The sequence below is a fragment of the Sciurus vulgaris genome, assembly GCF_902686455.1.
Source record: "Sciurus vulgaris genome assembly, chromosome: 7".
Taxonomy (NCBI): Eukaryota; Metazoa; Chordata; class Mammalia; order Rodentia; family Sciuridae; genus Sciurus; species Sciurus vulgaris.
The window spans coordinates 154,630,988-154,773,111 of NC_136467.1; the positions used below are offsets into that span (position 1 = coordinate 154,630,988).

At 47.4% G+C, this 142,124-nt stretch overlaps 5 protein-coding genes and 1 long non-coding RNA gene across 12 annotated transcripts in view; 3 read left to right on the plus strand and 3 right to left on the minus strand.

The window, feature by feature from the left end:
* The first annotated feature begins 3,274 nt into the window (after window positions 1-3,274).
* On the plus strand, window positions 3,275-28,073 carry ALDH5A1 (aldehyde dehydrogenase 5 family member A1). The gene is made up of 10 exons (XM_079148716.1): window positions 3,275-3,855; window positions 8,697-8,780; window positions 9,448-9,618; window positions 11,024-11,140; window positions 13,156-13,299; window positions 16,479-16,622; window positions 18,213-18,371; window positions 21,250-21,419; window positions 23,640-23,698; window positions 24,920-28,073. Exons 1-10 carry the CDS (start codon window positions 3,520-3,522, stop codon window positions 25,123-25,125), a joined length of 1,590 nt encoding a protein of 529 aa, XP_079004842.1. The 5' UTR covers window positions 3,275-3,519; the 3' UTR covers window positions 25,126-28,073.
* Window positions 28,074-32,999: 4,926 nt separating this feature from the next.
* Window positions 33,000-70,964, minus strand: KIAA0319 (the record flags this gene model as incomplete). The annotated part of the gene is given in 26 exon segments (XM_079147408.1): window positions 33,000-34,344; window positions 35,387-35,468; window positions 37,424-37,515; window positions 38,528-38,539; window positions 38,542-38,649; window positions 40,000-40,142; window positions 42,621-42,702; window positions 42,705-42,734; window positions 42,737-42,777; window positions 43,396-43,535; window positions 45,472-45,548; window positions 45,551-45,622; window positions 47,830-47,886; window positions 48,355-48,396; window positions 48,399-48,475; window positions 48,560-48,594; window positions 53,598-53,680; window positions 53,683-53,751; window positions 53,754-53,812; window positions 61,267-61,297; window positions 61,300-61,335; window positions 62,641-62,737; window positions 69,916-70,538; window positions 70,541-70,595; window positions 70,597-70,723; window positions 70,822-70,964. Coding segments are annotated over 26 exon segments (2,550 nt in total). The 3' UTR covers window positions 33,000-34,207.
* Window positions 70,965-91,647: 20,683 nt separating this feature from the next.
* On the minus strand, window positions 91,648-103,219 carry TDP2 (tyrosyl-DNA phosphodiesterase 2). 4 transcript variants are annotated; one of them, XM_079147564.1, is made up of 8 exons: window positions 103,056-103,219; window positions 102,897-102,979; window positions 102,405-102,458; window positions 101,121-101,294; window positions 99,894-99,985; window positions 97,466-97,584; window positions 95,451-95,621; window positions 91,648-93,461 (listed from the first exon to the last, which is right to left on the minus strand). In XM_079147564.1, the coding sequence occupies exons 1-8, from the start codon at window positions 103,206-103,208 to the stop codon at window positions 93,180-93,182; spliced, it is 1,128 nt and encodes a 375-aa protein (XP_079003690.1). In that variant the 5' UTR covers window positions 103,209-103,219; the 3' UTR covers window positions 91,648-93,179. The 4 variants fall into 4 exon arrangements, with proteins under 4 accessions (XP_079003690.1, XP_079003691.1, XP_079003692.1 ...); XM_079147567.1 differs by having other exon boundaries at window positions 93,231-93,461; window positions 95,440-95,621; XM_079147565.1 differs by lacking the exon at window positions 102,405-102,458.
* A 219-nt stretch (window positions 103,220-103,438) lies between these two features.
* On the plus strand, window positions 103,439-126,324 carry ACOT13 (acyl-CoA thioesterase 13). Its single transcript, XM_079147573.1, has 3 exons — window positions 103,439-103,572; window positions 121,023-121,207; window positions 124,226-126,324. The coding sequence occupies exons 1-3, from the start codon at window positions 103,495-103,497 to the stop codon at window positions 124,380-124,382; spliced, it is 420 nt and encodes a 139-aa protein (XP_079003699.1). The 5' UTR covers window positions 103,439-103,494; the 3' UTR covers window positions 124,383-126,324.
* Window positions 126,325-126,643: 319 nt separating this feature from the next.
* Window positions 126,644-140,603, minus strand: LOC306665899 (uncharacterized protein C6orf62 homolog). Of its 2 annotated transcripts, none has more exons than XM_079147572.1 (5): window positions 139,834-140,603; window positions 136,745-136,921; window positions 135,498-135,620; window positions 130,977-131,111; window positions 126,644-128,007 (listed from the first exon to the last, which is right to left on the minus strand). In XM_079147572.1, exons 1-5 carry the CDS (start codon window positions 139,873-139,875, stop codon window positions 127,882-127,884), a joined length of 603 nt encoding a protein of 200 aa, XP_079003698.1. In that variant the 5' UTR covers window positions 139,876-140,603; the 3' UTR covers window positions 126,644-127,881. The 2 variants fall into 2 exon arrangements, with proteins under 2 accessions (XP_079003698.1, XP_079003697.1); XM_079147571.1 differs by lacking the exon at window positions 139,834-140,603 and adding an exon at window positions 138,553-139,571.
* Window positions 140,604-140,808: 205 nt separating this feature from the next.
* Window positions 140,809-142,124, plus strand: part of LOC306665901 — a 7,786-nt gene continuing 6,470 nt past the window's right edge. For all 3 annotated transcript variants that reach the window (XR_013765134.1, XR_013765135.1, XR_013765136.1), the window contains exon 1: window positions 140,809-142,124. This exon is cut by the window's right edge and continues 2,112 nt beyond it. This is a non-coding gene — a long non-coding RNA (uncharacterized lncRNA).

Here is a 142,124-nt window from a genome sequence, read left to right on the forward strand (position 1 = left end):
ATCCCAGCCCTTTTTGTTTCTGATTTTGAGACAGGGCCTCACTAAATTGCTGGTCTGGAACTTGCAATCCTCCTGCCTCAGCCTCCAGAGTCGCTGGGATTACAGGCCCACATCCCCTTTCCTAAGTCTGGTGACTTTGCTATCCATAGACAGCATGACTCTGTCACTCAGACACCAGCTGAAGACCAGCAGGCAGTTGCAGGAGGAGGGGCAGTGGACACAGCTTCATCTGGATCCCACTCTGCTGCCTTCTCTCTATCGGGGTGGCCCTGTGCAGGTCACCAAAACTCTCTGAGCCTCCATTTCCTCAGCTTAGATGGAGTTAATGATAGGACCAACTCTGGATTGTGGAGAAGATCACACGAGTAAACTTGTAAAGTGGTTAAACAGAGCCTGAAATCGCCTCCCTGTTGATTTTTTTTTTTTTTTTTAACTGCAGTGTTGGGGATGGAACCCAGGGCCTCATGCATGCCTGGCGAGTGTTCTATGACTGAGCTACACCCTAACCCATTTGTTGAATTTTTTTTAAAAATCAAGGAAAAGTATTTCACATGCAGATATTCAGCATAATATGTTTATAAAAATTTAGATATGATTAGAAAGAAAAATTGGGCTAATATTTTGAAGTGAAGGTGAATCTCCCTGTGCAGATAAATGGGATATAGTTTTAATGTCCAAAAACCTTTTCAGACAAAGCAGATAATCCCAGCTCACTTCTACACTAGTCTAATAATCTGCTGTCATCACAGGGCCATCCGAGCACATGGGGAAGAGGCTGGTAGAGGCAGGAGGGAGAAAGGGTGGTGCCCAGCTCAAGGGCAGGCTGAGAGAGAGGAAGGACAAGGTCCCTGCCATCCAGGGATCTTGTGCTATCAGCCCTGGAGGTCACATCCAGCCTGGGGCACCAGGACCCCAAAGATAAGCCAGGAGGAAATTTTCCCCACTCTGAATGGGGGCTTGTAGGGGACACCAAATAGTGGGGGAGTAGGGGAGGGCCACGTGGGGAATTTCCCAGGTCCTGGGCACTTTGCCTTTGAGGGCCCCTTCCTTCATACATAAATAAATAGGAAAAAACATATTGTATATTTGCATTGGCATAAAGAGTACTGTATTAATATTCTACCCGAGTTCATTTTTCCCATTCAGATTTTTTTTTAAAAATTTTTAAATTTTAGTTGTAGATAAACACAGTACCTTTATTTTGTTTATTTAGTGTTTTTACGTGGTGCTGGGGATCGAATGCAGGGCCTCACACATGCTAGGCAAGTGCTCTACCACTGAGCAACAACTCCAGCCCCCAAACTTAATTTCTCTCTCTCTTTTTTTTTTTTTTTTTTTTTTTTTTGGTGCTGGGGATTGAACCCAGGGCCTTGTGCATGTGAGGCAAACAGGCTACCAACTGAGCTATATCCCCAGCCCCTCCTTTGGATTTTAAAAGGAATTAAACATTTGGTGTGCCTCAAAACTCTTAGGGGAAGTAGGTGTCGTACCTACTGTGCCTAATGGTAAAGTCAGTTGGGAAGGGGAGCCAGCTCCGTTTGAAACAGAACCTTGAAAATATAGGCATAGAGCCAGGTGCGGTGGTGTACACCTGTAATCCCAGCTAGTCAGGAGGCTGTGCAGGAGGCTGGCAAGGGGGACACCAGCCGGAGCAACTGAGACGCTGTCTCAAAAGAAAATTTTATAAAGGGCTGGGGGTGTAACGCTGTGGTACAGCAACCCTGGCTTCAATCCCCAGTACCAAAATAAAACAAACAAGAAGGCTAATATTGGAATGGGAGTCTCAAAATTGACCAATTGACTTCACTCTCTGGGTTTCAGGTGACTCACGTCTGAAAGTTAATGATTTCCCCCAGTGGAAACTGTCCGTAGTGCGCCCTCTGCAGGCAGAACATGCGAACTACCAGCTCCCAGACCCGACTGAGACAGCCGCTGGAGGCTATTCCTACAAGGACCCCACTCCCCAGTTCCTTCAGGGAAATGCAGAGAAAAGGTGAGCGCACGCCCACAATTAAACAACGCTGTTATCACTTTTTCCAGATGTGCCTAGCACAAAACTGAGTGGCTCTGACCCAGTTAAAGTATTGTCTCGGCATCTTGCAAACAAAAATACAATATCCTAGAAATAGGGAAAGAGTACGCATACTCCGGAGGAGCCAGCAAGACACTGGCAACTCTGTAGTAGGTGAGCGCAGGAGACTTGCTGAGACAAGCGACCTTAAAAGCAATGCCTAGGGCCGGGCTTCAATTGTACCCACAAATTCTGAGTATAGATTTGTATTTTTACTTTCATTCTCATTAAAGTTTAAGCCTCCTTTCTGCTTCCGGAGCTTTAGGCCCAAATCTAATTTCTGAAAGGAGGGATACTGCTGTCTAAAGATGACTAATATACTCAATCCTTAAAACCTTGGTTGATTCCCTTTTTAAAATTATTATTATTTATTTATTTTGGTACTGGGGATTGAACCCAGGTGCTCTTTACCACTGAGCTACATCCCCAGCCCTTTTTATTTTTTTATTTTGAGACAGGGTCTCACTAAGTTGCTGAGGCTGGCCTTGAATTTGTAATCCTCCTACTTCAGTCTCCTGAGTCCCTGGGATTACAGGCGTGCCACTGGGCCCAGCTGGGTTGATTTCCTTTTGACAAATGGTACCATTTACTATTTGGTGGCCTAGTTTTAACCTTACTAATGGGTTGACCTAGGGCAGCTAGTATGACTTTAAACACTACTGAATTTAATGGAGCAATTACTAAGCATTACACGCTAGTGCCTAACAAACATGTAGGGTAGGTATTGTTGCATTGGCAAGCAAGAGGACAGGTATTACTTAATTAACCCAACGTAAGGCAACTCGTTGACAATAGATTCTGAGTTTGGATCCATGTCTGTATCCAAAGTGGATGCTGCTTATCAGGAGCATCCAGCTTCCAGTAAATGGACAGATTCCCTAGACACAACCAGAAAAGCATCCAAGCAAAGGAACGCTGAGCCGCGCTCGGCCCCTCGGAGAACCAGCTCCCCGATCCTACATGCGCCTGAGCTGTCCCGACCGAGAAACCGGATGGTGGCCTGGCAGCTGAGACCGGCACCGGCTCATCTAGGAGCCGAGCCCAGGTCCCAGGGCAGGGGAGACCGGACTTAGGGCGCAGGGGGAAGAGGCGGTTCTGCGGCTGCAGCTGAGAGCTAAGATCTACAAACATGAGCACCCGACCCGAGGAGACAGCCGTCCGCGAGTGCATATAGCTGCGGGCCTTTCCCGCTCCGCCCCAACCTTCCGGAGAAGACGCGCAGGGAGCGAAGACTCGCGGCGATCAGGGCAAGGTCCAGCCTCTGGCGCTGCAGTCAGAGCCCAGAGCACAGAGACGGCGCTGCTCTGACCTCGGCCACCTGCCGCCTGGCGCTCCGCAGCCCGCGCGTCCCCGCCGCCCCCTCGCTCCGCCCGCTTCCCGCGACCCTGCGCTCCCGTGCGCGCGCGCGCTTGCCTGTTCCTGCAACTGTCGCCGCTGCAGCCTGGGCCATGGCGACCTGCTTTCGGCTGCGGAGCTGCGGGGCCTCGGGCCTCGCGCTGGCGCCTCTGGGCCGCCGCCTCCGCCCCCGCGCCGGCTGCTCGGCGCCCGGCCGGGCCCAGCTCCGCAGCTACGCTGGCGGCCCCGCGGGCCTCTCCGCAGCGCTGCTGCGCACCGACAGCTTCGTGGGCGGCCGCTGGCTCCCGGCCGCCGCCGCCTTCCCAGTGTACGACCCGGCCAGCGGCGCCACGCTGGGCATGGTGGCCGACTGCGGGGTGCCGGAGGCCCGCGCCGCTGTACGCGCCGCCCACGAGGCTTTCTGCAGCTGGAGGGGGGTCTCGGTCAAGGTGAGAGCGCGTCGGATGCAGGGAGAGAGCGCCGGCCCCGGGCCGGAGCAGAGGGCCTTGGCACAAAAGCGAAAGCGGCTGCGACATGTCCCTCCTGACCTGTTTCCCGGGGTACACACTTCAGAAAGCCAGAGCAACAAGAAAGGACACAAACAAGAAATAAGTTGGAGCATCAGTGCCGGGCGGTAGAGAATGGCCACTGCTCTGAGTCTCAAAGAGCGTGCAGTCCAGTAGGGGGGCAGAGCACCGGCGTGCAACGCCAGGACCAGTTGCAGTGGAGTGTGGTCGGATGAAGTCCGCTCGCGCTGCCTACAGCACCGCGGACTGGGAGACAGAAACAGCAGAAACTTTCTCACAATTCTGGAGGCTGAAAGTCCAAGGTCAAGGGGTCAGCGGGTTGGTTTCTTCTGAGGCTTTGCTGCCTGGCTTGCAGGTCTTCTGTCTCTGTGACCGCATCCTAATCTATTCTTATAAGAACACCAACCATATTGAACTGGGGCCCACCCAGTAACCTCATCTTAACTGTTATCACCTCTTTAAAGACCTTATCTCCACTTGCAGTCACATTATGATTAGGACTTCAACCTAGCAGTTTTAGGAGCAGACCCTTTGGGCCTGTAGCATCAAGGTAGACCTGACCGGGGTATAAGACCTGAAGAACAGAGGAGGTGAGGGAATCTGGAAGAAGCAAGTCAGGAATGTGGCTGCCCTGTTTGCAGAACAGAAGGAGGCACTTTGGCCAGAGAGGACTGAGCAAAGCAAAGAGACCAGGAAAGAGTCAGAGAGAGCCAGCGGAGGGTATTGGATAGTTGGGGACGCATGGCCCATTCTCAGGACTTGGGGCTTTACTCTGCATGAGGTGGGGCTATGGCAGGGTTGTAAGCAAAGAGATGATCTGATGTACATTCTGGAAGACACTGTCCCAGTGCTGAGGTACTGAAGGAGGGCAGTGGAGGAAGCAGAGGCCCGTTGGGAGGACGTGCTGGTCCCTTCTGCATTAATAATGACATTCTTGAGGCAGGCTAACTTTATAAAGAAAAGAGGTTTATTAGTTCACAGTGTTGGAGGCTCAAAGTTCAAGATTAGGCGGCCCCCATCAGCTTGGCCTCTGGTGAGGTGCTGATGGCAGATGACAGTGTCATGGTGGGAGCGACTCATCCCACGTGGGGACGGGAAGCCAGAGCCCTCCCCGTCTGGCTCGCTCTAAGCACTCTCCTTTTCAAGAATTAACTCAAGCTCCCTGGAAATGGCCTTGATCCCTTCCAGGGACATGTCCCCCCCCCCCCCTTCCCCCCGTGACCTGGACCTTCATTAGGGCCCACCCTCCAAGGTCACCGCTGAGGACCCGGCCTCCAGCACATGGCCCACTGGGGGACAAGACACTTGCCAACTGTAATGGGTGTTGCTGCGGTTTAGGTGGCAGGTGGTGACCGGCCTAGCCAAAGCCAGGGAATGGTGGCAAGTGGCGCCATCGCAGATGTTTTTGGAAGGTAGAGCCAGCTGTGTTTTCCAACAGCGCGTTCTGGGGTGTGAGGGAGAGAGGAGGCAGAACTGGACCCAGGTCTTCGGGCCTGAGTGGGAGGATGGAGGAACCGCCAGCTGAGATGGTTCCAGTATGAGATACGCATGGCCTGAGAGATCCGTGGGATCGCGGGTGAGGACGTGCGCAGGCCATAGGACATATAAGTTGGAGTTGACACACGAGCCCCCGCTGGAGATGCATGTGTGGAAGTCACACGTGTGTGTGCACTGAGCATGCCCTCAGCTGGTCCCTCATGTGTGCACTGCGCATGACCTCAGCTGGTCCCTCATGTGTGCACTGCGCATGTCCGCGGCTCCTCCCATGTGTGTGCACTGCGCATGCCCTCAGCTGGTTCCTCGTGTGTGCACTGCGCATGTCCTCGGCTGCTCACGTGTGTGTGCACTGCGCATGTGCTGGGCTGGCGGTCTCCGCAAGGTGGTGGGTCAGGCCTGACACCTGCGCCCTCAAGCATCATTTGGGGCCTCACAAGGGCTCTGGTGTCACCCTGTGTTCCATCACTCCACCAATCCACTGTCTGTGCCCCTTGTTAGCTCCATCCACAGGGGCCCGGGGCTTCTCAGGGAAATATCTGTAGTTAGCAGGGGTTCTCAGAGAACGTGGTGGTTCCCAGAGGCCCGGCTGCGGGAGGCGGGCAGCAGATGCTAAAGGGAGAGCCGCTGTGAGCCCCCTCCCTTGCCTCCTAGCCACTGTGGTCTTTCTCCCTGGGTCTGTACCCCTCCCTGATCCAGGCCCAGTCACCTCCCCCCTTCTTGAACTGATACGTATTGACGGGCTTGTAAGGTAGTGGGTTTCCTACCACTGCTCTGACAAATTTTCATAAATTTTAGAAGCTTGACAAAATGCAAATTATTTCTCACACAGTTTTGAAAGTTAAAGGTCCAAAATGCTCGGCAAGGCTTTGCTCCTCCTGGAGGTTCCCAGGGACAATCCTTTCCCCAGGTTTTTCCAGCATCTAGAAGCTGCTGGTGTACCTTGGCCCACGACCTTCATCCCTCCAGCCTGTTTCTGTTGTCACGTAGCGCTCCAACATTGACATTGACATTGACCCGCCTGCCTCCCATGATTCTTGTGACCTCAGTGCATCCACCCAGGTGGTCCAGGATAATCTCCCCACTTCAGTGTCCTTGATCACATCTGCAAAGTCCCTTTGATCATGTTAGGCAACAGTCACAGGTTCCAGGGACCAGGGCATGGACATCTTTGAAGGCCATTATTATAACTCACCACAGCTCAGCACTGTCCTTGGTGCTTTGCATGTGTTGGCTTTAGTCCTCTCAGCAGCCCCTGCAGTAGACTGTGATTCAGGTCATGCAGAGGAGACTGACTGAGAGAAGCCCATAGGCCACCAGCCTCACCTCCTGCTAGTCCAGAGGGGAGCTGGAGTTGGGACCCCCTTTGCCTGTCCATTGTTCCACCTCTCAGGAACCCTGAATCTTGTGCATCCACATAGCCCCTCGCCCAGATCGTGCAGACAATCCCCAATTTAGGATGGTTTTAAGTTGGGAATTTTCAGTTTCTCACTGGTGTGCAAGTGATATGCACCAGTGGAGACTGTCCTTGGAATTCTGAAGTGGGATCTTCTCCCAGGTGGCTGCATGCAGTGGGATATTGTCCTTCCTGATGCTGGGCAGCAGCAGTGGGTCACAGCTCCCAGGACAGCCATGGCGCTCTCCAGTGCACTGTGTGGCTAAGTGAGGATGCTCCACAGCACTTCCAGCTGATGCCCTTTCCGCCTTCCAATGGGTTTATGAGTAGAAAGCACCGTTGTAAATTGAGGAGCATGTGTATCAGTTTTCTACAGCTGCCGTAACAAAAGGCTGCCAACTGGGAGCTTGAGCAACAGAGACTCAGGTCTCAGGTCTGGAAGCCGGAAGTATGAAATCAAAGTGTCGGCAGAGCCGTTCCATCCCAAGGCTGTAAGGGAGGGACTGTCCAGGCCTTTCTGCTGGGCCCAGAGGTGGCCCTTTCCTGGTGTCTCTTCACACCTTTCCTGTAGGTGTCCTTCCGTGCTTGTGTCCAGACTTCTTTCTGTAGGGACTCCAGTCATATCGGATGGCCTCATTTTACCTTGATTACCTCTCATGAGACCAGCTCTCCAATAAGGTCACATTCTAAGGTGTTGGGGGTTAGGACTCCACCACCCCTGTTTGGGGCACAGTTATATGTGGCATGCCAAGGGCTTCACCCACAGAGGGTGGTTCCTGCCTCCACGGGTTCATGTGTTCCGCCTGCAGGTCACTGGCTTTTCTTCTTGTCCTGTCTTCTGAGACTCAGCATGGTGCCTAGTCCCAGCAGTTTGTTTAATTCACTTCTGGAGTCAGGCCTCGGGATTTTAGTACTTCATCTCTCACCCAGAGTGACCCCCGGTAGCAGGCCTGTGGTCGTCAGATTCCTAACTGGTGCTCCATGGCGTGAGGAGACAAGTCGCGTGTATTACAGAACAGACACAGCCGGAGAGCTATCAGCGCCTCCTCTCCAGGGGTTGTGTGTCTGTTACCATAGTCTGAATTTTTTCTCTCCTAAGATGGGGGTCGCCCAGACTAGCTGGTCTGAAATACCTGAGCTCCATCGATCCTCCCACCTCGACCTCACACGTGGCTGGGACACGTGGCCTGCCTGAAGAAAAATAATAATTTTTAAAAGTAGGAAACTATCCCTTCGTGTGGTGAAATTAATCTTGTTTACCATAAATGATACCAGCTATTTCCACAACACTTTTATAGTTTAAGACTCAGTGCACATTGGATGCAGTTTGATATTGGTCTGTGTTAACCCCTATCAAAGAGGGTCAGTATATGTCTCCCCAAGTGTGGGGCTCTCCAGAGAAACAGAAGCAACAGGACGTCTATGGAGACGCATGGAAGAGAGTCACCATGAGAATCAACTCACATGATAACGGAGGCCCAGGGACCCTGGGGTGAGATTCCAGTCTGAGTCTAAGGGCCAGCAAACCAAGTGCCCCGGTGCCCAAGGGCAGATGGTGATGTTCAAGCAGAGCGCCAGTCGCTGTCCTTCCCCTTCTCTTCTGCTCAGGTCCTCAGTGGGTGGCCCCTGTGCCTTGGTGAGGGCCGACTGTCTTTACTGTCACCAATTCCAATGCTAATCTCTTCTGGATAAAAGGCAATCATATCGAGGCACCCAGAGAATGTTTTCTCAGCTATCTGGGCATCCCATAGCCCAGCGACGCTGGCACCTAGTACCCACCCCACACTGCCAGTGTTTGCGGAAACTGAGGCTGACGGCTGGTCCATCCTGCACGCCACACTTCATTACTTCCCTGTCTCGTTATTTGTTTCAGGAGAGGAGTTCGTTACTTCGGAAGTGGTACGATTTAATGATCCAAAACAAGGACGACCTGGCCAAGCTAATCACGGCCGAGAGCGTAAGTTCGGGGTCCTGCCATGGCACCCTGAGAAACTGCCCTGGAGAATTCAGACGCAGGCTTGCAAGAGCCTCTGTCTTCCCCCAGTGCTGCCCTGGAGCCGGAGACTAAGTGGTTCCTTGTCTGCTGCCAGAGCCCTGTCCAGACCCTGCCTGGTGGTCACGTCGGTGAAGCGAAGTTTATACATTCTAGTTCACTCTTTGCTAGTCTGCAGAAATCCATGTTGTTTGGAGCTACATGAATACCCCTTTCCCACCATCCCTGGTTTTCCCCAAGCGACTATTTGGTTTTTCATAGGTGGGGTGTATTTCTAAAGGCACGACAGTTCCTCCCGAGCTGTGATGAACGATTTTACACTGGGTTTCAACACTGGAGATCTTGGAAGGAAGACGAAAAGAGAAGGCGCAGTGCTAGGTGTCTCCTCCTAACTTGGAAGAGAGTTCAGAACGCAGATGCTCGGGTGGCTTAGGGTGGGCGAGGCACTGGGCACACTCTGCCATTGTGGTGACCCTGCTTTCTAAGACTCACACAGTTAGGAATTTCCCATCGACACTGCGTCTGTTGTCCTGGGCTTCTCTACTTCTCCTGCCCCTTGAGGGAGTTAGAAACACCGCCATGCACTTCTTATCAGAAGGTAATGACAGTGGCCTGCTCTGATCCGACCTAGGGGAAGCCGCTGAAGGAGGCCCAGGCAGAAGTCCTGTACTCTGCCCTCTTCCTGGAGTGGTTTTCAGAGGAAGCACGCCGCATTTACGGGGACATTATCCACACCAGTGCCAAGGGGAAGCGGGCCCTGGTCCTCAAGCAGCCCTTGGGTGTGGCAGCAGTCATCACGCCGGTGAGTGAGTGGCAGGAGGGGCAGGCCAGGGGCAGGAGAGGCAGGCCTGGACAGCAGGGGCAGGCCTGGACAGCAGGGACAGGCCTGGACAGAAGGGGCAGGCACAGGGCAGGCACAGGGCAGGAGGGACAGACCTGGGGAGGAGCAGCAGGCCCAGGGCAGGAGGCTGGGGGCCTGGGAAGCCGTTGTTCTTCCTCCTGCACAGGTGAGCTCGTCCTGGGTGGTTCCTGGTTCCTTTGTGGGATGCGGAGGTGCTTCGGGCCCTCTATGATAAGGCCCCTGAGGTGGCAGGAGTGGGAGGACATGTTTGGCTGTGCCGTGGGGGTGGGACAGCCTGCGGGAGGAGCCGGGCTTTGTGACTCAGCGCGAAGGCTTCCTCCCAGCCTGGCCTAGCGCCTCTGAAGAGATCCAGAATTCATCATTTTGTAAAAGACTTGAGATGGGGGCGGTTTTTAATGTGCCTTCATGTGGAAGACTTTCCTTGTTTAACTTGGGGTTCTCGGTAGCAGAGCATCCGTGCACGTGCCAGCAGGCACAGGGCCCGGCTCTGGAGGGCAGAGGCCAGAAGTAAGGTGCAGCTTCTGCCCGGCCGGCACCGCCACCCGCCTCCCTCACTGGGCAGCCCTTCCCACCCCACCTGCTGAGGTCCAGTGGCCTTCCCTCCAGCACCTGCCCCTGGTCTCAAGACCACTGTCCCTCCCTGCTCAGCACAGGTGCAGATGGGACCCTCTTCCTGCTGGGACTGACCAGGTTTGACCTGAAGGTTACTGTTTATCAGTCATGTGACCGTGGGCAGTGACACTGACCTCACTGAGATGCGATAAGAATTTAATTATTGTTTTGAAGTGCTTAGAATAATAACCGGCAGAGAATAAGCACTATACAAGTGTTTGTCAAAGTAAACTGGCTTTATAGATAGACAGATGTATACCCTCGATACCGTAGATATCTAGATATGTAGATGTCCACAATATTTTCTCCCAAGGACCTCAGGACAAACCCAGGCTACTGCTTGTGTTTGTAAATAAAGTTTTATTGGGACACATCATGTCCACTTGTGCACGTCTTATCTTTGGTGACTATTCTGATGCAGCTGCAGAACAGAGTAGTTGTGAAAGAAGCTACATCCCACAAAGCCTAAGAGCCTTAATCTCTGACCCTTGACAGGAAACACTGGTCTAGATAGTTTTGTGCTGTGTCAAATTCAAAAATTGTTTCCTGTCTTTATGAGCCTTTGTCTCCTGGGTCCCTCAGTTTGGCAGGGCCAGGTGTTCTGAGGTCACCTGGGCAGCTGGAGAACAGGTTTGCCCGTCAGTTGTGCAAGGAGGTTTGCTGAGTGACTTCCCACCTGTGGACATCCAGGCATTCCTGGCTCTTACTATGCGCTCTGCTCTTCTGATCCCAGTGGAATTTCCCCAGTGCCATGATCACCCGGAAGGTGGGGGCCGCCCTGGCAGCCGGCTGCACCGTGGTAGTGAAGCCTGCCGAGGACACGCCCTTCTCCGCCCTGGCCCTGGCCCAGGTGAGCCTCTGCTGTGCTGAGCCCACAGAGTCCAGAGGGGATTTTGTCAGGGGCAGAAAGAAGCGGTTCTGGAGCCTCCTTTACCTGCATCTCCTGCCGTGAGGGGTGTGTTAGTCTACTGGAGGTTAAGTCAGATATTCCTTTTCCAAATAATAATAGTAATGATAATACATGGGGGATTTTCTTATACCTGCAGACCCTAAAAATGACAGTTATCCATCATTGTCATTAAATGGGCACTAAAATGCAGGCATTTCTCACATTTAGAAACACACACCGGGCGTGCCCCCCCTTTCGTTGTTGTCACTGGGGATGGACCCCAGGGCTACTGTACCACTGAGCCACATACCCAACCCTTTTTATTTTTATTTTGAGATGGGATATCGCTAAGTCTTAGGCTGGCCTTGAACTTGCGGTCCTCCTGCCTCAGCCTCCCTGGTGCGGGGGTCACAGGCGTGCCATGCCTGCAGGCCTGTGTTACTTATGCTCTCCCCCGCACAGGCCAGCCTGCTTCAGCCGGAGCTCATCTTCTGTTTGAAACCCCGAATGTCTTCTCCTGTCACTCAGGTCGTCCCCTTCCAGCCGCCACTGCCCTTCTGACTTGTCTGTCACTCACCTGCTTGGCCCACTCTGGCCCCCGCTGCTCCTCGGACTCCCCCAGCCTTGCCCTGACTCTGGCGTTACGCTTGCTCTTCCCGGCACGCTCTCCCCTCAGATGCACCCGCTTGCTCCTTCAGGTCCTCGTGCTTTGCATGTCAAGGAGGATGGCCGAGAAAGGGGATGGAGCCCGTACCCCGCACTCGGCTTCCCCTGCTGTTGTGAGGGTGCCAGTCAAGGACGTGCCCTCTCAAAGATGCCGAGTGGCATCTTGACCATTTCCAGCTGCGAGCACCTGAGGCCTGTAGCTTCCACAAGGGCCCTTCGGCCTGACTTTCCTGCGTGCAGCAAGCTGCCAAGTGGCTGTCCTCCCTGCATAAGACTGGAAAGAGCCCTGAGGGCCAGAGGCTGGTTTGGGGCCACAGTGGACCTGAACAGACTCTGCGAAGCAACCCCTCCTCCCGCTGGCCCTTACACCCCACCCCGTGTCTCCTCATCAGAGACCCGCGGCTCCTTCACAGATGCATGGTCTCTATCTGAGCAGTGTCATGCTCTGGTCACTGTTTCAGACCTCGCCATCTTGTGAAGATCCCTCTGTGCATATAAACGTGCACCAGCCTGTGTGCTTTCCTCCTGTCGATCAGCTCTTGTGTTAACTGGGCTCCCAGATCCAGCCCAAGAGCTCACTGAGCTGTGGGCGGTAGAGGCCCTCTCCTCCTGACCTGGGCACCTGTGTGCAACTGTCACACTTAACGAGCCAATAGTGCTTCGTCATTTACCTCAGATCTTCTTAGTGTTTACCTCCTGCTCTTCTCCTGTTCTGGGATTCCCTCTAGGTCACCACATGGCATTTGGATGTCACGTCTCCTCAGGCCTCTCTGGGCCATGCCAGTCACACTGCCTGCGTCTACGCCATCAGGCTGTGCCCGTGACATGCTCCAGCCTCTCCACAGCTTTGCCTGCCACGTGCAGGGCTGGGGCTCACGGGTGCCCCTTTCCACTCTCCTGCCCTTGGCGCTACAGGTCAACCAAAGACGCTTATCACTCTCTCCTCTGCATTTTCTTTCTTGGGAAAGAAATCCAAGCTTGTAAACAGAAGGTGGCATTGAAACTCATTCCCTAAGAAATTTTATTTTAATAATTTTTGACATCACATTGATACTGGCATCACTTTAGCACTCATAAGAATCTTATTTCAGTTCCAAATATAATTTGGGGGGGTCAGAGATAGAACCCAGAGCTTCTCTCATCTTAAGCATGTGCTCTACCACTGAATTACTCTGATCCCCCCAAATATACTGTTTTTCTGTCCCCAAGATCGGTTTGATTTTTCACAGTTCCTTTTAGATTAGACATCTATTGCTTTCTGGTTTTTTCTGTTTGGTGATTTGCGGCCATGTGTTTCTGTCTCTTTGTAGCTTGCAAACCAGGCGGGGATCCCCCCAGGAGTGTACAACGTGGTCCCTTGCTCAAGGTCCAAGGCCAAGGAGGTGGGAGAAGCACTCTGTACTGACCCGCTGGTGTCCAAGATCTCCTTCACAGGGTCCACGGCCACGGGAAAGGTATGTCATTGGAGCCAAAAAAAACCAAGGTCATCTAGTGTTTTCTCTTTAGTGTAAAACGGCACTTTATGAGATAAGCCAATCCCAAAAACCCAAAGGCCAAATGTTTTCTCTGATAAGTGGAGAATGATATAATGGGGGTGGGAGGTGGGTGAGGAAGAAGGGAGGCACTTTGGATTGGGCAGAGGGGAATGGGGGAGGAGAAGGGGTAGGAGTGTGGGAAAGATGGTGGAATGAGATGGGCATCATCACCCTGGGTACACGTATGATTGCAGAAATGGTGTGACTGCCTCGTGTACAACCAGAGAAATGAGAAGTTGAACTCCATTTGTGTACAAGGAATCGAAATGCACTCTGCTGTCGTGAATAAGTAAATAGAGCAAATAAAAACCAAAAACAGTGCTTTGCCCTGAGCACTGTGTTTAGAGGGATCCCAACTCCAGTGCAGTCGGGTCTGAGCGCCCTGTGGGGATGGTTGCATGGTCCCCGCTGTGGGGACGTGCGTGGGCTCCTGTTCCAGAGGAGCGAAGGAACTGGGCAGCAAGCGTCCCACCACGTCCCCAGGACGCGCCGCTTGCTCTCCGCCGTGTTCCTCCCAATTCTGCAAATGCTCGCTTCTTCACAGTCTCGAATTGGAGATTCCAGAAACACACGACTAATGGGTGAGAGGGTGTCTTAGAACTGAACAGAGATGTGCGCAGCACAGGGGAGCTTACAGACGTGGAAAGGTCTTTTAACAGTTCACTCTTCCCCTGAATGTTGAAAAGGTCTCTCCTCAAGACACCACCTGTGTTCCTGTGAATACATTTTTATTTTTCCTTTTACGTGTTCGAAAGAGAAAACCGTCAGGGTGGAACCATAGTTTTTGTGGGTTTCCAGATGATGTCCTGTTCTGCTGGTCCGTGTGTCCACAAATGTGCATATGCTCATGCCACAAGTACACGTAAGCACACAGCAGATAAACCACCTGACCCTAATCTGAGAGTTTTTATGAAACCGGTCACTTTTAGAAAGCATGAGAAGCATCTGCATCATTCCCAACCCAGTCAGTTTTGGCACCCCATAAGCTCACACTCAGGGGTGGCATCTTGGAATTCCACCATTCCTATCAAAACAGGAACTTTCAGGTCTACAACTGCCTGTGGACGTGCGTACAGAGAACGCAGGCATCACGTGAGGCGGCTGGAGAGCCCAGGCAGAGGGGCTGCAAACCTCTGCCATCATGCCACAGAGCCCGGAGCTGGGCGGCCACACCCACCCTCTGCTGCTTCTCTGCAGCTCCCTCAGCAACGCCACCGCCTGTCCCGACTCCTGGACACCTCCAGCCACGTTCCTGCCAAACCCCGCTCTGATTCTGTTTTCCCAGGAAGCCATCTGCCTCTAGCGACTCAGAGGGAAAAGTGACAATGTGGCCAAAAGAATGGTCAGGGCTGGACGTTGCCCAGTGGCCCAGCACATGATCTGCAGTCCAATGTCTCCTCCTAAGTGAGCTCGCAGACCACCAGCACTGGCTCCTGGTCCTCAGGCGCAGTCCACTCTCCGCTGAGGCCCAGGGCGACCTCTGCTGGTCGAGCCTGGAGCACTGTCACCCCTTCTCAGGTGGCCGCCCTCCTGGCCCACTGAGTGGCCGCCTACAGCATGGGCCTCTGCCCCACAGAGAATGAACCACAAGCAGCCATTTGAGGGAAGCACAACTCCAGGCTGGCCGGTGACCCAGGCAGAGAAGGTGAGCTGGACCGGTCACATCCCTCCCGAGGAGGTCGGCGCTGGGAACTGGGGCCACAGGACTCAGCCGGAGGGGACAGGGGTTCATGCGGTCCTCCAGTGCCAGCCAGAGCAGGCCACCGCAGCTCTGGGGAAGCACAGCAGAGTGGGGAGAGGAGGCCGTCAGAGGACACGGAGCAAGTGCAGGTGCACCAGGGGACAGGGCCTATGCCAGGACTGGTGCAGGTGACTCGGTAGCCCGACGGTGACCCAGCAGTAAGGATCTTTTTCGCAGATTCAGGAAACATCAGTGGCCCGGCAGAGAGCATTGCTTAAAAATTCCAAGGGGAGGTGTTCGTGCTGAGTCCCCGAAGGTCTGTTCAGTCCTTGAACTCTGCTACTTTGTTGGATGCTAACTCTTCGGTGGGACGTCTGATGGCTAGAGCGGCACAGAGCAGAACCAGGGCAGGCGCAGCTGTCCAGCTGCGCTCCTCTACCCAGGACCCTGTCACAAACCTAGGGCCTCAGCCTGCACGTCACCCGGGCCCGTGCTCAGGGCAGCCTGGGCCTGTGAACCCCGTCCTTGAATTCTCCGGAGTGGTTTTCCTTCTCAGCCTTGACTGGACTGAGACCTATGTCTCGTCTAAAGAATTTAAACATCCTGAGCAGCTTTCTCAGACTCTAAAATCTGTTACTGGATATTAAGTCTAATGGTTTGTATCCACCAAAAGCCTTACCCTCATGCATTGAGCTGACAGTTCTCCAGATCCATCCTGAGGGATTAATCATGGTGTTCATAAGTAGCAAGGAATCGGAAATAACCTGGATGTCCAGCAGATGGAGGCGTATAAATGCATTACAGAACAACCATGCAGTGGAATACCAGGCAGCCATTTAAAGGAGCATTCTAGAAACAGGCCTGCTGACATGGGAAGATTTGCATGGGAAGATATTCCATTAAAGCGGCAAGGTGCACAGGGTTGTGAACAAGTTAAGAAGTTCCTTAGGTTCATGGGGAGATAAAGCAGGTTGGAAAACTATGATTTTTTTTTTTTAACCACATTTCTTTCTGTTGTTAAAAAAGTACGTGTGCGCGAGTCTGAATTTGGAATACATGCCTTGGACTGTTACCAGTAGTAGTCCATAAGCGGCGTCGTTCCTATATTGGGGTTCATGAGATGCAGTCTTCTGAGTGGGTAGCACAGCTGTGCGGTTTAGACTTCGAGACGTTAGCACTGGGCCTCAGGAGCCTCGCGCTCACCCCATAAGTAATCACTTTTGCTGCTTCTTGTCCCCAGTCCTCTTCATCGAGCCAAGCAAATATGAATGTGCACTCTTGTTTCTCCTTCTCCTTGTGGAGGTGGTCTTTCCAGACACCGCGTGTGCCTTGTTTTCTTTCTGGCTGGGTGGCTTCGTAGACGAAGGCTGAGCGCCTGGTAGCTGACTGGCGCTCACTGCCTTCCCTGTGCCTGCAGATCCTGTTGCATTATGCAGCGAACTCTGTGAAGAGGGTCTCCATGGAGCTGGGCGGCCTGGCCCCCTTCATCGTCTTCGACAGTGCCAATGTGGACCAGGCTGTGGAAGGGGCTCTGGCATCGAAATTCAGGAATGCTGGACAGGTGAGACCTGTGGAAGTGTCAGGGCTTGGGGTGTAGATGGCCTGTCCTGCAAAGATCCTGCCACCTCTGCTGCCTTGCCTGCTCCTAATCCCTTCCCGTTCGATTATTCAGTAAACATTTAGGAGGCGCCTTCCTTTCACTAGGGACTGTGCCAGCTGTAGACAGTCCAAAGAGAAGCTTCAGCAGCTGCCTGGACTGCACGTGGTTCTCCGTTCTCTCTCCTGCCCTTTAACTCTGGTTGCTTCATAGATTTATGTCCAGTGAGTGAGGGATCTTCTTCACTTAACTGATGCAACCATGTCAGATAAGAAACAGCCTTCAAGAGCCAAGGTCTGAGGCCCAAAGTCCCTTTTTTTTTTTTAAACTGGAAATTGAACCCAGTGGTGCTTAACCATTGAGCCACATCCCCATTCTTTTTTTTTGAGACGGTGTCTCCAAATAAGTTGTTGAGACTGGCCCTGAACTTGTGATCCTCCTGCCTCAGCCTCCCAAGTTGCTGGGATTGTAGGAATGTACCAGTGGCACCCAGTTAGTCCCTCAGTCGTAAAGGAAAGAAGATAGAAAAGTGTTCAGGACAAATCCTGGGCGAAATCACAACCCTGCTGCCTCCAAAGACCTGAGATGGGGGCATCAGGAGCAGCAGGTACAGGGCACAGGGGCAAGGCACGGCACGGCACCTGGCGTGTCTTGGGAGAGTGGAGGCTGAGCCCGTGTCTGCACAGGAAACCCTGAGTGTCAGAGCTGGTAGGGACCTTGCAAGTCGCCCATACAGGTGTCGCATTTTCCAGATGAGAGGCTAAAACTGTAAAAAGACTAGGTGACTGAAGGGTGGCAGAGCCACTGGTCCTGCCCTGCTTCCCACTTCTACCCCCACGGCTGCCAGGACTCTGGCTTCTTAAGAAATATTCTTAAGCATTTGGCCTTAAAAGTACCATCAGTACACCAGGTGTAATGGTGCACATCTATAATCCCAGTGGCTCAGGAGGCTGAGGCAAGAGGATCACAAGTACAAGGCCAGCCTTGACTACTTAGTGAGACCCTACTTCAGAAAATAAAAAGGGCTGGAGATGTGGCACAGTTGGTAGGGTACCGCTGAATTCAACTGCTAGTATTTAACATAAATTATATATATACATATACGTGTGTGTGTATATATATGTGTCACCAATAAGCAATTTTAAATATTTTTACAGAAGTAGAATAAATATACCAGAAAGGTTGTATCATGAAAAATGAAATTCTGTTGCTATTCCATATTAAATAGCTTCCGCCTTCATCTGGCCTGTGCTCAGTTTCCCCTTCACACTTCACATGACGTGAACGCTCGATGCTTTCAGAATCAGGCCTCTTTCCCTTTGCACACACAGACAGCAGTGTGCCCGACCTTCAGAGCTGGACTGTGCGCGGTCTGGGCAGGGAGGCGGGCCCCTGGGAAATATTCTTAAGCATTTGGCCTTAAAAGTACCATCAGTACACCAGGTGTACTGGTCGAACACCAGGTGTTCGTGGTCGGGCAGCCGCAGCCCTCGTTTCTGGGTCGGATGGACCGCTGTCACGCTGACCCTGGGTTTGTTTTCGTCTTCTGTCTAGACCTGCGTTTGCTCCAACCGGTTCTTGGTGCAGAGGGGCATCCACGACGCCTTCGTAAGCAAGTTTGCTGAGGCGATGAAGAAGAGCCTGCGTGTGGGCAACGGGTTTGAGGAGGGCACCACTCAGGGCCCGCTGATCAACGAGAAGGCAGTAGAGAAGGTGAGCTCCTCTTCCCATCTGCGGGAGTAAGTCTGCAATTCCAAAATCGAAAGCCCAGCCCAGCAAGACACCTTCGTAGGTGCCCAGCGAGGCCGTGTCAGGAACAGCGGGGAATTCTGAACGGCCTGCCAGTTCCCATGGTGGGCGCATCCTCTGCCCAGCTTCTCCAGCTCCCACTGGCAGGTCCTGTGAGGTCCGCCAGGGTCCTCCCTGGGCTTCCGGCCACAGTGGGGTCAGCTTCCTGGATGATGAAATGCCCTTCCAGAAGCATCCTTGAGAAAGGCCCAGCAGGGATCTAGAACCACAGAGGCATGTTCGAGACCTAGAGACGGTGGAGGGAAACCACTTTTAGGAAGGATTTGTTGGAAAAAATCACGACCTAGGCAACCGCCTAGGGAAGCTTTCTCTCTATTCTCCTGCTTCAAAACGTTGGTTTTGGGAGTGAACAGGGAAGTCTGTTAGACTAGGAAACATCTGGTATGTTCCCCAGGTAAGTCTCTGCTACTCGAAAGGCAGACACTGGCAGCTAAGTGTGTGGGGAGAAGGCAGGAGGGAGGCTGGCGACTCCAGGTGCAGGCCCGGCCCACCTCGGACTGGACTGAGGAACCAAGGTCAGGCATAGCCCGACGGCTGGTCCCTGCCTCCTGAGCACAACCCCAGCCTGGACAGCAGGGGCAGCCAAGCAGCAGGCCTGTCCACTGCCTTCCCTAGGGCGCCTGAAGGTCACGGCACTCTGGTCTGGTCACTGCCCTGGGTTGCTCTAGCCAGGGAGAAGGCATCGCTTTCCGCCAGGTACCACCTGCATCTCAGAGGTGACTTTGGATCCTGGGACAAACAGGGTTATTGCTTGTCTGGAGAAGATGATTTATCCTAGTTCAAATCCCCAAACTGGTAATTCTCAGCCCTTGCTGTGCCTTTAACGGCCGTAGCTCCTGGGCCCCACCTGGGTACTGACGGCTGGTCTGGCTACAGTAGGGCCTGGCACTGGTGTTTTGCTTGGTTTTGATGGTGCTGGGATGGAACCCCAGGACTTGAACACTTGAAGTGCACTACCACTGAGCTACACCTGAGCCTAGCACTGTGTGTGTTTCTAATCAGTTACACATGACAGTAGAGTGCATTTTGACACATTGTACATAAATGGAGTATGACTTCTCATTCTTCTGGTTGTGCATCATGTAAAGTCACACAAGTCATATAATCATATGTGCACATAGGGTAATAATGTCCAGTTCATTTACTATCATTCCTACCCCTATGGCCTCTTCTCTCCCTTCTCTCCCCTCTGTCTAACCAAAGTACCTCTATTCTCTCCACCCCCTCATTGTGAGTTAGCATCCGCATATCAGAAAAAAACATTCAGCCTTTAGTTCTTTGGGATTGGCTTATTTTGCTTAGCATGATATTCTCTAACTCCATCCATTTACCAGCATAGGCCATAATTTCATTCTCCTTTAAGGCTGAGTAATATTTCATTGTGTATATGTACCACCGTTTCTTTCTCCATTCATCTGCTCAAAGGCACCTATATTGGTTCCATAGTTTAGCTATTGTGAGTTAAGCTGCTGTAAACATTGATGTGGTTGTGTCACTGTAGTGTGTTGATTTTAAGTCCTTTGAGTATAAACTGAGGAGTGGGATCACCGGGTCAAATGGTGGTTCCATGCCAAGTTTTCTTAGGACTCTCCATACTGCTTTCCAGAGTGGTTGCACCAATTTGCAGCCCACCAGCAAGCACTGGTGTTTTGCAGTGCCCCAGACGGTGCTAATCTCAGCCCTGGGGAGCCACCGCGGGGAGTTTTTTGTTTAAGTGCCACTGCTGCCCCACGATGGTATTGCGCACCGGGACTTCGGAGCACCGCTGCTGGGGGATTTCTGGCTGAGTGGAAAGAAGCTCAGTAGACAGCACCTTGTTCACAAACAGTCTGTGAAGCTGGAATGTAGCTCTGGGACAGAGCACTTGCCTGGCGTGCAGGAGGCCCTGGGTCCCACCACCAGCACCACAAAAAATAAGCAAAGATAAATGAAAACAATCTGCCTGGTCGGCTTTAATGTACATACCACGACTGAGTGGAATCCAAGGAAAAGACACATAGCATTTGGTATGACGGGGAAAGGGCGGGAAAAGGGGTGGGCTGGGTTGAGAAGGTTAAATAGAATTGTTCTAGAAACCAAACCCTGGGGGCAAGCCACCCAGGCCAACCGGACGCCGAGCGGGCGCTGCAGCGGGCGCGTCCACGGAGGGCCAGTGCGGGCGCCAGCATGCGCCCAGGCCTGTGTCCACGCCTCTGAAACCCGTGGAAACCTGAGCCGAAAGCGGAAGGACGCCAGGCAGCAGAGGCCGTGAAGACCCTCTGCAGACGAGGCTCACGCAGAGCAGGCGGGCAGCGCAGGCGCCTGGGGAAACCGAGCGAGCCGGGCCTTTCTGGAACGGCCGTGAGAAGCGGAGGCCGCGGCTGGCGGGGAGGCCGTGGCGCCTCCCGGGGTCGTCCCACACCTGCGCTCCGCCGGCCAGGCCTCTGCACCTCCGAGGAATCCCGTGGTCTACTTGAGTGGCAGTGGCCGCGCTTGAGGACGTGCGGAAACAAACCAGGGCGCCGTCCAGGAGGCAGAGCGCGGACCCCCGAAACAGGCTGCCCCAGTGCATTGAGAGCGGATCCCGGGGGAGGCTGGGCGGCATGCGGAGGAGGAGCCGCAGGGCCCTGGGCAGGTGGCGGACCGAGCGCGGGCCAGGCAGGGCGGGGTGAAGGCGCACGCAGCGGGCACGCGGACGGTCCCTCGGAAACGTCCCTGTCCTCCGGCTTAAACCTCCTAAGAGGCGGCGTCACGCGGAAGGTGTCCCTCACCAGCCTTCCCCAGCCTCCTTTTTTCCTCACAGGTAGAGAAGCACGTGAGCGACGCGGTTTCCAAGGGGGCCACCGTTGTGATGGGCGGGAAGCGACACCAGTATGGGAGGAACTTCTTCGAGCCCACGCTGCTCAGCAACGTCACCGGGGACATGCTCTGCTCTCACCAGGAGACCTTTGGGCCTCTGGCACCAGTTATCAAGTAAGACCCAGCCGCGGGAAGCGCGCAGAAGGCAAAGGAAAACAGCCTGGGCCAGGTGGAGGCAGGGCGGCTGGGGAGGCAGAGGTCTGTGCTGAGCAGACCCAAGGGCAGGCTTCCTCCATTTTTTAATTTAGAAAACAGAATTTACCTACTTCTTGCTGAACTTCCTCCTCCTCCTCCTCCTCCTCCTCCTCCTCCTCCTCCTCCTCTTCTTTGTTGGTGGTGGTGGTCCTGGGGACTTAATCAGGGGTACTTTATTCCTAAGCTATATCCCAGCCCTTTTTGTTTTTTATTTTGAGACAGGGTCTAACTAAGATGCTCAGGTCCTCACTAAATTGCTGAGGCTGGCCTAGAACTCGTGATCCTCCTGCCTCAGCCTCCTGAGCCACAGGGTTTACAGAGTGCACCACTGCACCTGGCCTTCCTCCTCTTCTTAATGTCTTCCCAGGGCTCCTCCATGGCAATCTGTAGGGAACGAACCAGCAGTGGCCTTCTGTGATCTTCCATCTCATGCTCACATGTAAATAGTGATTTGCGTGGATTAAATTCTAGATTCAACACTGAACATGGCACTCCATGCCTACTGACCTCCAGAGCTATGGCTGAGAGATCCCGTGTCTGCCTCTCCCTCCTCTGAAAGGGATCCATCCACCTTTTTCCTTGGGGACCTCTTGGATTTCTCTTGGCCGCTGATGCTCTTATTGTAATGGAACCTGGTGGGTTTTTTCAGGCTGAGGTTCTAAGGCCTTTCTTTGGTATCGCAGGGTCTGTTTGGTCCTGGGAACTTCTTGGTCGCTGTCGTCCTGTCCCAGGTGTCTGCTGGAGACGCCTCCCCTCAGCACTTCACTCTTCTCTCCATCCCTGCTCAGCCCTGCTGCCTCCCCTGGCTGCTCCCTCCCTCTGCCGCTGTTAGTTCGAGGACACCCTGGCTCTTTCCCAGCTAGCCTTTCTCACTTCCTCCATCTCTCCAGTCGGTTCTTCCCGCAGCTTCCTCCTGGTGTGCTGCTCTCTTACCTTGCTGGAGACACTGCCCTTTTCTGACAGTTTGACTCGCTTCTGCCTCCTCTGATGTAGGTCAGGCTGTTTGTTATCTTCTGGAGTCTTAATGTCTTGGGTGTTTCGGGACTTTCCGGTGAGCTCACCGGTAGCCCCTGGCTTGGGCTTGAGGTCAAAGCTTAGACCTCAGTTTGTGCTCAGGCCAAGGGAGCCGGGGGACATCCCTACTAAAACCCCTCCTCAACACACCTGCCCCAGGTGTCCCCCCAGGATACTTTGTAGTTGTCTATCATAGACTAAGGGAAAGAGCCTCTGCCTCAGCCTCTGCCTGTTCTGCATTGGCTAGTGTGCCAGCTGGGCTTGGCCAGATGTCTTATCACCTCTCTGCCAGCCTGTTACCACCTTGCTTGTAAAGTGTCCCCATATTCCGCTATCCGAGAAAAGGCACACTTCTTTGTCTTAATGACAATCTTTTCCCCAGAATGTGAACTGGACGTTTTCTCACCAAGTCAGAAGGATGTGTTAGCTAGAAATGCAGGCTGTGCTGCGCCACCCCCTGCCCTCTGCCCGCACCCCCAAGTTAGCTCCTCTGAGCCAGCTCCGCCCAGCTGCCAGCCCTGCAGAGACAGCTGCCAGTCCCCTGCTGACAGACCTCTAGAGTTAGAAATCGGGATGCTTAGAAATTTGTGTCCCTGTTACAGTTCTGGAATGGCAGGAAAACACCACTGAGATCTCATTCCTGAAATAAAGGATATGCTGGAAGAGACCACAGAGGGCTTTGGCCAGCTCATTTCAGAGAGGAAGGATCTCAGGCACAGCACCATGGCGAGCCATGTGGTAACACAGCAGAGCCATCTCAGACCCTGGCCTTGGCCTCTGAACGGGCCTTTGGGCCGCTGCACACTTGCTGCTCCACAGCTGTGGCGGTCACCTCCTCAGCGGCACCCAGGCAGGAATCCTCCTCTTCTGCGATGCTGTCGGGTGGCATCTCTGCTCGCTGTCTATGTCCTTGTTCTCCTAGAAGAGACAAGGCCAGGTTCCATTTGAGGACGCTAGCCGTGAACACTGCGGGGTCTCATAGGTCGCTGCCGTTCATTGCGTACTCTACTCCGGGGTCTCTTTGCTGAAGTCTGATTTGCCATTCGTCTTGCCATGATCTGGGAAGGAAATCAGGTTTCTTTATTCCTGTACCGAGTTTGCTCATGACTGACTTCCCTCTGGCAGGTTCGATACAGAGGAGGAGGCGATCGCCATCGCTAACGCCACTGAGGTTGGGCTGGCAGGTAGGTGTCGTACCTGTTCAGCTGCGGTCCCGCTGCGGGCGCCAGTGCATGCCAGGCTTTGCCTTCAGACGCTTCCCTGGGCCTTGAGAGTGAGACTTCGGCAGGGCATGCTCTGTCGCTCTCCCGGAGGCACGGGCGGACTTGTGGGAGCCCCTGTCTTTGCTTTGTCCCCGTGTCACATTTGGGGGCGATCCAGTCAGAACTGGGGGAGCAGTGGAAAGAAGGAAGAGTGCAGGCGTTTCTGGGGGGAGAATCACGCACCTCTGAGGTCTCATGTTCTCAGAGGCATGATGCCCAGAAGCCCCAGGTTCAGCTTGCTTCACTCCTATCACTCCTAACAGCCTGGGTGACCAGGCAGCCCTGCCCGGGGGCAGCCGCAGAGTGTGGAGGGTGGAAAGAGTGGGAGCGTCTGCCGCTGGGCCTCATGAATGGCTGCCACTCCCAGTCTGGGGGTGGCCAGGTGGCCACGGCGTGTCCCCTGTAACCCGGGTTGGTACCCACAGTGAGTGTAGTGCCTCGGAAGACACAGAGGCCTGCGGGGTGAGCGGTGGTGCTGGGAAGCCACCTCCGGGCGGGAGGGCTGCCCCCACAGGAGAAGGAACAGCACTCTGGAGGGTCCTGCGCTGCTGCACACCCGGCTCAGCGTGGGGTAACGGAGCTTCGGAGCTTGGCTGCCCTGGGCTTCCCTTGGGGGGAGGGTGGGGGAAGCCACGCCCTGAACTGGACAGTTTGGAGGAGGGAGAGCCTGGGCAGAGGGGGCCCTGGAGTCCAGGCGCAGGTGAGAAAGGGCGCGGAGCGTACGGAGGGGTCTGGAGACGCGGCTCCGGATGCTGGAGAGACAGGCTGACTGCCGCCCGTGGGTCGCAGCCGACACCCACCGAGGAGTTCAGCTGGGTTGCACAAGTGTCCCGGAGGGAGGGGGTGGTTTGGGAGGAAATGCCACGTGGCCGTCTCGCCAGCGAGCGGGACGGACTGAGGAGTAGAGTGGGAGCCGCGGGTGAGGTGACGGGCCTGGCAGGAGAGTGGGCGCCCGGCCAGCCTGCAGCAGAAGCAGAAGGTGACCTCCCCAGTCTCAGGATGAGGAAGGGCGCAGGACCCCCTTGGGGCTTCACCGGGGAGCGGGGAGGACCCCGGGCACACAGTCCCCAGCGGGCCTCGACCTCTGTGGCGTCCGTGATGGACATTAGCGTGTCCTGTGTGTGTCCTTTCATCCTGCCACAGGCTACTTCTACTCCCAGGACCCTGCCCAGATCTGGAGGGTGGCAGAGCAGCTGGAGGTGGGCATGGTTGGCGTGAACGAAGGGCTGATCTCCTCGGTGGAGTGCCCTTTCGGTGGGGTGAAGCAGTCTGGCCTGGGGCGAGAAGGCTCCAAGTACGGCATTGACGAGTACCTGGAAGTCAAGTACGTGTGCTACGGAGGCCTGTAGGAGCCTCGTGCCTGGAGAACAGTAAAGGACGCTTGCCGCACACGCGGAGACACGCCGTCCATTGACTGAGTGACCAGGCCATTAGTTAGGACTTTTTACACATTCAACCGTCTGTGATCTTTAAATAGATGCAAACCCTACCCCTGCCGTTTCCTAACAAGGGACCAACACAGCCAGCTGCCTGGGGCTGCAGACTCCAGAGAGCCAGCACTGGCTGCAGAGTGAAGCACAGGACCCCCGACCCCTCCGCCTCAGGGCCAGGCGCAGTGAGACAGGCCCGCCCTTCAGGTCACACAGCCTCACCCTGCCTGGTCGCGGGCATGCCCAGCTCCCACCAGGCTACCAGGCCTCATTCGGCCCAGAGCACTTGCTCGGAGCCCCGAGTAGGACTGGCAGGTGGGTCAGACCCGGCATCCCCGTCCCTGGCCAACCGGGCACTGCAGGCACTGCTAACAGCCGTCCGCAGCGGCACTAAGCGGCCTGCTCGCCATGGGAAGGAGCGCTCTGTCTCCAGGTCCTCAATTAAATGGGAGTCCTCCTTGTCCCACCCAAGCTTCGTGTTGCTCCTCTAGGAAATGAGCCCCTGCGGGACACAGGATTGGGGGCAGCCGTCCAGTGGGGGCCTCCTGATCTCCACCTGCTCCTGAGCCGGGGGCACACCTAAGTGTGTCCAGGTACGCCTGGCTCAGGTCACCGCCAGCCTGGGCCAAAGTGACTTGCAAGACAGGGAGCGTGCAGGGTAGGAACAGGAGCCGCCTGTGAGCGCAGCACTGCCCCTGTGCTGGGCCCAGAGAGGCCTGTCCACCTGCCCACCCGAGCCCAGCCTTTCATCCTGGTGAAGTTCGCTCTTTCACTTCCAAAGGGCAACAGCGCCTTCACCACCGTAATCTGCAAGGGACAGAAGGTGCCAGTCCACAGAGTGGAGGAGGTGCGAGGCCTCCTTTTACCTGGTAACAACACTTACAGACTGCCCTCCCCGCCCCCCCAGGTCCCCGTGACGGGTTGGTGCTCAGCCTGAAAGGAACACAGGCAGTTCCAGCTCCCCCCACCCCTCTGCACGGAGGCCCCTCGGCTCACGCTGGGCAGTAGCAGGGAGACAGGACGAAAGGCGTGCTGGAGGCAGCTGCTCCGGGCTCCCCAGCTCACTGCACTGAGCCACGGCAGCTGCCACTGAACGGCCGAGTACACAACAGCCGTGCACGTGGGATGCGTGCAGTCCTGCCGCTGCTGTGCATCTGGCTGGGACAATACCTTCCCTGTCCCAGCCCCAAAGGAGAATCAGAAATCGGCCTTCCCGACACTGCCCAGCCTGTCAGGAGGCCCGCTCAGCATGTTGACAGCTGATTTCTGCTCCTCATTTGTGAGTGTTCGGGTGGGTTTGTAGAATGTCCTCATTGCTTAAGATTCGTGTGCCTCCATCCTCTTTCTATTAAGAAAACAAATGCCCTGGCATTGATTTTTAGAAGTAGAATACCGAAGCAGAAATGTCCAGAGGAGCGCCTTAGAACACACTTTGACTGTAAGAAAGGGGGTTCCCTGGCCAGTGACGGATTTTTGAGTTTTCTTGCATATTTGGCCCACTAGATACATAAGTCAAGGGCCAGAGACTCATTGTAACCTCCACCATCAGTTCTGTAGTGAGCCGCGACTCAGGGGCAGAGCTCAGACCGACATGCTTACGGCCCTGGGTTCAACGCCCAGCACCACCCAAAGAAAAAAATAACTTGAAAAAGAAATAACTTACTGTTTAGTAAAATGGTTCTGGGTTCTGGGGTAAAAGAGAAGTGTGGGCTTTATGGTTTTGTTTGTTTTGAGATGGGTTCTCACTCTGTTGCCCAGGCTGGCCTCAAACTGCAGGCCTCAAGTGAACCTCCAGCCTCAGCCTCCCAAGTAGCTTGGACCATAGGCTGGTGCCATCATGCCTATCTAAAAGCTATTTTAAGTGAGTGCTTTGTTCTTTTCAATAAGGTGGCCACTGTGGTATTTGGGAGATATCTACACATATAAGCATGAAATTGAAAAGGACCATCAGACCAGGGGTGGGGAAACCACGGCCCATTCTCAGATCTGACCTGCCTGCTGCTTTTGTGCAGCCGTGAACTAAGAAGGTGTTTGTGCTTTCAAAAGACTGGGGAGAAAACTCACCAGCGGTGTCTCATGAGACTTGAAAACTCATGGAATTCGGATATGAGTCCATCAGTAAAATCTGACAGAGCCCAGCTGCTCCCGTGGGCCGGTGATGTGCGCTGTGACTGCTGGCCTTTCGAGTGGCTGTACAGAGGCAGGATGACCTGCAAAGCCTGGAGCAGTCGCCGCTTAGCTCCTCTGAGGAGGGCCGCCAGCCCCCACCAGCCCAGGCGGCCGAGCCTGCCTTCCTGAATTTTGGCGCCGTTTCAGCCTGGCGGTCTCTCCTGTGCGGAATGTGCTCTTCTGGAGTCCACAGCAGGAACTTCCCGGGAGTTATGTCCTCACTCCGATGGCAACAGGAGTCTCACTGCTCGACTCACCTCCCCCGGCTTGCAGGGCTGCTCCTGTAAAGAGCTGGTCTGCGTCTGTGTCTTTGTCCTTAGAGAGGACTGTGAAAGTAAAGATCAGAAGCACAATGTCCACGATCCTATTTCACTGTGAACCGACACGTGAACTTGAATTTGAGCCGCGCGATTTTTCCCTCTAAGGGCGAGGTGGCAGCGTTCTGATGGCCTGTGTGCAGCTAGTTCCCGCAGCACTTCACTTGAATAATACTCATGCTGTGATTGTTTCATGCTGTACTCTGTGGGCTGAGACTTGGAAGTAAGTATTAGTGGGAAATATGTAAACACTGTGGTTTTTAAACGTGCACATAACTTATTTTTCTAGTTTTTGACGTATGTCTCACTCTCTGGTCAGGAAACTTGCGTATGTGTAACTAATAAATGCTGAATGAACATGGCTTCCTTCTTCTGTGCTAAGGGGTCTGGTTGTTTGTTCTGTTCTTTACTTAGCAGGCCGTCGTTTGAGTTTTTACTGGACAGTATCAGACCAGCTGGGAGCCAGGACCGCACCTGAAGCAGGGCCCACCCGGCTCTGTGCTCAGGGTGTGTTTGCTGACCTGGACTGAGAATTCCCCTGAGAAGGGGTGCGCCCAGCTGCTTGGATTCCCCAGCCTGTCTTCCATACACCCCGTTACTACACACTTTGTCAAGGGGTGTTTCTGTTGTATGTTCAGAAAAGCATAAGGACCCTGAGGTGTCCAGATATAACACGGTGTGTAATGACGGTCTTGGTCCATTTTCTGTCTGGTTACACAGTAACACAGAGGGGACAAACTGCAGAGTTCATCTGACTCACCGTCTGGTCCAAGGTCACGGGCTGCATTTGGTGATGACCTTGCATGCAGAGTTCCTGCAGCACAGGGATCCCGTGGCAGGAGCCCTACCCAAGCTGGCTTTTATGGCAGACGCACTCTAACTGGTCAGTCGCATGAGCAGGCAGTGCACCCTTGGGCAGAGCCCTGGCCACCACTCTGGGCATCAGGGCCACTTCGCCGGATCTCGCGGTCTTCCCTTTGTGCACGTGCGCCTGCGTCTCTGCTGGTCCTCATCTCTCCCTGTGATGCAGCGAGACTGGAGTGGGGCCCACCTGATGGCGGGGCTCTGACCTAACTGCCCAGGGCCTCGTGGAGCCCTGGGGAAGCTGGGAGGAAGCGCAGTCAGCCATGGCTCGGGCAGCCTGCTGCAGAGCCCCTTGGTCCCGGGGATGGAAAGCCTGTCGATCCGCTTTCCATTGCTGAGGCAAAATACCCGAGAAAACTGGCAGGGAGGAAGGACTTGCTTTGGCTCACAGTTCAGAGGCTTCCCTCCGTCCGCGGCCTGGGCCTGGGATGAGGCAGCTGTCCTGGCAGAAGTGCATGGTGAACGGAAGCTGTTCACCCACAGCAGCCAGGAAGCTGAGAGAGGGGAAGGGGCTGCGTCCCAACACCCCCTCCCCCAAGGCCTGCGATGTCCTCCCACCAGGCCCTGCCTCCTGAGGTCTGGCCACCTTGGGAGAGTGCCACAGGCTGGCACCAAGCCTTCAGCACACGGGCTCTGGGGGACGCACAGGGTCCAAACCATAGCAGAAGGTCATCGTGGTTGAGACTATGACCATTGGTTCATTTGCTTTCAGAAAGCACAGTTTGGTCCCTAGGGAACTGCGCAGACCTCTGAGCAGGACTGACGGTGACCTCGGAGCCCTCTGCCCACCTGAGGTGGCCCAGCTCCCGTGGCAAGTGACTCGACTTCGACAAGTATTCGCCAAAATTCCTCGCACTGGGGTTGGCCTGGAAAGGAGGGGCCTGCCTGAGGGGGTGGAAACTGGGTGCACAGTCGCTCTACCTGTGCGAAACTGGAACATTCAGGCTCATCTGTAGTGATCTCTCAGGGAGGGAGGGATTGCAACGTCCATGAGGAAACTTCCGGGAGTCATGGACGTACCTGCTCGTTGACTGACGATGGTGATGGATCCACAGGTGTGCACGTACGGCAAAGCCTAAGTGGCAGGCCGAAAGGGTGCGTAGGTTGCTGCACATGCGTGAGACTCAACATGTCGTATTTAAAAGGCTGGCTTTGTTACTGATCCAAGCTTGATTAGGCATGCAGCTCAGCACCAGCTGCCTGATCTCACCACTACCCCACCACACTGCCAGCCTTCGCCAGCAGGGGGCAGACGGCTGTCCATGGCCACCTGTTCTGCCAAGATGGCTTACCTTGCCTGCAGCACAGAGCAGCAAGGTTCATGCCAGCAGATGCCAGCGGATGCCAGTGGGTTTGTTCCAACATGGGTCTAAGGACACATCCAGCTTCATAAGGTTTGCATGACGCAAAGTATTTTTTTCCAACTGTTTGAAAACACAAAGCCCATGCCCTTGGGCTCACAGGACATGCAGAAACAAGCTGCCCATCCAGTTTGCTGCCTGCCCTCTACGCGGAAGCCCGAACAAAGCCTGAGGAAAACACATTTCCCCAAAAAATAAGCATTGCAGAAGACAGACACCTTTATTCAGATTAGCAATACCTTTAATAGTGTTACATTAGAAGGAATATCTTGTTAATTCAAGGGGAGATAATACATTTTAAAAAGTAGAACAAAGACTTAAAACCATCCACCACAGCTCGATCGCATATGAAAGCGGGGCTCTCGCTCTGCCCAGCCACCAGGAGGCATGCGCATGTGCGGTGACAACCTGTCTGACTCATTGCGTGTTCTGTGCTAATAAACACGCTCAGCCTCTGACTGCTGCGGGGTTGAATCCTCTTTCACGGATATCGGTGGGGATTCTTTGTCTTCCTGTGTTGTTTTGCAGTGCTGGGGATTGAACCCAGGGTCCTGTGCACGCTAGCCTGCGCTCTCCACTGAGCTACACCCCCCACCCTTCTCCTTATTGAATCCAATCTCGTCATCCTGCGAGCCTGCAGATGCTTCTCCCCGCTTGCCCACAGCTGAATGCTCTGCCTCCGTAGACCCTCCACCATAAGTGGCCCAAGACAGTGCAGGTGGTCGTTCTACCTCACGCTCTGGTCCTCTGATGAGCGGGTGCCAAGGGGACCTGCCTTCTGGTCACTACTGTGGTGTTTGCTTCTGGTTCCCCATCAAACCAAATGGAAGGATCTGAGAGGTCAGGCTGAGATGGCCGGGGACAGGAGGGCCCAAGCAGCACATTGCAGGCCTCGAGAGAGCGTTGGCAGTAGTCCGGCAGGAGAGCTCGGTGGGCCATCTCTCTTAGTCTTTTGCCCTTGGACCTGTCAACAGGGCTTCCTATCAGTCCCAGGAGGAGGACTTTCAGAAAGTCCAAAAGGTTCCCAGAATTTGCCCTGCAAGACAGGAGTTTTCAGAGGAGTGGAAAGTGGGCCTTTGGGGTCAGTTCCCAGACCCACTGCTTTTGACTATGAGCTTGGGCCAGACACGGAAACGAACCTTTCTGGCCTTCGAAGGGCTATCTGGACATGAGAATAGCACTATCTCCTTTTCCGGGTTGACAGTAGGGGTCTCGTGCACCAGAAACTTCCAATTGTGCCTAAAGCTAGCATGACCCTGGTCACTGGGTAGGGCAGGTCTCAGTTCATGAGGCTAGATACTGCTGGGAAAAGCACCCCGTCTTCCTTCTAACACAACAGATTGTATTGAACCTGCTAGCTATTCAGAAAGTATAAACAAAAGAAATTACTTTATACACCAAGAAATTAAAGATAAAACTACACCTCTGTACATTTTAGTTCTGTTCCAGGTAAGCATGACTCAGGAGTCCTCCCTGACCCATGATTTTGCTTTCTGACATGTTACCTGTGGTCAACGGCAGTCTGAAAATATTGACGAAAATTTTCAGAAATAAGCGATTCACATGTTCTGTGTGCTCTTTGAGTAGCAGTGATGAAGTGGCACTCTGTGGCACTCCAGCCAGCCTGGAAGCAAGTCACCCTGGTCCACTCTGTCCATGCCATAAACCTGCCCACTAGTCACTGAGCACAGCACAGCCATCCAGTTGCCACAGATCATTGGGTATTCAAGGGACACCTATTACAACTTAGCAGTGGCCCCAAAGCACAAGAATAGTGAGACTGGAAATCTGTGTACGCCAAATAGAACTGCAAAATGCTTTCTCAAAGCAAAAAGGTGAATGTTCTTGACTTTGAAGGGAAAACAAAACCACATGCTGAGACAACCGAGAGCTACGGTAAGGACAGGTGTGTCCCCAAAGCTGTGAAGAAGGGAAGAGAAGCTTTCCCCCCCACACACTGCAAAGCAATGGCCGCAGCATGTAAGTGCTTGGTCACGGTGGGAAAGGCCTGGGCTGTGGGTGCGCCTGCACAGGACAGAGCGGGATACGTGGGTTGGGCACTGTCTGTGGCTTCGGGCACCCCACATGCCCCACCTGACGCTGGGCAGAGGAGTCCCCGCCTGCTCTGGGGGCTCCTTGTGGGAGGAGAAGGCTGTTTAAATAGGGTCACATGTCCAGTTGTTGTGGAAAGTGCCGCAGTGGCCGGGAGCACCGGCACCAGGCCGTCTCCATCGAGACGGACTGGATTTCAGGACTTTGGATGACCAGCCAGGGTGGTGACTGCCGTCTCAGCACGGCCTATGGGCCTGCTCAGCACTGTTCAGAACTGGCAGTCCCGCCATGGTTGACGTGAGCAGGTAAGACAGGCCTCAGGGTCGCTGCTTTTCCTTAGAGAAAGAAAGAGCGATGCTAAATGCCGCCTTCTTGATTCCCCATCCATCCACTGCTTTAGAACACAGTTCCTCCCCAGCCCCGCGCTTCTGCCATCCACAGAACGTTCTCTGAGGTTCTCCAGACACACAGGTGCTGAGCTCTATCTTGACATGAGCGATATCACCGTGCCGGCTTTGAAACGTGGAACTCCTGCCAGAACACAGCGCAGGGGTTTTACCCGGGCTTCGCCTGTTAACCAGCGTCCCACTCGGAGGAGCCGTATTTCGGTTTGCTTTGCCTCACGATCCCAAGAAACTGGTCTTTTACTGCATGAAACAGCCAGTCCGCTGGAGAGGGCGTCCGTGCGCAGGGCCGGGTGGGTTCTCTGCTCCATCCCACTGGTGGTCCTGCAGACAGGGGTCCTGTGGGGTCCGTCCATCTCACAGTTGCTCCACTATCTGTCCTTCGAGCAGTAACTGCAGGAAGCCCCATTCCTGACGGAGCCGTTCATGGAAGCCCTGGGAAGCCCTCTCTCCGTCCTTGGCCGGCTGAAGATGGTGTCCTGGTCACTGTCAAGCTCAGACTCGGACACTGGACACCAGGCTGCAGTTGTGCTCTGTACTCGGGGGCTTGATGCCGAGGGGGGAGCAGCAGAGCCTCAGGGAGCAGCACCCTGCCCTGGGAGGGGCTCCCTTCCTCTCCTCCAGCTCCGGGATTCTGGTCACATGAGGAGCACAGACTGCCTCTGAACCTTCAGCAGAGCTAGCGGCTTGGGTTCCCAGTGAGCGGCAGCAGGGACTTGCTGTCACACCTGAGTTTGAGCCCAGCTCTGTCCTTCCCATGTGCGACCCTGGGCAAGGCGCCCAGCCTTGGGGCCTTCCTCTCCTCCCGTTGGTTGGGTTCACAGTGAAGAGTGAGTGAAATAACGACCGTGAGGCCCTCGGCCCAGCGTTCCGCAGAGAGCACTCAGTAAATGAGGCTCTTGTGACTCTGCTGCTTAGTGCGAAAGATTTGCACCGTAGGGTTAGAATAAGGGCAGTACAGGAATGGGACGCGACCCCTGCTTTCAGAGAACGAGCAGACACAGAGGAGTCGTCGACTGCAACAGGCAAAAAGTAAGACCTACCTGAACGCGGAGGAAGCAGCCCCGCTGTGGCTGGGACTGCTTCCGGGGTGCTCCACCTAGCAAGGAGTACAGGGAAGAGAAGGCTCTGGACCGGAAGACAGGGTAGGGGTGTGGACTGTGGGAAGCATCCAGAAAGACTCAGAGAAGACCAGACTGCCGCAAATGATTCCCACGGGAAATAGTGAGTGAGCGGCCAGGACCTCCCGGAGAAGCCCTGAATCCCGGCAAGCCTGAAGTGTGGGCTCCATCCCCAAGCAGAGCAATCCGTGACCACGATGCGGCTTGAAGACAGTAATACGACTGCGGTGTGCAAGACTGAAGGAGAGGGCCCGGGAGCCGACCGCAGAACAGAGGCTGCTAGGATCTCAGTGCTGTGCCCCTCAAAATGCCCTGATCCCCAAGGAGAAGGCACTGAGAGGCGGGGCCTTCAGGAGGTGACAGAAGGTGACAGTCCCAATAGAGGAGGCGGTGGAGAGCGCTGCCCCTTCCTGCCCACGGGCCAGGCTACAGGGAGAAGGTGCCATCCAGGAGGAGCTGGCCTCCTGCAGCGAGTCTGCTGCAGACTCCAGACCCGAGAGGAACTGTGGTCTGTAAGCCACCCAGTCTATGGGTGTCCCGTTACAGCAGACGGAAAAGACCAGGGCAGGGCCAGGGCAGTGCAGAGGACTAGGGCCCCACTGCCAGACTTCCCTGGTCTCCGTTTCCTCTCCTCCAAAATGGGGCTGATCACAGTGCACACCTCAGACAAGTTGGTAGATGAGAATTAAGCAGGTCAGGGGCGCTGCAAGCTCCTAGCATGGTCTCACTATGGTTACCGTGCAGCTCAGAGGTGCCATCTCGAGGGTCTGACGGCGGTGAGCAGGCGTCAGGAGACGGGCAAGACGGGCAGCTGGAGCTGGGGACCTGGTGGAGCTCCAACAACTGAGTCCTGGCTGGGCAAGAAGGGTTTCTAAGAGGGCAGGAATGCCAGGAGCAGGCGAGCGCCAGGGGGAGGTGGGCAAACAGCAGGAGGGAGGTGGGCGAATGGCAGGGGGGAGGTGGGCAAGCTGATGCAGCCAAAGGACCTTGAGCTCTCAGGTGCAGTCCCTCGGAACACCTCTGACATCGACTATGTCATGCACATGGTAGGCACTCAATAAGTGCACACTCTAATGTACCCGCAGCGCAGCTTTTGCTGCCACAACCTCTAACTACACTCCACACCAGGCAGTCCTGGCCTCTGTCCACAGGGTTAGCTGGAGACTGTGCCTAGGGCAGCCGCTTGGTGCTGAGTGGGCAGTGTTTGGCGAGTATGACCGTGTGTAAGAATGGATTTAGCTGTAAAGTTGACATCAAGGCGAACGCACAGAGCACTGTGGAGCAGCCCCAGCGGCCAGAGAGCTCGTGAAGTGTGCCTCAGTTAATACTTGAGATCCGAAGCCAACGGGGTGGGCAAGGAGACGCTGCACGCACAGCCTGCGATGCACTTTGGGACGGCTGTCAGTCTTCTCCACCAGCCCGAGCTACTGCAGCTGCTGGAAAACGCTGGGTCTTGAAGTCTGGAGGGCCCTGTGCTGCATTTCTGGTCTGGCAGGCCTAGGGGAACCAGCAGTCAGATGTGAGCTGGGCACTGCACTGCGTGTCCTGCCACCCTGCATCCACCGAGCAGAGCCAGCACGGGGGCACCACTGCCAAAGCAGCTTGGCCCCGGGGTCATCTGGCGGAGCTCAGTTGATGACAGGCACCTCAAGTCCCTCACCCATCAATGCCTGCAGCTCTTTGCCAAGACGTCACTACTTCTAAGACCAAGGGTCCCAGTTAGCAGGTGCCCAGGATGGAGGCAGCGGCCTTCATCCGGTTCACGTCTCACTCCTCCTTCCTAATTCAAGCGCTGACTCAGCTTATTTCTCCCCTAGACCCGGTTTCGCTCCCTGGCAAACACCTGGAGGAGACCGTATAGAGGCCCCGGGAAACCTTGGGGGTCGTCTTACTGTATTTGGGCCTCAGCTCCATTCTCTTCTGTTCGTCCATGTTGTCCAGGACAGTGTACTTGTTTTTTTTTTTTTTTTTTTCCTGATTTTAGTCCTTTTTCATCTGAAAGGAACAATGAAGAGCTCAACTCGGACTGGTCACTGGGACCCAGGGTCTAAGCACATGGAAGGAAGTATTTTGCCATCCGTGTGCAGAGGTTGATGCTATAGCTCCTATGAGACCCCTGCAAGGCCAGCCAGAGTCCCAGAGTCCGACAGGGCTTCAGCACGGGTTGCAGAAGCAGCTTGCAGAAAGCACCCGGCAGAACACACTGAGGGTGGGAAGAGCCACACCACTGCTGCTCCCCACAGGCCCAGCGAGTCCTCGGTTGCCCCAAAACCCGGGTGTCCAGGGAGCTTTTCCCTAAGAAGCCTGCTGAGTGGTTTTCCCCCAAAGCATTATCACCCTGGAATGTCAACGATGCAGGAATCAAACTAGCAATCAGAGAAGGAAAAACAGCAGAAGTGATAATACAGTAAGTTCCAGAATGATTTAGCAACAACCCAGACTTTCATTTTTTTTTTTTCACAGCATGTGAAAACCAGGCTGGCCCTATGGACCTCATCCCTCGCTGCAGAATAGGATTTGAAAACACATCAAGACCATGCTAAGGTAGGTAAAGACAAAGAGTAGCATGAGGTGAACAAGAGACGGGCCTCTCACCCTCAGGTTAGAACCTTTTAGCTTTGGCTTTGAAAATTCCCCAGGACCACTGTGCCTCCATGTTCTCACCTGTAAAATGGGGCAAGAACAGTCCCTTTCCCCTCTGGCTGCTGGGAGCACCACACAGTATGACCCGGATGGAGCCCTCAGCCAGGGATCACAGGGGCTCAGCCTGGTGAGTGTACTCAGGCATCAGGAGCACCACCAGCCCCCTCTGCTTGACATGTAGGACCCAAAGCTGCAGGATACTAAGGCCACACACAGCAGGAACCCCGTCCCAGGTGGTGCTGGGAAAACCTGATCGACCTCAGCTGCTTCCTGGTGCCTGTGCCCAGCTCTCCCCCACCAGCCTACCACGGGAACGTGGGCATAATTAAAACTCAAGTAGAAGCGACTTCCGAAGAGTAACTATTCGTTTTAGTACACCCTCTTTTCTGTGTGTGTGGTGCTGGGAATTGAACCCAGGGCCTGGTGCTTGCAGGGCAAGTGCTCTACCAACTGAGCTACATCCCCAGTCCTGCATCTACTTTTTATTATGTCTTTGGAGTACATTTTCAGAGACTCATAGAAAGATGGACCCGTACTCGTGCCCGAGGATGAGGTAACCACTCCCCCATACTCTCCTCACAGAGGGTGAATGTGGGGCTCAGGAAGACTCAGACAACAAGGCAGCAGAGGGGCTTCTCGGCACCCCATGGAGAGAAAAAAGAAAAACAAACACGAAGTTCTTTTTGGTGGTATCGTTGCCTCACAACAATAGATTAGAGATTCAGGCCTAACATGGTGGCACACACCTGTAATCCTAGCACCTCGGGAGGCTGAGACAGGAGGATGGCAAGTTCAAAGCCAGCCTCAGCAACTTAGCAAGGCCCTAAGCAACTTAGCAAGATCCGTCTCAAAACAAAAAATAAACAGGGGTGGGGATGTGGCTCAGTGGTAAAGCACCCCTGGGTTCAATCTCTAATACCTAAAAATAAACAAAAGGGATTCAGACAGCTCAGTTTGTTGTTTCATGCAATTAAAAACCAAAGTCTTCTTCAAGAAGTTTGTACTTTCCTCCACGGAGGCCACTGAGATTCTGCTCTGGGGAGATGACGGGACACTAGTGAGGATAACACTGGATTTGGTGGAGCCCTCTGACCTCCTGGAAAGCCAGAGCCACCAGGAGGCCCAGGATCAACCCGTTTCTGCAGTCACCTGCACCTTGGCATTGTTCTTGGGCCAGCTTGTCTTCATAAAAGTGACAGTCGGACAGTTCAGCAGCTTCAGAAGCCCAGCAAGCCACGTTAGGGCAAGACATGGCGCCCTGGGTCCAGGTGAGCAGGCGGAAACACGTACCTACAGCAGCAGATGCACAGCCCCGTCACAATTCCCGCCAGCACCAGGAGAGCACGAGCCAGCCCTGGCACGTAGAATACATTCCACTCTGGAAAACAAGAGCTGGAGTGGGCGTGGGCACGTGCTCTTGGCCAAACAGCCCCGTTCTGGTGACTCACTGAGATTCCTGAGGCAGCGCACGCGCGTAGCAAGCAGATCACCATTAATCCACAACCCAAAACTGCCCTGTGCCCACCGCTTGATTCAGGGCCTCCTGGTGCCCACAGTTCATGCCGCCTGGATTGCTGAATGACCCGAAAAGACCAACATCAACCATTGAGTAGCATAACGCCCCTCGTACGTACAGGCATGGCACCTCTGCCTAGTCCTTCGAGCCCCCAGATCTCAACCCTCCCCAGAACGTGTTCTGGCTTGGTGTTAATAAAGTGAAGTGCGGCAGCACAAAGACACTTCTCAGCCCAGCCTCCGTTCCTCCTGTGCCCTGGCAGAAATCCAGCGTAAAGAGCTCTGCACAGCAATTCAGGACCAGAGAAGCTGAGGGAGCAAAAGCACGGGCTTGGTAGAGCTCTTGTGGTAAATGTCACAGGTCGAATCGTGGCTGACCCTGGCTGTTCTGAACATGATCCGGCCGCCAGCTCTTACTGTTCTTTCTGCCACTCATTCCCACCCAGATCCTCAAGACCACAAATCTACTCCTAGAAGAAGACTTGTTCAGACACAGTTCTCTCCCGAGAAGAGACGGAGGGAAGCAGCCTGGCCTGCTGAGGCCCTGGCTCTGACTGTTGGTGTCTGCCTGGGAGGACAGGCCACAAGAGTGGGCTGAGTTTCCACACTGCTCCGACTCAGGCAGATCCCTGCCAGGGGACCTGTCACCAGGTCACCCTGAGCCGTAGCCAAGGCAGGTATACTCTGGAAATGTGGCCTGTGGCCACAGCAGCCCTTCCCAGAGCTGCCAGCCAGGGGCAAGCCAGCTCTGACGCAGGGAACTCCTCTTGGGGACGTTTAGGCCTAAGCCCAGAGGTGGCCATGGGGAGGAGCTCTGGGACAGGAGGACTTGGCCTACAGCTCGTGGGCACGGCCTTCTCGGCGCCAGGACTCACCACAGTTGCTCTCCCATCCCGGACATAGTGCTGGATCAGGTTCTCCATCCACAGCTGGGAGCAGATGCAGCGCTTGGTGATGGGGTCACAGTGGCCATGGCCAGAACACTCCAGAAGGCAGCCTGCAAGGGGCGGGGGAGCTGAGCGCTGCAGGGAAGGGGCCTGCTTCCCTGCTCTGTACCCCAGCAGTGTAGGCCGTGGCCACATGTGTGTTATTGCATGAGGACCTGCTGTGGCATGGACATGGCCCAGGGTTAGTCTCTCCCGGCCAACCACCTCAGCAGGAAGCCAAGGGCAGCGCAAGCAGCCACTCCATTCAAAAACGCCTCCAAAAGGCAAGCTCACGGCCACTCTGGCCCAAGACCTCGAGCTCCCAGAATGCCTCCAGTGACAATGGAGACTCGTCCATATCATCACATCATTAAGAGTGAAGCTCAAAGTCCGTGACTGAGGGCTGGTGTGTGGCTGCAGGCCACATCCAGGAGGTGCTCCACACAGCCACCAGCACCTCGTGAGGGGACACCGAAAGGAGTGAGAGAGTGGTCACATATGAAGTTAAGAAGCACCGTAAAAGTAGAAGTGAAGGCCTGAGGACGTGGCTCAGTGGTAGGGAGCTTGCCTGGCACTGGGGAGGCCCAGGTTCAAGGTCTGGCACTCAAACACGCGCCCACACAGAACCAGACTTGGAAGCATCCTATTACATGTTCACAGAGATGGAGCAGCTGGAAAGAACACATCAGAAGCCTACTGAAAGTCATCTTTGAGTGTGGGAACTCTAGACTCGATGATCTGGAGGGTTATCTCCTTCTTTGTGCCTTTCTGGATAGTCTACTTTTCCCATGGTTATAAATATTACTTTTGTGGCCAGGAAAAAAAAAAAAAAAAAAAGCTATTTTAAAAAATCAAGTTACTCTATATTATAATGGAGAAAGTCAGTTTTAGGTTTATTGGAATATTTGTTGGAAATAAATTTTACTGCCCAAATATTACCATGTCTCTTGTGACCCTTGCTGAAATGACCACTTCAAAGTGATGCTTACTCACATTGCTCGTGAGAAGAGGACAGGGACCATGGACTAGGAATCAGTGCAGTGCCCTGGAGGGGTGGCAAGCAAGGCACCCAGAGCAGAAGTCCACCCGGAAGGCACGTGCGGGCTTGTGGAGGGCGGGCACAGCACTCACCTGCATCCTGATGCCTGGGAGATGGAAGCAGGGAGGTGGATTGAGCCCAGGAGTTTAAGACCAGCCTGGGCAACAGAGACCCTGGAGAGAGAGAGGGAGGGAGAGAGACACCCTGCCTGTGCTTGCTCTCCATTGTCCCCTAAGACGGGGTCGTTGGCAAAGTGTGCTGCAGGAAACCCACTGGAGAAGTCAGTGCCAACAAGCCCTGGAGGCCCTCGTCCCTCCCCTCTCTGTGCCTGCGAGACGCACCCACCACTGTGACTTTTGGAATGTTCCTGAATGGGGCATACCTGCTGTGTCGACCCTCAAGACCTTGAAAAGCAAGCAGCTGGGCTTCTCCTGTGATAGCTGCCTGTGCAGAGCTTGGGCCACGTCGGCAGCTCCAAGGACCGTGGGGGGAGGCCGGCTCTGCAAATAGAACATGAGCAGCACGCTGCAGAGGACTGGCCACCGTCGCAGGGCAGGCAGGGCCAATGCACATGCCAGCCGGCCCCTGCCTGTGCTGCCAGAAGCTGGGCGGCCACAACTCTGGGCTGGGCAGGGAGGCCAGCCTGCCCACGAGCCCTGGAACTGCTCCTTTTCACGAACAGGCCCTCTGGTCTCAAAGCACAGCGGCCTCAGAGGAGCAGCAGGGGCCTGTATGTGAAAGGCCGGCCCTCCTCCCCCGCTTCTGCCTATGTGCTGGGATCGAGCCCAGGGCCGGGCACATGCCAAGAACACGCTCTACCCCGAGCTGTACCCCAGCCCGCTTTTTACCTTTTTTATTGAGATCTGATTTACAAACCGTAAAATCCAAGGCTCTGCAGTAAAAATCACAATGGCCTTTAGTGCTTTTGCAGGATGGCACAACCATGTCCTGTCCTCTCTGTCCCATGGTGTCCCTGTGTGTCCACGTCTCCTGTCCTCTCCGTCTATGGTGTCCCTGTTGTCTGTGTCTCTTATCATCTGCCTCTCGTGGTGTCCCTGTGTGTCCATGCTCCCTCTCTTCTTACAAGGACACCAGGCTCAGGGACGAGAGGCACCCTGCCTGGCATGACTTAATCCTAACTACTCACTTCTGAACAACTCCATCTCCAACTATGGTCACCTTCCAGGTACGAGGGTCAGCATTTGGCTAACCCATGTTCATCTGGGGGCACTGGGCTCAGCGCCTGCTGCCGTTACTGCAGCTTCGCCCTCTGTGTGCCCGTGGTCTGTCGCACGCTGGCCCTAGTGGTGGGAGCCACCGAGTGTCCCTGGACGAGGCCCCTGGTCTGGCATATCTTTTGACACGGCCTTGGGTTCAGCTTGACAGTACCTTGTCATGCGTTTGTGCTTCTGCCCTTGGAACGGAGGTTAGTCCACGTTTTCTTTCCGTGTGGTGTCTTTTTCTGACTTAGGCATCAGGGCAGAGCTGGCCTTGCAGCATGAGTTGGGAAATGTTCCCCAGCTTCTATTTTGGGGGAAACCTTGTGAAGTGCTGTGCTAACCATTTCAGCACTTTGCAGGGTTCGCTGGGAAAGCCATCTGGTCCTGGGCCATTTGGGGACTTCTGTTCATTTTCAGTCTCCACCTGTTACACCTGGGTCAGAGCATCTCTGTTTAGTCCTTCCCACTCCATAAAGTTGCCCCTCTTCATTCCTGACTTCAATAATTTGAGCCTTCTCTAGATTTTTCTTGGTTTTCCTTTATCAATTTTGTTCACCTGTCAAGGGAACAACTTTTGGTTTTGTTGATTTCCAAGCAAGTCTTTGATTCAGTATTTGGTCTTTTTAAAGTAAGAGAAGTGGATGCTGTGTTTTAGAAAGAGTTCTGTAAAAAATAACTAGAGGGCTGGGCATGATACCCCATGCCTGTAATCCCAGCAATGGGGAAGGCTACAGCAGGAGGATACCGAATTCAAGGCCCGCTTCATCAACTTAGCAAGGCCCTAAGCAAATGGTAATGCGATCCAGCCTCAAAATAAAATATTTTTTAAAAAGTGGAGGTGCTGGGGATGTGGCTTACTGGTAAAGTGTCTCTGGATTAAATTCCCAGTGCCAAACATACATACAAGCATACATACACACACATGCATGCCTGCATACACGCATGCACACACACATACACACATACATGCATACACACATTCACAAACATGCACTTATACCAATACACATACATATGCACATATACGCATACATACATATGCATGCATACATACAAATAAACATACATACAAACACACATACATACACCCATACACATACACATATACATACGTATAGACATACATGTATACACATACATACACCCATACATACATATACTCACATACATACACATACATGCATGCACACATACACAAACACATACACATGCATACATATACACACATGTGCACATACATACACCCGTACACACACATACATATGTACAGAACCGGGTATACACATACACACGCATGTAATCATGTGTACACATATACACATGCATGCATACACACTCACACACATAACTGGAGGACGGGGGAGGAGCTCAGGGTAGAGCCTGGCCTAGCCGCAAGTCCTGTTCGGTCCGCAGCTGGGCAACATCACCCGACACGGCAACGGTGGTAACAATCAGGATGTGCCTCACTGGGCAGTGAGTAAATATCAGGCCTGTGGGAAACTAGCCCCAGGGCAGAGCCGGTGGAACTTCCGTGGTTTTCATTCCCAAGTTCTTCCTCTCCTCCTCCCCGCGTCGGTTAAGCGTTTAAAAACCAGTCCCGGCGAAGCACAAAGGCCAGCGGCGCTGCTCACTGAGAAGCCCGGGTGCCAGAGCTCGGGGCGCTGCGCGGGTAAGCCTGGCTGGCTGGCCTCGCCCCGCCGGCCCCGCCTGCCCTCGGGAAAGGCCGGCGCCCTCTGGCATCCCTGGCTCCTGCACTCGGACATCCTCAACCACCAACAGGTACCTGAGGTCCGAGTGCGCCTGGATCCGCTGGACCTTGAGGTCGGAGTCCAGCACATCCAGTAGCCCCGCCAGCCGCCTCACAGGGCGTCCTTCTGCTGCTCTGTCAGCTGCCCGGCCCCACCTGCAGGACCAGCTCCACCAGGCCGCCCGTCTCGGGTCTGGAACAGAAGACCCCGCCGGTTTCCCCCTGGAGGGGCAGGCGTGGCCTGCGTGCGCGTCCAGCTGACGTGCGGGGTTTCCTCATCTGGCTCCTAGGACAGATTCTTCCAAACACCACAGAGGCCGCTATCAGGAGTACTTTTTCCGTTTTATCCCAGTTCGTTCTCCAATATATTTCCCCACCCCAACCGAGGTACCCGAGCATACCTAATGAGCCTCTGGGCTAATTTGAAATGTCAGCACCCCACGCTTGACCAGACGAAAGAGAATTTTCACCCCGTGTGCCGTGAGCATGGTCCACCCGCAGTGGGGATCGGCGTGGCCACCTTGCTGAGCTCTCCCCGACCGGGCATCCCAGCATTGGTCACTGTGTCCACTACAATTTAAGTCTTTGTCTCTTGGCAAGAAAACAAAACTGAAAAGGTCTCACTGCCAGACCCGGTTCTCCTCAACAAGTTATGGGGCTGGATGGTGTGAGACTCTCAGGTGCAGGAAAACCCTCCAGGTGGCCCCGGGAGCTGACTCCAGTCACAGCAGGCCCCGCAGGCCCTGCACCTGTTAAGAGTCCCGGTGCTGACTGGGGCCCAGGCCTGGGCAGCTCTGCAGTCAGGGAGCACACCTGGCTGCACCTCCAAGTGGCCGTGTCCATGTCCAAGGCCCCCTGGCTGTCCACGATTCTCAAGTGGGAAGTGTAGACACCCTCCACCAGATTCGCCAGCTGCAGGGCCACACTGTGGTCAGAGCCATCAATGACATCCTGGGAAGTAACACAGGGCCGCTGTCAACCTGAGGTCCCACTCTCTGGTCCCAAACTTCAGCACCCACGTTTCCTACACACTTGACCAGGGAGGCTGAGGCAGAGGAGGAGGTGAGCTGGGCTGGGAGTGCTCCTCAGCTCTCCTCCCACTCAGCTGGGGCACCAACACTGTGTGCGCAGCGTTTCCAAGGCAAGTTTACCACGCGCTCTCCAGGAATTAGCAAGCGATCAATTCTGTCCAAGGGATGGAAAGACCTAAACTAGGCAAGGACCCCAGGGGCGGGGCCTGGGTTCTGTGGGCCTCCTTGTAAACATGCTGCTCTATCATGCTCTCATCTTGCTTCCCTCACATGCATCACGTGCTCCTCAGACCAAGAGCCTGGCAGAAGTGTCACTGCTCTGTGGGCCTCAGGGCTCCAGAGAAGTAGAGGAGACTTTCCCAGATTCCCGGCTCTGAACTTGCTGAAGGGAAAGGATGCAAAAGAAGGTAGCGGCTCCCAGGAGAGGACGAGAGACCCGCGAGACCCACCACCAGCTGGGCAGAGGGCATTCCAGAGGGGCTGGGGACATGAGGAGCACTCAGCCCCTCCCTGTGGCCAGGCCTGCAGTACCTCTCGAGGGCTTGTAGGTCACTCGCCCAGGCAGGGCTGGCAGGATGAGGCTGGGTTAGCAGACCTGGCCAAGTCACTTCCTGCCTCTGCATTCCACTCTCTGCCCTGTGGGGGGTCAGCAACCCCTGACTTTTGGCAAGTCTGATGTGACATGAGGAAGAGGAAAGAATCTACTTGGACAAAACAGAGCAACGACAGGGAAGAGCAGAAAGGTTCCCTCGAGAGACGTGGCTTCAAAGTCCCGCCAGGCTCTGCTCTGCTAACAGCCAGAGTGTGGTCAGGGAAGTCAGAATGGACTTCAGCTGTAGTTTTATCTAACAGCAGCTGTGCCCTCCAGACCCTGGAACATCCGAATTTAGAATAAGCCCCTTACCAGGGAGCCGAGGACAGGATATGAACGCTGCTGCAGACTGAATGTGGCCTCCAAACCTCACCTGCGGAAGCCCTGACCACCATTGTGATTGTGCCCAAAGACAGGCCCTGTACAGAGGTGATCAGGTGGAACGGGGTCCTGGGCTGTCCCTGTTTAGATGTGATCAGTGAAGCCAGAATTGGGAACAGGTAGTTAGTGTAAAAATAGGGGATCGGGTCATATCGAGGAAATGGAGGCCATAAAGTCATCTGCCTCTGGAAGTTGGAGACTGCCCCTGGAAGGATGGAATGTCAAGGATCTCTGGAGCCCATTGATTACCAAATTTACCTCCATGCTGCTAATTAATACCCCCTGGGCCCTCATCTGCCTGAATCACCCTGGCCCTCCCCCTGCCCATGGCTTCTCACTTAATGCAAAACCAGGCCTAGTCACGTAGGCAGGAAGGAGAGATAAGGGGGGAGAGAACTGGAGAACAAAAGAGACTTTAACCTATAAAAGATGTAGGGTGCGCTCACTTCTTGGGACTTTAGAACATCAGCCATGGCCCCCTTCTCCCTGCCGGGAGAAGTCTGTATTATCACCTTTAAATAAAACCTGCTTCATCTGCTTGCCTTGGCTGCTTCTCTAGTGCTCAGACTTCAGCAGTAGAGGGAGCAGAACTGTTCCCGGTCAAGGGCGGTCACATCAGTGCCCTTCTAAGAAGAGACCCAGGGCTGGTGCCTCCCTCCTCCCTCCCTGCCATCTGAGGACGCAGGGAGAAGGTGGCCATGCACTAGCCAGCCAGCGGCCTCAGCAGAACTGAACTGGCCAGCACCTCAGTCTCGTCTTCCCACGCTCCAGAGCGCCAGGAAATGGAGTCCCGTTGGCCAAGCCACCAGGCCCTTGGCATGCAGCTGCAGCAGCCCTAGAGACTGTCACAGACACATCACAAGCCAGCACGCAAGGTACTCACCCCAGCTGCTGGACTCCAGCCATCCCACACCCACAGGTAGGACACGATGCCTTCATCGTTGGGAGACCTTGAACATATGCAGTAATGGAATTATTGGGAAGCACAAGAACATGTCTGCCACCAGCCCGGGCTCTGGGAGGACTATGACTTTCTATGTCAAATACAGCAAAAAATAAGCAAAGACATCAACTTGAAATGCTGGTGATAGAAGAAAGCATGTCATAAAATACCCACAACTCTTGGGGAGATGCAGATTTTTAAATACCTAAAGACATTATTGTCTGCCTCAAACACCTGTAAGACACCATACAGACTCCTTACAGCTCTGTGCTTAGCTGGTTAAGATTCGGGGTGAGAAAGGTAAGGCAGTGGCAGCATGGACACTGAGGGCTTTTCTGATATATATAACAGCGTGTCATCTCCCTCCTTAAACAAGAGAAACATTATACCTGTAGCCCCAGCGGCTCGGGAGGCTGAGGCAGGAGGATCTTGAGTTCTAAGCCAGCCTCAGCAAAAGTGAGGCCCTAAGCAACTCAGGGAGACCCCGTCTCTAAATTAAATATAAAATAGTCTGTCTGTGACTCCTATCACGGAGGTGGGGATGTGGCTCTGTGGTCAAGTGCCCCTGAGCTCAATCCACACTACCTCTCCCCACAAAAAACGGAAACATTGATCTTACTTATGTTCAGGGCCCAGAAAGTGAAAATATTTTGATTTAAAACACACCCTAGGGCTGGCGTATAGGCCCGTGGTAGAGCTCTTGCCTACTATATGCAAGGCACTGCCAAGAAATAAAAATGAAAACAAAATAAATACACTCTGAGTCATTTTTTACTGGTCCACACCATCTGGCTGCAGAAATATTTGGATTTTTTAGTATGGCCAAACTGGTATGAGATGATTGGCCCCTCGCTCCTTTGACTGGGTGTCAGATATAAACGAGACCATGTAAGAGCCGCTTCTGACCTAACGCCCCAGGAAGGAGGGACACGGGCACCCGCAGGTGCCATCGGGAGGGTCATACTAAGACACCGACCCGTCTGGAGAGGAGGCTGCTGTGGGGCAAGTCTGGCAAGCTCAGGGGTGCTTCTGAGTCTCCTGACCACCAGGCAGAAACAGAAAGCAGATGAAGAAGGCCCAGTGTGGGCCCAAGGGGGACATTGTCCATGGTCTCCGAGGTTCCCATCCTGAGGGAAGCCCGGAGCCTGGAGCAGAGACCACGGGTCCACGCCCGGGCTCCCGCCGCCATGGCTGAGGGGGCCGGTGGTAGAGTGCTCGCTCAGCAGGACCAGGTCCTGGTTTGATCCCCAGGACCCAGAAAAGAGAGTCTCACATGAGTCCCCAGCACAGCCAAAAACCCTGTGGAAAGGGGAAGGTGCTGAGGAACAGAAACGAGGGGCACACTGAGCCCCACGTCCCGCACAGGACCCCACGCAGGTCCCTGCTGGGCCCAGCCGCGTCCTCTGGGTCTGCGCTCCTGGACTCCAGTCATGTGCTCCCGGCCCTGCCAGGCACCTCGCTGTCAGCAGCTCAGAACCTCCACATCTGAACCTGATCCCCCAGGATTTGCAGGCAAATGGATGAAATTGGAGAATATCATGCTAAGTGAGATAAGCCAATCTCAAAAAACCAAAGGACAAATGATCTTGCTGATAAACGGATGATGACACATAATGGGGAGTAGGAGGGGGGCAAGAATGGAGGAAGGAGGGACTGTATAGAGGGAAAAGAGGGATGGGGGGTGGGGGGGAGGAAAAAATAACAGAATGAATCAAAAACTATTACCCTATGTAAATGTACGATTACAAAAACGGTATGCCTCTACTTCATGTACAGAGAAACAAGATGTATCCTATTTGTTTACAATAAAAATGAATAAAAAATGTGAATAATACTCATATCTGGCCTCTTAAAAATTCATGTAGACTTCTGAGGGTCAGCATGTGAAGGTCAGGAAATACTGGGTTGTACTGAACTCTGCCCTTCCGTCGTGTCCAATCCCTGCAGGGCAGTGGGTGCAGACAGGCCTCCCACAGGCCTCCCTGAGCGTCTTCCGTCGGGAAAGTCACCTTATACCAGGACAGCCCTGTCCCCCTGCCCTGGGCCCTGCCTCCTGCACGGCCAGTCTCCGTCCATCTCCTCTGTCTGCCCTTGGTATTCTGTTTGTCCAAAGATGCCCAGTGATTTCTAGAAGGTGGCTCGGGTGCTGACGGCTCAGGTGGGTTGTCTGGTGCTGCTCCTCTGGGAGGGCCTCTCTCTCAGGAGGTCGGTCGTGCCCCTGGGAGCGGCGGCTTGGCACCCACCAAGCTGCTCCAGCGGTAGAGGACAATGCCGCGGTCACTGCGTTCCCGCTCCCACCAGGCGGCACTGTGCGCCTGTCAGGGCCAGCCACGGCCATGGGAGGCCTGTCGTCTCCTAGGATCGCAGACAAGGGTGAGAAGGCCCGGCCCTTTGCCTCAAGCCTGCCATCCTCTGCTTTATTTCTTAAACATTCATCTGACACATGAAAACGTACAGCGGTACATGTCAACGGGGTACCACAGAACAGACAGAGCTCAGATAGAGCTCCTCGTCACCAGTTCTCCCGGTGAGACCCTCTGCAGATGCCGCTCCCCACGGTGCCCTTCCTGTGGGCTCCTGCAGGGCCCTGTCGTCTCCTGCTAAAGCCCCGGTCATGTCGTACCAAGGTCCAGAGGCACAATCAAGACAAGATTCAGAACCTCAGAAGAAAATCGGTTCCCTGTGCAGCGTCAGCACCAACAGTCCGACTTCCTGACAGCAGCGAGCTTTGGAGACGCGCCCACCCAACTGGACACAGCCCAGAAGCCTAGTTACCATTTCTGCTTTCGTCCCGAGGCCAGATCTTGAGTCCATCTCCCCTACCCGGCTGGACAGTCACAGCGACCACAGCAGTGGACTGCTGCCCGAGGAACCTGCCACCGCCAGCGGGAAGGCGTAGTCTCCCTCCTGCAGAGCAGATGAGTGAAGGCACGGTGTGTGCGCCCTCAGCAACAGGAAAGCGAGAACCAGGAGAAGGACGTGTTAAGGAAGCACAGCAAACCGCGGGGCACGCACACTCAGGACTCACCGAACACACTGACGTGGCTCGAGAACGAAGGACACCTGAGCCCAGGAGAACATAACGTGCAGCCCACCGGGTATCAGAGCACTGAGGGAGCGCAGAGGAGACCAGCCCAAGATGGCAGCGTCCACCGAGATGCACGGCCCGCACCGTTTGTCTGCCCAGAGAAATGCAGGGAGGCGGGCCCGAGGGGTGACCAACCACAGGGGGACAGCAAAAGGGGGCCCGAGGGGTGACCAACCATAAGGCGACAGCAAAAGGGGGCCCCAGGGTGACAGAGCACAGGGCAACAGCAAAACAGGGCCCAGGGGTGACTGAGCACAGGGGGACAGCAAAAGGGGGCCCCAGGGTGACAGAGCACAGGGCAACAGCAAAACAGGGCCCAGGGGTGACTGAGCACAGGGGGACAGCAAAAGGGGGCCCCAGGGTGACAGAGCACAGGGCAACAGCAAAACAGGGCCCAGGGGTGACCAAGCACAGGGGGACAGCAAAACAGGGAAGCAGTCCCCATGCCTATCAAGAGTGTGTGGCCTTGGCAGCCACATGCACCATGAACTGCAAGTTTAGAAGCTGCTCAGGGCTGTCCACGGCTCAGTGGTAGAGCAGGCTCAGCCTGCGTGGGGCCCTGGGTTCCATCCTGGCCAACGGGTAAGAGAACAGAAGACGTTGAAAGGAATGAGGAAGCTTTATAAATTTCAAAATGAAAAACGTAAAGACATATTGAGCAAAAAAAGACATGGCACACACTGTGGTAGTAATTGCTACACAAAGAAACACACAGACACATAGAGAAGATTCTGGAAGTGCACACACTAAACTGATGGAAGGAATGGCCTCCAGTCGGGGACCCGGAGGAGGGTGGGAGTCGTGTATAATTTCACCTTATCAGAGTTTATTGGAATCGGTTTTTATTTTTAACTACAAGAAGCAATTTGTGTATTACTTTTGCAATCAAAAATAAATCTTGACGTTAAGGAAAAAAACTAAAACACACAAACCGAAGCAACAGGGTTTCCTGGAAGCACGCTCTCAGTGGCACTCGAGGTCTCCAGGGGACCGTCCCTTCAGGGGAGCTCGTGTGTAGCACGTGCGTGCTGCTGTGCTGTCGCTGGCAATAGTGCCAGCTATCCTTCATCTACAGTTCGTGGCATCAGAAAAGGACTTTAATTTTAATCCCATGGAGTTTAATTTTATAGATCCCAGAATTGCCTAAATATAAATGCATCTGCATGTATTTCTTAAGGTTTTAGTGGAAAATTGATAAAGAATGTTATTACAAAATCAATTGTGTTATTGCAAGGGGAACTTCTGAAATGTGAAATGCACTCCTAAGGACTTTAAAAGAAAATGCTTTCCTCCACTTCCCCCGCCCCAGTGGTAGGGATCAAACCCAGGGCCTAGCACGTGCCAAGCCCCTGCTCTGCCTCTGGGCTCCCCCACAGTCCTTCACGTTGACTAAACAGGCAAAGCACATTTCTCTGAAAATTTCAACAAAAAAAACATGAGTTCTAGTACTTGCCTCAGAATCTGTACGGTCAGAGAGGTGCTCGTGCACATGGGGATTGAGCAGCCCGCGGGCCTGCCCAGCGCCCCCAGAGCATCTACGAAGGAAACTGCACAGCCCACCCCTCCCCCAGCCCACCACACAGCCCCTGGGCTGCCGGCCCTGGTTTTCAGGCCAATGCAAGAGGGTCGGGTTCACAGAACTGGCCTTTCTGATGGCCCCGGGGGTACAGGGCATGGTGCCTTTGGACGTCCTAATCACCATATGGCAATAACACGGTTACTGTGGATAGTCTCAGAGCAAGGAGAGAGGGGCGTGCAGCCCCCAGGCTGGTATGGGAGCAGGGCCCGCTCTGGGCCTCAGCCCTCGGGAATGTCCTCCCACTACGTGGCCGGTGTGTAGGGATGAGTTCTGAGGGGTTAGCTCTGGCACATAAGGCTCGATACTTACGTAAAAGAAAATTCGGAAGAATTTTTTAACCAAGTAAATACAAATAGCGAAAGAGCCCACACTTCCTTTGTTTTTGTTTTTGTTTTCTTCTGCCAGTACTGGGGATTGAACCCAGGGCCCATGCATGCTGGCAGGTGTCTGGCCCTTCTTCCTGTTTCTGCCACAATTCTTGACACAACAGAAGCAAACGTGGCACCTGCTTCAACCCGAGGTAGAGCCGACCCCAGCACGAGGCTCCTGAGGACCTGGAGGAGGAAGCCCCTTCCAGCTCCCTGGCCCCAGCCCTTCCTTCCTTGGCCACGTCATGCCCAGCACATTCCACAAACACCAGAAGGTGAAGCAGGTGAGTGTCGATGGGACGTCTGATTCATCTTCAATGCTGACGGGAAATTCATCCAGGGCTGCAAGATGGAGTTGGAAGGAGAAAAGGAAGCGGGCAAAGTAAAACACATTTTTGAAATCAAGCTTTCAAAAACAAGACAATCTTAAAAATTCCAAGGTGATTAGCAACAAAAAACAAATGACTTTGGTCATCACAAAAAGAATTCCTAGCTTGCATCTGGAATGTTGACCACAGGCCCTTGTCCAAAGGCTTGGTCCCCTGGAGCTAGGACAGGAGGCACCTTAAGAAGGGCCCGGGCGGCAGGTCTGCAGGTCATGGGGATGTGCTCCAGGGGAAGGTGAGCCCTACCTCTTTCTCTTCCCTCCCAACTGCTGTGAAGCAAGTGGCATTGGACCCTCCATGATGGGCGGCCCCCTCCTGGGCTCAAGAGCTGCAGAGCGGGCAACCATGGACTCCAGCCTCTGCACCTGTGAGCCCAGCAAACTGTCTCAGAGATTGATTGTCTCAGCTCTTTGGTAGACAGACAGCTGGCAACACTGATAAGCACACAGCTCACACACCCACACACGGGAGGGCCAAGGCCCAGTTATCACATCTAAGACATACTTAAAAGATTCGAGCAAATGAAAAGATAGATACAAAGGAGCTCTCGCAGAAGCTCTGAAAAGAAACCAGTGGCTGGGTGGGGTGGCGCACCCCAGTAATCCAGCAACTCGGGAGGCTGAGGCAGGAGGAACACAAATTCAAGGCCAGCCTCAGCACTTCAGTTAGACCCTCAGTAACTCAGCAAGACCCTGCCTTGAAATTAAAAATTTAAAGAGGGCCAGGGATTTGGGTTATCCAGTAAAGCACCCCAGTTCAATCCCTAGTACCAAATAATTCAATAAATAAAATTAAAAGGGCTAGGGATGTGACTCAGTGGTTAAGTGCCCCTGGGTTCAATCCTTGGTACTGTAAGGCCCCCAAAAAGGAAACCCCAACTCTGTCCCATGGATCGACAGCAACCCCAATCAACCGCAGGAGGCGTCACTTGATGCAAACCGCAAGAGGTCGAGTCCCTAGCAGAAAATCTTGTAGGTTTATAAAGGCAGAAACCACACATTGGGAGGGATCGCACATGAAAGGGAAAAGGGGAACAAAGCTGCCAGGAAATTTCAAAGGGGGTCTGGGTTTGCTGATAACATACAACATGTTTCACAATGTTTTACAACAGGTGTAGATTCTGGTCAATAGTTTCTGGTAATCCTACTGTTTGAGCACTATCTAGTTATCTGGCTCAATTTACTCTTTTACTCTCTGTTTGGGGCTGATTCCTGGAACAGCTTTAAGGGCTTTGTTCCCGTCACTGGGAGGGAGACCTTAGGAGTTGAGATAAAACAGACAACTTAAAAAATGTCCATTCTTTCAATACCAAAACAAAACAAAACAGTGGATAGAGACAAGATAGATTGGGATCTCTATAAACAGGAGAAACAAAAAATAAATAATTTTCTGATGATGAGGTTTAGGTTAGATTATTTCTAAGGTCTTCCCCATATTAAAATATTTCTCTAGCAAATTTTGGGTCAGACTTTCTCCAAATTAACCTTAAGATCTAGTCATCAGCACAGGACGGCTTCGTCGAGGGGAAAGATGTGCACTTGGAAGGTTTGGGAGTGTAGGTGCTCTGCTAACCGTGCAGTGGACTAACAGACAGACTTACAGAGACAGACTTCCTGGATCTCACTGTCCCTGCCCCAAACAACATCAACTGATAGGAACAAAAACAGACGGCTGGTTGAGTAAGATGACTGATAGTGATACTGCTGTTTACCGGTGACAGGTTCTGCTCCTTCTAATGTTGAAGATTGAGCACTAGAGAAGCACGCCAAGGCAAGCATATTAAGCAGGTTGTATTTAAAGGTAATTGTAAGGTTCCATATGCAGTCCGATCCACACCAAAGATGGCCCCTGAGCGGCTTCTTCTTCCCATAAGTCTCGGCTTCCCGCCACCTATTTTCCCGCCGGCGGCAAGACGGACCAATCAGAAACCCACACATCACTTTCTCCCTTAACCCGGAAGCCCCAAGAGTATATATGTAAGCCTCATCTTGTAATAAAGCGGACTTCTCCGGTGACTTGCCAACCGTCTCCATCTTTTAGTAATAATACAGACTTCTCCCGGCAGGAAGAAGGGGGCCATGGCTGATGTTCTAAAGTCCCCAGAAGTGTACTCACCCTACATCTTTTATAGATTAAAATCTGTTTTGTTCTCCAGTTCTCTCCCCCCTTATCTCTCCTTCCTGCCTACAACTAGGCCTGGTTTTTCATTAAGTGAGAAACCATGGGCAGGGGGAGGGCCAGGGTGATTCAGACAGATAAGGGCCCAGGGGGCACCAATTAGCAGCCCCTTGTTTGCAGTCCTTGATAAAGGCAAGTAAATTTGGTAATCAATGGCCTCTGGAGATCCTTGACATTCCATTCTTCCAGGGGCAGTCTCCAACTTCCAGAGGCAGACGGCTTCATGGCTTCATTTCCTGGAATTGACCCGATCCCCTATTTCTACACTAACTACCTGTTCCCAATTCTGGCGTCAATAGGTAGGTAGGTAGGTAGGTGTAGAGGTCGATTACATGACAGGGACAGATGCTATAGACAGGCTAGGTGGACGAGGGATAGATGGTATAGATGACAGCAATAGACAAGAGAGGTGGAGCCAGATAACAGATGGATAACTCAGACAGACAACTGCAGGGTGGGGAACTTGCCTGCACAGCCACCTTTGTGCCCCCACTGCTGGGGTCCAGGGACCACTCACAGAGGACGATCTGGCAATCGTCACTGCTCTGGTGACGGAGTTCTGGGACACGGTAATGGTCTGGTTTGGGCCTGCGTTGGCCACAGGTGGGTGATCTGCAGCCTGCTGATGACCAGGGTGGCCATGGTGGAGTTGGTGGCTCCCTCCAAGTCTGTGACGGTCAACCTAGAGACAGGAGAGGGGGCTGTGATTCTACAAGAGCCCAGCAAGCCTCGAGGCGAGTGGACGCTGTGGCCTGCTCGGGTGGCCCTCTCCAGGACCGCTCAGAACAGGCAAATGACTCGGGTGTTCCTGCTTGCCCTCGTTGCTGGTGACTTGTTTCTATTTATCTTCTCATGCTAAAGTTTAGGGGTTTCCACTCGGCCTCCAGGATGCTGGGTGGGGAGACCCTCAGCCAGAGGGCTGCTCTCCAACAGCTGAGCCTGAGAACGGCTCCGGGGAAGTTCTGCTTCAGGCTGGAGCCCTGGGGACCGTGACTCGCTGGTGGATTCTCAGCCGGGAAGCCCTTTCCTTTCTCCATCCTTTTCTGGAGGACGTAGGACGATGACGTGTTCAGGACGCTCTGCAGGGTAATGTTGGGATTCCACACTTTCAAATACAGTGATGCTCAACCCGCAGAAAGAAACCGGCGCTGACCCTCCTGCTCTGGTTCCAACAGCAGAGATGAGGACGGTGACATCACAGACAGGCCACTCCATCCTCGGAGCCACGGTGGCAGCTGAGCCAGTGGTAAGTGTTCCGTGGCATAAGCAGGAATGTGGGGCGAAGGCCGGAAGCAGCTTCAGGGGACGCGCACCCGGTGGTGCATTCTGAGCCCCCTTCACGCCACCCACCCACTCCCCCCACCCAGGTCTAAACCCCCATTTCCTTAGGTATAAGTTTCACACCTATAAATAATCAAAGTGATAGAGAAATATTTCAATAATGACTCTTTTGAAGCTCTTTAGGCTTTTATGTCAGAAACTTTGCTCAAGTCCACATTAGCCAAATCCTCCCAAAGTAGACAATAATCTATATAATGTTTCAAACACCTCTAGACATACACAATCCTGACCCAGAAATTTCACTCCTACCCTAACATTTAGCAGTAAAGATGCTCACTCAAACATGGAACAAGGGGGCTGGCTTGATAAACTACTTGATAAGCCCCAATGTAGTACCCCAGCAGCCAGCAGGCAGAGAAGCCAGATATTCATGGTATTCGTGATCCATGATGAGGCCCAAACCAGACCCGCGCAGGAGGATGTCTGCTGGAGGAGAGATGTGCACTGCGGACGGCAAGGGACAGATGGACAGCAAGGGACAGATGGACAGCAAACAGTACCCACAAGTGTTTGCCCAGGTGGGGAAAAATAAAGTCACCCCAAACCACAATCGAGATACGATTCATCCCAGACAGGTAAAAACTTGAATATGAACGTTTCAAACTGCTAAGCTGTTAGAAGGGAACACAGAAGGCAGCTTGCAGAACACCCCGTATGTTTTGATCCAGGTAAGGAGACAACACTGTTATTTGTGAAGAGAAAAGAGACTTTGAACTCAAATGCCCAGCCAGGAGGCGGTCCACCTCAGGAGAGGAGCACAGGCGTATCTGCCGCAGGCACGTGGACTCCATCAGTCCCGTCCTCTGTGTGCTTGTGTCTGGCTTATTTCCCTTGGCATAACGTTCTTGATGTCTACCTATGTTGTACCCTAGCAAATTTCATTCCTGGGTTTTGTGTTTGTTCGTTCGTGTCTTTTAATTATTTATTTATTTATTAGTACTAGGGATTGAACCCAGGGGCACTTTTCCACTGAGCCACATCCCCAGTCCTTTTAATTTTATTTGGAGACGGGGTCTCACTGAGTTGCATAGGCCTCCCTAAATTGCTGAGGCTGCTTTGAACTCATGATCCTCTTGCCTCAGCCTCCCAAACTGCCGGGATTATAGGCATGCGCCGCTGTGCCAGGCTCATTCCCGTTTCTTACATTTCATCCCCTTCGAAAGCTAAATATCGCTGTCGCATGTGTATAGTCCGTATTTTGCTTGTCGGTTCATCTGTTGATGGACAGCCACGCCCTCACTGCCTTCCGGCTGTTGGGGAAGACACTGTCATGGACACTGGTGCGAGGTCCCTGCTGGACTCCTGCCATCAGATCCTTGGGTGCAGAGCCGCTGGGTCATGTGTGATCCTGTTTCAGCTTTAGGGGGGCCGCTAGTGTCCTCAGCAGCTGCCAGCCGGCGTGCTCACACCGCCCTGGGGGCTTCCGATCCTGCACAAGCCCCGGCGCTCGCTACTGCCTCACTTCTCTTTTTCTTCTCTTCTCTTCCTTTCCTCCTTCCTACCGTTCCCTCCTTCTTCCTTCCTTCCTTCCTTTTTAGCAATCCAAATGTGAAATGGGATAGATCATTTCTAAGCTGATGTTTCAAATGAACTAAAACAGAAACTGTTACAACTAAGTGCGAAACCCAGAAGACTCCAGAGCACCTCTCTGGACCTTTCGGTCAAAGATAAAACCTGGCAGGTTCTCGAGGACCCCAAACCAAGGCAGACCTCATAGCTGCAGAGACGTGGGTGTGCGGCACTTAGAGGAAAGCTCGGAAGTAGCAGAAGGGAGACCTAATGCAGCGACCTGAGAGTCTGCTCCACTCAAGAAAAGAAGAGCTGAGTGAAAAAAAGGTCAATAGGATCCAAGGAATAACAAGGAGCAGAGTCGCCAGGTTAGAAGGGAACGGGTCACACGTGCTGTAAGAGTGTGGAGACGGGACTCCCGGGCACAGCAGGAGAGGATGGCGGGGACAGAGCCGCATGGGGAAGCATAATCTCCACATGCACCCGCCTTCCACTCGCCAGGATTTGTCTCCCCACAATGCAAACCCGTGTCCTCACAGAGACTCACACACAAATGCTCATGGCGGCCTTGTGTGTAACTGTTCTAAGCCACAGAGAACCCAGCTTTCAGGGTTGCAGTGAGGTGCCCTGCATCCCAGCTACAGGGGAGGCTGAGGCAGGAGGATGGCTTGAGCCCTGGGGTTCAAGACCAGCCTGGGCAACATAGTGATTTCCCCTCAAAAAAGACCCCAAATGTCCATTCCAGATGAAGGAATAAAAGAAATAATGTCATATCTATTGGGGCTCAGAAGATAATACCCAAAATATGTGGCTTTTTTTTTTTTTTTTTTTTTTTTTTTGCAAGCTGAGCAATTTAATGGAAAGGGAAAGACTTTCTCTGGAATTCCCTTCCTCTGCACTGAGGCTGGACCTACTGCTAGGAATGCACCTGCCTGCCCTCCCCACTGTGATAGCCCATTGTCCACAGCAGAAAAGAAGGCTGAGGAGTGAGCCCAGACGGGTGGCCTTCCACTGAGAGAGTCCCCACATCACTCATTCCCCTAAGAATTGCCCAGGAGACTCAAGTTGTCCACCTCCCTTCAGAAAAGGGGGCCAGTGCTGGACCAGTGTTGACTGGGCGACGTCACCTCCTCCCTGCCCCGAATCTCCGTCCCCTGCACATTAGTGCTCCCACGCCTCTCCTCCTGTCTAATCTGTCAGTCAATCACAGCGCACCTCGGGAAGGTGCTCCTTCCTCCTGCACCACACTCTCAAATGGAACTCATCAAGGAACAACGGGGGTCAACCTCAGTGCAGTGAGGAGCCGCTACGGTGCCCTCCATGGACACAAAGACGCAGAAAGTGCCAAACGGCCAACGGTCGCAGGAGGCAGGCCAGTGGCTGCCTGGGGGCAAGAGGGAGCTTTGGGGGCGACAGGAAGGCTCACTATCTCAATGGGGTGGTGGCTTCACGGGGGTACACACGTGCCAAGATTCACCACGTGTCATAGTTTGAACACGTGCAGTTTACTTTACTTCAGTGACACCCTAGAAAGTCGGGGAAAGATTGGAATTGCCATACAACTAACAGACGACATGTAACTCGACCTCCCTTTGAAAATGCAAACTTCGTTTTTTGTAACTTAACAGAGTGAAAAAGGGGCTCTGTTTTAGTCCCACACAGTTGCTGGCAACCCAGACCAAATGCTTCCAGGGAACAGGCACAGTCATGGGATCGGGGAAAATCAGCCTGCCGTGGCGTCAACCAGAATACCAAGAAAGCCAATCCACCTCACCTCTTGACCAGAAGAAGACACAAAGCGTTTTTAAGCTTTGATTTAAGGAGGCAGTCAAGACATAAGTACCGAAAGGCAATGAACAGAGAAAGTGGGACTCACTTGTCTGAAAGTGTAGTTGCCGGGAGAAGGCGAGCCGAGTGCAGGACCGGGCGGCGGCCACGCGCTCCTGGGGCACCCGCTGACCTCTTCCAGCGTTAGCTCACTATCTCAGTATCATCCGTGCTCCCTGAAAGGTCACAACGGAAACTAGAATGAGGCCCAGGAAGAGTAGAACATGAACTACGTGATGTGTATAATCCCAACTTTGAATATATATTTTTAGTTGTCGGTGGACACAATGCCTTTATTTTATTTTTCTGTGGTGTTAAGGATCGAACCCAGGGACTCACATGTGCTAGGCGAGCGCACTACCACTGAGCCCCAACCCCAGCCTGTGATCCCAAATTTAAACTCATTTTAGAGGAGACTTGTGTGGAGCTCAATGGCACATGCCACATATCAGAAAGGACCATCTCCCACTCCCTCAATTACCACCAGTTTTCCTCCTGGGTTTGGGCAGATCTGAGCGAGGATGTTCCCCCCAGGTTGAATATTTAAGAAGCACAGTGACAGTGCTGCTTTTTGAGAAGACAGGCGTGAACAGAGGCAGCACATGCAGAGGCACTTCCGCTGGCCTGGGCTGCAGCAGGGAACTCCCGCCCACCATTCCAGCAGGATCCGAACCCTTGGACTCTCGTCTGTAATTTATAAAACAGTCCTTACCGACCCGCGTGAGGAGTTCCCTCGTGGAACAGAGCAAGATGTTTCATGTAGAATCACAGAAAGTGAGGCCTGGAAGGGGGCCCGCTTCGTCAAGTTCACTAAGTCACAGGTTCCCATGGCAGAGGGATTCCGAGTCCTTGTAATAAGCCGCTGAATCCAAGGAACCAAGATGTGAGGCGTCTTCTCAGGTGACCGCTCCTGTTGCAAACGTGCCTCGTCTTCATTTGCTAAGGGGAAACCTGGACAGGCCCCTCCAAACAGACGAGGGTCACGTGGGTGTGACCTCTGCACCCCTGCAGGCCAGCAGGAGGGAGCGGCCAGGACAGCTCTCCACGGGAGGTGCACTAGCTCTATGATCAAGTGCCACGAAACGCAGTCACCGAGCACTGATGTTGTCGAAGCAAGGGGACACGCTCGCCACGCTCTTCTTATTTGCACAGTTGCCTGAGGCATTCTGGGCCCCCCATGTGCTCCACCAGTGGAGAGGAACCCTGGTCACATCAGCCAGGGACGCTCTCGCTCACGCTACCCAGTGATTCCCAGCTGCTCCTGACAATGTCGCACGCGTCCACAGAAGCCTCTGGAGAGGCCGCTTTGGTTCCAGATCAAACAGGGGGGCCCTGAGAACCTCCTTACAGACCAAGGCCACAGCCAAAGGGCACGTGAGCTCAAGACAGGGACGCGGTCAGGGGAGAGCTGAGGGGTTTTAACAGAAGGCAGAGGAGACACCTGTGCTGGCTAAGTCCCCAGGCCTGCTGCAGGGACATCAGATCCTGGGGAGTGCAGCAGGGACACAGGGACACACAGCACTCCATTGCCCTTGATGAGCACTGCTGCCTCAGGTTGACTCTTCAGAGCCGCTGAGCCCAGGCTGTGCCCGGGGCCACCCAACACGGCAGCTTTTCAAACGGATCTGAAACGCCCTGCCAAGAGAGCATCCACCCTGCGGGCCTCGACGTGAAGGTGCTTGTGAAGTTTGAGAGTTCTCCACGAATGTCAGGAGCCTGTCTGCAAGCTCACATTGTTGTCTGTTAGCCCAGGTCCAGCAGACGGGGATGACCACGTGGGGTCAGTCCCACGGCAGAGAAGGAGCACAGATCAGAGCTTCAGCTGCTGTGAGTGGCTGGGTCTTGGACCTCTGAATGATGGTGTCCAGCGCCACCACCAAGTTCCCGGTATGAAAACAACCAGCAGAATGTGCAGGACGTGAGCTGCTGGCCCCGGGAAAGAGGACCACCTGTCTGCATTTCACATGAATGTGGGAATGGACACAAAGACCACGGCAGACGTTTCCCCTGACTGGGACCATGTACAGGTGACTGAACATGTTCAGGTGGCTCCAGAGAATGTGTCTGAAATACCCCTGCAGCCAAGTCCAAGCTGTGTCCAGAGGGCAGGAGGGAGCAGGAAGAGGGATGGAGCTCCAGACAGAGGAGGCTCAGGGCCACCCAGGAGGAGAAGGAGGAGGGATGGAGAGTCAGACAGAGAAGGCTCAGGGTCACTTGTCACTTCTGAAGAAATGAGTGCACTGTTCAGCGAGTCCTGCCAGCAGTGAGCATCACACAGGTGTTGGGAAACCACCAATCCTTAATCCTTCATGCTTTTAGTCCTGGAGCTGAAGGTAAAAGTTGAAACTGTCCGGGCCACATCTTGGAGGCACTGAAACCAAGACAACCCACAGAGCAGCCGACTGTCCCACACACCTCCCTGGCTCACAGTGATGGTGAGGAAGCCCTGCCCAGAGGCCTCACCAGAAAGAGCCACCTTGAAGGGTACAGTCCTGCTGACAGCTGCAACACAACATCACACAGGACAGGTGCAGACCTTGGCGGGATCCCCTAGAAAGGCTGGAGTATCCCTGGGGTCCAGAGGGGGCTCAGGAGGAAGCCGTTCCGAGGCTGCCCTGTTTGAGGCCGGCCCTCTGGAGCACTGAAGGCCACCTGGATGGTCCTTTCCCTCAGTACAGGCCTTACAGAGACCCTCGTTTGAGATGCCCTGTCGCGGGCAGCAGCGCTCAGAGGCATGAAGTTATGTGCTTTTTATTTCCATTTCTCCCAGAGCTGGGATGGGCTCCAATAAACCAGACGCCCGGCCTGGACCACAGGTGGTATGGAGCACGCGGAGGAATGGAGCTCAGAGATGGGTGGCAGGGAGTGGGGACCTCAGCTGCGCATTTTGGGAGATGAAGACAACACCGTCCCTGGGAAGTCAGGCCTCTCCCAAAAAGGCCAGCCTGCCCCTGACAGGTCGAGAAGAAGACAGCTTCCTCCCACGGGGACTTACCTCTCGGAGCAACATCTGACAGGCAACGCGACTTGAGGGCTGGAATGGAGTGACCCGCAGCTCTGAGGATGTGAGAGCTGAGAGGAGTGGAGGCCTTCACTCTCACAGCCTGCAGGAGTGGGCCGCGGGCTTTGACCCTGCCACGGAGGGCGCGGGCCCGCCTGTCCTCTGAGCAGATAGGCCAGGTGACTCCAGTGAAGAAAAGCTGTGCGAAGGCCTTTGCTTAACCACCTGCCCAGTCTACCTCCGTGGTTGAAGCTCTGCATCCGTCTTCTGAATTTGTTCTGGTCGTTTGTTTTCTGGATGGCCCTGAACCCCTGGAGGCCTGGACTGCAGGCCTGCACCCCGCACCCAGCTTCCTCTGTGGACCTGACTCTTAGGAGTGTTCTGGGGTCAACAGCTAAGACGTGCCACCTGGTCCTCTGGCGTGTTGTGCTTGAGAGAGGAGACGAGTCGGCCTGTGCCCTTGCTTGATTCCACCCTGGTAGTCTGCTGGTGGCTTAGTAGGCTCCATTCACACTTGTAGGTTGTTTCTGGGAGAAAATCGGAAATACAAGCAATTAAGGGATTGGGGCAGTCACTTCATAACCTGGGTTGAGGGGAAGGAGACAGCATAAGCCCAGCAGTGTGACCACCTCACACCCTGACCCCCTTACCCCTCTTCACCTTCCATCCCAACAAAGAGGAGCAACGCTTCTCTCTCTCTCTCTCTCTCTTTTCTTTTTCTTTCTTTCTTTCTTTTTTCTTTTTCTTTTTTTTTTTTTTTGTACCAGGGATTGAACTCAGAGGTGCTCAACCACTGAGCCACATCTCCAGCCCTTTTTAATATTTTATTTAGAAACAGGGTCTCCCTGAGTTGCTTAGAGCCTGGCTAAGTTGCTGAGGCTGGCTTTGGACTCACCATCCTCCTGCCTCAGCCTCCTGAGCCGCTGGGATTACAGGTGTGTGCCACGGGCTCCTGGTAGTTTATCTTCTTAATGGAAAATATTTTTTATAAAAACATAACTCACAGAAAGTTTAGAAAATAGAAAACAAAGAACAACAAGAATCAAACAAACAAACAAAAAAATGCCCTCCCCGTCTCACAGTTAGCCTTTGAAGCCTTTGCTTCCAGGGTGCGACATCTGATTTTCAGAGGCTAATCGACTGTACTCCTTCTCTCTGTAAGGCTTACACAAGGATATAAAAATGAATCAAACACCTCTAGGCTAAGCCAAAGCCATGTCCTACCTTCAGATATTAGAACAGTACTGGGTCCCTCCTCTCGGAATTAAAATGCAAATGTCAGGAAGTATCTGCTCTGCTCCTGAAATTTCAACCCACATGTGATGGGGGAGAATGAACCGGAGGAACTCGGTGAGAAATGACCAGCGTCCTTAAGAACGAGTTCCCTCAGGGAAAGTGCATCTGGCCAGCCGTGGGGACAGGTCAAGTGCCCACCGACTGCAGAGCTCTGGACACCGCGGAAAGCACTCTGGCCCTTCTTTGAGCAGCTAGCAGGAGGTGCCTGCAGACCAACCTTTGGGCAGGGGGTCTCCCAGGCCTGTGGGTCCCCTCTGCTCAAGCCCTGCTACCTGGGCACCTGCTCTCGCGCAGCATTCTGCTCTGCATGGCGGAATCGGGGGCTCTCCATCCTGAGCTCACCAGGTGTGATCTCCCAAACTCCTACTCCATTAAAAACCGTGTGAACAAACTTCCTTGCTCTGATCCTCAGAGCCCAGCCTTCCCTTGGAGCCCTCCTCCGTGCTGTCGCCCAGAGCGGAGAAAACGACTGCGAAGACCTGCCCGGGCACCCACCCTGCCCTTCCCGGGAGGGCTCAGAGGAAAGTCGGACTCACCTGCAGGCAGTACCCGCACCACGGAGGCCATCGACTCCGCCTGTCCCAGGGTGTGGTTACTACCAGCTTGTCTCCGGCCGCCACCCCAGTTCTTCCCCTGAGAGGTAACCAGGAGCCGGGCATGCCCTCCCTCCACTACCCCACAACAGTTTGATTTCAGATTCGATAAAACAAAATAACATGGTTTTGTGATGGTTCTTCGTAACGTCATCGAAGTTGCTTTTCCCTCTGGTTAGTGACTGAGCAGAGCCCTTGCTGTGCTGCGGGACAGACGTGAATCCAGAGCCATCTGCGTGAGCGGCACTGGGAGGAGGAGGAGGCTGAAGGCCAGTCAGTCTGGAGACTGCGCAGGCTGCGGATGGGCGTCTCCCTCCGGCCCCAGGCTTCCTGGGCTCCCTGGCATGAGCACCCTGGGTCACCAAGCGTTGCTGTACCCGTCACACCCACGCAGCCGCATGGGCTGCTTCCAGGAGAAAATTCAGACGACCTCGCTGTGAAATGTCACTCATTCAAGTGGCAGGGACGTGGGCTCCGTCCGGAGCACTTGGGGGCCAGCTCAGCATGTGGAGCAGAGGAGCTCCTTGGCGGTGCCAGGGTCGCCCTACTGTGGTCGCTCCACAGGCCTGCCTGGCCTGGGGGCCAGTGTCACTCGGAAACCAGGTTTTCATGTGTCAAAACATGATGTGGAGGAAAACAGTGAAAGTAAAATCTGAGCACTCTCTAGAGGTCTCAGCCACTGGGACGCTGGAGGGACCAGTGGCCCGTGCAGGCCCCGGGGCCCCGAGCCACCCGAGGCCTGGAGCACCCTCAGCTCCTCCCTCCTGTCACTCTCACCATCCAGCCCCTTGTTCCCCAGACGGGGAGACCGAGCCCCAGAGAGGCAGAACAGGCTGCACTGGGCCCCACGGACAATTGGCCAGTGCTCCACTGGGTCCACCAGGATCTAATTGAATGGATTATTTCTACATGCCAGATTGAACTGGGCCGGGCACTGCTCCAAAGGCTTTGGAAGAATCACTTAGTCCTCCTAACCTCACATGGTAGTGCGATGCCACAGGTCTCTGAAGGCCTCTGAATAAAGATCCTGCAGACAGTCCAGCCTTGGCCCAGCGTCACTGTGACCGTGCAGACATGGAAGGTCGCAGGTGGGCCACAGTCATCCTGCGATGTAGGCCCTTTAGAAACAGTGTTTACTTCCGACCTTTGTGTCCGACCAAACATTCTCCTGACTAATACACTAATAAACTTCTCAGAATGGTTTTACAGACCTCTAGCCTCCACCAACGCTAAACTACTCCAGATATCTGGAACATGTAAGAAAGACTGTACCAAGGACTTCCAGGCTGCTTTGGCTAACTCTGACTCTCTTTGGGCCTGCAGATGTGTGAGATGCCTGATGGGTCACTCGAAGCAGGATGAGAACTCAGCGTCTCTCCTTCCGTTTTAGGGAGAAGAATACTGGGATGAAACCCAGAGGCACCCCAGCTGTGCACCACATCCCCAGCCCTTTTTATGTTTGATTTAGACAGGACCTTTCTGAATTACAGAGCCTGGTGTTGAACTTGGAACCCTCCTGTCTCAGCCTCCCAAGCAGCTGGGATTACAGGTGGGTGCCCATGCCTGGCTCTTAACCCACTTTGAATCTGTCGCTTTTGCTTTGAATCATTCTCTCCTACAGTCACCTTGGATTCCACAACAACAGGTCAAATGAATAAATAGCTTCCACTGATCAGGCAACAACCACCCTCTCCCCACCAACCCTGGGATGATGATCAACTAGAACAGTTTTGTAACAGGCGTCACTTTATGCTTTGAGTTAACCCTTGCTGCTCTGCCACTGTGACTTATTTTTAAAATGGATGTGTTTCTTTCTCTTCCTCTCTTCCAGCTCCTTTCTAATCTCTTCCCCTCCCCAATCTCAGGGGAAACAGGATTACCTTTCCCACGCTAGGCAGATTTATCTGTCCCTGAGCACACACCCACCATAGGAAATAATCCAGACTTTGGAGATGGCACCAGAAGATGTCAGAAATGACTATCTCACAAATTAACAAGTGAATTACAATTCCAAAGAGAACACATGAAATGCAGCCTTTGAGACACCTCTTTAAAAGCCCCCTGTTCCCCAGTTGGGCAGAGTCACAGCCTCTAGGACAGGAGTCCCCTGTGCTTCTCGCCGGCTGCAAAGCAATAAAATTCCTCTTTCCTTTTTCTCAAAACCCTGTGCTCGCTACTGAATTGGCACTGGGGCCAAGGACCGAGCTCTCGGCTGTAGAGCAGCTACCTAATGCTCCCGTCAGTGTTTGCTGCACACATGGATTCATGATTTTCTTTGCACTTTGGCTATGAAAGCTAACCTCTCCCATGGAGGAGCATGTCATTCAGGGTGAGCCAAGTCTGTGCTCCTGGGTCATGGCCACTAATATTGGACTCAAAATAAACTGTTTTCTTATTTCTGGAGGGCAGAGTTGTCCTTTTCTGCGGACAGGACTATTAGAGCCCACGGATCCTATAAGCCAGTGTGCTTTTCCACACTCCGTGGCTTCTCTTCCACCGTTATCCTTTGCTTGACTGAAGTTCAGGATCAAAGTAAATAAAAAAGGTAAAGAGGTGTCAAGAAACAAATATCAAAGTTGCGTCGCTGACTCAGGGCACTGAAATGGAGTCAGGCGGACCTTGCTGGTCCCATCTAACACACGCCTGCCTTGAACCTTGGTGGGGCCGCAGACCCTGTGCCCACATCCATCCCGTCCACCTCTGAAACATGAGCACTGCTGACCCTGGACCAGAGCCCGCCCTCCCCGCTACCAGAGGCTGAGACCACACCACCACTTTCTTACAGGACTGCTTGCCTTCTGCCAGTGCCAACCAATTTCTGACCAGCCCTGACGTAATGACCAGGCCCCTCTTGTGGTTTAAAACTCGAAATATAGCCGCCATCTTAAAACCCTGGAACACATCCTCAAGACCGCGTGGATCTGCATTTTCTCAGATTGCAATCCTAATTAGCCCCATATAAATTTGTCTTCTTTGTTCTCAACTAGGTCGATTTTATTCTTGCTCAGCAGACCATAATCCTCAAAATACATCAGAAAAGCTCAGGAAACACCACACTTAGTCTTCCATGTGTTGAAACTTCTTTATTTGACAATCTAATAAAAGGTTTTTCTGAGGCCTCTGCAACACCTGGCCCATGATTGCGTCCTCCTTTCTGGGACCATGGAGGAAGAATGTGCCACCCCAAACATGGCGGCAGGAGACTCATTGAACTGTTTTGTCTTTTTGTGAGACTGGAGTTCAGGGACTCCAAAATGGCAGAGGCTGGGCACCAGAAGGGGGCTGCGGGAGGACGGGAGAGGAATCACGTCCCTCTACATTAAGCCCATCACCATGACAACTCCCGCCACAGGTTCAGTATTTTAAAATGACCAATGGGGTAAGGTGGGCAGTGTTGCTGCCCACAGCAACAATCCCGCGGGAATTTATCGGAGGCGGACTGGGAATGAACTACTTTTGCTTGTTTGTTCCCTAGTTTACAGAGGAAGAGAGGCTTGCTTGTTTTTAGAGAGGCTACACTTTCAGAGACCTGCTGCCTCTTAGAGGTGCGGCCTGCGTACTGCATCCTTCCTTCTGCAATCTCTCTTCCAGGTGAAGAGAATGTCTTATATATATTAAGGCAGCCAATCAGCTTAGGATTAAGTAGCACGCGCCACAGTACCAATCAAGAAAGAATGAGGAACATCTATTGACCACTAGCACAGAACAGGCATTAACCAATCAGGCAAAAGGTCATGAGAGATCACGCTGTGTTTACACTAATTATGCGCCACCTCGTGGCCCAACGCCAGCCGCCATCTTAGGGGCACTTAAACATGTCTCTACAGGGCAGTGTTCTAATTAGGTTTCCAAAAGTAACCAAATGGGACCGTTTCCGAATCAGGTATCATAAGGTAACGGATGGGCACAGACAGTAAGGTCTTGGATCAGGTTGGCACAGGGAAGAGGGCCTCGCAGCCCAGCATGCAGGACTCCGATTTCCAGGGTCAGGGCCTCGAGCGCCTCTCTGCTATGCGGCGCTACTTCCACCTCCGCGGTCAGCAGACCTGTGCTTTGCCGGCTACTTGTGTATGTCTAGCTCAATTCTTTAATCGAGAAGCCAAGGATCTGATCCCCAACTGGACACCCTGAAATAACATTTTGGCATAAGGATTACTTTGAGCCGATTCCCTTGAGAAACAGCACACCCAGGAGAAGCTCTGGAACTGTAGACATGACCCTTGTATAAGGGGCCATTTTTATCTACATAAGAAATTTCTGTCTATAAGGGTGCCTCCCTTTCCAACCAGGAGCAGGCTGGCCGAACCACAAGGCTCCTGTCCACGGAGAGCCTCAGTGTGCGCAGTGAGCCTAACCCTACCACTGATTTTCCGTCACCTTCCGCCAATCCCCCCCCCCCCACCTCATTTCTTTGTTTTAGATGCTACCTATGTAGGCCAGGCCATCACCTGAAGTTCTGCATTTCCCTGGATCTCTTCCTCCTATAAAGTCATTCCTTGGAGCATCCACAGGGCATTGGTCCCAGGACCTCATGGATACCAAAATCTGAGGATGTGCCAATCCCGTCTATTAAATGGCAAGTGATTTGCATACAACCCATGCGCCTCCCTCTAGATTACTTATAATGCCTACTACAATGTAAATGCTATAAAAAAGGTGTTACATTCATGTAATAATAAGGAAAAAAGTCTGTGCTACAGATGTGATTTCTTTCCAAATATTTCCAATCATGGTTGGTTGAATCTGCAGTGGAGAACCTAAAGATATGGAGGGCTGACTGGGTATGAGATAAACGTATCAACAAACTTCTATTTGTTCTTTTGTTATTTGTTTTTGGTTCTGGATTCCCAGCTTAGGACTTGGAAGCGGGGGACGCTCTCTGCCCTGGAGAACATGCCTCCCTTGACTCCCTCATCCGGAGCTTTCCATTTCCTACCTCTCTGGCCCTCCTGCAGTGATGTCCAGCCCGGCTCCGCTGGCCCCGCACTCTCCCTGGATGATCCCACAGCCCCATGTCTGCACAGTCACTCCACAGACTCCTCCCCACCCCGGCCCCACAGTTGTCCAATCTAAGTTCCATGTGTTCCCATTTAGAGTCCTTTATAAAACCCTTTATAAAACCCTTCATTCTGACATCCAGTCACTCATCAGATCTAGATCCTTCTCTGCATGCCTGCAAACCACTCCCTACGGATCTTCTCACCTCTGGTTAATTTGGGGGGTACTGGGGATGGAACCAAGGGGTGTTTATCACTAGGCCACCCTGTCATCCTTTTCTTTCTTTTTTTAATACGGGGTCTCACTACGTTGTCAAGGCTGGCCTTGAACTTGCAATCCCTCAGCCTCCTGAGTCTCTGGGATTACAGGTGTGTGTTCCCAGCCATACTATATTCTTAATATGAATCAGTCGTTTTGTTTTCCTGCTTACAACCACTCAGGTATTCTTTATCCCTGTCCAATAAGCGCCAATTTCATAGCACAGAATACACCGTGTTCCAAAGTCTGGCCTTGCCTACCAGCCTCGGCTCGTCTCCTGCCAATCCTTTTCCACTCACATGGTTGGCTCGAGACACACACCTCTTTGCTGTTCGTCCACAATGTCACACCAGCTCTTGTCCTTCCTTTTTTCTTGCACAGGCAATGAATGAGATGGTGGTCGGTGGTGTTGAGCGGCCTTAGCGGCTGCCTCAGACTACAAGTCCCTCTGGCCTTGTTTCCACTCCCAGTGGGGGGACGGGCTTTCTGTAAAGTCCTCTTTTCTACCCGATTGGGTTGGCCAAACTGGAACACAACTGCATGTCTTCTTAGAACCAAAATCTCATGAACCAGATGTGATTAAACTCATACCACAGGAAGAAGACTTGAGGAGGACAGATGAGGGACCCTTGTCTCAGGTTTCACCCATCTTATTAGCAGAGGTGACTGAGGTTAAGGACCTTCCTTTGATTCTGCCCTGTTACGGTATCAGAGAAGCTAACTTCCCCTGACGAATAAACAAGATCCTGTTTTCCATAAGATTGCCCACCCATCCCAAGGAGCATCTGCAGAGACCCAAATCTGACCTAGAGTAAGCAAGCAAGGGAAAGCTCCCGTGTAAGACCTCATACATATTACTTGCATCTCATGAATCCAGTGTCAAGCCGGGAATAAGCATTTGGCACATGCGCAGTACGCATAATGGGCAAGGCACAGCAGTCTGTCAATCACTCCTTGCTTAGCATAAGCCACTCCTGGCAAAGCACCCGCCAAAGGAGGAAAACCCAGAAGTGCTTGTAAGCCCAGACCCCCTCTGATTCTGCACAGACCCCTTTGTCCTGTTCCTACTACGCTCCCCCAGTGCATGCTCCCCCAGTAAACGCTCTTAAGGCTTCTCTTTGTCTTGGTGAATTCTTCTCACTGCCCACACACTGGCCATCACCCAAAATCCCGCCACAGGACTGAAACTCAAACATCGCATCTGGAGCCCACATTTCCATGCCCGGTCCCCATGAAAAGGGTACTGAAGCCTCAGTCATTTGGCCTTTATTTCAGTCTCATATTTTGTGTATGACTTCTGTTTCTCCGTGTTAATAAAATTTTTTGTTCTTTTTCCTGTTACTCTATTGTAGGCTTCATTTCAGCACTATGGAGACTTGTGGGGGAAAGTCCAAACTCCCTGCAGTGGAAGTGCTGAGCTCGGTCCCTGGCTCCTGCAAGCGCTCAGGCAGTTCCATCATCACTACTGACCCTACACGTGCTGCTCTCTTGACTTGAACAACAGACCAAACCCTTTTGTGCACTCGATCCCAGAGCGACCTCCTCTAGAAAGACTGCTGCGGCAGCCTCTCCGCGGGGACATATTATATGGAGCCCAACAACGCACCCGTCAGCCTCCTCTCCTGGACTGCAGGGCCACGGGGGAGATCAGTGTCTTGCTGGCCTTTTACGGCAGGTAGTCAACGCCCAGCCTGGCGAAAGGGGTGAACTTTGAAACGGAACTGCTGGACTCTAGGGCGTGCGTTCCCTCAGTTCATCCCTGGGAGCAGCGGGAGGTGGCTCAGAAGGCCTGGGCCCAGGGCACAGCAGCCACGGAGGGTTGGGTGGGATAGGGTGGCTGCGGGAGCCCAGCTCTTCTCCGGCGGCTGGGCCGAACTGGGGCTGCCGGGGGTTCTGGGGGCACTGGAAGGCACGAGATCATTAACAATACAGCCATGAGAACAGCGAGCCCTTCAGCGGCACCGCCACCAGCGTTCTTTTCCATCTCTTCTGGAAGCACCGCGGAGGCACGAGGGCCCGTTCTCTGAGCGGCTGGGAGACGTCACCTCTCCTGCCGCCGGGCCGCAGGCGCCTCAGGAGGAGCCCAGCGGTGCGCGCCCCGCCGCCCGCCGCACCCACCTGGCCCCGCAGCCGCCGCTGGCTCGCGGAGAAGCCCGTGCCTGGCCCCGCACCTCGCCCGGAGGCGGCGGCGTGGCGGCCGCGCTGCTGTCGGGACTGCGCCCGGGGCGCTCGGGTCGCTCTCCGAGGCCTCCGGGCTGTGGCCGTCGCCGCGGGCTGCAGACTCCAGGTCGTGCTTGGGGCCGGGCTGCAGGAGGCTGGGCTCCGGCTCCCTGGGTCCTCGGAGGGCGCGGCCATCCCTGCCTCGCCCCGGTCTTGGCTGGGAAGGGGCAAGTCCTCCCTGGCGTCCTCAGGCGGGTCCCCCCAGGGCCCCGAGGCGGCAGCCCTGCTGGGCATCTCTCCCCGTAGTCCAGAGGCCGTGCCTCCGTGCGGGCCTCCGTGCGAGCCTGAGCAGAGCACGAGGTACGACCTGCCGGGGCCCATCTTCTGGGGCGCACAGCTCTCCTCCTGCGGGCAGCTCACCACAAGCAGCGGCCCTCAAGCCACCAGGCCAGGTCGCAGCTGGACAGGTCGCAGCACACGGCCGGCCGTGCAGGCCCCCGCCGAGAAGGGGAAGGCGTGAGGCACTGGCACGATTCTGATGGTTTCCAGGTGGGCGGGAAGGACGGCGGCCAGTAGGGCCTCCCCTGGCTGCACTGCTGACGGGCACCATCTGCAAAGAGGCAGTCTGCAGTGAGGAAGGGGTCCTGCAGGGATGCCCCTCTAGGACTCTTCAGCCCTGCCAGTCTGGAGCCAATGAACTATCCCCACCTGCTGTAGAAAGACCTCTGTCGCAGTCCACGCATCAGGCTGGCTACCAGTCCACCCAGATCGCCTTCCGCGCACCCACCATCCACCCTGCCTTCCACCGCCCATCCACACTCTCCACCTGTCCACACACCATAGTCTGACATCGCTTCAGGACTCCCAGCTGTTCACTTAACAGACACGTTCTTCTCCATGTGCGTATTGTTTTACATCATTCACAATGCTTAGCTCCTCACATAAAATTAAGTTACCCAGGTTTACTTCTGGGAACAGCATCACACCTTTGGGGTTTTGGTTGCTGTTGGTAATTAACTTTTCCTTTTTTTTAAATCTCACAGGTTCTTCTGATGACAGATGAGTCAACAGAGAAATATCCAAGATTAAGAAAAGGTTGTTCTCGGTACATATCTAGAACCAAGTAGTCTTAACCAGACTCTAAATAATGAACCAGGAATGTTTTCAGGCACTAACTACAGCAGGCCACGTCTCTACTGAAGTGTGGTCTACTATTGAAGCCAGAATTAAGGACAGGTAATTAGTGTAGAAATAGGGGATCGGGTCAATTTGAGGAAATGAAGCCATGAAGCCATCTGCCTTTGGAAGTTGGAGACTGCCCCTGGAAGAATGGAATGTCAAGGATCTCCGGAGCCCATAGATTACCAAATTTACCTGCCTTTATCAAGGACTGCAAGCAAGGAGCTGCTAATTAACGCCCCCCCCCTTACCTGCCTGAATCACCTTGGCCCTCCCCCTGCCCATGGCTTCTCACTTAATGCAAAACCAGGCCTAGTTAGGCAGGAAGGAGAGATAAGGGAGAAAGAACAGGAGAACAAAAGAGACTTTAACCTATAAAAGATACAGGGTGTGCTCACTTCTGGGGACTTTAGAACATCAGCCATGGCCCCCTTCTTCCTGCCGGGAGAAGTCTGTATTATTACCTTTAAATAAAACCTGCTTAATATGCTTGCCTTGGCGTGCTTCTCTAGTATTCAAACTTCAACATTAGAGGGAGCAGAACTCGTCACTGATCAACGGCGGTATCACTATGACTCATTCCCACCAACTCCATGGTCAGACCAGCTTTTAGGATCTTCTATAGTAAGGGGTCATCTCCTCAAGTTTAAGGGCAAAATCACTGTTATATTCTTGTTTGTTTGGTATTTTACAAAAGAATCAGTCCATGACAGATTGGACACAAAAACAAACTGGCCTTCACCACATATAATTTCAAAAGCACTGTATTAAAATTTTGCTGCAGAACTTGGAATAACAAGGGATTTCTCTGCTAGTTAGTGCTCATCACTGATAATTCTTTTAATAAGTGTTTTTCTTTTCATATGAGGGAATGTTAGAGGTTGTTCTAACTGGGAATATGTGAAAATGGCTATACATAGCCTAGGAATCATTTTTATGTTTCCCTGTATATACCTTAAATTTTAAAATAACATAAAGCCAAACATTGACTCTATGAAAATACTATTTAGTCCCATTTGTTTATTTATTGGCCTTGGAGATGGAACCCAGAGCTGTACCACTGAGCTACACCCCCATCCCTGTTTAGTTCAATTTATAAGAATTAGATATCCTAGACATGCATCCTTTACAGTGAATAAGATAGCAGCACATTAAACTGAAGTCACATTTTCTCAAGTGCAATTCTATTACTTAACAATCATCCAAATAGTTTTTTCCTTTCATTTTCTAGAGAAGAGCTTCATCTGAGATAGTGAGAAAGTAGTAATATATTCCAGCTGAACATAACAAAATAGCATCTCTCATCAAGATCAAAGATGATGAGGGTTGTAGAATAGAGAGAATCTCCCACTCCACTCTCAAAAACACTGTGTGTTTTTTTTTGTTGTTGTTGTTGTTGTGCTGGGGATTGAACCCAGGGCCTTAGTGCTTACAAGGCAAGCACTCTACTGACTGAGCTATCTCCCCAGCCCAAATCACTGTGTTTTAGAGGTATCACTGCATCTCTGACTGGCGGTTAAGTGAAGACCCAAGTCAGACATTTATTTCACACGTGAATGCCACGATATGCTTTTTTCATTCCCTTGAAAATCAGTTGGGTCATCTCCTTTGGACAAAATGATTCAGAGAAAGATCATATTCATTTCTGGTCTTGGCACCCAGAAAGCTCAAGAGTCAACTTTTAAAATTGTCATAGGAACCACTGCGTAGGGCAAGGCTGTGATGTTATAAGGGGTGAGGAGACCCTCCCATGGAGGAAGTCTTCAGCTCAATCTTAGCCATTTCTCTTGGGCTGGAGGGGGCCTGGGCATACCTCTGGGGCAGACCATTCCTGTTCTGCAAAACCTAGGCAGAGACATTAGTACTAAATAAGGTGGCTAAAGGAAGGTGGCTCCCGACAACCAAATCCTTCTTCCTTTGTCCAGGTTCCATATCACTTCACCATCTCTACCGTGCACTCTAGAAAGTTCTTAAATAACTGCCAAACTCCTGGAACCAAGGAACTGTCAATATGTGTATGTTCTGAAATCCTGATCCCATCCATGAACATTGTAGATGCTTGACTGTGGATAAATCGATAAAACTGCTGGTCAGCCTTTAACAAAGGCAAATTGCAAATAACATTATTGGGGCTCAACCAGCTTAGGCATTGAATCTGTGAACCAATGGAAAGCACCTCGAAAGAAACGGATGTCTAAACATGGACGACATCATCTGGCATGTTGGCGACAGTGTTCAGAGCGTGCTGAGCACAAGGTAAAGGCCATTTTGTCCTGACGCTAGCCTGACAAGGAGGGGATGAGGGTGTGAACCCAAGAGCGCGCTGGGCAGAACTTCCTAAACTGGTCCTGGTGTCATCTAAAGAGGTGCTTCCCAAAACATGGGTGCTTCTGAACCATGGCCAGGAGCTAGCTGGAGACCCAGATCCCTGGACCATGCCCTAGGAGTCTGCACCGAGAGTGTGCTCCAAGGACGAGGTCTCTTGGGCTCTCCTCACCAGGCCTCACTCCCTTTGACGAACTCTGTAATGAACAGTTTTTCCAGCGTATGTCCACCCTCAACCTCCGTGCCGTCTCCCTGGCTCAGCTGGAGTCATCCATTATAAGCAAGTTAAGTATAATAAAAAAAATAAAGATCTATGAGAAAATAGAGTCGGATGCTTTCAGAAATATATATGATGCAAGTCCTGTAATTATGCAAATACAATTTTTTCCTAAGATATATGAAATGTGATTTTATTTTCCCATCAAATAGTCATAAGAATAGAAAATTTAAATCCTGGTTTCTAGAAAACCAGGGATGTTGGCTGGCAGAGTGTGTGCCTGGCATGTCCAAGAGAAAGAAATTCCTTCAGAAAACCACTTACACACGAGATCTGCCTTTTATGCGAAGGACAAATCTCCTGGGCAGCAAACACAGCACCCTGGTGTTGGCTGGACCTGAGTCAGTTCAGCCAAGGCTCCGGTCTGACAAGCTCCCAGCCCTGGTTTCCTACCTGCCAGGGTCACCAGCAAGGTCACCAGCAGCAGCAGTGAAATCAGGGCAGCTGCAGGCGATGCCATTCTGCCGCTCTCAGCGGGTGATGGTGGCTTTCAGAGACAGTTCTCCTACGGCCAGAGTTGGCCTCGAGGTCTTCAAAGGGAAAACAGAAAAGAGACAGGAAGGAAGAACCGAGTGGGTAAGTGTGAAAGCATGCACAACCACTCCTCCCTCATCACGTCAGTGGGAAAGCTGTCTTGTCCACCTCACGGTCACCTTCCAGGCAGACCTCCATTCAGAGAAGTTGGTTCAAAGAGCAAGTACCGTTCCGAGAAGAGGCAAAGAGGGCATGCTCGCTCGTCTCGAAGGGCCGTGGAAATAAGTGAAGAGCTACCAAGTGAGAGGAGCAAAGCAATGAACTCAGAGCACTCGTTAGCAAAGGACTCAACCACCATCACCGGTGCTTGGCACAGACTCAAAGGCAGGCAGAGAAGCAGGAAAGCTTTGTGGTGGGAAAGAGGAAAAGCTTCAGGTGTGCGCTGCCTGGCGGCTGCTGGTGTCACATGCAGAGCGAGGTGCAGCTACTCAGAAGCGTGGCCTCCTCGGTGCCGGGGCAGGGAACATAGGTGGCTTTCTCAGGTTGGTCCTAAATTGGAAGAGGTTATAAAACTCAGGGAAGCTGTGAGTCACTGGTGGACTCCTGGCCCTTTAGTGCCAACTGCCACGGAGGTTATGGTTGAGCTTCCTGCATTATTAGAGATCGCCATCTTGTTGATAGGAGGCCAGTGGCAGCTTGTTGGGCTGATTGCTGCAGGTTTTGCTTAAAGTTCCACTTTATATATGGTCTGGCCGTTATCCCCTTGGACATCAAGTATCTCAAAGCCCAAACCTATGAGATGACGGCACTGCTATATTTCATCGATTCTAGCAGAAAACACTTTCTCACTTTGCTACCTCTGACCTCAGGATGTCTTACGATTGCAGTCGGTCAGTGTCAGGCAGGATTACATGCTGTGACTGTGTGTGAACACCAACCACGCAGAACTGCTGTCTGAGGCTTACAAGAACGTTCCCCAAACAACACGAAGGGACTGGAGATGTTGCTCAGTACAAGTTCTTAGCGAGTTCACCAGCCCTGGGTTCTGTTCCCAGCCGCAGCAACAATGAAGGCAGAGTACTCCTAAATAACACCGTGTCCTCCCAAGGCCCTGCAGCCACACAAGCAGCGCCGTGTGGACTGCCACAGAAACGGAGGTGGGACAGAAGAAATGAGGGATGGGCAGGAAGGACAAAGTGCAAAAGAAGGCAGGAAACACAATTTCAATGTGAAGTACCGCCTGCCTTCCCAGCCTGTCCCCAAGTCAGTTCTTCCCAGGCCTGTCCCTCTCTGTAAACCTTAGAGTCAGTGGAAATTCACCCACTTACACAAATCACCTTGTGCACAGGTAATAAAGATTAAGCAAAGGAAGGATTTCTAAAGAAAACTGTCATCTAGGGTACTTCCAGTGTCACCTGCACTGACTGGTGCCTAGAAAGGCTTGCCGTGAGAAAGGAAGTTCTCCAAAGAATGCGAGAGCAAAGAAAATGGAGTCACTGTGGCTGGCCATGTCCCTTATCTCCGGCCTTGGGGGGAGGATTTGGACGCATGACCCTGCTCGCAAAGCAGAGGAGCGTTCTCTCGGAACCACCCAGGCAGCCCCCGCTGTGGGCGCGGCGAGGCCCTCTGTGAGTCCCGCCTGCCGCTGCCCAGGACTGAGTGATAAAATGTCCACACCTCTCCACTGAGTCCTGCAGGTGCTTCTTTGGGATGGGCAGACTGTATGCTGGGCCAGTTGCGGCCCTGGGGATGAACATCTACCGATCAGATAAGGAGCCTGAGAACAGAGGAGCGCCATCAACCTCTGTGACAGCCAGACCCAGGCCAGCCCCAGGCACCTTCATGCCCCGGTCCCTGTCCAGTGTCCTTTAAAAGAAGAACCTGAGGATAATCCAAGATGGCAGTGTTATGCCCAGCGGCTCGAGACCCCACAAAGACCACCAGAGACCACGATCAATGCAAGCAACAGAGTCATTTATTGGCAAGCTCGAGCCTGGTCCTCTGCGCACACGGTAACCCGGTGATGCTAAGAGGCCCCGAGCCTTTGTTCAACAGGCCTATTTATAATGAAAGGCGAAAAGTTTTACAGTGTTCTTTTTAATTGGCTGACATAAAATTATATATATGATGTTATTTTAAGTTCTGAGTCTCCGAGAGGAGTGTTATCATTATCTTTTAAGTTTGCCTTGGCACCGGCAAGGTCAGCTGCCTGGCCTTTATGGATAAGAGGTGAAGATTCTTTGCAGCTTTTATGAGGGGTTTGAGGGCAATTAGGGAAGAGGCTTTTGTTTACACAGGTGCGGGCTCTTTCTATCTTTACAGCAGTCTAGATGGAGGCTGCGTTCCTTGTCGCTCCGCAACGCTGGATTCAAGCAGAGGATATCTGTTTCTTGGTGAGGCAGTTTTCGCTGCTTATCGATCCCCTGGTGTTTACCCCATTTGTCTGCTGTGATGACCTGCAGTCTGCCAGCATATCGACGCCTTTTTTGAGAGCAGACTGCTCACTGTCAGGCGTCTATCATCCGCCATTTGCCTGCCTCTCGCCTGTCCATCGCCTGCCTTACCCCTATCCATCACCCAACGCACGAGGTTCACCTCCCGATTGTCCGACAGCTGCCAGCAGGTTGACCGCAGACCGCCAGTGGGGAACAAGCTGCCTGCTGTCGCCTGGAAGTTCACTGTCACAGTACCTGCAGGTTTGATTACACATGGCTGCCGCCATTTTGAGACAACAGCCAGGCCCGGTAGGACCCCTGGCCGAACTGACTGAGCCCCATCTCCAGGATCCCTCAGCCTGACCAACCACTCCCTGCCTCTGGGGCCCTCACATCAACTGACTGCTCCCTGCTGCCAGGACCCCCAGACCAACTGACTGAGCCCTATCACCGGGAACCCAGACCGACTGATTGCACCTGGCCTCCTGGATCCCACAACTACACCAAACACACTGGACCCCCAGGACCCCTGCCAGACCAACTGCATCCTGTCTCCAGGACCTCCAGCTGACCACGTCCACCCCTGAGTTGCAGCTCCCCATTTGCCAACACGTTTGGAAGCCAGAGCAGCCATCTTGGATAATCCTGGAAGCTGTAGCTCCGATCTTCGGGTGGGGCAAATCCCATCCTGAGACGCCTGTTGGAGGCTTGAAGCTCATTGTCAGGTACCTCTCATACATCAGGCTACTGAACACTGGGAGGTTTCATTACAATATGACTATTATACAGTAGATTTTCTTTTTTCTCCTTTTTAAAAAAAAAAATTTAAGTTTTTATTTCTTTACGTTTCTTGCTTTCTTTTCCTTCTGCTTACTTGTTCCCTCAGAGTCGCTTTCTCCCTTATTTACATGATGTTATTGTCCCCATAGGGGCTATTTGGTCTAGGATTGCACAGTGTCTGATTTGGGCACTGCTAATATTGATCTCCCCTTAAAGAAAGGGTTTTGGAAACCTATAGGGCCACTATAAGCCTATAGGGGGAAATCTGCAATACCCCAGATCTGCACTGCTATAGGGGAAGATACGTGAACAACATGAAAAAACAAGGGAAGAAAATGATCCAAACAAATCTAGATTCTATAGTAATAGAATCCAATGACAGTATGTTAGAAGAAATGTCAGAAAAGGACTTCAGATTATACATGATTAAGATGATTCGTGAAGCAAAGGATGAGATAAGACAGCAAATGTAGGCAATGAATGATAATACCAATAAGCTGAAAGAGCACCTGCAGGAAGCAAAAGATCATTTCAACAAAGAGATAGAGATTCTCAAAAACAACCAAATGGAAATCCTTGAAATAAAGGAGACAATAAACCAAATAAAAAACTCATTAGAAAGCATCACCAACAGACTAGACCACTTGGAAGACAGAACCTCAGACAATGAAGACAAAATATTTAATCTTGAATATAAAGTTGCCCAAACAGAGAAGATGGTAAGAAATCATGAACAAAATCTCCAAGAACTATGGGACATCATGAAAAGACCAAATTTAAGAATTATTGGGATTGAGGAAGGCACAGAGATACAAACCAAAGGAATGAACAACCTATTCAATGAAATACTATCAGAAAATTTCCCAAACCTGAAGAATGAAATGGAGAATCAAATACAAGAGGCTTACAGAACACCAAATGCACAAAATTACAACAGATCCGCACCAAGTCACATTATAATGAAAATGCCTAACATTCAAAATAAAGATAGGATTTTGAAGGCCACAAGAGAAAAGCATCAGATTACATATAGGGGGAGACCAATATGGATAGCAACCAACTTCTCAACCCAGACTCTAAAAGCTAGAAGGGCCTGGGACAACATATTTCAAGCTCTGAAAGAACGTGGTTGCCAACCAAGAATCCTATACCCAGAAAAACTAACCTTCAGATTTGAAGATAAAATCCTTCCATGATAAACAAAAGTTAAAAGAATTTACAAATAGAAAGCCTGCACTATAGAATGTTCTCAACAAAATATTCCATGAGGAAGAAATGAAAAACAACAATGGAGGTCAGCAAAGGGAGGAACTACCTGAGAGAAAAACCACTCAAAGGAGAAACCAAGCCAACTTAAAAACCAAAAATAAGCCAAATGACTGGGAATATAAATAATTTCTCAATAATAACCCTGAACATTAATGGCCTAAACTCATCAATCAAAAGACATAGACTGGCAGAATGGATTAAAAAGAAAGACCCAACAATATGCTGCCTGCAAGAGACTCATCTCATAGAAAAAGACATCTACAGACTAAAGGTGAAAGGATGGGAAAAAAAACTACCACGCACATGGACCCAGTAAAAAAGGGGGGGTTTCCATCCTTGTATCAGATAAAGTGGACTTCAAGCCAAAGTTAGTGAGAAGGGATAAAGAAGGACATTTCATACTGCTTAAGGGAACCATAAATCAGGAAGACATAATAATAGTAAATATTTATGCCCCAAACAATGGTGCATCCCTGTACATCAAACAAATCCTTCTCATTTTCAAGAATCACATAGACCACAACACAATCATTCTGGGTGACTTTAACGCACCGCTGTCACCACTAGATAGATCTTGCAAACAAAATCCAACCAAAGAACCATAGAACTCAATAACACAATCAATAACCTAGACTTTCGACATATATAGAATATTCCATCCATCAACGAGGGATACACTTTCTTCTCAGCAGCACATGGAACCTTCTCGAAAATAGACCATATGTTATGCCACAAAGCAGCCCTTAGGAAATGCAAAAAAATAGAAATACTGCCTTGTGTTCTATCAGATCATAATGGACTGAGAGTAGAAATCAATGACAAAGTAAAAAAAGGAAATTACTCCAACACTTGAAGACTAAATAATATGCTATTGAATGAAACATGGATAACAAAAAACATCAGGGAGGAGATAAAAAAATTCTTAGAGGTCAATGAGAATGACGATACAACATATCAAAATCTCTGGGACACTATGAAAGCGGTACTAAGAGGAAAATTCATTGCATGGAGTGCATTCCAGAAAAGAATGAAAAGTCAACAACTAAATGACCTGAAATTACAGCTCAAAGCCCTAGAAAAAGAAGAACAGAATAACAGCAAAAGTAGTAGAAGACAGGAAATAATTAAAATCAGAGCTGAAATCAATGAAAAAAGCTGGTTCTAAGAAAAAATAAATAGAATTGATAAACCCTTAGCCACACTAATAAAGAGAAAGAGAAAACTCAAATGACTAAAATCCAAGCTGAAAAATGAAATATCACAAAGGATACTACTGAAATACAGAAGATAATTAGAAACTATTTTGAAAATTTATACTCAAAATAGAAAAACTTGAAGACATCAACAAATTTCTAGAGACACATGATCTACCCAAACTGATGCAGGAGGAAATACACAATTTAAACAGATCAATTACAAGCAATGAAATAGAAGAAAATGGTCATACTACCAAAAGCGTTATACAGATTTAATGCAATTCCTATTAAAATCCCAATGACATTTTTCATAGAACTAGAAAAGCCTGGGACCAGATGGAGTCTCAGCTGAGTTCTACAAGACTTTCAAAAAATTAACACCAATACTCCTGAAATTATTCCATGAAACAGAAAAGGAGGGAAACCTTCCAAACTCATTCTATGGGGCCAATATCACCCTTATACCAAAACCAAAGACACATCAAGGAAAGAAAACTTCAGACCAATAACCCTCATGAACACAGATGCAAAAATTCTCAATAAAATTCTGGCAAATTGCATACAAAAACATATTTAAAAAGATAGTGCACCATGATCAAGTGGGGTTCATTCCACAGCACAGTAATACTGGGTGACCCTAACATATCTCTCTCACCACTGGATAGATCTTCTAAACAAAAACTAAACAAAAAAACTATAGAATTAAAAAATACAATCAAAGATTTAGACTTAATGGACATATATAGAGTACTTCATCCATCATCGAGCAAATACACTTTCTTCTCAGCAGCACATGGATCCTTCTCTAAAATAGACCATATGTTATGCCAATCTTGCATCCCAATGCAAGGTTGGTTCAACATATGGAAATCAATAAACATAATACATCACATCAACAGACTTAAAAAAAAGAATCATATGATTATCTCAATAGATGCAGAGAAAGGAATTGACAAAATACAGCACCTCTTTAGGTACAAAACACTAGAAAACTGGGGCTAGTAGGAACATACCTCAATGTTGTAAAGGCTATCTATGCTAAGCCTATGGCCAACATCATTCTAAATGGAGAAAAACTGAAAGCATTCCCCCTAAAAACTGGAATAAGGCAGGGATGCCCTCTTTGACCACTTCTAATCAATTTCATCCTTGAAACCCTCACCAGAGCAATTAGGAGAAAGAAAGTAAGGGGATATGAACAGGAAAAGATCTCAAACTATCTGCAGATGACATGATTCTATATTTAGAAGATCAAAAAAAATTCCACCAGAAATCTTCTAGAAGGATATAAAATCAATACCCATAAATCAAATGCATTTCAATATATAAGCAACAAATCCACTGCAACAGAAATTAGGAAAACTATCCCATTCACAATAGCTTCAGCAAAAATAAAATACTTGGGGATCAATCTAACAAAAGAGGTGAAAGACCTCTTCAATGAAAACTACAGAACACTAAAGAAAGAAATTGAAGAAGACCTTAGAAGATGGAAAGGTGTCCCACGCTCTTGGATAGGCAGAATTAATATTGTCAAAATGGTCATACTACCAAAAGCATTATACAGATTTAATGCAATTCCTATTAAAATCACAATAACATTTTTCATAGAACTAGAAAAAGCAACCATGAAATTCATTTGGAAAAATAACAGACCTGGAATAGCCACAGCAATTCTTAGCAGGAAGTGTGAAATAGGAGGCATCATAATACTAGACCTTAAACTATATTACAGAGCAATAGTAACAAAACCAGCATGGTATTGGCACCAAAATAGACATGTAGATGAATGGTACAAAACAGAAGACACAGAGACAAACCCACAAAAATACAGTTATCTCACACTAGACAAAGGTGCCAAAAACATACACTGGAGAAAAGATAGCCTATTCAACAAATGGTGCTGGGAAAACTGGAAATCCATATGTAAAAAAAATTAAATTAAACCTCTATCTCTCACCCTGCACAAAAATTAACTCAAAGTGCATCAAAGACTTAGGCACTAAAACAAAGACCCTGCACCTAATAGAAGAAAAAGTAGGTCCAAATCTTCATCACGTCAGCTTAGGACCTGACGTCCTTAACAAGACTCCTAACGTGCGAGAAGTAAAATTAAGAATCAATAAATGGGATGGATTCAAACTAAAAAGCTTCTTCTCAGCAAAGGAAACAATCAAAAATGTTAAGAGAGAACCTACAGACTGGGAGAAAATCTTTACTACACGCACCTCAGATAGAGCACTAATCTCCAAGATATATAAAGAACTCAAAAAACACCAAAGAAACAAATAACCCAATCAATAAATGGGCTAAGGAACTGAACAGACACTTCACAGAAGAAGAGATACAACTGATCAACAAACATGAAAAAATGTTCATCATCTCTTGCAATTAGAGAAATGCAAATCAAAACTGATTTAAGATTTCATCTCACTCCAGTCAGAATGGCAACTATCAAGAATATGGCAATATAATAATAATATGGCAATAATAATAATAATAAGGATGTGGGGAAAAAGGTACTCTCATACATTGTTGGTAGGACTGCAGATTAGTGAACCACTTTGGAAAGCAGTATGAGATTCCTACGGAAACGTAGAATGGAACCATCATTTGACCCAGGTGGGTGACCTCAGTTTATAACCAAAGGACTTAAAATCAGCATACTACAGTGACAAGACACATCAGTGTTTATAGCAGCTCAATTCACAATAGCTGAACTATGGAGCCAGCCTAGGTGCCCTTCAACAGATGTATGGATGAAGAAAATGTGGTACATATACACAATGGAATATTACTCAGCCTTAAAGAATTAAATTATACATTAGAAGGTAAATGAATGGAACTGGGGAGTATCATGCTATGTGAAATAAGCCAATTCCAAAAAATCAAAGGCCAAATGTTTTCTCTGATAAGTGGATGCTGATCCATAGTGGGGGGGTGGGTAGGGAAGAATGAAGGAACTTTAGATTGTACAGAGGGGAGTGAGGGAGGATGGTAGATTGTAAGACAGACATTATTACCGTATACACATGTATGAAAAGAATTTTTAAAAATAATATCACTATCAAAAAGAGTCAATGAAAATTAATAAAGTTTTTAAAAAAAGAAGTACTGAAACTTTCCTACAGGAAAAATAGCTCTGCAATATTATCTAAAAAAAAAAAAAAAAAAAAAAAAAAGAACAGACCTAAAACTCCAACATCCAACCTCTGCTGTCTAAAAGCCTTACTCTGAAACTCACTTACTGTTAAGAGACTACAAGATAATACAAAACCAGACATTATTTTGGCTCAACCAAAATCATTGCTTAATAGAAATAAGAGAAAATAATTTCTCATCATGGAATCCACAGATTTAAAAAAATAAACAGAATAATAATCTACCCATTATTTCAGGTAGGCAAGCTAAGCAAAGCTCTTTCTTTGGAGTATTAAATATGGTTACCTGGATGTCAAATTGCCACGCCTTTATGAAAGTCATGATTGTTAAAAAGATGTTAGGAGGGAAGTTATGTAATTATTCAATTCTTATAGGAATTCCACTGAGTAGATTTTGTTATTTTCTCTGCCTATAAAGGTTGTGGAATTCCAATATATATATGGATCTGTGTATGGGTGACACATGAATGTGAATGTATCTGAATTGTATTTGTCATCCTGGAGGTTAAGTCCCTGCCTCTGTATTTTACATGACAAAGGTGCGATGAGTCAGTCTGTCAGCTGTTGTTCTAAAATGACTTCATATATATTTACATTTCTTTTTTTCAATTTATAGGGGAATTGGCTTTCTCTATGACTCTGAAGTCTATAAGTGAATTGAAAACTCTTCCTCGTTTGCAATAAAAAGAAGGTAAAATCATAAGCACAAAACAAAATTTTACTTTGGCCTAACTTCAGTAGTATCCATGACATTTAATAAATTGAAGCATATGGACAAGTAAGCATGCTTTCCAGAAATAAACAAACACTGACAGTAACTTCAAAAAATTCATGTTTTCTTGTAGGGTTGTCTACAATTTCTTTTATTATTATTATTATTATTATCAAAATCATCACCCCAAAACAAGAAATAAAACCAAGTATCAATAAGTGGGATGCCATAAAACTAAAACGCTTCTGCACAGCAAAGGAAATGATCAAGAGTGTGACGAGAGAGCCAACAGAATGGGGGAAAACCTTGGCCAGCTACTCCTCCCATAGGGGATTAATATCCAGAATGTATAAGGTTTCAAAAACTTAACACCAGAAAACAACTAAATGAATAAATAACCCAATCATAAGCAGGCAAAAGAACTAAGTAGAAACTTCACAAAACAATAAACACAAATGGCCAACAAATACATGAAAAAAATGTTCAACATTTCTAGCAACTAGGGAAATTAAAATCAAAAGTACACTGAGAGTTCAACTTATTCTAGTCAGGATGGCAATGATCAAGAAAAACGTGAGCCTCTCGCTAGGCAGCCCTCCTCTGCTACGTCCCTGGGGTCGGAACTACCGCCTGGTCCTGGGATCCTCGCCCTGTGCCAAAGCCTCTCGCTGGGCAGCCCCTCCTCCGAGAAGCTGCCTGTGGTCCAGTCTTGCCGCACAGGCCCGGGACCCTCGCTCTGCACCAAACCCTCTCACTGAGCGGCCCCTCCTCTACAACGCTCCCAGTTGTCCGGGTTCACAGCTCCAGCTGGGGAGTCTCGCTGGGTAACTGTACTCCACAAAGTTCCCTGCGTTCTGGGACTACAGCCCCATCCGGGGAGCCTGGCCCAGTGGGAGAGACTCACGCGGCAGCTCTGAGCTGGTCCCGAGTCTCTCAATACCTCCTATTCTTGAATCCTGAGTCCTGGAGCAACATGAAATGCAGTCACCCTCTGGTCCGCCCATCTTGAAAACCCCATATTATTATTCTTTATGGCTGAATAATATTCCATTTGTATGTATACTGGACAGACGCTTTACAGAAGAAGACATGCAGGCAATTAAAAAATATATGACAAACAGAAACAACATGTATCCCATTTGTTTACAATAAAAATAAATTTTAAAAAAATATGAAAAAGTATTCAACATCTCCAGTAATCTGAGAAATGCAAATTAAAAGAACTCTAAAGATTTCATCTTACTCCAATTAGAATGGCTATTATCAAGCTCACAAACAGGGACTGGGGAGATAGCTCAGTTGGTAGAGTGCTTGCCTTGTAAGCACAATGCCCTGGGTTCGATCTCCAGCACCCCCCCCCCCCAAAAAAAAAAAAAAAAGAACACAAACAATAATAGATGTTGGTGTGGATGTGGGGAAAAAGGCACATTTTTACATTGCTGGTGGAGTTGCAAATTGGTGCAGCCAGTCTGGAAAGCAGTGTGGAGAATCCTCCCACTGGGCGAGGCTCCCGGACCGGGGTAGTCCCCAGAAGGCAGGGAACTTTGTGGAGTAGAGTTGCCCAGTAAGACTCCTCCACTGGAGCTGTGAAGCCAGACAACTGGGAGCATTGTAGAGGAGGGGCCGCTGAGTGAGAGGCTTCGGAGCAGAGCAAGGGTCCCAGGACCAGGCGGTAGTTCTGGACCCCTGGGAATCTCACAGAGGAGGGCTGCCCAGCCCAGGTGGTAGTTCTGAACCAAAGGGAACTTCTCGGAGGAGAGCTGCCTAGTGAAACTTCCCCACCAGGTGAGTCTTCCCCGCTGGGCGAGGGTTTCCCACCAGGGCAGTAAAACCAGAGACACAGGCCCAGACCAGCCATGCCCCAGCCCGCAGTCTAGTCCCCCTTTTGGTTGACCATCAGTCAACAAGTGGAGGTACCTCTGCCCACAAGCAGGGAATATACCCCACCTGAAGGCCACCACCCTTAGAGAGGCAGCTTCCTAGTGAAGACTTGCATTATCAAGTTCCTCCAGGACTTCAGGCTACTGGAGGCTAGGAGGTGAGTTACTGGAAATCTTCAGGGACACTATAAGTCAATAGAGGAAATCTGCAATATCTCAGAGTTTCAATACTACAGGGGTAGATACCTGACCAATATGAGAAAAGAAGGGAAGAAAATGTCTCAAACAAACCTAGATGCTACATCAATAAAATCCAATGACGGCATGGCAGAAGAAATGTCAGAAAGGGAGTTCAGAATGTACATAATTAAAACAATCAGGGAAGCAAATGATAAGATGAAAGAGCAAATACAGGCTTTGAATAATCATACCAATCAACTCTTAAAAGAGCAAATGTGGGAAGCAAAAGATCATTCAATAAAGAGTTAGACATACTGGAAAAAAAAAAAAAAAAAAACAGAAATCCTTGAAATGAAGGAAACAATAAACCAAATTAAAAACTTCATAGAAAGCATAACCAATAGGATAGAACACCTGGAAGACAGAACCTCAGACATTGAAGACAAAATATTTAATCTTGAAAACAAAGTTGACCAAACAGAGACGATGGTAAGAAATCATGAACAGAATCTATAAGAATTATGGGATATCATGAAAAGGCCAAATTTAAGAATTATTGGGATTGAGGAAGGCTTAGAGGAACAAACCAAAGAAATGAACAATCTATTCAATGAAATAATATCAGAAAATTTCCCAAATCTGAAGAATGAAATGGAAAACCAAGTACAAGAGGCTTATAGGACTCCAAATACACAAAATTACAACAGACCCACACCAAGGCACATTATAATGAAAATACCTAACATACAAAATAAAGACAGAATTTTAAAGGCCGCGAGAGAAAAGAATCAGATTACATTCAGGGGGAAACCAATAAGAATATCAGCAGATTTTTCAATCCAGACCCTAAAAGCTAGAAGGGCCTGGAACAACATTTACCAAGCCCTGAAAGAAAATGGATGCCAACCAAGAATCTTATACCCAGCAAAACTTACCTTCAGATTTGACAACAAAATAAAATCCTTCCATGATAAACAAAAGGTAAAAGAATTTACAAAGAGAAAGCCTGCACTTCAGAACATTCTCAGCAAAATACTCCATGAAGAAGAGATGAAAAACAACAATGTAAATCAACAAAGGGAGGAACTACCCTAAAGGAATAACCAAATAAAGGAGAAACTGAGTCGTGTCGAAAAACAAAAATGAGCCAAATTATCGGGAATACAAATCATATTTCAATAATAACCCTGAATGTTAATGGCCTGAACTCATCAATAAAAGACATAGACAGGCAGACTGGATTAAAACGAAAGATCCAAAAATTTGCTGCCTGCAAGAGACTCATCTCATAGAAAGAGATATCCACAGACTAAAGGTGAAAGGATGGGGAAAAAACATACCATGCACATGGACTCAGCAAAAGAGCCGGAGTATCCATCCTCATATCAGATAATGTGGACTTCAAGCCAAAGTTAGTCAGAAGAGATAAAGAAGGACATTTCATTCTGCTTAAGGGAAGCATAAATCAGCAAGATATAATAATCATAAACATCTATGCCCCAAACAGTGGCTCATCCATGTACATCAAACAAATCCTTCTCAATTGCAGAAATCAAATAGACCACAACACAATAATACTAAGTGACTTTAACACACCTCTTTCCCCACCGGACAGATCTTCCAAACAAAAATTGAACAAAGAAACCATAGATCTCAATAACACAATCAATAATTTAGACTTAATGGACATTGATAGAATATACCATCCAACGAAGAGCGAATACTCTTTCTTCTCAGCAGCACATGGATCCTTCTCTAAAATAGACCATATATTATGCCACAAAGCTACTGTTAGCAAATACAAGACAGAGATACTACCTTGTATTCTATCAGATCATAATGGATTGAAATTAGAAATAAATGACAGAATAAAAAACAGCAACTATTCCAACACCTGGAGATTAAAAAATATGCTATTGAATCATGAATGGATAATAGAAGACATCGGGGGGAAATAAAAAAATTCTTAGAGGTAAACAAGAACAAAGATAGAAAGAAGAACAGAGCAACACCAAAAGTAGTAGAAGACAGGAAATAGTTAAAATCTGAGCTGAAATCAATGAAATTGAAACAAAAGAAACAATCGAAAAAACTGACAAAATAAAAAGTTGGTTCTTTGATAAAATAAACAAAATTGATAAACCCTTAGCCACATAACAAAGAGAAGGAGAGAGAAAACTCAAATTTACTAAAATTCGGAATGAACAAGGAAACATCATGACAGACATGATTGAAATACAAAACATAATTAGAAGCTATTTTGAAAATCTATACTCCAACAAAATAGAAAATCTTGAAGATATCAATAGGTTTCTAGAGACATATGAATTCCCTAAACTGAACCAGGAGGACCTACACAATTTAAGTAGATCAATTTCAAGTAATGAAATAGAAGAGGTCATCAAAAGCCTACCAACAAAGAAAAGTCCGGGACCAGATGGGATCTCAGCTGAGTTCTACAAAACCTTTTTTTTTTTCCCCCCTGGTGCTGGGGATTTGAACCCAGGGCCGTGTGCTTACAAGGCAAGCACTCTACCAACTGAGCTATATCCCCAGCCCTTCTACAAAACCTTTAAAGAGTTCATTCCAGTACTCCTCAAAGTATTCCATGAAATAGAAGAGGAGGGAACCCTCCCAAACTCATTCTGTGAAGCCAATATCACCCTGATACCTAAGCCAGATAAAGACACAGGAAAGAAAATTTCAGACCAATATTCTTAATGAATATCGACACAAAAATTCTCAACAAAATGTTAGCAAATCACAAACAAAAATATATTAAAAAGATAGTGCACCACGATCAAGTGGGTTTCATTCCAGGGATGCAAGGTTGGTTCAACATCCAGAAATCAATAAATGTAATTCACCATATCAAAAGACTTAAAGTCAAGAATCACATGATTATTTCAATAGATACAGGAAAAGCATTTGATAAAATACAGCACCCCTTCATGCTCAAAACACTAGAAAAAATAGGGATAGTAGGAACATTCCCTAACATTGTAAAGGCCATCTATGCTAAGTCCATGGCCAATATTATTCTAAATGGTGAAAAACTGAAAGTATTCCCCCTAAAAACTGGAACAAGGTAGGGATGCCCTCTTTCACCACTTCTATTCAACACTGTCCTTGAAACTCTAGCCAGAGCAATTAAACAGACCAAAGAAATTAAAGGGATACGAATAGGAAAAGAAGTCAAACTATTCCTATTTGCTGATGACATCATTATATATTTAGAGGAACCGGGAAATTCCACCAGAAAACTTTTAGAACTCATAAGTGAATTCAGTAAAGTAGCAGGATGTAAGATCAATGCTCATAACTCTAATGCATTTTTATTCATAAGTGATGAATCTTCAGAAAGAGAAGTTAGGAAAACTACCCCATTCACAATAGCCTTGAAAAAAATAAAATACTTGGGAATCGATCTAACAAAAGAGGTGAAAGACCTCTACAATGAGAATTACAGAACACTAAAGAAAGAAATTAAAGAAAACCTTAGAAAATGGAAAGATCTCCTATGTTTTTAGATAGGCAGAATTAATATTGTCAAAATGGCCATACTACCAAAAGTGCTATACAGATTCAATGCAATTCCAATTAAAATCCCAATGACATACCTCACAGAAATAGAGCAAGCAATCATGAAATTCATCTGGAAGAATAAGAAACCCAGAATAGCTAAAGCAATCCTTAGCAGGAAGAGTAAAGCAGGGGGTATCACAATACCAGAACTTCAATTATACTACGAAGCAATAGTAACAAAACGTCATGGTATTGGTACCAAAACAGACAGGAAGATCAATGGTACAAATAGAGGACACGTACAGACACCCAAATAAATACAATTTTCTAATACTAGACAAAGGTGCCAATAATATGCAATGGAGAAAAGACCAGCCTGTTCAACAAATGGTGCTGGGAAAACTGGAAATCCATATGCAGCAGAATGAAACTAAACCCCTATCTCTCACCCTGCACAAAACTCAACTCACAATGGATCAAGGACCTTGGAATCAGACCAGAGACCCTGCAGCTTATAGAAGAAAAAGTAGGTCCAAATCTTCAACTTGTTGCCTTAGGATCAGAATTCCTTAACGGGACTCCCATAGCACAAGAAATAAAAGCAAGAATCAATAACTGGGATAGATTCAAACTAAATAGCTTTCTCTCAGCAAAGGAAACTATCAGCAATGTGAAGAGAGAGCCTACAGAGTGGGAGAAAATCTTTGCCACTCATACTTCAGATAGAGCACTAATTTCCAGAATATATAAAGAACTCAAAAAACTCTACACAAAGAATACAAACACCCAATCAACAAATGGGCTAAGGAAATTAACAGACGCTTCACAGAAGATCTACAAGCAATCAACAAACATGTGAAAAAATGTTCACCATCTTTAGTAATAAGAGAAATGCAAATCAAAACTACACTAAGATTCCATCTCACCCCAATTAGAATGATGATTATCAAGAATACAAGCAACAATAGGTGTTGGAGAGGATGTGGAGAAAAAGGTACACTAATACATTGCTGGTGGGGTTGCAAATTAGTGCAGCCACTCTGGAAAGCAGTGTGGAGATTCCTTAGAAAACTTGGAATGGACCCATCATTTGACCCAGCTATCCCACTCCTTGGCCTATACCCAAAGGACTTCAAATCAGCATACTACAGAGATACAGCCACATCAATGTTCATAGCTGCTCAATTCACAATAGCCAGACTGTGGAACCAACCTAGATGCTCCTCAATTGATGAATGGATAAAGAAACTGTGGTATATATATATACAATGGAATATTACTCAACTATAAAGAATAATAAAATTACGGCATTTGCAGGCAAATGGATGGAGTTGGAGAATATCATGCTAAGTGAGATAAGCCAATCTCAAAAAAGAAAAGGACGAATGATCTCGCTGATAAGCTGAGACGACACATAATGGGGAGTGAGAGGGAGGCAAGAATGGAGGAAGGAGGGACTGTATAGAGGAAAAAGAGGGGTGGGGGAGAAGGAAAAAAATAACAGAATGAATCAAACACCATTACCCTATGTAAATGTATGATTACACAAATGGTATGCCTCTACTTCATGTACAAACAGAAATGAGATGTACCCCATTTGTTTACAGTAAAAATACATTTAAAAAAAAAGAAGATGCCATATTTCCCTCAATGGCAGTTGATACAGCTATGGACTTGTTAAAAAAAATAATTCTGCTGTTACAAATTCAAAAAAAAATAATATTATGGCATTTGCAAATAAATGGATGGAATTGCAGAATATCATGCTAAGGAAATAAGCCAATCCCAAAAAACCAAAGGCCAAATGTTTTCCCTGATAAGTGGAGAATGATATAATGGGGGTGGGGAGTGAGAGAAGAATGGGGGAACTTTAGATTACGTAGGAGGAAATAAGAGGGAGGCGGGTACAAGGGATGGCGGAATGAGACAGACATCATCACCCTATGTACATGTATGATTACATGAATGGTGTGAATCTACATTGTGCACAACCATAGAAACGAAATGATGTACCCCATTTGTGGACAATGAATCAAAATGCAGTCTGTAAAAATAAAATAATTTAAAAAAAAATTGAAGAAATGGAACAGTTTATTACTTTGTTACACATTGTATACATGTACCGATTTACCATTAGGTAGCCCATAAAGATATACTGTCTCACTTAAAAAATTTAGAAGGTGATTTGCTTTTTCCTATTCACCTCACAACTTTTTAAATTTGTTCATTGTGAGCAGTGAACTGGTATTTCACGTAGATGCCGTGTGTTATATAAAGGAAATGATACTTGCATGGTTTTAAAACAATCTGATTAGTCTTTATATGCCACACTAAATTTCTTACTTTTATATTTAGACATTTGCCCATTTAAAAAAAGTTGCAATGTGATATTGGGATTTTTCTAATTTTGCCAAATGAATAAGAAATTTATCCCAGATCTATCCTTTTTCCACAGCAATGAACTATTAGCTCCATAATATATGCTAAAGTATTACATCAACTTTCACTTTTTTATTTTTAATGATTAAAACTATTTTAATATATAAAACTCCTTTTCATAGTCATTCAGAGGTAATATTACACCTATTCAAATTGCTGTTTTAGGTATTTTGGCACTACTGATGGAAAGGTTCTGTCACTGTCACTTCTCCTTCTAATTTTTCCCACAGGCGTTCTTTGTATATTAAGGAAGAAAATTACTCGTGGTGATTCCTTAAGGAGTGAGAAAACACAGAAAGCTGTTTCTTTTCATACAAGAGGAAAGCAGGAGCAGTGGAGCCAGAAACAGGTAAAACCCCCTCATGGACACAAAAACATACTTGACCTATAAACAAATAAAATTCTTTATTTACAGTACATTTCTCTTGGGGTTATCCACTCCCCCACACACTTGAAAGCACATTTAAACTACTCTTTAAGAAAACAGTACTTTTATTCACTTCTCGTAAAATAGTTCCATCTTACAAGTAGCAAAACTAAAAGGTTATTCCTCTTTATGTATTTATTTTTCTCTTAGGAAAAAAGATCCATGCTGCTATAAAACTGATTTCAATGATTATCAAGTCTAACTTTCCCTCTGTTGGCAACATACAACTACACCACTAATCTGCAAAGAGGGGATTTTAAATCAGAAGGTTTCATTTACGGCTTACAAATTACGTAGTATCAAGTCTGATGCAGGACAGCTGTCACCTTCCTAATAGCACACGATCACGGCTTTTTCCTTTGAGATTATCTGGATTTGTGAAATATGGTAAGAGATCCAGACCCAAAAACTCAGTAACTTTTTTTTCTTTTGATGACTTTTTAAAATCATTGCTATTTTGGTGCTTGATTGAAAAGTACTATGAAGGTCAGCAGTCCTGGGACCAAGTGGCCCCTGGTGGGAATGCAGCTGAAGCTATGAACCCTGACAGAGCTGGCAGGATCTGGGCCCTCCCCTAAAGAGCCTCACAGATGAACACACGCATGCTTTCAACAGACATTAATATTTAACTTGGTTGGAAACCTGAGAACATAATCTATATGATAAAATCCTTTTTTTCCCCCTGAAACCATTTTCCAGTATATTAAATTCCTCTATATGAAACCTACCTTTCCAGATAGGTGGAAATGGAACCTGCAAAAATTCAGAAGACTGCTCAAAACATTTACATCTGCATTTGAAAACATCTCACAAGATCACATCTAAATTGCACAGAAGACCCCAGTGATCACTAGGAAATCTACCACAGTCCAGTTTTTCCAACCCAAGGAGGTCCAGACTTCGGGGAACAATGTGGCCCTCTTCTGCTGCTGCTCTGAAAAATATCCGATCAAAACGAAGCTTACAAGTGGCAGATATCCCAAGATTAGAGTTCACCTGTGTGTCCCATGTGTACTGGCAATGCTTAGGTTTGCCCAAAAACTCCCAGACATCCAAGATGTTGTCAGGTAACCCGCCACATTTAGTAACCTGAAAAGCAGAAAACCGTAAAATTTACATTATCTTTTTCTTATTATTTAAAAAAGTGTGTGTCTGCTATTATCATATCTATGTGGAGCATTTTAAACCAGAATGCCAAAAATGATTTATTAATGCTTAAATGTGATATAACTAGAAACACTATAAGCAGCATAATGTTGCATGGTAACACACAGATAATATAAAAATATTGAGAGAGCTACAGAGGTTTGAAGTATGTCCCTTCTCTTCTGCCACAAACAGGTGCCTAGTTCTGGGTGTCAGATAAAACTCAGAAGGCTGAACACTTATGGTTTCAGTTATTACTGTTCATTTTTAAAAACTGAACTCACATGAAAAGAAGGAAAAAACTATAAATTTAGAAGTAGAGCATTTATATGTTTTAAGTATACTAACAAAATTGAGCTTTCTCCCATTCAAATCCAGGATTTAAATTTTTTTTGTGGCCTGGGCAAAGATCAGTAATAGAGTACATATGCACCAAACGAATAACTAAAAGTAAAATTTTGTGTGGGATAAAACAGACTATACAATGTTTATCAATGGAGCTGTTTTCAAGGGCACAATTCTTTGTGATTAAGTATATTCACACTGTTGTACAATCAGCAGCAGCATCTACCTCCAGAACCTCCTCATCCATATGGAATTCTATTTCCATTAATAACACTAACTGCAAGTTTCTTTATCTTCCCAATCCTTGGCAACTATCATTCTACTTTTTTTCTCTATGACTGTGACTAGTTTAAGAAATTCATATAAAAGAATAATGCAATAGTTTTAACTTTGTTGACTGGCTTCATTCACTTAGCATAATGTTTTTAAGATTCATTTGGGTTGTGGCAGGTGTCAAGCTTCCCTTTTTTTTAATCTTTTTATGGCACTGGGAACTGAACCTGAGCTACCACTGAGCTACACCTGGAGCATCCCCAACCCCTTTCTAAGACAGGGTCTTGCCAAGCTGCCAAGGCTGGCCTTGAATTTGCAATCTCCTGCCTCAGATTCCTGAGTCACTTGAGATTACAAGCACACACCGCTGCAACTGGCTAAAATTTCCTTCCTTCTTAAGGCTCAATAATATTCCACTGTATGTATATACTGCCTACAATTACACTTGGGTTGCTATTATCTTTTAGCTATTTTGAATAACTTTGCTATGAACATGGATATACAATATCTGTATAAGTCCTTCCTTTCACTTCTTCTAGGTAAATATCTAGAAGCACAATTCTAAATCATAGAGTAATTCTACATTTAATTTTTTGAGGTCCTAAAAAATTGTCTCAACTAGCTAAGGGGAAAGAAACTTTCAGTCCTGGCTTCAGTGATGGCAGGAAAAGGGGGTTGATAATTATGATGACACATCGATTTAAGATTTCTGTGTAGAAATACACCACTACATTCTGTTGTTAGTCATTAGTGTGACTGAATATCTTTCATAGTTATTAAACCTCAAATTTCTAAAGTGTGCAGAATATAATGTGAAAAAATTGGGGGACTGCCTTTAGCTCAGTGGTAGAAAGCATTTGCCTTGCATATGTGAGGCCCTGGGTTCAATTCCCAGAACCACTAAAAAATAAAAATCAAAACAGAACTTCAAAAGACAGAGGATTAGGGACAACTAATATGGTCAAATCCGTTCTTTTCGCCGTGCAATGAGGGATGATGCAAATAAACTCAACCTTTCCTAAATTCTTCTAAACATTATTTTCTCTATACACCTCTTGTTAAATTTCACATATATATAGTTTTATGTTACCTATTTCACATGCAGTATTTTTCTTCACTAATGAGAGTCTCTCCTACCCCTAGGTCTGTATATATTTGGCAAAATCTAAAAAAGTATTTGCTGCCTTGCATTTACAAGGTGATGTACACATTTTGAGTGACTAAAGGTACTAGTTTTAACAGCTTTGATCAAAGGAACCTTAGTTAGTTTCCACAGCAATCTCTTCACAAACACTGAACTGACTTGTTACTCACTTCTTGATCCCGTAAATTTGTATCTCCTGCAAATATAACCGTGGCTGATTCTGGAGCCTCTTGCATTTTCTTTAAAACCATTTTTAACTGACTTATTCGTTCCTTGGCATGCCCTCTGGTGCTCTCCAAATGGGAAGTCATAAGATAAAGATCATTTCCAGACAAACTCACCTGCAACAGGACACACAATTATCATTAAAATGACCAATGATCACTAATGCTGAACCATGGTAGCAAAATTACAGACTACTCAATCAACTGGTTAATATTTTCTAGATAAACTGTGTAATCAACACTATCCCTCTAGATCAAGAAGTGCACGGTAGTAACCCTGGCACAAGAAGGCCGTCTAGCGAGTGCAGACCCTGCACAGGGCACCTCCACTCAGCCCTCCCAGCCTCCAGACCGTCTGTAGTGCACTCCTCTAGATTCCCTGCACTCAGGACAGACTGCTGCTACTAAAGCCGCCAGACTGAATTACTGAATTAAAACAGCTATTTCTCTCTGAAGCCAAAAGTTATTTTCAAGCACAGATGATCCTTATTTATAGGTATTCAAAAAACGTCACGTAAGCTGGGTGTGGTGGTGCACACCTACAATTCCGGTAACTTGGGAAACTAAGACAGGAGGATCACAAATTCAGGGCCAGCCTGGAGAACTTGTCTAGAAAATTGGAAGGAAAAAAAAGAAGGGTATGTGAGTGTGTGTCACTCACGCACTGGGGATGTACCTCAGGGCTAGAGCATTCCTGGGTTCAATCACCATTACTGAAAGTAAATAAAAAGTCACTTAACTGAATGAGAACTGTAAGAGAGTGGCCAGCACCCTGACAGAACAGGTTCCTGCTCAGAAGGTATGAGCCGCCTACGAAAATAAAAAGTCTGAAATAATCAACAGAAGATTAAACACGAAGCCAAAGATTAGATATAAAAAGTGGAGCAACTGATGGGTATTCCAGTCCTGATAGGAACTGGAACTGAACAACTGAAAAAGGGCCCAATTCTTTATTTAGTGGGGAGCACATCAAACGGAGGGATAAAACTCCTCCCTTCAGTGGGAGGAGTTTTGTTTCGGTGCTTGTTTCCCAGTGTGGCAGGGGTCCTGCAGTAAACAGGGTGGCTATAGCCACGTTGGCAGGCTACACCCATGTCAGGAAGGCTGTGCTTGAACTTGAGTGGTGAGCTAAGACAGGGTGCCACTTGAATCAGGAGTTCTCAAACCAGTGGGTTCCGAAAGGGGAGTTCCTAAGACCAGGCTTTCCCTGTTTAGGGTTCCAATATCACTCAGTTCACACAGACGGCTCTCAGCAGAGAACCTTTTGCACTTAAGATACTAACAACATGGATCTGTCATTACCCTAAGGTTTGCAGAACCAAGTACAGTTCTTTCATGTAGGATTCATGCCCTTCTACAATCTGGACCACACCTACTTCTCAGCCTCCTGTACACTACCCGCTCGTGCCCTCTGCACCCAGCTGAACAGAAGGCTTGTCCACGCCTGTACACACACCTCCTATAACTCCCAATGTTAGTGCCTGGTGATTTAGTCATTTCTTCTTTCTCTAAACTTACACACAATACCACTTACAGCTCTTCTGGGGCAAATATGCCTTTCTTGTATTTTAATTACTATATATACAATCTTTCCCTTACTAATCTATAAACTGTATGAGTGCAAGACCTATTTGATTCACTTTTGCAAGTCTCACAGAGAACAGAGTCGAATGGAAATACACAAGTAAAAACATTCCTTAAGAAGCAAACGTGCAATGTTGGCAAACTCTAATATTTTCAGAAAAACATCTAAGAGGTTAAGAATTCTATTTTTACAAGTCTGTCTATATTTAAAATTTATGCAGAAATCTAACAAAGCTCTTTAATACTAAAAGACTTATCTATATAGAACGAACAAATTTTTCTGTAGTGTTTTTAAAACGTTTTCTAAAAAAAAGACAACATCGTGGGACTTTTAAAAAGTCTATTCTTAAAAAAAAAATCAAACTTAAATGACTTACATGCACACACAAAAGGTTTCTCATCATTTTGGTACTTGGAAAAGGAATAATCTCTTGGCTTTTTAATTTCACTCTTGATTTCTTCAACATTATAGCTGTGAAATATCCTTCTTCATGACCTTCAAATGTGTGGGGGGAAAAATCTTAGTTTACCACAAGTTTCTTTACTTAAGATTTTATAACAAATAATATATTTAAATGGATCTAAATCTTTAAACTATTATTTCAAAATAGTTCATGGTCAATCAAATCTATGCCTACCTATCCCATTCCAATGTTTAATCAGAAACATGGAAGAAATATAAAAATAAAAATAAATAGGCCTGGGGGTGTAGTTCAGAGGTAGAATATCTGTTTAGCAAGCGCAAGGCCCTGGGTTCAATCCCCAGCAAAAAAAAAAAAAAAAAAAAAAAAAAAAGAGAGAAAGAAATGCCCTTAAGTGTTATGGGTGGTTAACTTAATGCCAATATCAAATAAGATTATTTGAAAAATTTCTGACACAGAGTAGATGAGACTAGAAACAAGGATTAAGTGAAAGTGCGCCTACTCAGGAGAGGGCACCTCAGCTGCCCCTTCCACTGGCCTCCTTCTAGCAAGAAGGCAAAATGAGCACACCCAGAAGACAGAGCTAAAGAATTCACTCTTCCTATTTTGTTTTTCTTGAGATGAGGTCTCAGGTTGAGCTATGTTGACCAGCCTAATCTTGAATTCCTGACCCCAGCTATCCTCCTGCCTTAGCTGGAACTACAGGCATGCGCTACACACCTGGTTTAAGAAGAATTTTTCTTAAGGCAACTGAATGGTCTCAGGTTAAAGGCTCCTATACAGTGACACACTGACAATTGGGGATTCCCGCCCACCTCCTACAACAAGCAATTGGCTCCAAATGAATCTTTCCCTCATCTCTGGTGAGGTGTGCTGTCCAAACTTGCCCAGGATATTAAGCTGCAATCAGTTCTTTAGTACCTGGCATTTAACTGAATCAAGAGCCAAGGATATCAGACATTTAAGTATCGGGTCTAAGAGGACATAACTGACACCAAAACAGATCACCAAACTAGATAAGAAGGAAGGTAAGGCACACAGATTAAAACCTAAAACAAACAACAAGAAGAAAGATGTTCTCAGAAATAAGCTACTGTATTCATTAACCAAGAAGGTTCATAATAAAGACAGACATTCAGTGAAATTAAAATAAACATACCCCAAGTTAAGACAGTTGGATTGCCTCCACTGTAAACTAGAAGACACTAAGGCAATGTCTTCAAAGTTCAAGGGGAAATGACTGCCTACCCAGAAATCTACATCCATCCTATCTGTCAATCAACTGTATGAGGCTGGAACATAGGCATTTACAAATATTCTAGTATTTGAAAACGTGAATACTACTTCTTAGAAAGTAATTCAAGGAACTGGTTCCAAAAAGATGAGGAAGTAAACTGAGGAATAGCAAAGCATGGGATTCAGAAAAGAAGAAATCCAAAATAAAAGAGACAAAAAGAACCCTCCATAACATGAAAAAAGAAGTTCCACAAAGAGAGGGACATACAGAGATTGAGAGAGATTCTTTTCCTTTACAATTATGGATTCAAGAGTAAATCAGAATTAAATACTGCATACTAGGTGAAAGCAAAATTTTAAAAAACCCAGAAAACACTGAATATGAAAACCAGGAAATATGTCCAAGTGCTACTTGAAACATTTAGCAAAAACAAAATAAATGGGAAATTTTAAAAAAACAAAATAATTCAGGGCAAAATACTAGAAAAAGAAAAAAATTAAAAGAAATAAAGACTTTGAAAAAGCATAACCACAATGTGATTATCACACTTAAAATTTTTAATCATTGTGCTTAGGGTGTGGCTCAGTAGGAGACCACGTGCGCAGCAAGCATGAGGCCCTGGTGATATCCCCAGAGCACATAAACATATTTAAGTGAATTCCCCCCAAAAACAGCCGGTGTCTCAAACTGCAGTATTTTACATTTTTCAAAAAAAATCATCCATTTCAACTACTTTTTCACATTTAACCTTAAGCTTTATACAATATTCTCCTATAATTCTTTGAATGATCCTGTACCTTATTTTTCTAAAACTTACTTGTGCTTTTTCTTTTCTATACTCCATTAGGTTAACTTTAAATTTGCTCTATCTCTTTAATCTTTTTTTTTTTTTTTTTTTGTATCAGGATTGAACCCAGGGGCACCTAACCACTGAGCCACATCCCAGCCCTTTTCATTTTTTTATTTTGAGACAGGGTCTCGGTGAGTTGCTTAGGACCTTGCTAAATTGCTGAGGCTGGCCCAAACTTTCCATTTTCCTGCCTTGGCCTCCAGAGTCGCGGGGATCATAAATGTGTGCCACCCTGCCCGGCTCTTTCATCTGTTTTTCAAAGGAAAAGACAAATTAAACAACAGGAAAAGTGTTACCTGTAATAATCTCGTAATTCCTTGTTCTCTTCTTTAGATAGCTATAATATGGGGGAATGACCTCCTGTAGAAATATTACATCTGGGTTGTACCTAATTAGAAACATCAATTGAATGTAAACACTAGGCATACCACTCATTTTTAGCTACCTCAAGGAAGGAAATTCTACAATGTAAGAAACATAAAACGCTACCCTCCAGGTCACTTAATATCCAACATTTATGCTGACCTTTGAGTGATGATAAAATAGAAAGATCTCTGCTACTTAACATATAGTGCTATTATGGTCAGATTAAAAAGTACAAGGGCCAGGGATGTGGCTCAGAGGCAGAGCACTTGCCTAGTATGTGTGAGGCTCTGGGTGTGATCCCCAGCACTACAAAAACAAACCACACCAAAAAACATGGAAGGACTGAAAAGAGAAACCACCATATTGAGAGCCTATAGTGATCCTATGCTTTAATAGATGCTTTCAATGTTTCTCTGTCAATTCTCTTAAAACAGTGGGAAAACTAAGCTCCAGAGAACTTAACTGGTTTGTCCAGGTCACAAAACTGGTACAGAGTAAAAACAGATCCTTGAAGTTTTAATTTCAGAGCAGTAATTACACACAAAGTTCACTGTGTAAAATAATTCTAGAAGGCTTCTAATAAAGATTGGTATTGTAATGTACAAAGCTGCTCTCTCCCCACCCTATCCGGTGCAGTCATGTCCCCACCTCCCAACTACTGTCAGTCTGTGAACATCCTAGCTAGCTATTGGTTCATCAGTCAGCTTGCAAGTATCCTTCTCTGTTATTGGTCCCCTGTTAGCCCAGGGGGATTCTTAAAGATAGCTTCACTGCCATCTTCTCTCTTGCTTTTCTGTCCTACTCACTTGCTTTCTTTCTCCTCCTTGCTTGCCACTCTCTCTAGCGCGCACCCTTTCTCTTTCCCTTTCTTTTCCTCTCAATTTCTCTCTTACCCTGCAGGGAGACACTCTGTCTGCTTAATAAACTCCCTTATGTGATTTCCCATGTCCGGTGTGGTTTTTGTGGGATATCTTACAGGTATTCCCTCTCTATCCCAACTCAAGATGCTGTTCTTAGAGACACTCACCTAGAAGTTTCTCCTCAGAACTAGACTTTGACCTTAAGCCTAATTCTAAAGTTCACAACCCTCAGCTGTCATTCCATAACTATATAAGACACATTATCACAGTAAACAATCAAGCATAAATGATACTTACAAAGTTAAGTAGGAACACACCCCACGAGCCCTCTCCTGCAGGCTGTTCAGATCCAACCCATCAATATTCCAGGTAATGAGAGAGAACATGCTGCCATCTTCTTGCTGAGTATTTTCAGACGGGTTGATTTTTGAACTCGTGGAATCAGTTGTTTCTTCACTGGTTAGGTCAACGCTAGCAAGATCAGAATATAGAACATTTCAAATAATCTATAAATTAAATTATTTTGTATTTGTAGCCCTTATTTTGCAGATATACACTGAGAATCCCTAATTAGATAATTCAAAATTCTGCCCCCAGACTGAAACAATTTTGGTTCTAAGCATTTCAGATAAAGGATATTCAATCTGAAAATTAATTAATTAATTTGTTTATTTATTTGTAGAAAAAGGTTTTCTAGCTTTGCTAGCAAAGGAGCAGCACAGGGGACTCCTGTCACAGAGGCTGTGATTCTGCCCATCAGGGGGTACAGGTTTTTTAAAGAGGTGACTCAAAGGCTACATTCCAGTGTTCTGTCTGGAGTTGTAATTCTCTTGCTAATTTGAGAGATAGTCATTTCTGAGGTCTTCTAGTACCATCTCCAAAGTCTGAATTACTTTGTTCCTGTGGTGGGTGTGTGCTCAGGGACAGTAACTCTGACTAGGATGGGGAAACAAGGTAATCCTATTTCCCTGAGATTAGGGAGGGGGAGAGATTAGGGAGGGGCAGGGAGAGAGAAAAAGGAAGAAAACTGTCCATTTTAAAAATAAGTCAAATAACAGACAATGACTCAGAAAAGAGTTTGCACTATGAATAGTCAACAGTACAGGTTATCCAGAGTAGGAAGAACTTCATACATGCTACACGCACTAGCTGAGAGCCTATTACGCGCCAAATATTGTGTTAGACTTTGGGAAATCAATAATAAATAAAACGGATACTGTCTTTACCAAACGTGCAGTGCAGTAGAAGTATAAAATACTGAATGGCAATCAAGAGTATGGTCTGAGTTATGACACGAATCATCCAAGATGCTATACAAGAGTACCTAAAAGGGGAAGTGTATCCAGACTTGGAAGGTCAGGGAGTTTTCTTGGAGGTATCATGTGTAAACTGGGTCCTTAAAGAGAATTTTTAGTAAACAAAGGAGAAAGAGAAGGTCCCAAGCGGAGGTAATAAAGAAAAACAAAAAATGGCCCACTGGAATAAGTGAAAGGTAGACGTCTGAAATTTTTCCTGCAGTAGGAAAAAGAGGTTGGCAGGTGAACATCCTGGAATGATAGGGAGAGCGATAACAGGACTTACAAGGCAAATGGACTTGATTCCACGAGCAACAGAGCAGGAACTGGGGACAGAGCACTGAAATAAACGGAGAGAGTGGATTGAAACAACAACAAAAATCTGTTCTGGCTGGCCAGCGGAAATGAAATGAACAGAGCAAGGAGACTTCAAGTGACGTTTCTGCAGGGAGAAGAGCGGCACGGACCCAACCCGGAGCCACGCCCTGGCCACTGTTATTCTGAAACAGGGCCTCGCCAGCTTGCTGAGGCTGGCTCTGAACCGCGAGCCGCGGGGAGCTCGAGCTGCACCACCACGCGCGGCGAGTGGCCGCGCTGCTTCCAAAGCTCGCATCCTTCACGCGGGCCTGCGGCCGGAGCCCGGCGCAGTGGGCAGGCACGTCACCGCGGACACTGGGCAGCCTGGGTCACCGGCCACACACTCGGGCAGGGGCGTGGCTCGGCGGTGCCGGCCCGTGCGGCGGGTCCCGCCCCTCGGCCCGGCCGCCCGCCCGCTCACCAGGCCTGGGGCTCCGCGGCGACCCCAGGGCGGTCCTCGGCGCGGTCCTCCACCGGCGGCTCGAAGTAGGCGTTCAGCGCTCTCTGAAAGGCAAAGGCACAGGCTGCAGCGGGTGCGCGCGCGACGCGGGCCGGCGCGGGCGGAGGCGGCCTCGCGTACTTCCATCTCCCAGTCGTTCTCGGCCAGGTAGCACTGGGCCACGCCGGCGTCGCAGCGCGCCACCGAGGCGAAGTCCTCGCACAGAAGCCGCCGCCGCTTCCCCTCCGGTTCGCCCTCGTCCCGCGCCGCTGCCAGGGAGCCCCCCGGCTCCATCGCCCGCGCCGCCCGCCGACCGTGCGCGCTCTGCGCAGGCGCCGCCGTGCCGGTGCTCCCGGTCCGCCGCCCGGCCAGAAACGCGCCCCACGCTCCGCGGCCCGCTGCGCAGCAGGCGGGTCTGCGGGGCAACGCGCCTGCGCGCTCGGTCACAAGCGGCTTCGGAACGTCGGTGCGCGCGTCGCCGGAGCGCGGCGGGCGGGGCCGGCGCCTCAGTGTCCTTGGCCTCGGGGCGCCTCCTCCGAGTCAGTCCTGGCGTGGACCCGGAGCTCGCGGTCCGTGCACCATGAGCTTGATGCAGAACGCGCGGGAAGTGATGAAGGCCGTGTTCAGGTCTCCAGGCTTCGATAGAGTTCTGGAAAAGGTACTGAGGCGGAGCGAGCAGCGGAGCGGGCAGCGGGGCGGAGCCGGGCGAGCGCGCCAGCCGGCGGCCTCCCCGGTCGGGTCAGCCCGGGCGCCCGGAGCCCGCCGCCGAGCCTGGGGCGCGTGCTCGGCGCCGGGCCCTGCGGGTGCGGCGGCGGAGCCGGTCGGACGCGGGCCGCGCCCGGCTCCCCAGGGGGCCCGCAGAGGCTGGGCGCAGGCGGAGGCTGCGGCTCCGCCGTGGGGTGGGAGACTTGGCCCAGGCCCCGCAGCGGGAGCTTGCAGCCCGAGAAGGACGCCCTGCGGGACCAGCCTTGTAAGGTGCGGGTGTTGGCAGAGTCCTGCGGGAGCAGCGAGGCGAAGTGCTGCCGAGTTAGGCAGGCCGGCTCTGTGCACCTGCCCTCGGACCAGCCCTGACCTGTCCATGCCCGGTCTTTGCAGAGATCGCCTTCCACAGAAGGCCTTGTGAATGAGCCCGAATAACGAGCGCGTGGTGCGTCACTTGGGAGACTCTTAACCTAAGAACTTCTTGAGTTTTCCTATATGAGATGCACAGATGTCTGTTTTTCTGGGTAGTAAATACAGGGAAATTTGAAAATGATTTGACAGTGAAGGTTAAATACTTATCAGCCGCAGCGCCCATAGGTCTCCGGAACACAGTCCTCTGATTGTATTTAACAATGTAAATAATGACTGCACTTAACTCTCAGGGCTTTTGTAAAAAACAGGAGTAATACCAAGACAAATGCATTTGATGTTTTCAAGTAGAAAACGCTATAAAATTCAAGGACATATTATTTGACAGTAATTTTCGGAAAGATAGGTTATCTAAAACATGATGTATTGGTTTAAAAGGAAATTTGAATTGCTTAAAAATCCGTAGCAGGACTGGGATGTCGTGGTAGAGCACTTTCCCAACATCGTGAGAGCCTGGGTTAGCTCTTCAGCACTGCAAAAAAAAGAACTTGTTTGGTATGTCTGTTGAACTCGATGTTCCCAGAAGTTGGCTATGTCCAGTACACACTGTGTATAGGCTAGCACTGTCCAATAGCAATGTGATGCAGGCCCCAAATGTGAGTTGCCTATGTAATTACAAATTGTAAAATGGCACATTTTAAGAAGTTAAAAGAAATAGGTAAAATTAATTTTACTGATATAACTCAGAATTCCCAAGATACTATTTTAATAATTCATCAATATGAGTATTTAAGGGGGGTGTTTTTCTAAATCTTCAATGGAGACACTGCTTGGTTCAGGAATCCCATTAAGTCAATTCAATTTTTTTATACATTTTTTTTTACATAATCATACATCTACATAGGGTAATGGTGTTTGACTCATTCTGTTATTTTTTCCTTCTCCCCCACCCCTCTTCCCTCTATGCAGTCCCTCCTTTCTCCATTCTTGCCTCCCTCTCACTCCCCATTATGTGTCGTCTCAGCTTATCAGCGAGATCATTCGTCCTTTTCTTTTTTGAGATTGGCTTATCTCACTTAGCATGATATTCTCCAACTCCATCCATTTGCCTGCAAATGCCGTTTTATTATTCTTTATAGCTGAGTAATATTCCATTGTATATATATATATACACCACAGTTTCTTTATCCATTCATCAATTAAAGGACATCTAGTTGGTTCCACAGTCTGGCTATTGTGAATTGAGCAGCTATGAACATTGATGTGCCTGTATCTCTGTAGTATGCTGATTTTAAGTCCTTTGGGTATAGGCCAAGGAGTGGGATAGCTGGGTCAAATGGTGGGTCCATTCCAAGTTTTCTAAGGAATCTCCACACTGCTTTCCAGAGTGGCTGCACTAATTTGCAACCCCACCAGCAATGTATTAGTGTACCTTTTTCCCCACATCCTCTCCAACACCTATCGTTGCTTGTATTCTTGATAATCGCCATTCTAATTGGGGTAAGATGGAATCTTAGGGTAGTTTTGATTTGCATTTCTCTTATTACTAAAGATGGTGAACATTTTTTCACATGTTTGTTGATTACTTGTAGATCTTCTGTGAAGCGCCTGTTCATATCCTTAGACCATTTGTTGACTGGGTTATTTGTATTCTTTGTGTAGAGTTTTTTGAGTTCTTTATGTATTCTGGAAATTAGTGCTCTATCTGAAGTATGAGTGGCAAAGATTTTCTCCCACTCTGTAGGCTCTCTCTTCACATTGCTGATAGTTTCCTTTGCTGAGAGAAAGCTATTTAGTTTGAATCTATCCCAGTTATTGATTCTTGCTTTTATTTCTTGTGCTATGGGAGTCCCGTTAAGGAATTCTGATCCTAAGGCAACAAGTTGAAGATTTGGGCCTACTTTTTCTTCTGTAAGCTGCAGGGTCCCTGGTCTGATTCCAAGGTCCTTGATCCATGTTGAGTTGAGTTTTGTGCAGGGTGAGAGATAGGGGTTTAGTTTCATTCTGCTGCATATGGATTTCCAGTTTTCCGAGCACCATTTGTTGAACAGGCTGTCTTTTCTCCATTGCATATTTTTGGCACCTTTGTCTAGTATTAGAAAATTGTATTTATTTGGGTTTGTGTCCATGTCCTGTATTCTGTACCATTGATCTACCTGTCTATTTTGGTGCCAATTCCATGACGTTTTTGTTGCTATTGCTTTGTAGTATAGTTGAAGTTCTGGTATTGTGATACCCCCTGTTTCATTCTTCCTGCTAAGGATTACTTTAGCTATTCTGGGTTTCTTATTCTTCCAGATGATTTTCATGATTGCTTGCTCTATTTCTGTGAGGTATGTCATTGGGATTTTAATTGGAATTGCATTGAATCTGTATAGCATGGCCATTTTGACAATATTAATTCTGCCTATCCAAGAACATGGGAGATCTTTCCATCTTCTAAGGTCTTCCCCAATTTCTTTCTTCAGTGTTTTGAAGTTTTCATTGTAGAGATCTTTTACCTCTTTGGTTAGATTGATTCTCAAGTATTTTTTTTTTTTTTTTTTTTGAGGCTGTTGCAAATGGGGTTGTTTTTCTCATTTCCCTTTCAGCTGTTTTGTCGCTTGCATATAAAAATGCTTTAGATTTATGCGTGTTGATTTTATAGCCTGCTATTTTGCTGAATTCATTGATGAGGTCTAGAAGTTTTCTGGAGGAGGTTTTTGGATCCTCTAAATATAGAATCATGTCATCAACAAATAGTGACAGCTTAAGTTCCTCTTTTCCTATTTGTATCCCTTTAATTTCTTTAGTCTGCCTAATTGCTCTGGCTAGAGTTTCGAGGACAATGTTGAATAGAAGTGGTGAAAGAGGACATCCCTGTCTTGTTCCCATTTTTAAAGGGAATGGTTTCAGTTTTTCTCCATTAAGAATGATGTTGGCCATGGGCTTAGCATAAATAGCCTTTACAATGTTCAGGTATATTCCTACTATCCCTATTTTTTTCTAGTGTTTTGAGCATGAAGGGGTGTTGCATTTTGTCGAACGCTTTTTCTGCATCAATTGAAATAACCATATGATTCTTATCCTTAAGTCTGTTGACATGATGGATTACGTTTATTGATTTACAGATGTTAAACCATCCTTGCATTCCAGGGATGAACCCCACTTGATCGTCGCGCACAATTTTCTTAATTCGTTTTTGGATACGGTTTGCCAATATTTTGTTAAGGATGTTTGCATCTATATTCATCAAGGATATTGGTCTAAAATTTTCTTTCCTTGATATGTCTTTTCCTGGTTTGGGTATGAGGGTGATATTAGCTTCATAGAATGAGTTTGGTAGGGTACCCTCCTTTTCTATTTCCTGGAATACTTTGAGAAGTATTGAAATGAGTTCTTCTTTGAAGGTCTTGTAGAACTTGGCTGAGAATACCTCTGGTCCTGGGCTTTTCTTGCATGGTAGGTTTTTAATGGCTTCTTCTATTTCATTGCTTGATATTGATCTGTTTAAATTGTGTATGTCCTCCTGGTTCAGTTTGGGAGGAGCATATGTCTCTAGAAATTAGTCAATGTCTTCGGTAATTTCTATTTTGGTGGAATACAGATTTTCAAAGTAGCTTCTCATTATGTTATGTATCTCAGTGGTGTCTGTCGTGATATTTCCTTTTTCATCACGAATTTTAGTAATTTGAGTTTTCTCTCTCCTTCTCTTTGTTAGTGTGGCTAAGGGTTTATCTATTTTGTTTACTTTCTCAAAGAACCAACTTTTTGTTCTGTCAATTTTTTGAATTGTTTCTTTTGTTTCAATTTCATTGATTTCAGCTCTAATTTTAATTATTTCCTATCTTCTACTACTTTTGCTGTTATTCTGTTCTTCTTTTCTAGGGCTTTGAGCTGTAATTTCAGGTCATTTAGTTGTTGATTTTTCATTCTTTTCTGGAATGCACTCCATGCAATGAATTTTCCTCTTAGTACCGCTTTCATAGTGTCCCAGAGATTTTGGTATGTTGTATCATCATTCTCATTGACCTCTAAGAATTTTTTATCTCCTCCCTGATGTTTTCTGTTATCCATGTTTCATTCAATAGCATATTATTTAGTCTCCAGGTGTTGGAGTAATTTCTGTTTTTTATTTTGTCATTGATTTCTACTCTCAGTCCATTGTGATCTGATAGAACACAAGGCAGTATCTCTGTTTTTTTGCATTTCCTAAGGGCTGCTTTGTGGCATAACATATGGTCTATTTTCGAGAAGGTTCCATGTGCTGCTGAGAAGAAAGTGAATCCGCTCGTTGATGGATGGAATAGTCTGTATATGTCGAAAGTCTAGGTTATTGATTGTGTTATTGAGTTCTATGGTTCTTTGGTTGGTTTTTGTTTGGAAGATCTATCTAGTGGTGACAGCGGTGTGTTAAAGTCACCCAGAATTATTGTGTTGTGGTCTATGTGATTCCTGAAATTGAGAAGGGTTTGTTTGATGTACAGGGATGCACCATTGTTTGGGGTATAAATATATACTATCGTTATGTCTTCCTGATTTATGGTTCCCTTAAGCAGTACGAAATGTCCTTCTTTATCCCTTCTGGCTAACTTTGGCTTGAAGTCCACTTTATCTGATATAAGGATAGAAACTCCTGCTTTTTTTACTGAGTCCATGTGCGTGGTAGGTTTTTCCCCATCCTTTCACCTTTAGTCTGTGGATGTCCTTTTCTATGAGATGAGTCTCTTGCAGGCAGCATATTGTAGGGTCTTTCTTTTTAATCCATTCTGCCAGTCTATGTCTTTTGATTGATGAGTCGGGCCATTAACGTTCAGGGTTATTATTGAGATATGATTTGTATTCCCAGTCATTTGGCTTATTTTTGGTTTTTAAGTTGGCTTGGTTTCTCCTTTGAGTGTTTTTTCTCTAAGGTAGTTCCTCCCTTTGCTGACCTACATTGATGTTTTTCATTTCCTCTTCATGGAATATTTTGTTGAGAACATTCTGTAGAGCAAGCTTTCTATTTGTAAATTCTTTTAACTTTTGTTTATCATGGAAGGATTTTATTTTATCTTCAAATCTGAAGGTTAGTTTTTCTGGGTATAGTATTCTTGGTTGGCAACCATGTTCTTTCAGAGCTTGAAATATGTTGTTCCAGGCCCTTCTAGCTTTTAGAGTCTGGGTTGAGAAGTTGGCTGCTATCCGTTTTGGTCTTCCCCTATATGTAATCTGATCTTTTCTCTCTCGGCCTTCAAAATCCTATCTTTATTTTGAATGTTAGGCATTTTCATTATAATGTGCCTTGGTGTGGATCTGTTGTGATTTTGTGCATTTGGTGTTCTGTAAGCCTCTTGTATTTGATTTTCCATTTCATTCTTCAGATTTGGGAAGTTTTCTGGTAGTATTTCATTGAATAGGTTGTTCATTCCTTTGGTTTGTATCTCTGTGCCTTCCTCAATCCCAATAATTCTTTTCATGATGTCCCATAGTTCTTGGAGATTCTGTTCATTATTTCTTACCATCTTCTCTGTTTGGGCAACTTTATTTTCAAGATTAAATATTTTGTCTTCATTGTCTGAGGTTCTGTCTTCCAAGTGGTCTAGTCTTTTGGTGATGCTTTCCATTGAGTTTTTTATTTGGTTTATTGTCTCCTTCATTTCAAGGATTTCCATTTGTTTGTTTTTTGAGAATCTCTCTTTGTTGAAATGATCTTTTGCTTCCTGCAGTTGCTCTTTCAGCTTATTGGTATTATCATTCATTGCCTACATTTGCTCTCATCTCATCCTTTGCTTCGTTAATCATCTTTTTTTTTTTTTTATTTAAGCCTTATAACTTTATTAAGCAAGAATCTATATCCATTTTTAGAAGCCGCTGAGACTTAAAGAAGTTACATAATTTCCCCTAGATCACAAGTAGTGAGGTTAACCCATGTCTCCTGACTCTATTATTAAACATACAACCTCTCAAGCTGATTTGGGATCACCCTTAACAGTTTCTTTTTTTTTTTTTTTTATTGTAAACAAATGGGATACATGTTGCCTCTCTGTTTGCACATGGCGCAAAGGCATACCATTTGTGTAATCATAAATCCACATACAATAATGTTGTTTGATTCATTCTGTTATTTTTTCCCCTTCCCCCCACCCCTCCCATCCCTCTTTACCCTCTATACAGTACTTTCTTCCTCCATACTTGCCCCCCTCCCTAACCCTAACTCTAACCCTAACACTAACCCTTCCCTCCCCCCCATTATGTGTCATCCTCCACTTATTAGCGATATCATTCGTCCCTTGTCTTTTTGAGATTGGCTTATCTCACTTAGCATGATATTCTCCAATTTCATCCATTTGCCTGCAAATGCCATAATTTTGTCATTCTTTATGGCTGAGTAATATTCCATTGTGTATATATACCACAGTTTCTTTATCCACTCGTCAATTGAAGGGCATCTAGGTTGGTTCCATAGTCTGGCTATTGTGAATTGAGCAGCTATGAACATTGATGTGGCTGTATCTCTGTAGTATGCTGATTTTAGATCCTTTGGGTATAGGCCAAGGAGTGGGATAGCTGGGTCAAATGGAGGGTCCATTCCAAGTTTTCTAAGGAATCTCCACACTGCTTTCCAGAGTGGCTGCACTAATTTGCAGCCCCACCAGCAATGTATGAGTGTACCTTTCTCCCCACATCCTCGCCAACACCTGTTGCTTGTATTTTTGATAATCGCCATTCTAATTGGGGTGAGATGGAATCTTAGGGTGGTTTTGATTTGCATTTCTCTTATTACTAGAGATGTTGAACATTTTTTCATATGTTTATTGATTGCTTGTAGATCTTCTTCTGTGAAGTGTCTGTTCATTTCCTTAGCCCATTTGTCGATTGGATTATTTGTATTCTTGGTGTAGAGTTTTTTGAGTTCTTTATAGATTCTGGAGATTAGTGCTCTATCTGAAGTATGATTGGCAAAGATGTGAATCATCTTAATCATGTATAATCTGAAGTCCCTTTCTGACACTTCTTCTAACATACTGTCATTGGATTCTATTACTATAGAATCTAGATTTGTTTGGATCATTTTCTTCCCTTGTTTTTTCATGTTGTTCACGTATCTTCCCCTCTAGCAGTGCAGATCTGGGGTATTGCAGATTTCCCCCTTTTGGCTTATAGTGCCCCCATAGGTTTCGAAAACCCTTCTTTAAGGGGAGATCAATATTAGCAGTGCCCAATTCAGATACTATGCAATCCTCAACCAAATAGCCCCTATGAGGACAATAACAAAATTGTCATAATAAACAGAATGAGTTCAAATATTATCTTCAGTAAAACAGATTTGCAATAAGTTCTGCAATTTCTAATGGAGGACAAAGAGGATGCAGAGGGATGTAGAATGTGGCTGTTAATGGGATAAGAAAATAATATACAGAAGTTCTAGATAATAGAAAGGGTGAGAAGGTAATCAAAAGAAATTGGATGTTAGCATGCAAAAAAGGGAGAAAGAGACTCAGGGAACAGGTAAACAAAAGGAAAAGAGAGGAAGAAAAGAAATAAAAACTTTTTTCAATAAGGAGAAAGAAGAAAATCTACAGTATAACCGTCATATAGTAATGAAACCTCCCAGTGTTCAGTAGCCTGATGCATGAGAGGTACCTGACAATGAGCTTCAAGCCTCCAGCAGGCATCTCAGGATGGGATTTGCCCACCTAATGATCAGAGCTCAGGCTTCCAGGATTATCCAAGATGGCCGCGCTGGCTTTGAAATGAGTTGGCAAATGGGGAGCTGCAGCTCAGGGTGTGGACGTGGTCAGCTGGAGGTCCTGGAGGCAGGATGTGGTTGGTAAGGCAGGGGTCCTGGAGGTTGGGTGTGTTTGGTGTGGTTGTGGTGTTAGGGTCCGATATCGACTGATCCCCAGAGAGTCAAAGTGCACACACGGTAATGCAATACACACAACGAGGTTTTATTGCAAGTTTGAGCCTGGACCACAACCAGCCTCTCAGACCATTGCAATGGCTGAGTTGGGAGCAGCCCCGAGGGGTGAGAAAGCCCTCTAAGAGATTTCCAAGCATTCACACACAAAGACCTGTACGTTATTGGTTAACATTTGAACAGCTGAACATTAGTGCTCCTCTGGTTGGGTCCTGCCAATCTATTTAATTCTCATTGGGTCCTGGCAGAACTGAACGATCCTAGTGGAAGAAGGGAGGAGGGAAGGGGTGAACTATGCAGGAGATGAGTCGGGGCTAGGCCCCCCTCTCCTTGATAGGTAAGGTTTCTAGGCAGCTGCACATTCCTCAGACAAATATCTCTTAACAACCTCGATAAGCACGGGGCCCAGCAGTCCTGTTTGTCCTGAGGGTGCAGTCGCAACTGCCCGCATCCTGGTGATTAAGACAGCTGCACAGACATCACCCTGTTCTCAACAGTGGGATCCTGGAGGCCTGGTGCAATCAGTTGGTCTGGGGGTCCTGGTGGCAGGGAGCAGTCAGTTGATGTGAGGGCCCCAGAGGCAGGGAGTGATCGGTCGGGCTGAGGGATCCTGGAGACGGGGCTCAGTCAGTCTGGCCATGGGTCCTATGGGGCCTGGCTGTTGTCTCAAAATGGCAGTAACCAAACCTGCAGGTACTGTAACAGTGAACTTCCAAGCAACAGCAGGCAGCTGGTGCTCCACTGGCAGGCAGCGATCAGTTTGCTGACTGTTGTCCGACAATTGGGAGGTGAACCTCGTGCGCATTGGGTTATGCATAGGTGTAAGGCAGGTGATGGACAGGCGAGAGGCAGGCAAATGGCGGATGATAGGCGCCTGACAGTGAGCAATCTGCACTCAAAGAAGGCATCGATATGCTGGCAGACTGTAGGTGATCACAGCAGACAAATGGGGTAAACAGTAGGGGATCGATAAGCAGCAAAAACTGCCTCACCAAGAAACAGATATCCTCTGCTTGAAACTGGAGTTAAGGAGCAACAAGGAACGCAGCCTCCCTCTAATCCGCCATCTTGGATCTCCCAATTTTTTTTTTTTTAAGTATTGAATTTTTTGTATGTAACCTTTGAAATTCAATATGAACTTTACACTTAAGAGAACTTCTAATTCAGACTGGATACATTGCATAGTCAGTAATGATTTGTGGCTAGTGGCTATTAAACCACATAAGAACTGTAACAACTGCTCTGTGTTTGCTAATTTGTTCTAAAAAAGGATTTGTAGTTGTTTATATTTCATGTGGGCAGAATTGCTAGGGTTAAAGTATAGATTTATGCATAGTAAATCATAAATCTAGTTGTGGACATGGTCCCTTTCCTTTTATGGTAAAATTTAAGACATTACCAGGATAAGTGCTTCTTACTGGGGGATGATTTTGCTCCCCAATGTACATTTACAAAAGAGATATTTTTGATCAATACAGTATGGAGTGGGAGAGGTACTACTGGCCTGTAATGGATAGAGGTCTAGTATGCTGGTAAATATTATATTCCAAAATAAAGAATTGCTCAGTCCAAATGTCCATAGTACAATGTTGAGAAACTTTGACTTAAAACATTCTCCTGGGACAACCCTAAATAAACTGCTAGTCCATTCTTTCTAAATATGTACTGTGTCTTTGCACTGAATTTTTGAGTTTGTTCAGACTATGGTATTCATGCATCTCTTGGCATGGAACAGAATGTGATCTTTCTCTAAATTTCTGGGTAAGGATTTTCCTTATGTTACGGTTTGGGGTATAACTCAGTGGCAGAATGTGCAAGACCCTGCATTCAATCCCCAGCACACACACCCCTGCACTCCCCCCCAAAATAAAGAAAAACTTGGTATTAAATTCTCTTTGATAACTATTATGGTTTTCATCACTTCACTAGACCCTTGTTATTTTATGAAAAATAGTATCCTGGTTATTTAAATATGACCAGAGGTTTTCCTGGCAAGAAATGCTCACTTTTATATGCAGGGCTTTTAAAATATGAATTGTTAAAACTGTAAGTCGATATCAGGATATACATGATTCTTCCAGAAATGTGTTCTTCTGCATTGTTTTTGCAAAGATGAGACGGGATGATGTTTCTGAGATGAAGGAACTAGTGAGATGAAGCACTGTGAATCTGGCTTCCTGCCCTCCACGCCCACTGGTGTGCTCCATGGTTGACTAAGTACCCCATAGGCCACATCTACCGACTCATCCAAACAAAACCAGATTTTCTTCAGGGTTGTCTGAGACAGTTCTATCCTGAGTGCTAACTTCTGGCAGACTCTTTTAATGGCTTTTTTTTTTTTTTCCCCCCATTCCTGGGGATTGAATTCCAGGGTACTTTACCATTGAACTACATTCCTGTCTCTTTAATTTTTGAGACAGGATCTCTCTAAATTGCCCAGACTGTCCTGGAACTCGTGATCCTCCTGCCTCCTTCTCCTGAGCAGCTGGGATCACAGGTGCACCCACCCACTATGCTTGGCTCTTAATGACTTTTTTGTCAATGAATCAAGTAGCATAACATTTTAAAAGTTGATAATATTCCAAGGGGAGTTTTGTTCTCTGGTCAGATGTTTTTGCTCACCATATGGAAGCCAGTAAATGATGGTGATTTTCTGTTCTCTCAAAAATGATTTGTCAAAGGCACTTTCCATCAATCGTAGGATAGATATCAAGGCAAGTCTGTATTAGAATTTCTTAACTTTAGCCTGTTCTGTTCCTTTTGTTTGTTTTAGTACTGGGGATTGAACCCAGGGGCACTATGTCACAGAGCTATGTCCCCAGCCCTTTATATTTTTACTTTTTGACTTTAAGGCAAAGTCTCACTAAGTTGCTAAGGCTGGCTTCAAACTTTCAATTCTCCTGCCTCCGCCTCCTGAGTTGCATGTGCCACCATGCCCAACTAGCTTGTACTCTTTTTAAAAATTGTTTTACCAGTGTTTACACCCAAAAATCCTATCTTTTAAAGCCCTGATACAGAACAACCAACAGTCAAAATAAATGTCCTATTCTAAAGATCACTTTGAAATCAATCAACCAATTAAGTACTGTGGGACTATAAGTACCAACCAATTTCCTTGCCTCTAGGAATTTATAACCTAGGAAAGGAGAAAAGTATAGTCCAAAGAAGAGTTCCATCAAATGCACTGTGAGAAAAAAAGTTCCATGAATAAGTGAGTTCCAGGTAACATTGATGTGTCCTTTGTTTAAAAAAAAAAAAAAATTAGGGGTTGGGGGGATCAGGCATGGTGGCACCTGCCCGGGTTCCTGTCTACTCAGAAGGCTGAAGCAGGGGGATCACAAGTTCAAGCCTGTATGGGCAATTTAATAAGACCCTGTCTCAAAATAAAATATAAAAAGAACTGGGAATGTAGCTCAGTGGTAGATTTCAGTTCTTAGTAGAGAAAAGAAAGAACACTAAACAGAGTACTTTTTACTCAGTCACCCTAGAAGTTCTAGGACCTTCTAAGACTTTCTGGAATGTAGTGGGCACAGGTTATTTGAACTTCTCTGTTGTTCTTTGGTTTGTGGCTTTACCGTAACACACTTAAACTATCCCCTGGCCTTGTTTTCCCATGTCCGCAGCCCAGGCATCAGCCCTTTCTGGAATCACTCAGTATTCAGGTACTTGGTTCTAAACATGGCTCCACTGAGAACCAGTCTGACACAGTACTGTGCTTTCCTTGAAAGGAAAACTGGAGGTGTGAATGGATGTGGCACATCCTGTCTGGGAGAGGGATGAGGAAGGATCTCCCACCAAGGCCGAGAGCCTGCCTCTGAGGGCCATCTTGCTGCTGTGAGCCGCGGGAGCGAAGCCCTTGGAGTCCTGCGCTGCTGGCGCTTCGGATGCTCCAGCAGCCTGCCACGGCCGGATGCTGTGATGGCTTTATTCCTTGGGGCACCACCTCTGTGCCGGGGAACCAGCAGGTGACCTTCACTGGTCCACTCTTCAGGAATGCTGACTGTCTGGTCCTTTGCCCTGCCCTGGCTGCCTGCCACGTTCCCTTTTCCTTCAGAGTCCTTTTCAGGGGATGCTTGCGCACTGAGAAAGCTTCCTAGGACTTCTTCCTCTGACCCACTTGCATTCCTTGACTAATGTGTGTTACAGGACTTGTTGCTTTGCTGTCATCCCTCCACACAGAGCTCTGGGAACAAGTGGCAGCAGGCGCTTGATAAACATCTGTCAAAGGGAACTGCAGCGCCCTTGGAAGGGCCTCGTTGGTGGCTTGCCTTTCACAGGGAAGTCTCTGGTGGTTTGTTCAGTCCGTGGCTGAAGCACTAAGTGTTGGGAATGTCGTTATAGGATTTTTTATAGAATGCCCTTCAGATTTTAATGTATTCAGTCAACAAACATTGGAGTGCCTACTACGTGCCAGGCACCGTTGTAAGCCCTGGAGATAGATCAGGGAGCAAAACTGACAAAAATCCTTGTACTTGTGAAACATACTTTAGTGGAACAAATAAAACTTTAAGCAAAGCAAGAAAGTATGTACTATGTTAGATGGTCAGTGTTATAAAATAAAGTAGACAGAATAGGGAGTATTGGTGCAGAAGAATTTAATTTCTTTTCCTGTGGCGCTGTTTCCCTCTCCCTACCGCTCATCTTGCTGTGTTGCCTGGGGTCCCCTAGGACTCCTGGACTCAAGCTGTCCTCCTGTCTCAGCCTCCCAGGTACCCACCGTGCCTGCTGGCATTCATTTTTCGAGTTCAGTTTTAAATAATGTCATCTGAGAAGTCACTGAAATAGTGACATTTCAACCAAGACCTGAGCATGTCATGAATGTCGAAGGGGAAGAATGTTCAGGAAGGGGAAGAGCTGTTGTAAAGTCCTGAAGTGTACAGCTCTGCTTGCAGCCCTCAAACAGGGGCTGGCTGTAGCCCCAGGTGGAATGCTTGCCCCTTCGGTGTGAGGCGCTGGGTCCCATCCCCAGCTCCAGTAGCTGGTGTTCATTGGGTACTGGGATCCAACTCCACACTCATCCGTTGTCTTCCCTACGCAGTTCCTTTTAGCCCTGCAAGGCATGCCCTTCTTACCACATCTACTTTACACAAAGGGAACCAGAAGCTTGGCTTACCTTATCTTAAGCCATAGGGACCTACACCAAGTATTCTGTGCCCTAGCCCCTGCTGGCAACAGTGTCTGGAAAGCTCGGCCTGTATCCTGCGTGAACACCGTGGCAGTCTTGCAAGTCTGAATGAGCGGTTAACCCCAGACACACCTAGTGATTAGTGGGCACCAAGAGTCCCTACAGAACGAGAGCCAGCAAGGGAGAACATGGAGTGGTGAATGGAGGAGGAGGAAGACCAGGAGGGGGAAAGGTTCACGATGGCAGAAAATGCAAGAGATTACTTAGGGCACCGGTGACCTTGAGAGGAGAAACAAGTATATCCACGGCCAAACTCTATAAACCAAAGCTTCCATCAATGATGGTTTTGATCACCAGGCTCCAAGTAACTACTCAGTGGGAATCTTGAGCTTTAAAAACCTCTGCCAAGGCAACAGTATCTTCACTTTCCATATGCGCAAATCTCAGTTGTGAGTCTTGACTGAATCTCTGTGCTCTTAACGTGAAGCTGTAGCCACCAGAGTAATTACATGAAGACACGCGTAGCGTGTCACGTGGTAGCGTGGCTGGACATAGTGGTTTTGCAGCATGCACCCTCACAGAGCTCCTTGAGCATAATTCCATCTATTCTTGTTGCTGTTGCCACCCGGTCACACTGCCGTACCTATCTTCTGACACTTTCCACTTCCTGTGTGAGGGTGCATCCATACGCTACCCTCAGACACACCTCCTGGCCTCTGCAGTTGTGCAAAATCAGCATCTACCCATCATCAGGGCAGATTACGTGAGAATGGCCCCTTTCACAAATGCACACACCATTCTTGCCCACTGAGTCAGCCTGCTTGTCTTTGGGCTGTGTGCGTGGCCTTTCCTCTTCAGTCTCTTCCAGGTTGACTCCCATTTCTACACAGGTTCTTATGCCACATGCCACACTCCTGTCCTTCAGACCCATTGCACACTGACACCCTTATTGAGCCTGAGCTGCAGTCCTTATCTGTTCAGCAGAGATGGTAGTGGTGAACTGCATACCAGCAGCAGTCAGTGACGGTGGCGATTCTCAAAGGGCAGGCTGAGCTGAACTGTCAAGGCCTGAGGAGGATTTGGTTCTGGACGGACCTTTATGTGAGGGATTAATGGCATCTCCAGGCTGGGGGCATGCCCAAGGCCCTGGCTTCCGTCCCTGGTGCCATGAAAAGGGCATCCTCACGGCTCTTACCGGGCAGCCCTTCTCACCCCCGTTACTGAACAAGGAGGAAGTGGGCACTGTCACCTGGAGGGTGTGTTTCTGTAATGGTACTTGAGATGTTGGAGGGAAGGTAAGCTCATGTGGATGCACCAGGTGCAGAGGAGCAGCACACTGGAGGCCATGTGGAGGACGACAGGTGGCTGCTCGCCTAGACGTTGCCACCATGGACTGTGCCACTCTGCCACCTGCAGGGTCCTGGTGACGGGGTGCATCTGGGCAGTTCTCTTAGACCCTGGCAGGTGAACTTCCAACTCCATGACATCATGGAAGGCTCCACTCCCCGCTTCCCACGTGACCCCTGATGAGTCAGGACCAGTGGCATTGGGGGAGAGGAGAGTAGGGGGAGGCTGACCCTGAGACTTAGAGTTAGACATTCACTAACTGCTTTCTCATCTCTAACACACAGATGATAGTATCTTCAAAATCTGCAGCTTCGAGACAATGTATGTAAAATTGCTCACCTGCTCTCTAACAGTTGTTTATGTTAACTGAATAAACAAGTGTTGTACCTTGCATCTGATGGGCTGAGTTTTGTTTTGTTTCTTTCTGTTTTCCTCTCTGAGTGCAGCTCCATGTGGGCCGGACCCTCACAAGACTACTTTTTAGCTCTGGAATATGGGTGGGACATTCCTTCATTGTTACTTCCATTAACTTCCTCTGTTTTACCCAGGGTGACAGGCATTGGCAAGAGTGAAAGCATGTCTCTTGCCATCTCAGACTAACCAGTATAAAATTATTCCCACTTACATTTTAAACTAGTTTTGCATGTTGGCATGTTCTTTGGCCTTTAGTTGAGAAAAAGAAAAATTTACACTGAATTCTACAGTAGAAAATCTAAGATTGGCAGTTATTTCACTAGCCATCCCAGCCAAAGTCAAGAGATGAAACGGAACACTCAGAACAAAGCTCTGCTGGACAGCTGTGCCGTGAAGACACTGACCTCTTGATGTCTGTGAGGCTGTTGTATTCCTTGGCTTGCCTGGCTTTCCCCCTTACCTTCACCTGCTCCTGCCTGTCCAAGATTCCAGTGTTCTCCAAGAAGCCTTTCTTAATGCCTTTTCCCCAAGACATTACGTTAGATATCTTGAAAAAAGAAAACAAAAGTTGGCTTCTCACTTTCCTTTTTTTTGTTGTTGTTGGGGTGTGTGTGTGTGTGTGTGTGTGTGTGTGTGTGTGTGTGTGTGTGCAGTGCTAGTGGATCAGGGCCTCACACGTGCCTGGCAAGTGCTCTACCACTGACCTACATTCCCAGCATTCCCAGACCTTACTAACGTTAGATATCTTTACTTCAAGAAACCTGTACTCACTTTCTGCAATAATTTCCTCCATTGCGCTATTTTGTGTTTGCCTCTTCCTTTAAACTGAATCCTCTGAGAACAGGGATTCATTCAGTCTCATTTGTTTTTATGTTGCCAGTGCCTGACTTCCAGACTCAGGTAGGTACAGCTCAGTGGTAGAGCACTTGCCTAGCATGCATGAGGCCTGGGTTCGATCCCTAAGCTACTAAAAATAAAATACACGAACACCTGAAGACTGGTTTCCACCTTGTTCTGTCTTGGTGTGTTAGTTTATGAGGATACCTTGTGGCTAGATCACTTATTGTTGTAAACACTTATCTGTTGTGTAAAACATGGCACAGTGGTGTTTGGGATGATTTATGTTGCATTTGTTTTCCTTCCTGGCCCCTTGTACGATAAACAGCAGAACCAGTAGGTTGACTCCTGTCTTCCTGGTGGAGCCATAAAGGCTTCTGTGTGTCTCAAGACAAGTCAGTAACTAGAGGGACATGAAGGGATAGACCTAGCTCAATTCTGTCACATGTTGGTGACCTTAAAAATAACCCGTGCTGAATATAATAGCAAAATGGCATTTACCCTTCCTTATTTCTAGTCTGGTCCTCTGCCACATGACATTTCATCCAACAGGAACACATACTGGTGGTCCCAAGAGTTCAGAATGGTGCTGAAAAATCCCTGTGGCATAACTGAAGAAGTGAGAGAAAACTGCAGAATAAAAAGAACCCCAAGAAAATTCAGTGAGGGGTCTGCAGCTTTTACAGACCTCAACAAGTCCTTGAAAAGTTTGAAAACAGTGACCCCAGCACTGAAGAGCTTTCATTAGTAGAGAGGAATGTCTGTGGCACGTTTTCTGCTTACAACCAACCAGTGACGAGAAAAGCCAGCCAGGCCAGCGGGGACTTCTTTACCGCTCCATGCTCTTTGGTGTGATACTTCTTCATTGTGTTGCTTTTTGTGGGACAGGGCCATAAAAACAGCCTTTAACTTGGTTGGGTTCTATTTTATATTAAAATGGGTGTGTGGCATAAGCTTATTCTAGTAACTCATTAAATTACTGAATTTCTTCCAGCTTGACTGTCAGGTTGTTTTGAACCATTCATTAAGTCATTTAAACATTACTCTGCTTATGCAAAAACTAGGAAAAACTAAACCTATATATTGGTTATTAAAAGATCCCAGGGACCCAAGATGACTTGGTTGATGCCAAAATCTGAGACTATTATTGAGATGCTAGGTACTTTACATAAGGCTAAAAGGCTTGGACTTCATGTTTGAATTATGCAGAGGAGTGAAGATTAGCAAAAACTATCCACTCAACATTTTTGTTTCTTTAAAAACCATTTTCACAAGGTTAATTTATAACATAGATTGGCAAATTAATTGAATTCTTCAGTCAGTCTTTTTTGGAAAGGGATTCAGTTTAATCCAATGATTGCTCTTGGTGGTTTTTGAGCATTTTACATACCACAGAATGAATGTCCACAATTTTTTTTTTTTTTCCATTTAGGTGACTCTCGTTTCTGCTGCTCCTGAGAAAGTGATTTGTGAAATGAAGGTAGAAGAGCAGCATGCTAACAAAACAGGCACCCTGCACGGGGGTCTGACTGCTACCTTAGTGGACAGCATATCAACCGTGGCGCTGCTGTGCTCAGAAAGGGGTCTGCCTGGAGTCAGTGTCGACATGAACATAACGTAAGTATATAGACCACCCCAGAGGCCTTTAGCTTGGACACATCACTTCAAACCATCAAGACTTAGTACGTTGGTACTAATGAAGCATGAAATTCAGTTAAATGCAACTAGAGCTTTTTCCTGAAATACTCTATTATGTGGCCTTAAAACCTAGAACTAAATAGTTAATTTCAAGTATAGTCACCTCTCATGTCTTTAGGAGATTGGTTCTGAGACCCAACTCAAATGGCAGAATCTGTAGATGCTTAAGTCCCTCAGAGGAAAAGGCATCTTTATGTGGTGGGCGCAGGGGCACATGACTGTGATCCTAGCTACTCAGGAGGCCGAGGCAGGGGGATGGCAAGTTTGAGACCAACCTGGCAACTTAGCAAGACCCTTTCTCAAAATACAAAAAGGGCTGGGAGGTAGCTCAGTGGTAAAGCTCCCCTCGGTTCAATCCCCAGTATTAGAAAAAATAAAATGTCATCTTTACATATAACCTATACACATCTTTCCATGTATTTAAATCATCTCTAGATCACTTAAAAAACTAAATACATGCAAATGGTATGTAAATAGTTGTTGTATTGTACTGTTTGGGGAGTAAGAAATGGGTTCAGTACAGACAGAACTTTTTCTTCACTTACCTGCAGTCCACAGGTGGTTAAGCATGAGGGTGGAGAAGCCACAGAGGGCAGCTCTACAGTCTGCGACCCCAACATCCAGAACAGCACAGCTTCTAGCACATCTCCTAGCAGGAAAAAACCACAGACTCATGGCTTGTGTTTCACACAGTCCTTAAAGTATCACTTGTACTGTAAAAGTCTTTGTATTTATTGAATATATAAAGAAAAAGCTGAATAAAATTCAAAGAGAAGTTGAACTCTCACACACGTGTGGTGAGCTTGTCACGAGCTGCACTAGCGTCAGCAGCGTCCTAACCTCGTGACCACAGAGACCTGCTCTGCAGGCTTCAGCTCCGGCCACAGGACCAGGACCTCGATGTCTGTCACTGCCCGTTGTGAAAATGCACGCAGGGACTGAACTTGACCAGAATGGAAAATACTCAGTTCCAACATAAACTCCTCCTGTTGTCAGTCCTGTTCAGTGAAGAGCAAGGCCCAGGGATGGTTTGAAGACAACTGGGCTTTCCCTACTTAAGCAACTGAAAATGTGTGTGTTGAGGACAGGCAGGGGCTAGGGTGAGAGCCAGTGTCACCAGACATGAAAGTGATGGAAATAAGCAGGTTATTGGGTCTTAATTTATGTCTTTTATTAGGGTCCCTTATGACTTATTCAGTTTGCCTTTATTATGGGAGCAAATTGAGAGGGTACAGTGATAGGATGAGATGTGGACAAGTGCTCGTGTAAATTAAGATGTACAGGAGAAAAGGCTTTGCTTGTGTTATGGGTTCAGCAGTCCTTGTCCTGCTCCGTGTGGCGGGGAGACCAGTTGCTGACAGTGCTTTTCCGTAGTACTCTATTAAAAAGAGATCTTCAAGCCCAGCACTGCATTTTATCATCTTCTAAGATGTGGCTTTCTCAACTCGGAGTTGAAATAAGCCACACAGCTTTGGCCTTTCAAGTATGTGTGGGCAAAAGCCTTGGTCACTGTTAAGAGCTGCCTAAGCTTTAAAAATTGGTTCACTTGAAAAGAAACTAGGACATTGCCACAGAGTTTGTGGATATTTCAAAAATCAGTGACTATTTGAGTCACTGACCACTTCCTGATTCATTCTCCTACTACCATTTAACATGATACCAGATTTACTCTACCCTTGCACGTTAAGTTCTATGTTACATGAACCAAGGATGTCTGTTTTAGACTTATGACTAAGGCAAAAAATTGGGCTTTCGAGACAATGAAAGAAATTCTAGGGTAAGAGTACTGTTGATGAAGTGTCAAGTTGCCAGATCCCATAGGTTTAATGCCTGCTCATCCAGAACAAGAGGTTGCTTGTCTTCCCTTACTTTCATGTAAATTAAAATAGTGGCCAGAATTCTTGATTTATAGAAAATTAGGGGAAATAATAACTCAGTAAATTACTACTAAGCACACCATTTTTATTTCTTTAAGTTGAGGTACATGAATTCAAGACTAGCTTCTGTTCTTTCCAGCAATAAACTCCAACTTTATTGGAGCCACGTGTAAGACTTATTTTGAATTTGGCAAAAATATATGTCCTCTACTTCATTTATGTATGATCTATCAAAGTGTATAAATCCATTCAACTGTCATGTACAACTGAGTAGAACAAATAAATTTTTTAAAAATATATCCTCTTTTACACCTCCTTGTTCTGTAAAAAGCCAGATACATACAAATAGACTTTAAAACATTATCAGAGAGCCCTCAAAGCTACTCTTAAGGTAACTAGAATAATTGAGGAAACTTGTGATCACAACTGGGAAGGAAGTGTATCTTACGACCTGCATAGCCAGTCTTTCACATTTCCACTCCACAGATTCAGCCAGCCTCAGCTGGAGAACGTCTAAAACTGCGTCTGTACTGGACATAGCAGACCTTTCTCTCGTCACTGTTCCCTGAATACACTGTAACATCTACTTACGTGGCATTTACATGTATGAGGTAAGGGTACTAGGACTGACCCCTTATGGATGCCAAGCAGTGACTAAACACAGAGTTCATCACCATGACTGTAAGGACTTCATGTATTCCTTATTCTTGTAGCAACTCATTTTAAAGGTGTAGACACCAACTGATATTTCACTTAGGAAGTTACACAGATAAAATGAAAGCTAGAGGAAATCTTTCAGTAGCCTGACTAAATATGAAGTGGGAAACTTAAAAACAGGACAAGAATATCCTATTTATGGGAAAAGAACGTGTGGATAAGGAATGGTGTGGTAGAACCTGGTCAGGTAGCAGCCATTCCAATCTGACAGTACAGAAAGCTTGCCAGTTACTCTTAAACTATATTTATGGGTAAACAAGTCACAGAGGAAGGTTGTTATGAGCATCACAACTCTCCCCTTTTAAAAATTATTTGCCATTAACTAAATTTGTTTCCTTTTAAGGTACATGTCACCTGCTAAAATAGGAGAAGAAATAGTGATCACAGCACAAATTTTGAAGCAAGGAAGAACACTTGCGTTTGCCACTGTGGATCTGACCAACAAAGCCACAGGAAAGTTAATAGCACAAGGCAGGCATACAAAACACTTGGGAAACTAGGCAACAGCAGGGTGCCCTGAAGATACCCAACAGTGAACACCAAGTGCAAACTTGAACAGATTTCAAAATAAATGATCAGAACCACAAAGTGGCCAAGACATTTACTTTGGGAAAAGGGCCTAGAGACGGAGTAGGGTAAAGCTGGGGTTGTCGTGTTTTTTCATTTTGAACATTTTATTTTTTACTCATATGCATGATTGGGTTTAAGAAATTTAGCTCATTGTTTTGAAAACAGGTAAAACAAAGAAGCAAGCAGAGCCACTTGAATGTAAGATTAAAGTACAATATTTAGCCAAGGGACAAAAATTAATGGGCGTCGGTCTGTTTGGACCTCTAGAACATAACACTATGGGCTGGGCAGCTCGTAAGCAGAAATTTCTTACCATTTCGGAGGCTGAGAAGTTCAGTCAAGGACCCAGCAGGCTTTCTGGCAAGGGCTTCCTTCCTGATTGACAGATGGTGTCTTCTAGCTGCATCCTCAATGTGGTACAGAAGGCAACTCTAGGGTCTCTTAAAAGGGCACTAATGAATGAATGTACCCGCAAATGTCCCACTTCCTAGTACCATCACTTTGTAGGTTATGGTTTTAACGGGACACATTTGGACCACAGCAGTGGCCAATCCTTGATGAGTTAGGTTTTCCCAACTGTAAAATGCCATGCCATATTTTCCATTTCCTTTATATGGGGTTATGGAATTTCAAAATAGGTGAACTCTAAATTGGAAAATTAAACATTGTACTATATGGCCTTACATAGTCCAAGGTTGAAGCAAAGACATTGTAAGGCAGGAAATGGTCCATATGGTTTTCTCTGATAATTACGGGTCTGGCAACTTTTCTATAAAAGGGGAAAAACACAGAGGGCTTTTGAATCTCCTTATCTACTGTAACGTCCCAAGAGTACAAATTATTCAGTTCATTCTGAAAACTTGTGTGTGCTATGGCACCCCTAGCATTTGATTTCTACATCTTAGTGAACATTTCATGACTAAAGATTGAAAAGAAGCACTTTAAATCTGGAGATAGTCAAGTTAAAAGTTGGTTGTCCTTTGCCTGTGTTGGAACGCATGCCGATCTGTTCATAGGACAGACTCCCTGGAGCAGTGAGCATGCTGGTGACCCAGGTCTTGATTTCCAGTGTTTCCTACCAAAAGGAACAGTGATCATAGGACTGTGGAGACACAAGTTCCAAGATCTTACCCTGAACGTAAGGAAGTACTCAGGAAAATAAGAAGCACACACAAATTGCACATGGGGTGTGGGAGGTTGTGTTCATAGCTTTGGATAATAAAAGGCAGAGGCAGGAGTCCTCATTACAATAAAATGCTGAAAAACATGGAGAGGGAAGGTAGGTTTAGAAAAATCACCCATCTTGCAACTCTCAAAGACTGGCTTGGTTCGGCAGCAAGAATCATCAGTGGTGCTATGGTAAAGGAGGATTATTTGCCTAATTCCACATTGGTAGCCAGTATTAAGTATATGGTGCAGAAGTGGGACAGTTAACCTCACTGAGGAACAGATGTTGAACATGCCACTAGAAACTTGACGAGGACGCAACAAACTAAAAGGCAAAATGGAGTACAGTTTACCTAAAGTTGACCTGTAAGCCCAAGACACCAAGACCATGAAACAAAGAAGGCCAGGAAACTGATTCTAAATCAAAGGACACTAGGGTTATGACAACTAAATGCAATTATATTGTAACATTAAAGGGTTTTAAAAATATCAAAAAATATTGAGAGCAAAACAATATGGATGTTAAAGTATATCACTGCTTCATTTCCTGAGCTTGGTGATTTTACTGTGCACAACACCTTGACCAGCTACCAAAATAACTCAAAATGTTAATGATTACAAATGTATATACAAAGAGAATACAAAGAGGGCAAAGTGATAAAATGTGGACACTGGTTACCCAGGAACTTTTGCAATTTTTCTAAATTTTTCCAAAATAAAAATGACTGAATTGCCTACCATGTTGAACAAGTGTAATTGGGCTCTAGAGATTACAGTCCAGTTTAAATCCTTTACTACTAAGGATGTGAGCTTGGGCAAGTTATTTAACCTCTCCACCTATTTCCACTCAGGATAATTAGGTTAAGATGAGGACTCTGAATGTTTCATATGGCCAGACAATGTTCCGAGTGTTATTTCAAATGGATTCTAACTTTTAACTGATCGGAGAACACGTGAAAGCACTTTGACTTGGGATAATAAAGTTACCACTTCAAGCTTTGTGTATTCACCTGAATAGTCAGGGAACTTTCACCTATTTTATTTAGGTTTTCATTTTTTTCAAATTCCAACCAGAAGCTAAATACAATTGGAAACTGGTAAGCACTAGTTTTACTCCAAAGGAGTAGGATCATTCAGATTTACTCCAATAAAAGTATGCAACCCTTAAGCAAAGATTTTCTTCATTTAAAAGAAAAAAAATAAAAACAAAACAAAACTATACAGTAGTCTTTCCTCATGTTCATTGCACAAAATGAGTTCTACTTTTAGAACTTTGACACTCTGGTCATTTTTACAATTTAAAATCCCAACTTTAAAAATATTTTCTTATTCCAAAATCCCTCATAACTTTTTCTTTAGGATGGTGTAGAAACCAGTATTTCTGCGCAATTGGAATTTTCTTTGTAATTAAAATCTCTTTCTCTTTAACACCAAAAGAACAAAACAAAAACCAAAAGTAAAGTCCTCTACCTATCACGGTTTCTGCAGCTATGAATGTATTTCTCAGTTTTATAGCTGCTTTTAGCAACTTCAGACTCCAGATCTGCTTTAGTGAGTATAAATGCATCCACACTCAGCAGAATACTTTAACAGCAACTTGGGGAAAGAGATCTGGGAAAAAATACATATATTTATGAGTACCAAGAAACATAAACATGGCCCAGTAAAATGAGGCAAGAATGCCTATAATGAGATGTTTTTTTTCATTTAAGATTTCTTTCCCACGGTTGTATTTTTTTTTAAACCACCACCTCTGGTCATTAGAATGAATCTGACAGTGCTGTGGAACAATGGTGATCATAGCAAAGCTATTAAGTTTTTTCAAATGTTACTTATACCTGTTACATTCACTTCTCACCCTCTCAATACTGATGACAGATGTTAAAGAGGCAAAACCAGCACAAATGGGAAGACCATAAAAAATGAGTATCACCTTGTGCTTTCAGATACATATAAGCATTTCAGTGTACAACAGTCCTTCACTTCACATTTTTAGTAAGATGCTGATGCAGTGCAGCAAGTATGCAAAGCATCTTCTTTCACACAGTCCGTGCAGAAGACATCTAATTTTTTTTTTAAGTTCTGAGATACAAATGATTAAAAAAAAAAAAAAAAAAATCCAGGATGAATGAGTTTCAAAATGCATAGTGTTCTGTGCATGAGTCCATTTTCTTCAAACTCTGAAAGAATAAAGTGGTAAGAAAACAAGAAAAACAATTGCTGCTGCATTCTCTGATCTTCTCCATTTTGCTGGTCAGCCCTCTATTCTGGCATGTAAGGACGGAGGTGATCCTCTATGGTGCCAACTGCCCAATGGGTGAGCTGTTCCTGTGGCAGGTAGAGGCAGATGCTGCATAACTTGAAGATTGTAGCTTTGTTTTTTGGAGTCTGGGAAGGGAAAATTTTTGATATTTTTAGTAAGATATGAATATAGTTATTACTTGAAGGCAATCTCCCACAGTTTATGGAGAACGTACAGCACAGTAAAAGCCTTCAGAATGAGGGATAAATTACATTTCTATTCATACTCTACCAATCTAGTAAGGGAGATAATCTTGCCACACAAGGCACAGAAAAATACAGTAAAGATGATTATAAACTAAATGCACAGAGAATTTATGCAGAATTAAATTATAAAAAGTTATGAAGTCAACCAAAGACTGCTTGCTAAAAGAAATTAAAGGTTAAAGGCATTTCATGAAAACAGATCTGAAGAGATTTCTAGTCACATTTGCATATAGGGAGTCAGCAGATATGGCAGAAGTAGAAACCAGGGAGATAATTAGAAATGGGTTAAGATCTAAGCATGTCCTGGGGTTAGGACCAGTATGCCAAAGTGTGACCAACTAAATCAAACTCTACTATTTTTTAAAAAGTATTTACCACTTAATCATCTAACTTATGAATAACGTACTATATGCTTTCTCTAACTACTGCCAGTAAAATGGGAGACAGAATCTAAATAAAACCAGCTGCAAAGTTCATTTTTTTAATGAAATGTCTACGGAAACAACTGACTTTGCTCATGAGGTAGTCCATTTATGTCAATGAATGTATGATATGAATACAGACCACTTCATTTTGTAAAGTTTTTGAGGTGCTGGAGATTGAACACAGGGCCTTGTGTATACTAAACAGCACTGCAGAGCTACACTCTGGTCCTTCAGCTAATTTAAAGCTCATGATAAGCTTATGAATATCATTTGCTTAACAGAAAGAACACAGAACACAGAAGTTTATCCAAGATCACATAGCCAGCAAGTGGCTACTATATCAGAATTCACCAACCCCAGGCCTGCGCCTGTATACCACGTGCCCATCCAAGGTTATCCTCTGGTTTAACCCTTGTCACTTATGAAAATAACGTAGATTAGCTAGAGGATTTTGACCAAGTTACTTGGTTCATTTCCTTAGCTATAATTATGGGAGTAATACCTACACCCTCAGAGGATTATTAAATGAGTTCATCCATGTACAGCTCTTATTTTAGAAATGAGCACTAAGTGTTTTTGGCCACTATCATTATCAATTTCCCCTACAAACTATGGAAGTTAATTCTTCTAACAGGCAAATGTGGCCATACATGTTCAGCTTATGAAGATCAAAAAAAGAACCTGAATGAAGGAATGAATGGAAGAGCATAAAAGACCCCCATTTGTTCACAACCATTCCCATTTCCTGGGACTGAAGGGTTTCCAAAACTTGGGACTTTCAGTACTGCACTGGGATATTCTATGCAATGTAAGACAGTCAAATACCTACAACCAAAATTTGGCTTATAAACTTAAATTTTTCATCAGGATTCAAACTGCTTACTTAACCCATAGTAAAGATCTGTCCTTAATACCTAACAGGAAATAATTTATTATAGTAAGTAGCATGCCAAAGTCATGTCTAGATAATAGTAATCTTTCTTAGTACTTTCACATGAAAATGAAGTTCAGTTTCTCTACACTAGCATATTCATCACCATTACAACTTCTATGACAAAATCTGTGCTTTAGAGTCCTCTATAACACAGTGACCTTTAAAACTTTATCCAACCAGCAAAAATGCCTGCTATACAGAATACTTCCTCAACAAATAACTCAAAGCAATAAAAAAGAAAAACTAAGAGTCAATGTCCAAATACCTACTAGAAGAGAGAGAGAATGTTAACAGGAAAGTAGAGGGGAAAAGACTCAATTAAGTTACATGTTTTTCTGTATGACTTTCTCAAAAGCCTCCACCAAAATTAACTTTTAATTGCCAGTTCTTTCATTTGCTCCTACATCATACTTACTTGATGTTCTATAAGCTAAAAAATAAATACGCAATTTTGCCAAGCTTCCTGTCAGCTCCTCAGAGACAAGTTGTAATCTGACATTGTATTTTTCAGTTTGCACACATTCCCTTACATAAACATACGGTCTGCAATGTAATGAGTACCATACGCATTATTTACATCACCTTCTCGTAAGGTCTTTTCTAGTGCACTCTCAAATTTTTGAAATACAGTTTATCTGCCTTTTCTTTTTCTCTTAGCACTGCATTTTACTTCTTCACTACTGGGTTTTATAAGAATCCAGGAAAGCAGCAATTTTGTATATCTTGTCCACTGCTGTGTAGAACTGTGTGGCACTCATTTGTTGAATGAATGGTAAATAAATTGGGATTTTGTTCTTTAAGAGATGGGGTCTTGCTGGTGCCTAGGATGAATTCAAACTTGCATTCCTCCTATCTCAGCCTCCCGAGCAGCTAGGATTACTGGAGTGCACCCACTGTACTCAACAAGCCCGATGCTATTTTTTTAGAGGTAAATAACTTATAAAAAAGAAACTATTATAAATTCTAAGTAATAACATTCAGGTCCAGATTGAGAGAATCTTAACAATGTTTTATAGAACAAAAACTAAATTAAAATTCTTAGAATGTTTCTTAAGTGGGAATTACTAATTTTTAAAATATAGAATGTACCTCCCTCATCCCTTTAGGTCTTTATTTAAAAGGTCTACACCAGTACTTCTCAAACTAGTGTTAAGAATCACCTGAAAAGCAGATTCTGATTAAGCAGGAGTAGAGTAGGGCCTGAGAGTCTATTTTTATTAAGTTCCTAGATGATGTTCATCTGTTGACCATATATCCTATGTTCAGCTATTGAATAAGGACTTTCAAAACTAGCTCACCAGTTAGTTCTAATATGCAGCAAAATTTGGGAACTTCTAGAGTAAGAAGTACAGTATTTGTTTCTTATTTTTAAAATAACTTTAAAAAATAAGGCAGTGCTGAGGTGACAAAACAACTAAGTATCTTATTCAGAAAATAGTTTAACCAACAAAGCCTTTCAAAGCCCTGAAATCATTCTCAAAATACCTTACCTGCAAGTGCTGTCTGTCAATGAAGAGAAACATTGACTGGTTGGGATTGTTGACAACAATTCCAGTCTTGTCCTTGCGGCTCAGTACATGCAGAAACTGTTTCTCATAGTCACCGTGATGAAACTCAAATTTGGCCTAGTTAAGACACAAACATTTACGTAACCACCAATGTTATGACTATCTGAAACACCTGACCAACTCATTCCCACATTCCAACTCACTGTGCTGTCCAATATGTAGCCCACAGCCACACGTGCCTACTTAAACTAAAATTAAATTCAATTTAAAAATCACTTCTTCACTAAGATTAGCCACATTTAAAGTTCAATAGTTCCATCTGGCTACTGGCCACCAGTTTGAATAATCTCAAGACATAAAAAAGACATTTCCTTCACTGCAGGAAGTTCTACTGGACAGTACTACATTATATAACTTGATCTTCAAAGATGCTGTACATCAACATGACTAAATCCTAATAATGATCTTAAGCCAACTTTCGTAAAAGCTTATTTGCAAACCTACTTAGCACAAGACTCACACCATAGTACTTTAAACCCCAATGACCTTTCCCTCTTTTCAATTGGAAGACAAGCTGTAATGGCTCTTAGGATCACAAGTTTGAGGCCAGACTCAGCAAAGAAGCAAGGACCTAAGCAACTTAGTGAGACACCATCTCAAAAAATTAAAAAAGGGCGGGGACAGTGCCACATGCCTATAATGCCTGTAGTCTGGGAGGCTAAGACAGGATTCAGAGTTCAAAGCCAGTCTTAGCAAAAGCAAGGTGCTAAGTAAATCTGTAAGACCCTGCCTCTAAATAAAATACGAAATAGGGTTGCGGATGTGTCTCAGTGGTTGAGTGCCCTTGAGTTCAATCCCATACCCAAAAACAATAAATAAATAAATAAGGTCTGATGTGGCTCAGTGGCAGTTTTTTTCCATCCCAGCTGTGTATCTCAGTAGTTATGTAATTGCTTGTTAAGTATTCTAAACTTCAGCTTTCTCATCTAGGGTTCTAACCCATTTTGCAGGACAAAGAGAGTATTAAATGAAATCTGATACCCAGGTGTGAAATACAGTTCCAACTCTCACACATGGACTTCTGAGGATGTCTAAACCTTTTCACTGTTTTTTCCCTTGGTACTGGGGATGGAAGCCAGGGCTTCATACATGCTAGACAAGGACTCTACCAAAGAGTATATCCCCTTGATACTAAAAAAATTATGTACTTTTTGTCCATATCTTGCCTCAGTTTTTTGTTTTTTTGGTTTTTTTTAAGTTCTGAAAGACTGAATTCAGTAAGAACATTCCTTCAATCTTAATGTGAGGAACATAAACTTCATCCCTCCACAAAATATATCTGGGTAAAAGGAAAAGTCAAACGCCGAGTGAAAAAGACCAACTGGAGAATTCAAGAAACTAAGAAATCTTTAAAGAACTTTTTAAAGAATACTGAACTGAGAAAATGTGAGGTCATTTGGTTTAAACATTTTTATTCCAGTATGCCAAAAACAGCAGAAAAACTAAGATGGGGCTATCAGTTCCTGCAACTGGGATTTTATTACCCAGAAGCTTTTCTTATAAACCCTAACAAAATGACACTAAATTCTATTTCTGTCCAATTCAAATGCTTACTAATTCTCAGAGTTCTTTCAAATATGTAAATAAAGCATGCTGTTAGCTACTGAAAAACCTGAATGAGGTTACTTTAAACAAGGGGTTCATCATACACTGGGTAAAGAGACCAAGTACATACAAACAGATATCTGCTTCAAATTCTTTACCTAGAATAAGATGTGGTTATTTTTAAATCTCAAATCAAATATGATGAGAAGAAAAAAAATGAATATTAGGCAATTTAGAAGATGATTTTGGATTGTAACTGGAACATGAAGATAATTTTACCAGGGAAGTAAGTGGGAAAATGCCATTCTAGGAAACAATACCAACACAAACCCTAATACACTAAAAACTGAAATATCGTTAAATAAGAATGTTACAAGTATTCCAATAAGGCAAGTACCAAGTGAATAAAGGGGCCCAAAACAATGAAAAGAGGCTTTAGTGATTGAGATCTAAATTAATAGCACCTCCCAGAATTTCACAGTACTTGAGTATGAAAAGTACTCAGCATTTATTTATAATCTTCACTCTGGTTCTTGTTAAATCTCACTGCAGCTGTATGTAGCTTTTGAAGTGTTTTCAAGAAGTCTAAAAGGAGTCTACAAGTTAAAATTTACCTTTTTTTCCTCATTTACTGAAGAACTAAGTTATTTATATTAAGGCCTCCCTTACCATATATTCACAGACAGCCCGCCCTCTGTATTCATGGGTTTCCATGTCTGCAAAACCAGTCAATTCCAAAGAGAAAACATTTGAAAAAATTCTATCTGTACTGAACTTGTACAGTTTTTCCTTGGTCATTATTCCTTAAACAATAAAATATAACCACTATTTATATAGTATTTCCACTGTTGGTACTGTACACAATCAAAAGATGATTTAAAATATACAGGAGGTTATGTGCAAATAATACATCCCATGTAACAAATGGGGTATCAATAGGGGTCCTGGAACTAATACCCATTGGATGCCTAGAGATGACTATACTTGATATTACTTTAGGGAGAGCCAGGTGCAGTGCACATGCCTCTAAGTGACTCAGGAGGCTTAGGAAGGAGGAGTGCCAAGTTCAAAGCCAGCCTCAGCAACTTATGGAGGCCCTAAGCAAAACTCATAGAGCCCTTGTCCCAAAAAATAGAAAGTAAAAAGGGCTGGGGATGTGGTTCAGTGGTTAAGCACTCCTGGGTTCAATCCCTGGTACCACCCCCACTCCACCACCAAAAGGATATTTGAAAAACACACAGTGAAGGGCTGGGGGTGTAGCTCAGAGACAGAGCACTTGCCCTGCATGTGCAAAGCCCTGGGTTGGATTGCCAGCATCACAAAAATCAAAAACACTGTGCATGATAAGCAGATCTTTCTTTTTTCCAATGGGAAACCACAAATTAAACAACAAAAACTGGGCTGGGAATATGGCTCAGTGGTAGCATGCTTGCCTACCACGTGTGAGGAAGGTCGTGTGTTCAATCATCCGCATCTTGGGGAACAACAAAAACCCTAATAACACCTCTGGTGAGCAGTTAAACTGAGGCACACTGCTCTGGCAACTATACACATGCCTTTCCTATTCTGATTCTCACTCTTTTTATACTTAACTTACATTCTCTAGCACATTCACGTCACTCATACTATGCATTAAAAACACAACTAAATGTGATACTTTTATTCATATTTAACCTATGGGCTTTAAATGTGATACCTGTTATCCATATTAACCTATGGGCTATCTATAGAACTTATTATAAAAATGAATTTTAGAAAAAGTAATAACTCATTTGAGCAGTGTAGTTATATTACCACAGTAGCAGAAAAGTGTAACAACTTATACAGTCTATCACACACAAAAGCACCACAAAGTTACAAATATTTTAAAGTGACAAAATAATGTTCGTATACCTAAGTAATCAGCTTTTAAAATTAGCCTTTTCAATATTAAGATTAATATACATAAAATGGTTCCTGTAATGTCATTTCTTTTGACTATAAAAGTAGGCTTGCTGTAGAAAATTAGGGAGATATACATTACATCTACCCACCTGGATTATAAGAAATCATAACATATTTGCAGATTTTCTGCTTTATGTTTACAAATTCATTATTAAAAACATAATTAGGACCAACACATAAGTGCCCTTGAACTAACATTAGAAATTATCTAATACAACAAATGACAGAAGTCAGCACAACATTAAGGTCAATTAAAACCTGCTATTGGGGCAAGGGGCGTAACTTGTGGCAGAACACATGACCACCACGCATGGAGTCCTGGTTTAATTCCTAGCACCAAAAAAAACTCCTAGATTTATTTCTCTCCTGCATAGTTTTATATGCACATCAACTTCTAGAAAATGTTTTTTTTTTTTTTTTTTTTCCCCAACCCATTTTAGGGGTATGCACGATGAGGGTTACAGATATTCTGAAGTTCATCCATAGACTCCCTCTACAAATCAAATGTTTACCTTAAAAAGATTTTCTCTGGTCAGACATAGTGGCAAATGCCAATAATTCCTGAAATTCAGGGGGCTGAGGCAGGAGAAGAAAGTTTGAGGTCAGCCTTGGTCACTAAGTGAGACCTTATCTCAAAAATAAATAAATAAATAAAATTAAATAAGAAGGGGGTGTAGCTCAGTGGCAAAGTATGCATGGGTTCAAACCCCAGTACCATGGAAAAAAAGGGAAAGACTTTCTCTGGCCACAATTTCAAAAACGTATTATACAGAATAGCCTCAATCTCAGAGTCCAAAACCTCAAGTGCTTTCCTTCTCTTACATCATAATGGTCAAAAGGACATGAAGGACTCATGAAATAAAACTATGAGGAGGTATATATCCCCAAAATTTCACAAGTCAGACTTTACTTCAACAGTTCAAATTTACAAACATTAACTTTAGAATAAAATACCTGAACAGGCCTAAAAGGCTCATCAGATTCCTTCCACCTGGAAAACAGGAGACAGACAATTTTCTCAATATCATTCCGAGGCCAAAGAATGAAATCCATCTCCTGAGTACAGCCAATTACATCCTATTAAAAAAAAAAAAGTATTTTTTTTTAAAGAAACAAAATTGTAACAAGCAAAAACAAAAATCATAGGGTTTGACTATAAAAATACTGTACAAAAAGTCTACCATATATCATTTATATCTCAATATTTTATATCTTAAGGAATAACAGTAATAGGACTTTACAATCTGAACAGCTAGTTCATAACCCAATTTTAATTTGTATCTTGTGGAGTCCACTGTCATTCAGTCCAATGATCCTCATATTAGGTCCTAGATTCAGTAGTGCATGGCATAAACTTCAACTGAAGATCTAATTTTTCTGTCTGGTCCCTACACCTTTATTTCTACCCTTCAAAATCAGAACCAACAAAGGTATCTTCAAACTCCTAATATGAATCACAGATAAAATGCTATTTTTGTCAGATACTGAGAGCAAACTACTTTTCTTCATTCTTGCTCCTACTCTTCACTGCCAAAGCCAGTGTTTCCATTCCTGTGCCTACTCTTCATTATCATAGCCAGTGTATGCATTTTCAAAAGCCAAAGAACCTCTTCCAGACCAGTAATCTCTACATTCCCTCACCCCAACTAATTGTGGGGATCACTTGTTCAAGTTTGCCCAGATTAACTTTCACTGTTACAGAAGTTTAGAATATTGGCAGAAGACCTTCTAAATTTCTTATTTCTAAAGGAACATGATTTCCACTCTCTCCTCAAAAAGGGAAACCCCAACACAATATTATTCTCAATAACCATGTACACCTTTTAACAGCATAATATATAAGCAGTTACCCATCTTTTATTTGAAGTCACCTTTTAAAAAATACTTGGGAATTTTAAAACAACGTCATGTACAACATTTTAAGTTGTTCAAAAGCACCTAAAATGATCAAAGAAATTCTCCTGCACACTTAATCCATGTAAGAATGGTCTGGGACAAAAATTGCATTTTTCCAACTGTATACACGGTACGTGTTTAAAGTCTTTAGGATATGATCCCATATTTGTATTTGGCGCAAATACAAATTTACCTAGAGATCCATCACCACAGTCACTATCCATCTTCAGGGTAGAAAAAAAAAAATGCAAGTTTAACTCACAAAAATTTACCCACCAGGTCACAACTTGAAAAACAGAACTCACCCTTCTCATAGACTGGTATCGAGGAGCATGGAGCTGTACCACATCCTTTTGTAAAAGCTCTATGGAACTTTCCAAGGAATAGCTGGAATCTCGCACACCTTTCAGGATATTTTCTTCATAATTATTTGTCATGACTGGTATAACCTCAGACACTTCAAAAAGTGCTGATTTTTTCTTCTAAAAGAGGGGGAAAAAAAAAAAGTATTACCCATGGGGAGTAGTCTTTCAATGCCCCGCTCATATTATGTCAAGTATCTTTATTTCAGCTTAGTAAAAATCTTAACTGTTTTCAAATAGTTGGATCTTTCTGTTCTTCCCTCACCGTCCCCATCCACAAACAAGTAACCTATTATCGAAATGCTTAACTTCTCATTTTTATAGTATCATGGTATTTGTAGCAAGTACTTATTTTATACAATATTTCTTAAATACTATGAGGAACACTAGACAAGTCTAAAATTTAAAAAAATTCAGTTACTTTGTCTTGGTATAATTTCACTTAAGGTTCTATATGCAGCTAAATTTAAAAAGTCATTCAGACACATTGTTTTTTAAATCGGTCAATTTCCATTATTCTTCCTGGATATTATAGAACCTCAAGTGTCAATATTTGAGGAGGAAAAAAAATGTACACCAAATTATGTTTCAATGTAAGTTAAGACCAAGTGCTCATCACCAACTAGTTTATAAAGTTCTTTACTTTGGAGTACAGATCATGAACTAATCAAGGCAAGTAACTGTACAGACCTCTATTCATAGAATAAAAGCAAATTTTCACAAATGTTAAAACAGATGATACAAATGGGGCATCCTATACAAAGATCTGGTTTCACCACTTATATCTTGGATTTAGAAAAGCTACATTATAGTATCTTCGATTAAAATCTGATCTTTTGAATTCTGCAACTTATTAAAAAAAAGCACAAGAGGCAATAAGTTCTTAGTACTTCAAAGCAAATTACTTTGAAACCACTTTGCAGTGCTATTTATCACTCCAGTAACTGTATTCTTAAATACCAATAACTTTTAAGAGTTAAGAGTATGGTGACGATTCAGAAAACGTACAAATACTAAATAAATATCACACAAATATATTTCTGATTTAAAATTAGTTCATCATTTACAGTGGAAAAAAAAAAGCAAAGCAGAACTTTATATTCATAACCTAATCTCACATCAAACAGCCTTGTTGATAATTTAAGAAAATGTCCTTTTAAGTTGCCCCCCACCCCAATAGTACTTTCATCACTTTCTACTTCACTATCTACATCTCATTATTTGCTATTAAGCTGTGAAACAAATTGATAAAAACAAATTAAACTTCTTCAGTCATTTTGAATTTAAAAAATTAACACTTAAAAATTAACCATCTTCAATATTTAGCTGATCCTAACATTAAAGTGTATTCTATTTCATTAAATGAACCATGAGAAACAGGCTAACTTTAGAACATGAAGATCCATTCCAATAACACTTTCAAACATCCTATTTTACCTTAGGTAATTAGTTATGAAGTTCCCTGTGTTACTCCACAAAAGGTTTTACAATGTTACCCAGTCTATGTCAACTAAGTGGATACTACTAAATTTTAGAATTAAGTATTTCCAAACCAATTAATACTTCAGGGCCTTCCATTCATAATTTTACTGCAACTGCTCCAATCACAGAATCAGCCATAGGGTGAAAAACAAAGCACAGGAAATAATTTTCTCCAACCACTAATTCATAAATTACTTAATAGTAACAAATAACTAATATACACTTACAAACATCACTTGTGCTAATTCACATTAAGAACTTTAAATTACCTTCTCCTTGAACACAAAGGCAATATACATCTTGAAGTCAAACTGGTCAGCTAGAGATTCTTTTTTCTTTCTAAGCTGAGCACGAAGTCTGTTCAGCGCTTGTTTCTTCCGGGAGTTTGGGTCCCCCATTTTGAAATACAGGTGGTACTAAAGCCTTTGGAAATTGTCACTAAACTATGGGCACTTTTTCTTAAGACTCAAGTACAACAGAAACAAGTCATTTTTTTTTTCCTGCTAATATGATTGAATAGCTAAAATCACGACTGTAACCCCAAAACTGCACCCTCTGGCAATATTAGCAGACTGTCATATTACAGGGTCAAGAAACAAAAGCTGCTGTCCAGTCATGTCTGGACAATAATGTTTGGGGATTGGTGGGAAAAAGGAAGGGGAGGAAGGAAAAGAAAGAGGAGAAAGTACTTGAACTAACTTTCTGGAAAACACATTTGGCTTAACTGCTAAAATAAAGGCTTTGAGGGGAAATGAAAAGCCTATTATCAGGATTTAGGTGTGCAATAAAACACAACTGACACCAGTCCAATCCTTGAAACCCATTCGAATTTTTCCCCCTTTTTAGAAAAGGGATTAAGAAAAGGAATGGGGAGGGGAAAGTGTGATCCTTGTTTTTCAAATACAAAAAAACAAAAACCAAAAAAACCAAACACCAAAACAGGGTAGGTGAATGAAACTGAAATATCCAATTGGATTTTACCCAGCCAGATCCATGGCTGTAGTACCTAATTAGTTCTTAGTTATTTCAGATTTCACTATTGCTATGTATTGTCAGTGCTTGTTATTGATTACACTTGGTGGTGAGCAAAGAGAAAAGTGCAAAATCAGTCGAGAAAGAAGGGGAGAGGTACAGAATTTCCCTGCAATCAACTACAGTGTATACCGGGGGCGGACAGCTGTTGCCCAAAGGAGCCATGAGAAAAAACAGCGGAGTCATTACCAACTTCCCCATCACCCACGTTTTCACCCTCAGGCGGCTGCTGCTGCTGCTGCCAAGGAGAATCATGATGGCAGAGGGAAAAGGGGTATCACAGGATATCAAAGCCCCGGCTCTGCGGCTAGACCGACGCGCTCAGCCCTGCGAGGAGCCCCACATCCCCAGAGCGCCTGCCCGTGACGCTGCCCGTGCGGGACGGTGGGCGTGCGGCTTATCTTCTCGAGCGCATGGCGGGGGCGAGGGCGCGCTCTGCCGAATCCCGGCGGCGCCGGGGACCACCTGCCGCCCACCCCGGGCCCGCCCCACCCTTGCCTTCAGCGGCGGCGACTCACTCGCACCACGGGAGACTCGGGATGGCTCGGGCTCGCACTCATTTCATCGCGGAAACACTCCCCGCCCGGGTAGAGGAGGCGGGAGAGGGGAAGTGGGGAGGGTCAGTGGGAAGAAAAGAAGATACTCGAGTTAATACCAATGGCTTCCTGGGGCAGCCCGCCCCCACCCCACGAAGGTCGCGCTCCCGGCCCGGGCTGCCCGGCGTTCAGCAGACCATGGTGGCAGTGTGCGTGTGCAGGGCGGGGTCGCGGCTGTCTCGAGGGCGCGGCGGGCGACCTGTCCGCGGCGGGGGCTGGCCGGCTCGGCGGGCGCGGCCTCTAGCCGCAGCCTGCGGGCGGAGCGGCGGCGGCGGCGGAGGCGGCGGCGGCGGCGGGGGCGCTGCTCGCGGCGCGGGCGGGAGCCATGTCAAGAGAACACCACCAGCCAGCTGCGCCCCTCCAGGCCCGCTGCGCAGCGCTCGGAGGCCCGGCCGCCCGCGCTGCTGCCGCCGCTCGGCCCCCGCCTGGGACCCATAGTCTGCTCGGCGCGCCGGCGGCGAAGGGAGGGCGGCGGAGGAGAGGAGGGAGCCCTGCGCTAAGTCTGTCCGCGAAGCGAGCCCCGCAAAGTTATTTCAGTTCAAGCATCTGATCGCAAGTCCGTCCCCCACAGGCGCGGCGGCTCCGGAGAGACCGAGCGGACCGAGCGCGGGTGCCGGAAGGCGGGCGCGCGTCCGCCGCGGCAGAGCCTCGTCCCCACCGGTGGCTGCGGAAGCGGCGGCAGCGTCGAGCGCCTCCCGGTCCGGCGCAGAGTCGCGTTTGAGGAGACCAACAAGAACAAACAACTTAAAATGGCAGCGACGGCCGCTGCGTCACCCGCCCGCACCGGCACCGCCCCGCGCCCTCTGCGGCTGCGCGCCGGTGGGCTGCACCACCTGCGCGAGAACGGGGGGATACGACAGGAAGCGAGGCGGCGCGCAGGGCTCTCAAGGGTCGGCGAAGGGAAGACAGGAGCAGAGAAATAGTCACGGTGTAAACTGGAGAGCCTGCCTCCAGGCAGGGTTTGAAAATAGAGACTCCCCTCTTCGCTGACATGGAACTTTCGGGGTGGGTGGAAGGGCTCCGGCCACGCCCCCCGCTGCTCCGTCAGGGCGTCCCAGTCCTCGCTGCTCGCCCCACCCCTGACGCCATAAACCACGCCCCGTCCCCGCCCCGCGAAGCACCCGGATGCTGCCGCTCGCCGGGCTCTCGTTGCCGCGCAGGCTCGGGCGGGGCGTGGGTCAGATCCTGGCGGAGCTGAGCTCGGAGCGGGAAGGGGGGAGGAGTGGAGCGAAGGCAGGGTGTGCACTAGGAAGACGACCGAGTATCCCCGCTTCGCTGCGAGCGCATGTGGTCCTTAGGCGGGTGTGCGCCGTGGTATTTTGCGGCGGGAACGGAGAACACCTTTCCAGTGCCTGGAGTTTGAGCGGTGCAGCGGAAACTGCTCCACGTTGGTCCCGCGCGCCTTTCTCCCGGGCCCACGTGCGCGGACCCAAGGGCGGTCCTCTGACTTGGAGCAAGGTCACAGTCACCGCTGCTGCTGTGACCTCGCGGGGAAGTTGGCCATGGGTCCCCCGCAGTCAGGACAGTCGGCCCACACCTCCCCTTAGGTTCGCAGTGTGAAGCGGGTGCTGGGAACCGGGTCTCGGGAGCCGTCCCACGTCCGGCTCAGCGGAGCGTCGGCGCGCGATCCCGAGCTCACGTTCTGGCCGAAGCGCAGTTGCGTGGTCAGTCACCAGGTGCTCCACGTAGGCAAAGCCGGTCTTATTCTGAACCGGCTCCGCTAATGAGATTCTTGAAGTCTAGGCCCTCAGATTGCTGCTGCGTGTGAAATCAGAATGGATTAGTTGTGATAACACAATTTTTACCCAGGAGCCAAAGGTGTCTGGAACCCAATATAAATTGGGTTCATTATAAATTGGTGCCCTCAATATAAATTATCCAAAACCAAGAATGAGATTTCTGGGGTTTCCAAATTCTTTCTGACCTTGAAAGATATAGCTTGCAATGCTGGTGTTAGGATCATTTATTTTCACAGTAACTGTGTAGAAATGGGTAAAATTGAAGATTTCACATAGTTTATGACATTGATTTTAAAAAGAGAAAAGTGTAAACATGGAGCTTGTTTGTTCTCGACTTGGCCCTGATTTGTATTCGTGATCATTTTCACGGATGAATTTTTTAAATATTAGCTTTACTGAAATAGTCACGTACCATTCAGCTATTTAAAGTGTATGATCTAATGGTTTTTAATATATTCAAAGTTGTGCAACCAT

Bases quoted from the DNA above. Each gene is read 5' to 3' on its own strand.
- ALDH5A1 (XM_079148716.1), top strand. From the start codon at position 3,520: ATGGCGACCTGCTTTCGGCTGCGGAGCTGCGGGGCCTCGGGCCTCGCG. The intron at 8,781-9,447 runs GTAAGTTCGGGG...GATCCGACCTAG, and splicing joins AGCTAATCACGGCCGAGAGC to GGGAAGCCGCTGAAGGAGGC. The intron at 11,141-13,155 runs GTGAGCCTCTGC...GTCTCTTTGTAG, and splicing joins CCGCCCTGGCCCTGGCCCAG to CTTGCAAACCAGGCGGGGAT.
- TDP2 (XM_079147564.1), bottom strand. From the start codon at position 103,208: ATGGAGCCGGGGGGCTCCCTGGCAGCGGCGCGGGACGAGGGCGAACCG. The intron at 102,459-102,896 runs GTGAGCGGGCGG...CGTTTATTTCAG, and splicing joins GCCGCGGAGCCCCAGGCCTG to TGCTCTGTCCCCAGTTCCTG. The intron at 93,462-95,450 runs GTGAGTAACAAG...TCTGCTTTTCAG, and splicing joins CAAATTTACGGGATCAAGAA to GTTACTAAATGTGGCGGGTT.
- ACOT13 (XM_079147573.1), top strand. From the start codon at position 103,495: ATGAGCTTGATGCAGAACGCGCGGGAAGTGATGAAGGCCGTGTTCAGG. The intron at 103,573-121,022 runs GTACTGAGGCGG...TTTTCCATTTAG, and splicing joins TCGATAGAGTTCTGGAAAAG to GTGACTCTCGTTTCTGCTGC. The intron at 121,208-124,225 runs GTAAGTATATAG...TTTCCTTTTAAG, and splicing joins AGTGTCGACATGAACATAAC to GTACATGTCACCTGCTAAAA.
- LOC306665899 (XM_079147571.1), bottom strand. From the start codon at position 138,681: ATGGGGGACCCAAACTCCCGGAAGAAACAAGCGCTGAACAGACTTCGT. The intron at 136,922-138,552 runs GTAATTTAAAGT...CCCCTCTTTTAG, and splicing joins CCTTTGTGTTCAAGGAGAAG to AAGAAAAAATCAGCACTTTT. The intron at 128,008-130,976 runs GTAAGGTATTTT...TTCCCTTCCCAG, and splicing joins TTGACAGACAGCACTTGCAG to ACTCCAAAAAACAAAGCTAC.